Consider the following 144,179-nt stretch of genomic DNA (forward strand, 5'->3'; position numbering starts at 1 on the left):
GAGAGTGGCACAGCTCTGGGTGAAGCAGAATTCTCTGAATTTTTTTCCTCCCATTTTTCTATCCCCTCTTCTAAGACCATTTTCTTGCTCGGGCCGCATCTCTCTCATCCCTTCCTGCTGACCTTGGACTTACTCTACCGTTAATGCTGCAGCCCTGTGCCCGAGAAATCAGAAGCAGCCATCTTCACATTGGTAAATGGTAAAACGAGGAGAGTGCGGACCCTGCCTGGCTCTGACCTGCAAAGCCCAGGAACTGTGGGCAGGAGCCAGTAGCCGGCTTTGGCCCTGACTGCCTGGGTGGCCCGGGAGGAGTTACTCATGCTCTGGAACCCCGGCTTGCTTAGGTGTAAAATGTACATAATCCCAGCAAGCCCCTCCAGGAATGAATGTGAGGATGAGTGATAGATTCTGCGTCCGTGGGGCTGGCCGAGCTTAAGCGCTCTCTAAACCCTGCTCTGTGCTCCTGATAGTCCTCACGCCAAGGGATAAAGCCTAAGGAGTGACTTCTTCCAGAGCTGTGTAGACACAAGACTGAATCTCTAACTGTGAAATTTCAGGAATCAGTAAGCAGATGACACCTGTATTTTAAGACGCAAGAAGAGCTTTTTGTTGCTGCTCAATTAATGCTACCTACCAGCCCTGGTCAGGAGAGTCCCAAGTATGTAGAATAATAATAATGATCAATGCTTAAGAAGCACTTAATGATATGCTGGGTTCAAGCCAAGGCTCAGCAAATTTCAGCCTGGGGGCAAATAAGGCCTGCTGCCTGTGTTTGTAATTTGAGTTTCACTGGGACACAACCACACTCACTGGTTTACATTTTGTCTCCAGCTACTGTCCCACTAACTTTGGCAGAGTTAAGTAGTTGCAACAGGGACCATGACCCCTGTTCTAAGGACTTGGTGCATTTAATTTTATTTAATCCTCATCATATTCCTAGAAGTAGGTAATATTGTTACTATTATTATCCCCATTTAAGAGATGAAGAAACTGAGGTCAGAGAGGTAATGGTAACTAGTAGCTCAAGATCTAAGCGTAGGCAAAGCAATGCCGGAATCTGGAATCATAATAACTACACTGGGTGAGGACTTTCTCTCGGATAGAGTTGCCAAATTTAGCAAATAAAAATACAGGACACTCCGTTAAACTTTAATTTCAAATCAACTATGAAGAATTTTTTTTAGTATAAGTAAGTTCCATGCAATATTTGGGACATATTTATACAAGTATCTATTCATTGCTGACCTGAAATTGAAATGTAACTGGATATCCTGTATTTTAACTGGAAACCCTTTTTTAGGCAGATGGAGGACTCAGAGGTCAAGTGGATACCATAGCTTTCGGGAGAAGCCAGTGTCCCTGGGAAGGTCTCTTCCCACAGCCAGATCTCTTCCTGGGAGGCAATGGGATGGGTCCACCCATGCGTCTCTATCCCTTTATTCCCCCATATGTCCTCAGGGGTTCTTAGGACCCACTACTCTGTTACCTATAGGCCTAAGCAGACAAGAGCAAAGGGAAGGCCTCAGGGGAAGCACAAATCCCCTCTCTCCTGTCCAAGGTTTAGTGCCCATCTCCCTTCCCCTAGCAACCTCTGGCATCCGCTTCTTCTTTCTCCCATCCTCCCCATGGATGGCCCCATCGATAGATCCTCTCTCCCTGAGATTGCACAGGAGTTATTTAAGGAAGAGGGAAAAAATAGGGCAAGCCAGAGTGATAGAAATCTAGGGTCAGGGGTTTGGGGGTGGAGGCTGGGGGAGAGAGAGAGCGGGGAGAGATGGGAGATGGGAGACAGCCGTCTAATTTTTTTTTTTTTTTTTTGGAGACAGTCTCGCTCTGTTGCCCAGGCTGGAGAGCAATGGCACGATCTCAGCTCACTGCAACCTCCGCCTCCCCAGTTCAAGAGATTCTCCTGCCTCAGCCTCCTGAGTAGCTGGGATTACAGGCGTGCACGACCACACCCGGCTAATTTTTGTATTTTTAGTAGAGATGGGGTTTCACCATGTTGGTCAGGCTGGTCTCAAATTCCTGACCTCGTGATCCACCCACCTCGGACTCCCAAAGTGCTGGGATTACAGGCGTGAGCCACCACGCCTGGCCCCTGGGGCCATCTAATTTTTAATAGACTGAGACATAAATGCAGCACGATTCACTTTGAACAGGCCACCTGGATTAGATGGAAGTTAATTAAAACAATCCCTCATTTCTCAGCCTTTAAAACTTCTTAAGTCTCACTTGGGGAAGGGTGCGGCAGGACTTTTTATTACTCTTAGATGGTGTTCAGAAGGCCCATAAATACATCTCCTCTTCCTGTGATCCCATTAATCTTGCTGCCTCTCCTGCTCCTCTCTGCCAACAATCAGATCCCAGTAAACAACCTCAAGTGAAATTTGCAACTGTCAGATAAACATTAAAAATGCTTCTCTTGTCCTTTCCCATTGATAGTCCCATTAATATTGTAATGGAACAAAAAGTTATGAAAATGAATGCATGCTGGTTTTGGAAATGAATGATGCTGACCGCTGCTGGGATATAGACACACATGCATATGGATGGGCTAGGAAGATCGCAGATGCTGCCCACATCAACAGGAGGCTGCGTGCCGACAGGACTAGCCACGTGCACGCCAGGGACCAAGGACACCCGCACACAAAGCTGGGTACATGTGTGCACACACGTCAGGGTGGAGAGGCTTGTAAATGGAATAAAGGAATTTCACCCCAGAAAGGAATTCCACACTCACCACCTGGCTTTAAGCAGAGTAAAATATTGCAGGCTTTTCTATTTTATCATTACGTTTCTCTTCCCTTATCTATCTGCAGTCAGTGGCTGGGATTCTCTCTAAAGATACTAAGATACCCCATTTGATACGGCTCCCTTGACATTTCTTCCTCATTTATTTTCCATGAAGAGACCTTTTGAATACACATGCATGCTTTCACATGTGTGTTTATCTATCTGACGAATGAGCCCTTAAAATCTGAGGGTATAATACATAGGAACTTTATAAGAAAAAACTTCTTAAGGAGTATTTTGGGTCAAAGAGTCACATTTGATGCAGGAAATGAGTACAAGTGTATGTGTATTTAAGTTCAGTAGGAGAGCAGACAGTGAAACAAACAAAAATACCCTTTAACTGAAGTCTTTAGTAGAGGGATTTGAATAACAATCTCATCAAGGCCTTGCCTTAGTCTCCAGGTGGACAGGGAACACTTTGTATCTGCTTCTGATTGTAACCAGCCCTTGGCATAACATCTGGCACTTAGTAGAGGCTCAAGAAATGTGACGCTAGACACAGTGACTCACGCCTGTAATCCTAGCACTTTGGGAGATCAAGGCAGGAGGACTGTTTGAGGCCAGGAGTTTGAGACCAGCCAGGGCAACATAGGGAGACCCCCATCTCTACAAAAAAAAAAAAATTAAAAAAATTAAATAATTAGCTGAGCATGGTGGTGTGTGCCTGTAGTCCCAACTATTCAGGAGCTGAGGGTAGGAGAATCTCTTGAGGCCAGGAGTTCAAGACTAACCTCGGCAACACAAGGAGACCCCATCTCAACAAAAAATAACTAAATAAATTAGCCAGGTGTGGTGGCATGCCTGTAGTGCTAGCTTCTCAGGAGGCTGAAGTGGGAGGATCACTTGAGCCCAGGAAGTCAGGGCTAGAATAAGCTATGATCTTACCACTGCACTCCAGCCTGGGTGACAGAGTAAGACCCCGTCTGGAAAAAAAAAAACAAAACAAAACATGACCTTGCCCATGCCTATGTCCTGAATGGTATTGCCTAGGTTTTCTTCTAGGGTTTTTATGGTTTTAGGTCTAACATTTAAGTCTTCAATCCATCTTGAATTAATTTTTGTATAAGGTGTAAGGAAGGGATCCAGTTTCAGCTTTCTACATATGGCTAGCCAGTTTTCCCAGCACCATTTGTTAAATAGGGAATCCTTTCCCAATTTCTTGGTTTTGTCAGATTTGTCAAAGATCAGATAGTTGTTGATGTGTGGTATTATTTCTGAGGGCTCTGTTCTGTTCCACTGGTCTATATGGGATCTAGAACTAGAAATACCATTTGACCCAGCCATCCCATTACTGGGTATATACCCAAACGAATATAAATCATGCTGCTAAAAAGATACATGCACACATGTTTACTGCGGCACTACTCACAATAGCAAAGACTTGGAACCAACCCAAATGTCCAACAATGATAGAGTGGATTAAGAAAATATGGCACATATACAACATGGAATACTATGCAGCCATAAAAAATGATGAGTTCATGTCCTTTGTAGGGACATGGATGAAGTTGGAAACCATCATTCTCAGCAAACTATCGCAAGGACAAAAAACCAAACATCGCATGTTCTCACTCATAGGTGGGAACTGAACAATGAGAACACTTGGACACAGGAAGGGGAGCATCACACACCGGGGCCTGTTGTGGGGTGGGGGGAGGGGGGAGGGATAGCATTAGGAGAAATATCTAATGTAAATGATGAGTTAACGGGTACAGCACACCAACATGGCACATGTATACATATGTAACAAACCTGCACGTTGTGCACATGTACACTAGAACTTATATATATAAATATATATAAAATATATAAATAAATATATATATAATATATAAATATATATAATATATATAAATATATATAAATATATATATAAAAAAGAGAGTGAGAGAGGAAGGATATAAAATGAATACAGAATTACATTAAGTTCTTGCCTAGGAAAGAAGATATACACAAAACTTGAAAGAAAAGAAGGTGCAATCCTGTAACACGTAATTGGAAGCTACAGGTTTCCCTGGAATCCATGTGATGTGGATATACAGGTAACAGACTTCACCACCAACCCTTTTGAATTGCGGAAGCATAAACATTATAGCAACCATCAAAAGATTTAGTGTATCCCAAAAAGGGCATGGACCTGGTGATAACTTTATTGTCAGTAACCTTAGCTAACTGGATGTCATTGCCTTCCAAGAGATACATCGTTCAACTACAGGAAAATTTACAATTAAATAGAGACACATTTAAGGGAATCAAAACTATATTTTTGCATTAATGAATCTGTAAAATTTTGTTTTGTTTTGAGACGGAGTTTCACCCTTGTCCCTGAGGCTGGAGTGCAATGGCGTGATCTTGGCTCACTGCAACCTCTGCCTCCTGGGTTCAAACGATTCTCCTGCCTCAGCCTCCTGAGTAGCTGGGATTACAGGCACATGCCAGTGTGCCCAGCTAATCTTTGTATTTGTAGTAGAGATGGGGTTTCACCATGTTGGCCAGGCTGGGCTTGAACTCCTGACCTCAAGTGATCCGCCCACCTCAGCCTCCCAAAGTGCTAGGATTACAGGCATGAGCCACTACACCCAGCCTGAATCTGTAAAATTTTGAAGTGCTACATACTTGGAAAGTTTAAGGGATTTTGGCCTTTAAGAGTAATAGCTTTCAACTCTAATTTGCAATGTGAAATTAAAGAATTAAGATTTGGGATTTTACATTGTATGGTGTTGGAACATTTAAGAGAACTTTATGCTCACTTTATTACTTTAATTTCATAAATTTTTGATAATTATTTCAGTACTTGAAAAGGTTTTATTTATTAAGTCAGGATATCGAAGTACTTAAAAAGGAAATAAAATATGTTACATTTATAAATAGAGTTTAAAATACTTGAAAGTATTTAATGAGCTGAATTTTTAGGTGGGACAAAATAGAATTCAAGGGCCCCTTAAAATGATTGCTAAAATGAGGGTAACAAGATTTATCAACTGACTTATAAATAGAATAATGTAAGCTGATCTTAAAAGCCTACCAAAAGATTCCAACACATGTTATGACATGGATGAACACTGAGGACATTACATTAAATGAAATAAGCCAGTCTCAAAAAGACAAAGACTGGATGATTCCACTTTAATGGCATCTCTAAGGTAGTCAGATTCACAGAGGTAGAAAGTAGAATGGTGGTTAGCAGAAGCTGGAGGGAAGGAGAACTGGGAGTTGAATGGGTCAGGGTTGCCGTTGACTGGGTGCAGGGTTGCAGTTTTGCAAAATAAAAAAGTGCTGGTGTTTGCACAAGAATGTGAATATGCTTAACACTACTGAACTGCACACTTGAAAATGGTTAGGATGGTAAATGGATTGTGTGGGCGTTTTTTTAAGGACAATTTTTTTAATGAAAAAAAATCCTACAAAGAATTGTAACTTTTAAAGTACAATGTTGGTTTATGGCACATTAATACTGAAAACCCTAAATAACTATTTCTTGCATTAAAAAACCACCCTCAAAAACATAAAAAGCCTCACACCAACCATCTATACGGTGGGACTAAGCAGGCATGGCTGCGGGATCACTACGAGGATGAACGGGGACAGAAGTGAGAACACAGCTCCTGCAGTGTCTGGCTCAGACGAGGTGCCCAGCAGAGGTAGCCCCTATTCGTCCTCTTCCTAGGAGGAGCTCTTCCAGGAAGGGTTGGGAAACACACATGAATGCACCCTTGGGGAACACACATGAATCTCCCAGACGTCTACAGAGAAGTCTTCCCACTGCCCCAGTGACTAGCCAAGCCTGGGTGGCCAGCGAGGTTTTGTGGAGCAAACTCCCTTAGTCCCCAGATCTGAACTGTGCATCCCTGCACAGCAGAAAAGGAGAGGAAAGAAGCAAGGGGCACGACCACCGCTCAGACGCCGAACTGGACGCCAGAATGGAGAGGTGAAGTCAGGCTGCCTAGGGAGGCTGATTCTACTGTGTACGGTACTGTGCATGGGGAGACGTGGAAAATGCTGGGCTGCAGGGAGAGGAAAAAGAATTAGCACTAAGAAGGAAGCAGAGAGAGAGAGAGAGAGAGAGAGAGAGAGAGAGAGAGAGAGAGAGAGAGAGAGAGAGAGAGAGAGAGAGAGAGAGAGTGTGTGTGTGTGTGTGTGTGTGTGTAGAATCTCTAGAGAACATGGCTGCTTTGATTCCCATCAGCATTCTACTTGCCAGCTCCAGTATCTCAGAAGGTCCAGCTGCACTCCCTGCTGTTGGTTCATTAGTTCGTTCCACAAATATTTATTGAGGACCCACTACGTGCCGGGCAGTGTACTGGATGAGGGAGACAAAGTAGCAGACACAAAGAGACAAGGTCACCATCACATGAGGTTATGTTCCAATGTGTAAGACAGACCACTGATAGGTACAAAATAAATGGACTAGGTCATTTTAGATTATGAGAAGTGATAAAAAGAAAAGCAACAGGGAAATGTGATGGTGAGTAATCAGAGACAGGCATGAGGATGGCCTGCACTGGATAGGGGTTAGGGTACTCACTGAAAAGAAGACAATTTTTCCTGGGACATTAGCAGTAAGAATGAGTCAGTTATGTCAAGAGCTGGCAGGAAAAGTCTTCTAGGCAAAGCAAACAGTAAATGCAAAGGCTCTGTGGCAGAAAAGGGCTTAGGTGTTGTGAAATTTCACTGTATTCTCTCAGGGCTCTCTCTCTCTCAAGAAAATTTGAGTGAGTTTGTGTTGCTTGTTGCCGAATGAGGGCCTAAAAACATAATTGCTAAATGAACAAACAAGGGTTGCATTTAAAGTTTTCTATCAGCTTCATCCCTTCCTGGTCTTCAGCCTTCTGGACCCTATTTGTGTGCACTTTCCAATCACCCACCGTAGCTCTTCCTTTGTGAGGTACCTTAGTAATCACAACTCTTTCAGTTGCAAATGACAGAAATCCAACTCAAGCAGTTCAAGCCCAAAGGAAATTTATTGGCTTATTGACAAAGCATTCAGGCACAGCTGGATCCGGGACTGTAGACTCATCGTCAGCATTCTGCCCATCCATTTTCAAATCTTTCCTCTGGCTTCCCTGTGTTGACTGTATTTTTATAGCTGACTTTCCCCACATTGTGGCAAAAATGGCCACCGGGAGTTCAGGTTTACATTAAACCAGCGCAGCAACCACTGGGGCAAGAGAGGTTCTTACAAACCAAACTAAACCAAATGAAAATGAGTTTCCTTGGATGAACTTGAGTCATGTGCCCACCCTTGAGCCAGTCACTGTGATAGGCAAGATGAAATATTCTGATTACCAATTGTGGTTTATTCATGTCTCCTTCCTCCGGAGCTGGGGTGGGGGGTGGGGGTGGTTTTCCAGAGGAAAATCAGGGTGTTGTTACCAGAATAATGGAGGAAGTATTCAGGAAAGCAACTGTAACCAATCCCATGACAACACTTGTGTCTGTCTCTCTTGTACTCATCCTTTATAACACTGGATTCATCAGAGCTGTCATCCTTGTAGCTTTTAGGTAGCTCCTAGTATTCTTCCCCTGTAGCATCCTCTTCAGCTTCCCCATATGAAAGAGGAAATGAAGAGGTGCATTTGTTGGGAAGCGCATTTGAAGGGAAACACCTACAAAATGCCTCCAGGGTTAGCAGCACCCATTCTCAGATGGCAGGCTGTTTGTTCACCACCGTCACTATTAAGGCAAAACAACCAATACTCTGAGAATATGTGGTGATCTTCCAAGGCCAACTGAGCAAGTATTTCCATAGCCATAACTTTTAATTTGTAAATATATATTTATTGCCTATTTGAAAAACTAGACAAATAAATTACTGGAATCCAGAGAAAGGAAGTGCTCTCTACCCAAACATGTTGGGACACAGAGGGAGGGAGATGCATCCGGGTAGTTCTAGCAGGAATCAGGAAATTAAGACTGACTGTGTGGCTGACATCTGATATGTGCCAGTTACTATTCTAAGTGCTTTACGTAAAGTAATCTACTTACTCCTATGACAACACTTTGAGTTTTATTATCCTCATTTCACAGGTGAGAAAAACATAGTCTCAGAGTGGTTAAGGGATTTGCCCAGGTTACATGGCTTATAAGCGTCAGAACAACCTGGCTACAGAATCCACACCCTCTTGCCTCCCTGGCTGGACCATTCCTTTATTCTCTCTTTGATGCTGAAAGTAAAGCTCAGAGAGATTAAGTGACTTGACCAGGCTACACAGCTGACAAGTGAAAGAGCTAAGACTTCAACCCGGGTCCCCCTGTGCTGAGCTCTTGGCAGGAATGTAAACCCAGGAGTTTGGGGCACCTCAGCCATAAATATGCCTTCTTTCCACTCAGTCTTGATTTGCAAGTCACCCTCCTCCACTCAAAAATCTACATTTTGCCACTAAGGTCCAGTCGTGACTGATTTTCGGAATCCATAGTGACAAAAGAAAACCATGTTACTATTTAGTGCAGTGATTCTCAACAATGGCTACATTTAGAATCACCTGGGTGTTTTATAAAATATGGATGCCAAAGCTCCATCTCAGACCAACAAATCAGAATATTTGGAAGATATCAGTATTTTATAAAAGATAACCAGGTGAATTAAATGTATGATCAAGGTTGAGAACCACTGATTTAACTAAGTCCAAACACACACTCAGAGGATGCTGCCAAATGTTTATTCCCTTTCCCCATTAGCTTGTCTTTCATCTCACACAAACTCTACCTTAGATGGGCCCCTGGGTGTCTCTTATTCCTGGCTCCTGTCTTTGTTCCCTTCTCTTATCCACTCCACCCCATCACTTCCCACCAGAGTTCCTTGCTCCATCTGGAAGGCGAAAGTGGAACCTCACAACAGGAGATGAATTTGCCTTTTACAGTCTTCAGTGTGAATCAACTATAAGACAGAGTGTTTGCCTTTTAGAGCTTTCAGTGTGAATCAACTATAAGACAGAGCTTTCTCTTGCTAATACTCACAAGTGAGGATGGGATGAATGCTAATACTCACAGGGATGAAGAGGTACAGAAGAAGAGAACATCATCCTGCTACAATTACAAACTGAAAAGTGCTACGAAGGGAAAGTGGAGAGCAACACATGCAATGACAAGTCCAGCCGGGGCCGAAAGGCCTTCAGTGCCTCCTCTGGGTTCATATTCCTAACTATTAAACCAGACTGCAACAACACCTAGTCACATGTCTTCACTCGATGGACGCAAACAAAACCACTGAAAATGTCACCAGCTCCTTTCTTCTGCCCCATCCTTCACAAGCACTTTGCCATGTGCTGGTGCTGGTTTTCTTCAATGTGGAGATGTTTTCATACTATCTGTAAAAGGCTATGATGTGGGCAGAAAGTTTTAGAACACAGTCATCTTTTTATTTTATTTTATTATTATTATACTTTATGTTTTAGGGTACATGTGCACAATGTGCAGGTTTGTAACATACGTATACATGTGCCATGTTGGTGTGCTGCACCCATTAACTCGTCATTTAGCAGTAGGTATATCTCCTAATGCTATCCCTCCCCGCTCCCCCCACCCCACAACAGTCCCCAGAGTGTGATGTTCCCCTTCCTGTGTCCATGAGAACACAGTCATCTTTAAGATAAAGTAGGCAAGGGTGGGGACACTTGAGAGAGCTGCAGAAGCATGATTCATAATTCCACAGGCATTTTCTGACCCTCTACTTGGAGTCAGATACTATGAAGGAAGAAAGAGGCTAAATCTGTGCCCTAAAACATATCATATAGAGGAAGAATTCTCGAATACTGTCTTAGGGGCTGCTGTGAGGGTCTTCTAGACAGACTGGTCCTTTGAAGTGGCAAGGACTATAAAACAATAGTACCACACTTCTGTTTCTGGAATGGATGATAAAGGAAAACACTGTTTTTCTATACTGTCAACACTTCTGACACCAAATGTATGAGTTATCTACACCAAGCAATTCTCCAGTTCTTTGCAGACACCAACTGGGTATCCTACAATTTAACTCTATTCTTACACTAACTACCTGGAGTTAGCACAGACCTCACAGGCAAGGGCTTAGTCCCACAAGACTGCCTCCACTTCAAAGGCTAATTGCAAGTAGCAAGTCTTCAGGGTTCCCACACTTCTGCCTAAGTTGAATATAAATCAGGGGTTCCCATGATCCTCTCCTCACATTTGATAATTTGCTGGAACAGCTCACAGGATTCAGGGAAACACTACTTAGTACCAGTTTATTATAAAGGATACAACTCAGGAACAGCCTAACGGAAGAGATGCATAGGGCAAGGCATGGGGAAGGGGCACAGAGCTTCCATGCCCTCTCCAGGCATGCCATCCTCCCAGCATCTCACTTCAGCAACATGGAAGTTCTCTGAACCCCATTATTCAGGGTTTTTGTGGAGGCCTTATTATATAGGAATGATTGATTAAATCATTGATAATTGGTGATTATCAATCTTCAGCCCCTCTCTTCTCCCTGGAGGTCAACGGAGTGGACCTGAAAGTTCCAGCCCTTTAATCACATGGTTGGTTCCCCTGGCAACCAGTCCTCATCCTCCAACACAGTCACCTCATTAGCATAAACTCAGCATGATTGAAAGGGTCTTATTATGAAAACAAAAGACATTCCTCTTACCCCTATCACTTAGGAACTCTGCACCAGGAACCAGAGACAAAGACAGAAATATATATTTCTTATTATAGCACAGTAGCACAGATGATAACAAGACATTTCATATGAGGCAGTGTCTTTCTTCCCAGCTTTCCTTTTATATTCCCTTAGCAGTAACTGGAAATTTGGATAGAGTAGACAGATGGGTCATGTAATCTCGTCAACTGAAGCAATGTGGACCCTGAAGTTTAAGAGACATTTCTGCATTAGAGCCCAAGTTAAGGCCCTCAAAAGTCCTCATGGAAACTACAATGCTTTCTGCCACATTGCAAGTTTCTCACTTCCAGTCCCTGAAGAAGTAGAGCTAGAGATGTGGGGCTAACTATGGACAGCTTTAGGAAGTCATGAGGTTAAAGAGCATTCATGTAGCAATTGTTCATAGAGGGCGTTCTAAGCTTCACAACAACTCTCCAAAGTCAGTGGTGATCATTATACCCATTTTACAGATGACAAAAGTAGGTTCAGTGACTTAAGATGACCACAATGAATTAACTTATATGCAACTTATCCTCTTGCCAAAAACCAGTTAAAAAATTAAAAATATATGAAATAGCTAATTTCAGGCTTTAGATAACAGACTTCACAGGAATGAGAAAGAAAACAATCACTCCAGTTTTCTGCTTGGATTTATTTTCCAGATCGTAGTGCAGAGACAGAGTATCCAAGCAAAAAAGAACAATATTGCTGAATTCAGGAAACTGAGATTTGAGTTTAAGGAGGCTGAGGTGGCTGGAATTTGAAGGGCAGAGTATCAAAGATAAGGGAATATGCAGAGAAAGAACTCCAGAAATATGCTTTAGAGTCCTCCTTGAGACTGTTCATCACATAGTACAGGGAGTTGTCAATTCCCAACTAGCCAGAACAGGGAGACCTCACTGTCTCCCTACAGACCCTATGGGGTAATCCCTTAATAATATGGGTAAACCAGTCTCAAGTAAAGCTATTCTACACCCATCCTAACAAAGCTTAAAAAGAAGCCTAAAAAGAATCGTTGATTCAAAGAAATGTGACAATCAACTAAAACAAACTTTTTTTCTCTTTAAAGGAAGACAACAAAATCTAGACATTCAATAATGTAACATCGAAAATGCCTAGCACCCATCCAAAAATTACAAGACATTCAATGAAGCAAGAATGAGACCAATAACCGGAAGGAGAGAAAAAGTCAAGAGAAAGAGACAAAGAAATGAAGAAACAAACCATTAACAGACAAAACCTTTAACGTTTAAACAGCTAAAAACATATATTATAAATATCCTCAAATATTTAAAGGAAAACATGAATATAATGAGAAGAGAAATGAAAGATATGAAAAAGAATTAAATGGAACATTTAGAACTAAAAAATATAATATTTGAAATAAAAAATCTATTGAATGGCTTTTTAGCATATTAGACACTGAAAAATAAAAAATTGAAAATATATAGCAATTAAGTAATTAAACATATAGCATTAGAAACTACACAAATTGAAGCAGATAAAGAATAAAGGTTCTAGAGACTTCTGGTTCTAAAATGGCAGTGTAGACACAGGCTGACTTCACTCCCCACAACAGAAAAACCAAAACAAATATACAGTGCTGAGATTATTACCAGCAATATCCCAGAACTATGAGTCATTTCTGGGCGGCTACAGAGAAGTGAAAAAAAAACTCAGAGCAGACTGTAAGAGAATGGAATTTTCCATATCTTGATGCCACTCCCCACATTCTGTGTGGCACTAAGCCTGTGAAAAATCTTCCCCAAATCACGGTTTCCACATTGGAAACGTGAGGGGAAGGTGGCAACCAGCTTCCTTACCATCCTGAGTTTCCCGGCAAAAGGCTTATTCATGCCTCAACCCACAGGAGGCATCATGAGTGGCTGAAGGGAGACAAATCTCTGAGGACAGTCAGAGACAAAGCAGGGAGGCAGGATTAACATCCCCAGCCCTGGGAACTCTGCTCTGTAACTCAGTCAAAGAAGATACTAAATCAGAGTAGCTGTTCTGCGGCATCATGTTGTAGGAGGTATGTTTCACATGTCTCCTGGGCGTGAACTCAGGAGGTACACAGATCACCTAAGGTCAGGAGTTCAAGACCAGCCTGGTCAACATGGTGAAACCCCATCTCTACTAAAAAATACAAAAATTTGCCGGGTATGGTGATGTGTGCCTGTAATCCCAGCTATGCAGTAGCCTGAGGCAGAAGAATCACTTGAACTCAGGAGGCAGAGGTTGCAGTAAGCCAAGATCATGCTACTGCACTCCAGCCTAAGCGACAGAGTGAGACTCCATTTCGAAAAATAAATAAGTAAATAAATTTAAGAATTAAAAAAGAATAAAAGTCCTAATGTACATTTTATATATAATATATATATATACACACACACATACACATACAGAGTTTAATTATCTGTGGGAAAATACCAGCTACAGTCTAATATGCAAATACTTGAAATCCCAGAAATTGGGAGGGGAAAACATATTTGAAGAAAATTTCCAAATGTGATGGAAATTATATGCCCACAAATCCAAGAAGCTAAGTAAACCCCAAGCGGGGCAAACACAATGAATAGCACAATGAATAGCACTAAAGCACATTATAATCAAATATCTGAAAATCAGGAGTAAAGAGAAAAATGTTAAAAGCAGCCAGACAAAAAAGATCTATTACACACAGGAGGACAAAGATAAGAATGATGCTAGAATACTTGCAGTGTTCAAAACACTGCAAGTCAGAAGACAATGGTGTGACATATTTAAGTGCTGAAAGAAAACAAAAATTGCCAGCCTAGAATTCAAATTCTACATCCAGTGAAAATAGCTTTCAAAAACAAAGAACAAATAAAGATTTTTTTTCAGCCAAACAAAGCTTACCTATACTGCAAGGACAGTCAAAGGAATTTTACAGGCTAAAGGAAAATGATACCAGAAGGAAACTCAGAACTATAGAGAGAAATTGAAGATTGCTGGAAATGGTAGGTATTTAGGTAAATATAAAGCTGTTTTATTTATTTAAAAGACAATTAATGGTTTACAGGAAGAATAATTCCTGCTTGGGAAATGAAGAGAGGAGGAAATATTGCAAGCACGGGCAATTTAACCATCTCTTTTATTTCTGTCATATTACTTTCTGCTTATCGTAGCCTACTGGGTAGTACCCTTCTTTGCTCCTATCTACCCACCATAGATGTGATCAATAAATAATCTTCCTGAAGCTCAGCCCTCACTATGACACTCCAACCCCAAGCAGTATTCAATCTTTACAACCTTCCCATTACATATGTGGTAAAGTCTATAGTCCCTAACCCAGCATTCTAAGCCTACTGTAATCTGGGCTAAACTCACCCACTGGCCGGACACAGTGGCTCACGCCTATAATCCCAGCTCTTTGGGAGACTGAGTCAGGTGGATCACTTGAGCCCAGGAGGTAGAGACCAACCTAGGCAACATGGCAAAACTCTGTCTCTAAAAAAAACTTAGCCAGGTATGGTGGTGCACACCTGTGGTCCCAGCTACTCAGGAGGCTGAGGTGGGGAGATCACTTGAGCCTGAGAGGTTGAGGTTTCAGTGAGCCAAGATCACACCACTGCACTTCAGCCTGGGTGACACAGCAATACTCTATCTCAAAAAACAAAACCAAAAACTTGCCTACCCTTATCTACTGCCTCTACCATGCACAAATAATGTGAGTCTTCTTACCTCCTCCTAGATTCTTTTTTTTTTTTTAATTTGAGATGGAGTCTTGCCCTGTCACCCAGGCTGGAGTGCAATGGCATGATCTCTGCTCACTGCAACCTCCACTACCCGGGTTCAAGCAATTCTCCTGTCTTGGCCTCCCGAGTAGCTGGGATTACAGGTGCGTGCTACCATACCCAGCTAATTTTTTGTATCTTTAGTAGAGACAGGCTTTCTCCATGTTGGTCAGGCTGGTCTCAAACCCCTGACTTCATGATCCGCCTGCCTCAGCCTCCCAAAATGCTGGGATTATAGGTGTGAGCCACCACGCCTGGCCCTAGATTCTTATCTCTAAGCCTCTACTCACTTTCCTTTCTCCCTGCTATGTCCTGCTGCTCCCCACTCCCCACCCTCCCCCCACACACTTTTTTCTGTCTTCTCTCACCTTTAAGACCAGGCTGAAGTCTGACATCCCTCCCACCTTGTTCACATTCCCAAGGCAATGATTGTCTACAGAAAGACCATGGGCTCTGGAGTCAGATGAACCTGAATTCCAGTCCTGCCTCCACCACCAAATAGGTAAGAGGCCTTGAGGACTGGCTTAATTTCAATTTCCCCATCTTTTTAATGGGGAGGGGTGAAGGGATAATTGTCTTAGGTTATTGCATTGTTGTTAGGATTAAAATGAAATAATGGCTGTTAAGTGCCAAATACTTGTATTAAGACACCTAATTGTTAACTCACAGCCCACCCTTTTCTTTTAAAACCTGAGATTCAGAAATGAAGATAATATTCTAGGAACTGCATAGGAGATCAAATGACCCTCATTTTCTTCATCTAGGACACTGTTTCTGTTAGTGCAGGTTAAGATCTTAATGGCTTCATACTGCAGCAGCCCCTAAATGTTTCTCACATAAGCTTTTGCTAAATTGTATCTTCTCTGGTTCTACCTGCTCAGTTGATTTTGTTGAAGCTGAGAACTAATTTGTCCCCAAGTTCACCTCATACACAGAGTTCCCTCTTGTGTGCCTATCCCTCACCTCTGAGGAAAGGGGCTGCCTGCCTGATTCAGGGAGCTCATCCCCAGATGGAGAAGTCACTGCTTTGTCTGGATGCAATTGAAGGTTTTTGCCAAAAGCCTCTGCTGTTCCCAAATGACCACTATCTGCCTATAGCTCTAACCAGCAGAGATGTGGGTGTTGGTTGAGACACTAGGTCTTCAGTCTGCTTTTCAGATGTAGAGTTTTGAATTTAGATATGGAAAGAAACGTGGGGAGTAATCTAGCTCAACCTCATTTTACAGATGATGAAACTGACACCAGACAAGTGCATTGTCCAGGCAGTGGAATTTCTGATTCCAGGTAAGTGGTCTTCTCACTAAGTCAGGAATGGCCCAAAAAGTTTACTCCAGACTACAGGGTGATCTGTGTTGTTCACCAGTATATCTCCGGTGCCTGGCACCAAGGTTGTCACTAGTAATCACTTCCCAAACATTTACTGAGTGAATGAATGAATCTTGAAGTACTAACACTAATCAATTAGCGTCCAGAACTTTGAGGCCACTCACAGGCTTAACAGAAAGCTTGTGAGACCTCTTAGTGATGTCTGCCATGAGTGCAGCAGGGGAAAGGAGTGGAACCCCTAAAGTAAACTCTGCAGCTTCTCATATGTAATGGTAGACTCAGGGAGCCACTGACACCTTAGTAAGAATTAGTTTACAAGCCATAGAGAATTTATGTACATCCCAAGGGTCTGAGAAAAAAGTAGATAGGACTCTGAAATTATTGGCCCAGGAAAAAGACTCAAAGGTTTGGGATCTAGATGTTCAAGCAATAGGGTCAGGGGTGCAGGACACGCTGTCCAAGCAAGCTTGGATCAAGGTTGGCACTCACCCAAGATGTGCCAGGCACCTCATACTCTCTTTCCAATTATCTGTAAAGAACAGACAACAACCTAAAGAACATTTTCTGCTTTTTTTAAAAGAAGAGACAGGGTCTGACTCTGTGGGCGAGGTTGTAGTGCAGGGCCACAATCATAGCTCACTGTAGCCTTGACCTCCTGGGCTCAAGCAATCCTCCCGCCTCAGCCTCCTGAGTGGCTGGGACCACAGGCACATGCCATCATACCTGGCTAATTTTTCATTTTTTGTAGAGATGTGGTCTCACTATGGTGCCCAGACTGGTCTCAAACTCCTGACCTCAAGTGAACCTCCTGCCTCGGACTCCCAGAGTGCTGGGATAACAGGCGTGAGCCCCCATGTCCAGTTGTTTGCTGCATTTTAATAGGGATCAAAACCTAAGCTAAAGAAGCACCAGTCAGCAAGTAAAGGAGTTTCAGACCCAGTGAAGCCTTTGCAGGTGTATTCATTTCCTAGGGCTCCTGTAACAAAGTACCACAAACCACGTGGCTTAAAATGACAGGAATGTATTCTCTCACACTTCCAGAAGCTAGAAGTCCAAAATCAAGGTGTCAGTAGGGCTATGCTCTTTGAACTCTCTAGTAAGGGAGCCTTCTCTTATCTCTTCCAGCCTCTTGTAGCCCCAGGCATTCCTTGGCTTGTAGCATCATCACTCCAATCTCTGCCTCCCTCTTCACATGGTTGTCTTCCCTCTGTTGCCCAGGCTGGAGTGCAGTGGCACGATCTTGGCTTACTGTAACCTCTGCCTCCCGGGTTCAAGCAATTCTTCTGCCTCAGTCTCCCGAGTAGCTGGGATTACAGGCACCCGCCACCACACCTGGGTAATTTCTTGTATTTTTACTAGAGACAGGGTTTCACCATATTGGCCAGGCTGTTCTTGAATTCCCGACCTCAGGTGATCTGCTCATCTCAGCCTCCCAAAATGCTGGGATTACAGGCATAAGCCACCGAGCCCGGCCTTTTCTCCTCTTCTTATAAGGACACCAGTCATATTGGATTAGGGCCACTCTAATTCAGTATGACTTTAACTTGATTACACCTGCAAAGACCCTGTTTTCAGATAAAGTCACACAGGTACCAGGGGTTAGGACTTCAGCATATCTTTTTGGAAGAACACAATTCAATCCACAACAGCAGGAATTCTCATCCCCAAGACAACTTGGAAGATGAGGAGAGAGGCACTCGTCACTGGGGTGAGGCCAGCTCTGGAAACCTCAACCTGGCAAGAGCTGTGCTGCCACGTCGGCTGCTCCCTCCTCCCTTCTTCTCCACATGAAGGTCCTTTCCAATGGGTCCCATGCCAGAATGTCACAGTTCTTCTCCAGAACTGATGGCATTGTGATCAGATAGAGGTGACTCCTGGTCTCAAAGTTTTCTCCCAACCGTAGAAGCCAATTGCGGGGACACTGGCTTCCAGAGTTGGGAGAAAAGGCTCACGGTCATTATCAACTTCACTGACATGGGAGTCAGGGCCTGGTGGGAATCCTGGAGCCACGGCTCTCAAGCTGTGAAGCCTGGGACAAGTGACCAAACATCTCTGAGCCTCAGCTTCCTCCTCTGGAAAGGGGACCTCACAGAGATAGGTGTGGTTTTTGTCCTTAATAGTGTCAAGTTGAGGCCCTGGAACCATCTACCTGCTTCTCCTGAGCCAAATAAAGAGAGCCCAGAAATGCAAAAGACCTCAGAGGTGATGGGCCCAGGTTCATCCCCCACCACCAGGAAAAAAAAAAAAGGAAGACAAATAAAATGGCCATTTTAACTTATATCCTCTGCATTAATTTTCACAGTTAACTGCTGAACTGACTAAATTCTTTTCTTTTCTTAAGGACCTTTATAAATTCTATCATTAATAAAATCAGACATTCAATTAGAAGGAAACTCTGATTGGTAACTGATCATTTCCTCGATACCTTTCTCTCCCTCTCATTCTCTGCAAAATCCCTGGATTTTCCCGGACTTTTCCCTGCCGGTGCTCCATTTCCCATTTGTCCCTCTTCTTCCCCCAACGCCTGTCAGCACCCCCAACAAAAGCCAGAGAAGAACAGGAGCTGATTCCATTAACCTCTGTCAATGCTTAAATCTCTCTCTTAATTAACATGAGTTAATATGATTAATCAAAATAATGAGACAAACCTATTAAATTAGGGGACTCAAATGACAGAACTCAGCAGGAGTGGTAAAGGCAGGAGGTGGTGACCAGAAAGGCCAGGTTGGGGGTGGCGAGTGCAGAGGTGAGGAGGGCAGGGCTTTGGGCAGCCAGCCCAGTCCAGCCCAGCCCAGCTCTGGGCTGGTGGAAGATGCAGGCAGTAGCCTGGATAAATTGCCTTTGAGGAGGTGTTCAGTGTTTGTGCCACTCTTGTCTAGTTACAACCAGTCCTTGTACTTTCCTGGGGCCTGCCCAGCTCCTTTCTAGGCACCCCCAGGTTCTGAATTATTCATTTTTTTAGAGAAGAGGTCTCTCTAGGTTGCACAGGCTGTTCTTGAACTCCTGGGCTCAAGCGATCCTCCCATACAGCTGGGATTGCTGGCACACACCACAGTACCCAGCCCTCTCCTATGTTGCCCACGCAGATCTCAAACTCCTGGGCTCAAGCAATCCTCCCACCTTGGCCTCCTGAGTAGCTAGGATTATAGGCACACACCCCTACACCTAGCTTTGAATTCTTTTTTTTTTTTTTTTTACCCTTCTAAGACAGGGTCTCACTCTGTAGCCCAGGCTGGAGTGCAGTGGTGTGATGATAGCTCACTGCAGCCTCAAACTCCCAGGCTCAGGTGACCCTCCCAACTCAGCCTCCCAAGTAGCTAGGACTATAGGCATGCGCCACCATGTCCAGCTAATTTTTGAATTTTTTTTGTAGAAATGGGTTTCACCATGTTGCCCAGACTGGTCTGGAACTCCTGACCTCAAGTGATCCACCCACCTCGGTCTCCCAAAGTGCTGGGATTATAGGTGTAAGCTACCGCACCCTGCCTCAGGCAGCCTTCGAATTCTTGATATCTCTGCCTGGGTGATCCCTATCTCCAATGGCTATATCATCTCCCTCTTGAAGCCAGGCTCTTGGAAATAGCCACATGTCCTAAAGCAGAATGACTCAAACCCCAGCTCTGACCCCTCACAGGATATGAAACCTGGAGATAATTATTTTACCTTTGAGGCTCAGTGGACCCACCTGCAGGAATGGGAATAATCATCCTGAGTTTGAATAACTGCTGGAAGAATTCAGAGAAACACTATGTAGGAATACCTGCCCCAGCACCACGGTGGATCCCCAGGAAATGTTCCTTCCTTCCTTCTTCCCCCGGTATGACTATGCTAACACCTTAAGATTCCACAGTGCTTTTTATTTCTAAGCATTTCCATATATATCATTCCACCGAAACTCTTAGATAAGCAGACATTATTTACAGATCGGTGAGGTTTTACAAACATAACTGAGCACCTATTGTGTGTTGGCCACTGAGCAAAATCACCGAGATCCCACAAAGGTGAAGTGGCTTATCCGGGGTCTCTTCCAGACAGACCCGGGTCTCCTAACTCCTAGGACAATGGGATTTCCATTGCCTCAACCCCAAGTAACCAGGAACTCCCATGGTGCCCCGGGGCTCCTTATTTTCACCCTGGATTATTCTCAAGCTGTGGTAGCTTCCACCACATGCAAGTGGTTCCGTGGCCTCCAGCGGCTGAGTTGCTCAATCGGAAGTCCATTCAAAGGAGTACAACGTCTCCCCAACGCAGGACATCTGACATCGCACAGATGACCTGGGCTCACCCTCAGAATTTTGAATTCTAGGAAATCTAGGCCCTTGGAGCCTCCTCTGTGCTACCTCAAGTGCTCCCCAGGCAGCAGGGTGGCCCACAGTTACACACCTCTGCAGGCACAGTGCTCAGGTGGAAAAGCTCTTAGGAAAATCCCTGGGGAGAATCCTATTCTGGGCCTGGGACCACCTGACACCCCTATGGAATGATTTTCTCTTTTCACTAGAAGCAGATAAGAGTCACACTAAGATCTAAGGGTACCTTCCCAGAGATGGGCTGAATATTGGCAACGAGGGAGAAAGCGTATCTAAACATCTCCTGCTAAAAGCCCCACTTTCTTTAGATTCATGTTCACATCTTTTTATGTTTCTGTAAAAGAATAAATAGAATCATGCCCCTCATGTCCCAAACGAGCTAAGAGGAGTGACTGGATGACACCACAAGCTCCCAACCCTGTCCTGCCCCTCCCCCACACACACAGGGTCAGAGCAACCACTCCCCACCTTCCTCTCCAGCCCTAACACTGAGTGGTTTCCCGGTTGTTCTTGAAGAGCTTGGCTGTGCAAAAAACTTTTCCTCACATACCCATCACTGAATGAGCCAGTCCAGCTCCCGACCCAGGACCCCCCTTCAGACAGCTCAACAACCCACCTTCAGACACAGGCTGCAGACTGTCATTCCTGAGCAGCAACCCTTGGCATTGCACCTCAAAGGGAACAAAGAGGGAGTGGGTGAGACCCTGGAACTTGTTTTGTCTCCTGGCATCCTCTGATATCCACTTCACGATGAGGAAAACGATAACAACAATAATATGTAACAAAAACAGCAATAGCAGCCAGGCACAGTGGCTCACACCCGTAATCTCAGCACTTTGGGAGGCCGAGGTGGGAGGGTCACTTGAGGTCAGGATTTCGACACCAGCCTGGCCAACATGGTGAAACCCCATCTCTACTCAAAATACAAAAAATTAGCCTGGTGTGGTGGTGGGCATTGGTAATCCCAGCTAATCGGAAAGCTGAGGCAGGAGAATCACTTGACCCTGGGAGGCAGAGACTGCAGTGAGCAGAGATCACACCACTGCACTCCAGCCTGGGCAACAGAGCAAGACTCCATCTCAAAAACAAAAAAATAGCAATAGCTATTTGTATTGCATATTTACTGCTATTTAATATATAGCAATAGCTATATATATCTATTAATATGTAGCAATAGCTATATATATATCTATATATATATATATAGCTCTGTTGCCCAGGCTGGAGTGCAGTGGTGCGATCTCGGCTCACTGCAACCTCTGCCTCTCCTGCCTCAGCCTCCTGAGTAGCTGGAATTACAGGTGCCTGACACCATGCCCGGCTAATTTTTTTATTTTTAGTAGAGACAGGGTTTTGCCATGCTGGCCCAGCTGATCTCGAACTCCTGACCTCAAGTGATCCAGCCACCTTGGCCTCCCAAAGTGCTGGGATTACAGGCATGAGCCAGCACACGCAGCCTCCCACTTTTCGGAATTGGACCCATCAACTCTCCCGTTTCTCCTCTTTGTCCATTTTGTGTCTTTAATCTCTTTCTCTTCTCTGGAATCTCCCCCTTTAACCCTGAGTATCCATCATCCCTAAAATAAAATCCACAGCTGCGTGTAACAAAAAACCCAACCAAAATGCTTTAAACAATCGTAAACTGTATTATCTCTCATTAGTGAGAAGCCTGGGTCTCACGCAGTCTCCAGTGGCTGTCAGGAGCAGGGTCAGCACTCTGTCCTCACATGGCTTCCCTCATGATGGTTATACGGTGGCCAGCAGCATCACGGCCACACATTTCCTTATTCAGAAAACCTGTTCCCTCGATCAGTCTGATTGGACCATGAAGTCAAGTGCCCATTCCTGGACAATAAATCAGTGGCCAGGGGAACACCCTGCACTGATGGACCTAAGCCAGTGTTCCTAAGCCAATCAATGGCAAAGAGGCCTAGAATTGCTGAGACTGGCTTAATCAGCATCCATCCCTGCAACTCTGAGTCAAAAAGGTTTCATTGGAGTGGGACAAAAACCTTAACAAAACTGGGGTTCTGTTAGGAAGTAAGAAGTGAGAGAACAGGGGCTTGGAAGACAAGAAACAGCTGTACCACTCCACTTTCTTCTGCTCCCTCTACTGCCTGCCCTCTCTCCTTCTCCTAACCCCTACCCTCCTTTAAGAGCCACTGCATTGGCTGTCATTGCTAACCAGTGCACTGCTTCAGATCCCCACCCTTCCACTCTACTAGAAGTGCACTTGCAAATATCAGTGGTGTCCTAATTTGGACTCTGTGGGCTTTGACACCTCCAATTCCCTTCTTCACCCTCTCCATCCATCACCCTACTCATGACCTTCAGATAATCAAGACATCCTCTTCCATAACATGCTCCCCATCACTCATCAATGTTTATTCCACAAACATGTTTTGAGCATCTACCATTCTGCACCTAATACTTTGCAAATTACTCTGGAATGCAGTTTAGTTGTGTCATTGTTCACTGCAACAATTGCAATAACTTCCTAACCAGCCACTCTGCCTCCAGTCTCTCTCTATCCACAATCTGTCTTCCTTGCTCACAAGGGTAATATTTCCAAATGCAAGTCTGATCATCATACTACCCCGCTTGCATTTCTCCTACAGGAGAAAGCCTAAAGTCCCCAGCATGGCATTTAAGCACGGCCATGGCACCCAGGCCCCACCAGCTTCTCCTAGGGTGTAGCCCATCCTTTCTACTCTTATAATGTCAGCTCTAAGAATAATGAACTACTATTTTCCAAGCAGATCATGAGCTTTCTTAATTTGGAGTTTTGCTCATACTTTCTTCTTAACTAAAATGCCTTCCCTTGATTTTTCTGTTAGGAAAAACCCTACATTTTTCAAAACCCAGGCTTCATGAGACCTTCTCAGTAAATTCTTCTCCAAGGCTGAATGAAGCATGTCCTCTGTGGTTCCATGTCAATCATAAGCAATTCTCATGGCATATTACTATTAGGTTTATACTCGTGAATTCTTACAGGGGAAGGACAGGTTCTAATTCACCATTCTGTACAAAGCACAAATACCTGGCAATGCACACTCAATATATGTTTGAAGAACTAAAGTGAGCCGAGCACGGTGGCTCACGCCTGTAATCCCAGCACTTTGGGAGGCAGAGGCTGGTGGGTCACGAGGTCAGGAGTTTGAGACCAGCCTGGCCAACATGGTGAAACCCCATCTCTACTAAAAATACAAAAATTAGCTGCACGTTGTGGCCCATGCCTGTAGTCCCGGCTACTCAGGAGGCAGGAGAATCGCTTGAACCTGGGAGGCGGAGGTTGCAATGAGCCGAGATCGCGCCACTGCACTCCAGCCTGGGTGACAGAGTGACACTCTGTCTCAAAAAAAGAAAAAAAACTAAAGTGAGCTACTTATTTCAACCTCCTCTCTTCTCAGACGGGGAACCTGAGGGTAAAAGAGGAAGTGACTGACAATGGTTACTCTGTGTGTTTAATCAGTGTTCTGTCAGTTCAAGTAGGAAAAAAAAAGTCTTACACAAAAAAGGAATTTATTTGGTGCACTGAATTTAACTGTCTCTCCTCAGGCACAATTTCAATCTAAAGATTCGAGAAGTATCATCGAGACCTAATTCTCAGCTCCACTTTCCTCTTTATCGGCTTCATTCTCTGGTTCTGTATCAGAACAAAATGGCTGCCAAGAGCTCCAGCCTAAATTCCCCCACCTCCCTACCCCAGTTCATATCAGTGGAAAGAGAATGTCTTTTTGTGGTCATGTAAGCAAAAGTCCCAACGTTTGTTCTGATTGTGACTTGAGTCACATGCAATGGCCTGATTGGCAAGTTGCAGGTCACATGTTCATCCATGCATCTTTGGGCAGTCAACACCATCAAGCATGTGAACTGAGAATGGGAGAGGAATGATTCCCTCTAGATTAATGCTGTCCAATAGAACGTTCTGTGGTGAGTTCATGGAAAGTTCACAGAGTGCAGCTTGGGTGGCATCTCTGTGGCCATATTATTATTCTGAGTCTCAGAGTTTCTAAAGCTACAGAATACAGGAGATGTCTACCTTTCTCTTTCCCTCCCTCTCTCCCTGCCTCCCTTTCTGTCTTCCTTCCTTCTTTCCTTCCATCCTTCCATTAGCCACACCATGAGCACCTCCTAGGTATAATTTTCTACGCTAGATACCTTACATTATTGATTCATGTATTCATTCACACATTCATTAAATATCTTTTATACACCAAGCGTTCAGCTCTAGGAATTAAAATCTGAACAAGAAAGACAGGTTCCCTCCTGGAAAGTAAGACAACACTGAGTAACTATTTACCAATACTACAGGCATTAGAAAGAGAGAGGACAAGACAGTGGTCTTCGGCATGTCTAGAGGAAGCCTCGGTGACATCAACCTGAGACTAGAGGAGGAAGAGTGAGGGGCTGGGTGAGGGGGTGTGGTCCGGGCAGAGGGACAGCAAGGGGCAATAAAGGGTTGGAAGCAGAGGTGTGAAGTGCTCAGATTTGCATCTTAAAAAGATCCCTCTGGGAATTATGCTAGTAAAAAAAGCCAGTCCCCAAAGATTCCATACTGTATGATTCCATTTATATAACATTCTTGAAGTGACAAAATTACAGAAATGGAGAACAGATTAGTGGTTGCTGGGGTCAAAGATGGGGTGAGATAGAAGAAGAGTTTGGCTATAAAAGGGCAGCATGAGTTGTTATGGACTGAATGCTTGTGCCCCCCACCCCCGAAATTCATATGCAGAAGCCCTAACCCCCAATATGACTCTATTGGAGACAGGGTCTGTGAGTAGGTGACAAAGGTTAAAAGGGGTCATAATAGTGGGGCCCTAATCCAATGGGGCTGGTGCCTTTATTAAAGAGGAAGACACACCAGCGTTCTCCCTCTCCATCATGTGAGAACACAGCGAGAAGGTGGCCATCTGCAAGCCAGAAAAGGGTCCTCACCAGGAACTGAACTAGCCAGCACCTTGAACTTGAACTCCTAGCCTCCAGAACTATGAGAAATAAATATCTACTGTTTAAGACACTCAGTCTGTGGTATTTTGTTATGGCAGCCCGGGCCAACAAATATACTAGTGTCATGGGTTGAATAGTATCCTCCCAAAATTCACGTCCACCTAGAACCTCAGATATGACCTTGCTTGCAGATGTAGTTAACACAAGGATCTCAAGATGAGATCTTTCTAGATTAAGATGAGCCCTAAATCCAATGACTGATGTCCTTATAGAAAGAGAAGGGAACATGCACAGAGAGACAGGGAGAAGAAAGGAGGTGAAGATCCTGGCAGAGATTGGAGTTATGCTGGTATGAACAAAGGAATGGCGGGAGCCACCCAAAGCTGGAAGGGACAGGAAAGGTTCTCCCCGAGAGCCTTCAGAGAGAGGACGGCCCTGCCAACACTTTGATTTCAGACTTCTGGCCTCCAAAACGGTGAGAATAAATGTCTATTGTTTTAAGCCACCACGTTTACGGTCATTTCTTACAGCAGGCCTAGAAAACTCATACAACAAAGGACCGATGTGCCACCAGAACTGTTTTTTATTTTATCAATGTTGATATCCTGGTAGTGATATTATACTGTAGTTTTGCAAGACGTTACTATTGAGGGAAACAGGGTGAAGGGTACATGGGAGCTCTTTGTATCATTTCTCACAAGCGCATGTGAATCTACAATTATCTCAAAATAAAAAGTTTAATTAAAAAAATTTCCTCTGGGAGCCACGTGGTAAACGGAGAGGAAGCTGAGAGACCAGTTGGTGCCATTGAAGTCATTCACGGGCAAGATAATAGCAGGTAGGCCAGGTGGTTACCAAGGAGACAGAAGAGGATGGGTTGGGGAGAAAGTTAGAAGGTTGAAGTGACAGCACTTGGGGACCAACTTGGTGATGGGAGTGGAGGAGTAAGAGGTGTCCATGATGACTCTGGCTCGTACAGCAAAAGTATGGTGGTGGCTTTAACAGAGGCCTCTGGGCAAAGAGCAGATTTGGGGAGAAAAGAATGGGAACCACAGCATGTTTCAGACAGAACAGTTCAAGTAACCAGGCTATCCAGCTTCCTCTCAGAAATGGCCATCTGACCTCATTCTGTCTTTATCTCACATTTTTACTCCACAAAAGAGATTCTAATTGAGTCAGTTTCCTACATTCCAACACAGAGCAGGGCAGCCATGCGCCAGGCTACCTCCTGGGCCCCTCTTGTGATCACTGTATACTTGTCTTCTTTTCCTTGGAAACTGATCCTTGGTCTCAAGGCACAAGACATGGCCACTTCATTCAGATAGACTGAGACTGTGGTATGGCAAGAACTTAGAGTTTCAGGTGTCTCCAATACAGCCAGTGGAGCTTAGCAGAGATGGTCGAGGATGGAGGAAGATTGCTCCTAAAAAAAATCTCTCAACTCAATGCCCAAGCAAAGAAGGAAGACCAAACTGGGCACAGTGGCTCATGCCTGTAATCCCAGCACTTTGGGAGGCTGAGGCGGGTGGATCACGTGGTCAGGAGTTCAAGACCATCCTGGCCAAGATGGTGAAACCCCGTCTCTACTAAAAATACAAAAAATTAGCCACCTGTGGTGGCAGGCGCCTGTAATCCCAGCTACTCGGGAGACTGAGGCACAGTATTGCTTGAACCCAGGATGCGGAGCTTCCAGTGAGCCGAGATCGTGCCACTGCACTCCGGCCTGAGCGACAGAGTGAGACTCCGTCTCAAAAAAAAGAAATGAAAACCAGAACTCTTCACATCCACTCTAGCTTTGTTTTCTGAGGAGAGGGAAGGTTGGAGGAGTCTTTCACAACAAAGTTGGAGGACTAACACAGCCTGATCTCATAGCTCATCATAAAGCTACAGTAATCAGAATAGTATGATATTGGCATCAATATAGACAAATAAATTTGCGAAATAGAATAGAGAATCCAGAAACAGACCCCCACACATGATCAACTGATTTTTGAAAAAGATGTAAAGGCAATTCAGCAGAAAGAGTATAGTCTTTTCAACAAATGCTGCTGGAACAACTGAATATTCTTAAGGAAAAAGTTGAACTTCAACATATACCTTACACCATATACAAAAACAAACTCAAAATTGATCATAGAACGAAATGTTAAACCTAAATCTATAAAACTTTAAAAGAACGCATAAGTGAAAAGCTTTTGTGATCTTGGGTTAGGCAAAGATTTTTTAGGTAAGACATTAAAAGCACAATCCATAAAAGATTATGTTGGAATCTGTCAAAATTTAAAACTTCTGGCCCGGGCGCCATGGCTCACGCCTATAATCCCAGCACTTTGGGAGGCCGAGGCGGGTGGATCACGAGGTCAGGAGATCGAGACCATCCTGGTGAACACGGTGAAACCCCGTCTCTACTAAAAGATACAAAAAATTAACCGGGAGTAGTGGCGGGCGCCTGTGGTCCCAGCTACTCAGGAGGGTGAGGCAGAATGGCATGAACCTGGGAGGCAGAGCCTGCAGTGAGCCCAGATCGCGCCACTGCATCCAGCCCGGGCAAGAGAGCGAGACTCCGTCTCAAAAAAAAAAAAAAAAGAAAAAAAAAAAATTCTGGTCTTTGAAAGTCTTTTTTTTTTTTTAATTATTATACTTTAAGTTTTAGGGTACATGTGCACAATGTGCAGGTTAGTTACATATGAAAGTCTTTTAAGAGAGTGAAGAGGCAAGCCACATGCTGGGAAAAAATATTTGTGATCTTAATATCTGATAAAAGATATGTATTTAGAGAGTGGGACGTCTGGCTTCAGAACGGGAACCTTCGTTGCCCCAGCGATGAAACAGAGAATTAAATATGGGTGACGCTGAGAAAGGCAAGATTTTTGTTCACAAGTGTGCCCAGTGCCACACTGTGGAAAAGCGAGGCCAGCACAAGACTGGGCCTAATCTCCATGGTCTCTTCGGGCGGAAGACAGGTCAGGCTGCTGTATTCTCTTACACAGATGCCAGTAAGAACAAAGGCATCACATGGGGAGAGGATACCCTGATGGAGTATTTGGAAACTCCCAAGAAGTACATCCCTGGAACAAAAGTGATATTTGCCGGCATTAAGAAGAAGACAGAAAGGGCAGACTTGATAGCTTATCTCAAAAAAGCTACTATTGAGTAATAATGGGTCACTGCCTAAAAATTACAAAACAGAAATGTTTCATGACTTTTTTATGTGGACTATAATAGATCTCATACACCAGAATTCAGATCATGAATGACTGACAGAATATTCTGTTGGGCAGTCCTGACTTAAAACTAAGGCTGGCTTGTAAATGAGTATGTTCAGTTTTTGAATTTTAATAGTAATTCCAATTCAGTAAATGCTATCACTGTTTACCCCTTCTAAAGATATGATTAGACTTCATTAGTAGTGTTCAACTTTTCACAAAGATGGTGAATGCCATCTTAAAACTTACTGGAGATTGGTTTTATATTTAGATTTATATAACTGGTTATGTGAATATATTTAAATACTGGGGAAATTCCTTCACTGTCTCAGAACCAAGCAAGATTCACCTGTGTTTTGTGTTCATTTGCCTCTTAAAGGCAAAGGTTGAAGATAAATAAGGGAGCAATGTCTACTTTATATTTTTGGCCTTAACTATGCCAATCTAATTAGAATTCTCTGTATTTAAAATGGTCCTTTTTACTTATTGAAAGGCATTTTAGTGTGGTTTATGTGTAATATCAAAGATTATTTAACACTTCTCACATTTTATAGATGCTCTACAAGGTCACATGCTTTTAAAATAGTAGCAAGTTAAACTTCACTTTTTTTTTTTTAGAAACTGATGTTTATTTTCCATTAACCATTTTTCCATGTTGCTTAAGAGCCTATGCAAGAACAGCTTAAGACCATTCAGTGGTTGCTCCTACCCATTCAGTGGCCTGAGCAGTGGGAGCTGCAGACCAGTCTTCCATGGCAGGCTGAGCGCTCCAGTCTTCAGCAGGGAACTGCTCAATAGGCACAGAGGGCACCTGCACACCTTCAGACCAGTCTGCAACCTCAGGCTGAGTAGCAGTGAACTCAGGAGCTGGAGCAGTCCATTCACACTGAAATTCCTCCCCGGTCACTGCCTTTTCAGCAGCAGCCTGCTCTTCTTTTTCAATCTCTTCAGGATCTCTGTAGAAGTAGAGATCAGGCATGACCTCCCATGGGTGTTCACGGGAAACGGTGCCACGCATGCGCAGAACTTCCCGAGCCAGCATCCACCACATCAAACCCACTGAGTAAGCTCCCTTGTTGTTGCATGGGATGGCAATGTCCACATAGCGCAGAGGAGAATCTGTGTTACACAGAGCAATGGTAGGTAGGTTAACTTAAGATGCCTCCGTGAGAGGCTGGTGGTCAGCCCTGGGATCAGTAACCACAAGAAGCCGTGGCTCCCAGAAGGCTGCCTGGATCTGGTTAGTGAAGGTTCCAGGAGTGAAGCGGCCAGCAATTGGAGTGGCTCCAGTGGCAGCAGCAAACTTCAGCACAGCCCTCTGGCCAGTATTCCTGGAGGATATAACACTGACATCAGCAGGGTTTTCAATGGCAACAATAGCACGAGCTGCCAGCAGAAGCTTCTCCCAGGTCCTCTTCAGATTTATGATATAGATGCCATCACTTTTCCCTTTATAGATGTACTGTTCCATCTGGAAGTCAAGATTGGTGCTACCTAAGTGGGTTCCTGCTGCAAGGAACTTAAGGACATCCTCCTCCTTCATCCGCAGGACATCAAGGGCTCCGGACATTGTGAAAGTTTCCCTTTAAGTTACGACGGGAATCCAGAACAACGCCGCATGGATCCCTCTGTAGGTAGCGTGGAAAGGAAACTTCACTCTTTAATTTTTTACAATCTAAGTCAAACTAAGTTATAATTTAGGATTGTCGGGGCGTTTTTTATTTGTTTTTGTTTTTGTTTTTGAGACAGAGTTTTGCTCTTGCTGCCCAGGCTAGAGTGCAATGGCACGACCTCAGCTCACCGCAACCTCCACCTACTGGATTCAAACTATTCTCCTGCCTCAGACTCTTGAGTAGCTGGAATTACAAGCATATGCCACCATGCCAAGCTAATTTTGTATTTTTAGTAGAGATGGGGTTTCTCCAGGTTGGTCAGGCTGGTCTTGAATTCCCGACCTCAGGTGATCCACCCACCTCAGCCTCCCAAAGTGCTGAGATTACAGGCGTGAGCCACCGCACCCATTCAGAAACATAAAACTGCAGAACTGCTGTATATTTGCGATTGGGAATGGTGCTTTTGCCAACTTAAAAGGATTAAAGTAGAGGAGATACACACAAATTTTAAAATTATGTGTGATCATAAGCTTAAGATAATTAAAAAGAAAACCACAGATAAAAAAAAGGATACGTATCTAGAACAAAGACCTTTCAAAACTCAATAAAAAGAAAACAACACAATTTTTCAAATGGGCAAAAGATTTGAACAGATGTTTCAGTAAAGAAGATATAAAAATGGCAAATAAACACATGAAAAGATGCTTAACATTATCAGTCATCAGAAAATGCAAGTTAAAGCCACATATGTATTAGAATATCTAAATGTGAAGGGCTGACCACATCAAATGTTCACAAAAATGTGGAACAAGTGTGGAACAAGTGGAACTCCTACACACTGTTGGTGGGCATATATAATGGTAGAACCAGTTTGAAAAACAGTTTGGCATTTTCTAAAATAAAAAACAAAAAAAAAAATACTTGATATATGATCCAGCCATTCTACTCCTAGATATTTGCACAAAAGAAATAAAAACATGTGTTAATACAACAATGTATATGTGAATGCTCATAGACACTTTATTTGTAATAACCAAAAACTGGAAAAACCCCAAATGTCATCAACAGGTGAATTGATAAACATTTGGTATATCCATATAGTGGAATACTACACAGCAATGAAAAGGAATTGGTTATTGATGCATACTAAGATGAATCACAAAGTAATTATGCTGGATGAAAGAATAAGACGAAAAAGAATATGTATGGTATGATTTCAATGATCAAAAAATTCTGGAAAAGGCAAACTAGTATTTAGTGATGAGAAGCAGATGAACAGTTGCCAGGAGATGGAGTGAGGAGGGGAAGGGGTGAGGAGTGATTACAAAGGGGCACTAGGGGGTGACAATGCATATGTTTATTATCTAGATTGTGGTGTTTAAATATGTCAAAACTTGTTAAATTGTACATTTTAAATGTGTTATTTTTGTATGTCAATTATACCTCAATAAAATCATCTTTTTAAAAAGGAATCCAGGCCAGGTGCTGTGGCTCATGCCTGTAATCCCAGCACTTTGGGAGGCCAAGGCAAGTGGATCACGAGGTCAGGAGTTCAAGACCAGCCTGGCCAAGATGGTCAAACCCCGTCTCCACTAAAAATACAAAAATTAGCCAGGTGTGGTGGCGGGTGCCTGCAATCCCAGCTACTCAGGAGGCTGAGGCAGAGAATTGCTTGAACCTGGGAGGCAGAGGTTGCAGTGAGCCGAGACTGCGCCACCGCACTCCAGCCTGGGCAACAGAGCGAGGCTCCGTTTCAAAAAAAAAAAAAAAAAAAAAATGGAATCCAGGGGAAAAGCAGTGCCTTTCTTCCCTTGTGTGTTCCCTGCCCTCTCCTCATCTTTCACAGAGCCCATCTGCTTCTGAAAAGTAGGGGCTATGCTTTCTTCCCCCAAAAGCCATTCACTTATAAAAAGCAGTCTTGTGGGGGATGAGCTCAGCTGGGTGAGAGAAAGAAGACTGGCAAAAGAGTCATCATCAAAGTCAAGGCAATTCTTTTTTTTTTTTTTTTTTTTTTGAGACAGGGTCTTGTTCCGTCACCCAGACTGGAGTGCAGTGGTTCACTCCGGGCTCCAGCGATCCTCCCACCTCAGTCTCCTGAATAGTTGGCACCACAGGTACATGCCACCTTGCCCAGCTAATTTTATGTGTGCGTGTATGGAGAGAGACAGGGGTCTCTCTATGTTGCCTAGGCTGGTCTTAAACTCCTGGGCTCAAGCAGTCTTCCTGCCTCAGCCTCTCAAAGTGCTGAGATTACAGGCATGAGGCACCACGCCTGGCCAAGGCAATTCCTTAGCAGTCATTGTTCCAATGTGACCAAGTGCCCAAAGAAACAGGAAGGGACTACACAATTATAATGCAGACAGTAAGTCTCTGCAATCAGACAGATCTGGGTATAAATTCTGGCTCCATGACTTAGCAAGTTTTTGATTCCTAACCTCTTTAAACCTCTGTTTCTTCATCTGCAAAATGGGATCATATGCCACACAAAGGATGCCAGGAGATTAAGTGAGGTTCTATTTACAAAGAGATTAAGTGAGGTTCTATCTACATCAGCCAGGCACAGAGTAAAGGCTTCCTCTACCTGGGAGACAGCATCTAGACAGGGAAGAGCACAGAATCCAAAAAAGAAAATTCTGAGTTCTAGTCCTAACTCTGCTGCCAATCGCTTATATGGCCTTGCCACCAGTCTGTATAAGCCCTTCAGCACTGGGGATGGAGAGAGGAGAACAGTGTTAAGAACACATTCATTCTCCATTCCACTAGCTTCTCCGAGTCCTGACAGGATTCAGTAAAATCTGGCCCAGGGGCCAAAGGCAGCCCACTACCTGTTTGTGCAAAGTCCACGAGCTAAAGCTGGTTTTTACATTATTAAATGGTTGAAAATATCAAAAGAGAATAATACATTGTACTGTGAAAATTATATGAAATTCCAATGTCATCGCCATAAGTTAAGTTTTATTGAAACACAGGCCAGGCGCAGTGGCTCACGCCTGTAATCTCAGCACTTTGGGAGGCAGAGATGGGCGGATCATCTGAGGTCAGGAGTTTGAGACCAACCTGGCCAACATGGTGAAACCCCGTCTCTACTAAAAATACAAAAATTAGCCAGGTGTGGTGGTGGGCAGCTGTAATCCTAGCTACTCGGGAGGCTGAGGCAGGAGAATCATTTGAACCCGGGAGACAGAGGTTGCAGTGAGCCGAGATCACACCACTGCACTCTAGCCTGGATGACAAGAGTGAGACTCCATCTCAGAAAAAAAGAAAGTCCGAGCCATTTGTTTATGTATTGCCTATGGCTGCTTTCCCGATATAGTCAGAATACAGTTGTTGCAACTAAGACCATATGGCCTGCAAAGGATAAATTACTTAATATCTGGCCCTTTAACAGAAAAAGTTTGCAGACTCCTGGGTTAGATCATCAGAAGAAACATACTTGTCTGCTGTTCTCTTAGCTGCCCACAGAAAAGTATTCAGTGTGTTAAGATTAAATCTTATGTCCTTAACTTTTATAGGGGTTCATAAGAAACATCCATTTGATTGGAATTTCTGTCTTTTGCAATAAATGTTTCCTTGAATTTTATGCCAGGAAATAAGATGGTCTTCAATTGACCTTATATGCATTATTTTATTATCCCACTATGTAACTGGCATATTGTAAGTAGCATATAGACTAATTTCAGTTATTTTAGTGATATTAACAGACAAGAATTCTTAATTTTAATGATATATACTTATCTGTGTCATTATCCTCTATTTGTGGTTAGTGATGGTGGTTTTCCGTTTACAAAAATATCAAGTTTTTAACATTTTTAAATTTAATAATTGTGTTGATTTTTAAAAATGTCAAGTAAGTAACAATTTTGATAGAACCACAGGAAAGGCAAAAATGTTACAGTTGTTCAAGAATGATGGAAGTTTAGGAATAACATATTGGACAATAGGAACATGTTTTCCTCTTTACCATGGTTGCTGGGAAGCTCAGGATTAAAGGCAGTGGCATTTTACGATACTATCCACAGTTCTGTAATTTACCTCATTGGACTTCTTTGCAGCTGCCTTTAATAGAGCACTGACCGCATCGTGTGGTTTCTGTTGGCTCATGTGACTATCTGCCAAAGGAAACAGGAGCCGGACTCACCAGGCCAGAACTTGGGAGACCCATTGGGTTGACCTGTTCCATTTCTTCTCTGCCTGTTCCTCTTGAACCCACCAACATCTGGCTCTCACTTCTTTCCAAAAACTATTCCCACAAAGGTCATTAATTACCTCATAGGGCCAAATACAATGGCTTCCTTCCAGTTCTCAATCCATGGGGCCTCTGCTCAGCACTTGACTATGTTTATATATGGGTTATTACACAGCTCATTTATAAATTATTACATAGGCTACTATAGTAAGCTAGTGATATCCCCATCCACTCAAGTGCTCAAGCCACAAGTTGCTACCTCCTTCCTCTGCCCCCACCCTTCCTGCCAAGCTCTTGACCAGCGCTGTCCTTCCTTCCACTGACATATTTCTCAGCCTTCTCTGCCCCTCTTAGGGCTTTATGGCCCTTGAGACCTTTCCGTTGCTTCCCTAGGTGTGACATTCATGTCCCTGTCTTCACTTGCACCCACACCAGTTAACGTGGTTAACTTTCTAAACCATGAGAAGGCAGGTTAAGGTCAAACTAAAATGGGCCAAGTCCAGCCCCCTCCACCACCTGTTTTTATAAGTGGTTATGTTTAGCATGTATCCTCAATTTTCCTCTTTGTACACAAAGCCTAAAATCTTTACTGTCTGGTCCTGTCCAGCAAAAGCTTGCCAACTCTGTTATGAACCCAGAACTGGCTGCTGTCCTGCTTCTCCTTGCGTACCCCAGACTTCCCTACACATTAGCATCCCCTGAAGGGACTGAGGAAATGCAGATTTCTGGGCCCCAGCACTAGAGATTCTGATTCAGTGGGTCTGGGGTGAAGCCTGCAATGTTCCCACACCCCAGATGGTTCTAATGCAGGTGGCCCAAGGTCCACATTTTGGGAAATTCTGCTGTAATCGCAGAGCCAGCCTGAAGTCCCTGAAACATTATGGGTACTGGCCAGCGAGGGCCAGTGCTCTGTGCTCCCTGTTCTGTCTGCCTGGAAAGCCTTGGAAAACGCCTTTCTCCTCTGCAAAAGTCATGTCCTCTTCCCAGACCTCCCACTCCCATACCAGACAAGCACTGTCACCTTCTCCTCTCCTGCTCCATAAAGCACCTGTCCCTCTACAACCCTGATGATGCGCTTGTGTGTCCGTCTCAGTAGCCAGACTGGGAGCTCTTCCAAGATGACATCATTTCACTGCCCCCAGCCCTTGCATAGAAGGCCTTAAATCAATATTTGGTGAATCAATGAATGAACAGATGGACTTGCTCCAAATTGCTGCATAAAACAATGCAAAGTCAGGACTGAGTCCAAACACTGGGATCCCGTGTTGGGTAACCTCCAGGCTGAGCCATCAGTTGCTGGAGCACAGTGGTTCAGAGCAGAGCTGGCCTGGGTGTGAATCCAGCTCTGTACTTTGCTAGCTCTGCGACCTTGGGCAGCTTATACAAGCCTGATTACATCACCTCTAAAATGAGAAAGATGATGTTAATAGCGCTTACCTCACAGAGTTGCTCTAAGGTTTAAATGAAGTAATCCATGGAAAGCTCTTCAGCACATAGGAAGCATTTAATACATGTTAATTATGGTTTTATTCTGTCATATCTCTTTGTCCACGCCAGGCATTTGCCAAGGTGGAGCCTAACAGGAAGCCTCAGCCTTTCTATAGTGAGGGCACAGCAGGGACTACTCACTCTCAAGTCTCAGGGTCAGCCAACCCCATCTCTCTTGTCACTGGGATTCTACTGGAAATCGCCAGCTGTGGGAAGTCCTGCCAGGTGGCCCAGGACCCTGGAAATAGGCAGATCTTAGAGTTCAGCTACTAAAGCTCCTGCTCCCTCCTCCCAGCCCAACTCAAGAAACCTATCCCACAGCACCTTATTCTCTGGTCACCAGCCAGGAGGGTCAAGGTAGAATTGCTTCAGGAGACAGATGACACCGAGTAGGCTGGAGGATGTGGCAAGGGCTGGGCTACACGGAGGATGCTGGCAGCAATGAGTAGCACCAATACTGAATGTTAATTGATCCCTAATCAATAAGTACTCTCCTGGGGCAAATGTGACCTACCCCAGGGAGAGAGTTTGATGGAGATACAGCAGGAACCCCAGTGGACCACAGAGTGGACCTGTCACATGCAGAGAGCAACAGCGCCCGCATCCTTATGTGGCAAATCCAGGACAGGGGCTTCCAAAGCAGGAAGTCCTCTGGGGTTGTGGAGATAAGATTATAGACCCATCTGCAACAGCTGAGGTGAGGTGATGGGGTCACTGTCTCAGAGCCCATGGGACTACAGAATCAGAAAGAAGAGTGATGTTTGGTCTAATACGCTTTTTCTTTCTTTTCTTTTCTTTTTTTTTTTTTTTTGGGGGGGGGGGGGGACAGACTTTCATTCTTGTTGTCCAGGCTGGATGGAGTGCAGTGGCGGATCTCGACTCACTGCAACCTCTGCCTCCCAGGTTCAAGTGATTCTCATGCCTCACGAGTAGCTGGGATTACAGATGCCCGCCACCATGCCTGGCTAAATTTTTTTGTATTTTTAGTAGAGACAGGGTTTCACCATGTTGGCCAGGCTGGTCTCAAACTTCTGACCTCAGGCAATCTGCCCGCCTCGACCTCCCAAAGTGCTAGGATTATAGGCATGAGCCACCACGCCTGGCCAACTCTTTTTAAACCATTCCTCAATTGCACAAACCAAAAACCTAGGAATTGGCCTTGACAACTGTCTCTCACTTAATCCCCCCTACCTGATCCTTCATCATAGAGCACCGCCATTTTTCTCTTCTAAGGATCTCTGCCATCAAGCCATCCTGATTCCCGATCTTGCTTACCCTCTTCAATTTCTTTTTTCCATCGCACATAATACTTTGCAATGTATTTACTTATTTATTATACTTACCGTCTATCTCCCTTCTCACTAAATCTGGCATGTAGTAGATGCTCAATAAAGATTCGAGAATTGATTCTGCATGACCACCTTCTCCCATCTGAATGATAGCACTAGCCTCCTGTCTGGCCTACTGCTGCCTACTCTGGTTCATCTTCAATCCACTGCCCAGAACGGTGCTTTCTCAAAATGCAAATCTGGTCATGTGTCAGCTTTGTGCCACCCACCCCTGCACACACAGACATCAGACACATCAACAGCTTTCCACAGATTCAGGGTAAAGCCTCATCCCCCTAATGTGGCCCACAAGGTCCTCCTTTGCCTTCTCCTGCCCTCCTCTCTGGCTTCTGCTGCTCCCCACCTCCTCACTGTCTCTGCCCCAGACCCACTGGCATCCTTTTGCCACAGTCATGCCCACCAAACTGCCTGAGCCCATGAAGCTCCTGTGCAGTTTCCTGTGCATGGGTGGCTCTTCCCTGCCTTCGGATTCCAGCTCCAGCAGCCTTCCCTGACATGGCTCTCCACCCTCATTAGGTCAACTTTTCCCATCCCAGGATCTCAGATGCCATTTGTGACTTCTCCATAGAGCTCATCATGGTTGCATCTTTAGACTGGTACCTGGGCTGTTTGGAAGCGTCTTTCTTCCTGACCACACTGAGAGCTCCATGAAGGAAGGACTGTCTTCATTGCTCACTATTTTAGCCCCAGTTCCTAGTGGCGTGCCAAGCACGTAACAGGCACTCAATAAACACGTGTTGATTAAATGAAATAAGTGAGGAAACCCAGGCCCAAAGAGCCCAGGTGACTTGCTCACCGTGACACAGCTTGGAGATGGCCACTGCAACACAGATTTCAGGGCTCTGCCAGAATTCATGCCACTTCTCTTCGGCAGGGCAGAGACAAGGGTCCCCCAGCCAGTGGGGAGCCCTCGCTGGCCAGTACAACCAGACAGGGGGATGGAACCTGGGCCTGCCTTGGGTCTTCTCTGGGAAAACAGCTCCAAGCCGGGAAGATAGAAGGTTGATATTCCACGCTAAATTCCCCTCGTGGCCATTATAATTCACATCCTGCATATTGAAGGCTCTGAAAAGTCCCCAGGTCAAAAAGAAACTTTCACAGTAATAAACAGAAGATTTCCTTTTCCCAGAGGGAAATGTTTCTGCACAAACAGAAGCAGGTCTCCCTGAAGGTCAGCTCCAGGCACAACCAAGCGGACACTCATTTTTCCTAAGAACATTTATCAAAGACCTACTCAGTGCTAGACATTACAAAGCACCAGGGAAGCTGCAGAGAGGAGGATGGGCAAGGCCTCACCCTCAGAGGGTTGCATATAAAAGGCACTGTTCCCCCGGGAACATCCCAGCAGGGAAAATGCCAAACGTGAAACCAAGGAAACACTGAAACAACCATCTAGCCGCGGAGGGACCTCACAGTGAGTGCAATGAAAAGGAGATGCAGGCTGTGGCTGTTTGGGCTGGGCTCTCTGGGGACATGACTACACGGCTGACAGCTTGTGGCCATGGGGCCGGTGTGACCAGAAGGCCAGGGTCTGATGGTCCAAGCTCCTGGCAAGCCCACCCTTCTGTTGCGAATCTGCTCAAGAAAAACTCGAGTCCCCTCCGACGCACTTCCACGTGCCTCTCGGCAACCATCCGTGTAGAGAAACCACAGGTGTGCCAGGTGATGACCTAGGGACGGTGACATGGGGACTCCTTGTTGTAAAATGTCAAGCACTTTGGTCCTGAATGCCAAAGCACACACACAAAACACTGTCCCCCTTCCTTGGCCTAATCTCAAAAGCCAAGCAAGATCCGTGTCTAAACTCTCATTGAACGCGCTAAAATGTTTCTGAAGAGCACAGGAATTACTTAAATGAAAAATAATTGTTGAGGAGCCATTATTATTATTCAAGATGTGTCAGATGACATTGAAGTGTTCTATTTAATGTGTGGTCATTACTATCATCTTTTAGAGAACATGAAAATAAGCGTTCGTCTGATTACCTGAATGCCCACACCTATTCTCCTCCTAATGTCTTATGACCATCCACCTGGAATTCTCCAACCTTGGGAGCATTCAAGAACACAGCCCTCACAGCTGAGGCAGGGGAGGCCATCAGCACGCAGGTCCTGGATGGGTCTGAGGCTGCTGAAATATCTAAGTTCCTGCAATGATTTCAGAGCGTGCTGCTCAAATGGAGGTGCTTTCTTAGCAAGCAATCTCTCTATTTCTTGTGGGAAGATGAGGAGAAAATCGGCTGTTGGGTCCGGGATCCCAGCTGGCAGCTCACCCAGACTGACCCCCGCCAGTGGAGCATGGAGCATTTCCCAACAGGGAAAGGACTGCGGGGCGCCCAAGGCCCCAAGCCACAGAAACTTGAGGCTTGCCTGACCCCTTGTGGTGTGAGGCTCTCAAAGCCCGCTCCTTGCTGTTCAGACAGAAGGGGCAAAGACTGGATTCATTGTGACTGTGAGTGCTTGTCGTGGATTGAATGACACCCCTCAAAAGGTGTTCCCCCAATGTAACCTTATCTGGAAAAAGGGCCTTTGCAGATGTAATTAAGAATCGTAAAATGAGAGCATCCTGGATTACCCAGGTGGGCCCTAAATCCAATGACAGTTGCCCCTTATAATCCACAGAAAAAGAAAAGCCACAGACATACAGAGCAGAAGTCCACGTGAAGACAGGCAGAAAAGGGAGTTATACAGCTACAAGCCAAGGAGTGCCGAGGCCCCGGCAGCCAAAAGAGGCTGGGAGAGAAGACATATCTGCTGTTTGAAGGCACTAGGTTTGGGGTCATTTGTTATGGCATGCTAGGAAACTTCAATATGGGATTAAGGGATAGGAGGACTCAAAGCCAGGGGCTTCCAAAGCCTGGTCTGTGGAGACAGTGCATCAGAACCACCTGGTGCACTTGATTCCTTGATTCTGATTCAGAGTCCCTACGTTGGGGCTCTGAAATTGTCCATTTTACAAGCTAGCCCTAGTCAATTTTTCTGCACACCCAGTTCTGGGAGCTACTGCTCCAACCAACTCAGGGATAACCTTTGTAGCAGTTATTAGTGCTGTTCACCGAATAGCTCTATCTCTTTACCTTCTAAGCACAGGATACGATCGCGCTTCCTGCCCTGCTGTGGGCAGATGGGGTCAAGGGACTAGTTTTGACCAATGGGTTGTGGGAGAAGTGCTGTGTATTAAATACGAGCTGAACTGTAATTGCCAGTGCAAGACCCCCCACCCCAGAGCTCTCTTCGCTGCAGTATTTGGGGTGGTGGCTGCTCTACTAGCCTGGACCCCTGAGGGACTGAGTAGAATCTGCCTACCCACCTGTGATGCACACGCACCCGGGGCTTTTAAAGCCTCTGAAATGCCAGGTTGGTTGTTACTGCAGCATAACCTAGTCTATCCTGACTGATTGAAATATGAGAATGTTTTGTTTCAACTTCAAATCACCTGCTAGAACCTAACTTGGATACGGACACGTTTTTTAAGCTTTGCAAACAATTTGCTTAACAAGATTCAGGCTCATCATAGCAGCCACTTTTCATATTATGGGGGTCACTGAATTGAACAAAATCAGTATTAACACCCAAGCAACTCCAGAGCTTGTTTTTCTTGCTATTTTATTAATTCGCTAAAACTAATCATTTTCTAACTAATATCAGACTTTACTGTGCATACAAATTACCTCGAGATCTTGTTAAAATGCAGTGTTACAATTCAGAAGGTCTAGGATGAGGTTCTGCCTTAGTCAGTTTGGGCTACTAAAACAGATACCACAGACTGTGTGGCTGAAACAACACTCATTTCTAATGGTTCTGGAAGCTGGGAAGTCCAAGATCAAGGTGCTAGCAGATTCCATATCTGGAGAGGGCCTGCTTCCTGGCTTATAGGCAGCCACACTCTTGCTGTATCCTCATGTGGCAGAGAACAGAGATCATCTCTCTCATGTCTCCTCTTATAAGGGAACTAATCCCATTCTGAGGATCCCACCCTCATGACCTAATCACCTCCCAAAGACCCCAACTTCAAACATCATCATATTGGGGATTCAGGCTTCAACATAGAAATCCTGGCTGGAGGCGGGGGGTGGGGCACAAACTTTCAGTCCACAGCAGACTCATTCTATAGCTCTAACCAATTCTGGGGTGATGCCAGTTCTGCTGGTCTGTGGACCACACTTTAAATAGCAAGATTTTAGGTAATGCTTTTCTACAAAATAAATTATTGAACTAATGGGTAAGTTAATTTCATAACATCCATAATTATAATAAACTACATCTGTAAAGCCATCTCTAGTTTCACATGTATTCAACTTAAGCCTCATAATGGCCCTGTCTGTGAGTGAAAGCAAGCAGATTTTTTTTTGTTTTTTGAGATGGAGTCTCATTCTGTCACCCAGGCTGGAACGCAGTGGCGTGATCTCGGTTCACTACTGCCTCCACCTCCCAGGTTCAAGCAATTCTCCTGCTTCTGAGTAGCTGGGACTACAGGTGCCTGCCACCACACCCGGCTAATTTTTGTGTTTTGGGGGTTTTTTGGGGTTTTTGTTTGAGACGGAGTCTCACTCTGTCACCAGGCTGGAGTGCAGTGGTGTGATCTCGGCTCATTGCAACCTCTGCCTCCCAGATTCAAGCGATTCTCCTGTCTCAGCCTCCCGACTAGTTGGGACTACTGGTGTGCGCCACCATACCCAGCTAATTTTTTTGTGTTTTTAGTAGAGACGGGATTTCGCCATGTTGGCCAGACTGGTCTCGAACTCCCGACCTCAAGTGATCCACCTGCCTTGGCCTCCCAAATTGCTGGGATTACAAGCGTGAGACACCGTGCCTAGCTGAAAGCAAGCATATATTCTTATCCCTACTTTGCAGATGATAAAAATAAAAGCTGAGAGAGCTTGAGACTCCCTGAGGGTCATCTTGTTCGGAAATGTCAAGGATTAGACTAGAACACAAATCTTGTCTATGCTCTACCACTGCCTAATAACAGTCCCAAGATTTCATCAGTGTTTGAATGCCCAGCAAGATTCTAAACATGGTGTGTGTGTGTCTCATTGGAAACCACCTCAAATCCAAATGCTGTGGTCACTTTCAACCTAGCCTCTCAGTAGCACCCTGCACTTTGGCTTTGGGATGGCCTCCTACATGGAGGAAACATTGCCACCTAGTGGACTTCCAGAGCATCAACTCTTAGGATGCTGAGTCTGGGTTACATCTTGGGTTACATCTTTCCAACTTTAGCCTTCATAGCTTTGGTTCTTCCAGTCAACACAAATGCTAGACTCTACATAAGAGATGCAGATGTAGCACTGTCATGGCCTTTGCTTCTAGGAGCTCTTGAGGTAGGTGCAGAGACAAGATTTTTTTACACGAAATAATTAGTTCCTTGTTCAAATTTCGTGATCAGAGGACATGGTTAAGTTTTAACCTTTAGTAGTTGTGTGATCTTGGGCAAGGCGCGTGACCTCTTTCATCCTCCATTTCTTCATCTACAAAGAGAAGATACAATAGTCTTGCCTCACTGGGTCACTGGGATGAAGACGAGAGATTCGTATTAAAAACGAGTAGGGCCTGGGAATGGAGATGTTATGGGGAATGGAGGTCATGATTTCTAGATGGCACCAAGATTTTGATCCTGGTTGACAGGAACAATGATGATTCCATGGGGAGAGATAAGGTCGACAGCTATTTGAGGGAAAAGATGGCAAGTTTAGATTTACCTATGAGTCTAAAATGTCACTGGGACAGACATGGGACAATATCCAAAGCAGTTGGAAGGGGCTGTGGAATGAAGACCCAGGTTTGGAAAGGTAGGAGAGTACAGTGGTCAGGTGCATGGGTTTGGGGCCCAACAGCGCGGGTTTCACTCTCAACTTCACTGCTTCCCAGCTGTGTGACCTCCAGCAAGTTGTTTAACCTCTCTGTGTCTTGGACTGGTCACCTATAAAATGCAAATAACAGGGCCGGGTGTGGTGGCTCATGCCTGTAACCCCAGCACTTTGGGAGGCTGAGGTGGGTAGATCACTTGAGGTCAGGAGTTCAAGACCAGCCTGGCCAACATGGTGATACCCCGTGTCTCTACTAAAAATACAAAAATTAGCCAGGTATGGAGGCACACACCTATGGCCCCAGCTACTCAGGAGGCTAAGGCTGGAGAATCACTTGAACCCAGGAGACGGAGGTTGCAGGGAGCGGAGATCATGCCATTGCACTCCAGGCTGAGTGACAGCAAGACTCTGTCTCAAAAAAAAAAAAAGAAAGAAAGCAAATAACAATGGTTGCTGTGAGAATGACATGAGTTAGCATAGCTACATTAATATCTATTAGGTACTTTCTGTAACTTTTGCCTGAGTCAGGCTTGAGTGCACAGGTTAGAGGGGAGGGGGTCAAGTGTATGAGTTGATTATGAACTGTTTATATATTCACTGGAATATAGGCTCCAGGAGGGCAGGAGCTTCTATGGTTTATTTCTATCTCCTGGTGCAGCACAGGTGTTTAATAAGTAGTTATTGAATAAATGAGTGAATGAATGAATGAAGTAATTGACACAGGCCTGGTGAACAGTGGAGTCAGGAGAGGTTGAAAGGGAAACCAGTAGACTGGGCCTTGCATGTGACCCAGAGGTAGGGGCTGAAGGCAACTCTCCAACCGTGCTCTTTTTAGAAGTGTGAGATGAAAAGGACTAGGTTAGTGGTTCTCAACCCAGGCAATGTCTGGAGAGAGACATCTCTGGTTTTCGCAATTGGTGGGTATAGGGAAAGTAATCCTGGCATCTAGCAGATGGGGGACATGGTTGTTGTTAAACATCCTACAATGCCCAGGACACCCCTCAAAACAGAAAATGATCTATCCCCAAATATCAACAGTGCTGAGCCTTAGGTGTCCAAAAGATCATTCTTTTATAACTTCTTAAACTGTTACATAATAGTTGTGCAAATTTTGGAAGTATATGTGATATTTTGATACATGTACACAATGTAATGGTCAAATCAGAGTAATTGTGCTATTACCTCAAACATCCATCTTTTTTGTGTTAGGGACATTGCAATTATTCTAGCCATTTTGAAAATACAATAAATTACTGTTAACTACAATTTCCCTACCGTACTATGGAATACTAGGTCTTATTTTTATGATCTAACTGTATTTCCAAAAGATGATTCTAATCCCTGCTGTGTTTCTTAACAGTTCTGTGGCCTTATCAGCCAAGTCCTTGATTTCCTTGAGTTTGTTTCCTTATCTGTAAAAGGGGAACATGAGTACCAGCGCTATTCATATTGTGGATACGTGGTGAAGAACAGAATACTGTGTTCATGGCACCTGCCACATGGTGAGTCCATGTTCAATCCTACTATTACTCTAGTTATTGCTCTCATGCTAAGATGCACAACAAAATAAAGCCTCATCTTCTGGGACTGTGGATTCTACTAAGGAGCTTGACAGTGTCACTTTGAAAAGATCAAATGCACTCACTCTTAGCTCCCACCATCCTACCCACAAAAGCAATTCTGCTAATAGTGGTCTTGCACCTCCTTTCATCTATCCTGAGGATATGGACATTGGTGTAGTGTTGAGAATGACCCTGGACTTGCCACTAGCACTAAAACAGGCTGAGGGTGCTCTACTTATAATCAGTTCATAATCAACTCATAAACTTGATCCCTCCCCTCCACCCATGCACTCAGGCCTGACCCAGGCAAAAGTTACAGGGCTGAGTCTTCCATCAACTACACGCCATGCAGTTCCCGAGAAAGTGCACACTTATGGGGATTACGGTGAGGAAGAAAGCAGTCACCATCCTTGCTGGACCTCCATCACTCCATTAGCAGAATTTAAGTAGCTGTTATGCCCCAGGCCTCCCCTGGTCACATGTCTTCCCCTTCCCCACACACCACAGGAGTGCTACCAATTTTAACCTAAACCCATCTGGGTGAAGATGCTTGGGGAGAGGGAAATTGGAGTGAGAGGCAGCACACACGTTGTGATGGGCTTGAACAGGTTCTAGAAGAGGCATGACATGAATATTGCCAAACATGGCCAAAGGCTTATGAAAGACCTGGCTTTGCAACAAAGAAAACAAAAGTCTGGGTAAAAGGTTGTGAAGGCTGCATCTACTTAGACATTGCTGTTCATGAGTGTGCAGATGGATGGCCTGGCATGCACATGTTGTGCACACTGAGCTTCCAGCTCCCGTGAACGCACCCACACAACACTCGCTAACACTCAGGGCTGAATCCCAGCTGTCAGCATGGAATCTCTACCCAACATGTGGCCTTTTTTCCTCTCTGGCCTGCTCCAGCCTCAGCTGAGATGATTCTGGCCTGATAACTACAGCTTTGTTTTGTGAAAACAGAGACGCAAGCATCAGTTCCTTCTTCTGTCCAGAGGTCTCAAGGAGTTTGGACAGGGGTATCATGGGGGCAGGGAACACAGGGAATAAGAGAGAGCGGGGAGGAAATGAACAGGTAAGAAATGCATTGCTGTTGAAAAAAAGAGCTCTCTTCAGCCAATAATAACAGCTGAGGTTGTCTGAGCACTTACTTTCTCCCAGGCACTGTGCTAAACACGTGTTACTCAGTCCTCAGACACTCCCATGAGTTCAGTTTAAGAATTCCCATTCCACAGAACATGGAAAGGGTGCTCCAACAATTATGTTGCTGCAGATCAGCTCATTCTCAATCTAACCAATAAACATGACCCTAGGGTAGAATGTAAAGTGATTTAAATGGAACACCTGCCTTACAGAAGATCCTTTCCACTCAGCATTTGGGAGGGGAGAGGATTTTTTTATCCAATTTGGATGGCTAATTAGTTATCACAATGACTGAGGAATGGGAAGGTGCCACTGGCATTTAGCCGAAGAAGTCCAGGATGCTAAAACATCCTATGCTCTGGAGAACGATGCTCTAGTCAAGAAACATGAGAAATGTATGCCCCTTGGCTCCCCTATCTCTATAGTGTGGACATCACCTGCCTCACCAGCTTATAATGAGGACTGAATGACTCACCATCTGGAAGGTACCAGTTCCCACAATTTAGCAGAAGCTGTCAGTGCCCCAACCATACCCTTTGGCTATGTACTGTTTCTGAGCAGGCTGTCCTGACCTCCACCAGCTAGCATCTGTATCTCCCTTTCCACAAGTTTTTCTGGCCACAAAAGCACCCCAGAACCTCCCATCACGAGACAAACTCAAGGCAGCCTGGGGCCCTCCACCAGTGGCTGGTGGGAGTTGGTGTATAAACACGCAGCTACCTCACTCTTTGGAGAGACAGAGCTGAGACTCATGTTCTGCACTGTTTACAGAGTTCCCCAGTAGGATTAAACTCCACTTTCCTACAGTGGTAACCAGCTTCCTTTCCTTCTCTCTCAAGCTCACCACTCTCTACGGTGCTCTCTGGGACCATTTCCCAGTTAAACCATTTGCTTACAAATCCCTGTCTCCGAGCTGCTCCTCAGGAAGCTGAATCTAAGACACACAGTGAACAGTGAACTGTGACCCCCTTACTTCTGTGCCCTGGTTAGTTTGTATGTTTTTTTTCAACCTAGAGCGCCCATTATGTGTGTGTCTTCTTGTGCAGGTCTGCTCATTTTAATAACTGTGTACTGTGAATTATGTTGGTTCCTCTCTCTGGCTCGTTAGCAACATTATTGAAAATTGGGTAGGGAGCGCAGCCCAGGAAACCTCACAAATAGGTGGTGATTCTTTCCCAGACAATGCAGGCACTACCATTTCTGCTTTGGGACTGAGAAACTCCCCCACCCCCAGCCCCCACCAGCCAGGAAGAAGAGTGGATCCTTGTGGTACAACAGCGAAAGGGACGTGCAGGTCCCAGGAAGCTCAGAGAGCTATGTCTGGGGAGGCCTCTGTCTGACCTCACATAAGCAACAGAGCTGTACTGCCCAAATGGTCCCTCCTGAACACAGCAGGGCTAGAAGCTGGCTTGGGAGAATATCAGAAGAGAATGAGGGCCCTGCCCTTGAGAAAGGAACCAAAGCACTAACTAAAGGGACAATCAAGCAACTGTGCAACCCAAAACCCACGATTCCCCATAGTTCACAATGAACAGCACAGCTGCATTTAGGCAGTGCTGGTTTCAAAGCTGGTCCTTTGCCTCTTCTTTTTTTTTTTTTTTTTTTTTTTGAGAAAGGGTATGGCTCTGTCACCCAGGCTGGAGTGCAGTGGTGCAATCTCATCTCCCTGCAACCTCTGCCTGCCGGACTCAAGCAATCCTCCCACCTCAGACTCCTGAGTGGCTGGGACTACAGGCGCGCACCACCATGCCCAGCTAATTTTTTGTCGAGATGGGGTTTTGCTGTGTTGCTCAGGCTGGTCTCAAACTCCTAGGCTCAAGCAATCCTCCTACCTCGGCCTGCCAAACTGCTGCAATGGTCCTTTGCCTCTCGAATTTGTGCCTAATTTACTTTCATTCCCACCCCTAGAGCTGTTTTATGTCTTCCAAGTTTATGCCCTTCATGGGGAAGTGAAGCCACATCCAAATGGTTGGGGAAATGTCCTGAAGAGCTGAATATCTGCCACCTCGCCTGCATGGCTCTCGTGCTCGCAGCCAGGCTGCAGGACTCCAAAGCCACCCCTGGGAACCTCTGAGCCCTTGTTGCCTATGATGTGCGGTGGACACTTAAGGAAATTGCCAAGGGACAAATCTGGTCATCTCACATCGACCTGCTTTGCTATATAATCCATCGGCTCCAGGCCTGCCCTGCACTTACCCTCAACGAGTCCGTGAGCAAGACACCTCAACTGCTGAAGTCTCACATTCTGCAAGTGCAAAGTAGGATTCTTTTTTTTTTTTTTTTTTTGAGATGGAGTTTTGCTTTTGTTGCCCGGGCTGGAGTGCAGTGGCATGATCACTGCTTACTGCAACCTCTGCCTCCCAGGCTCATGCAATTCTCCTACCTCAGCCTCCCAAGTAGCTGGGATTACAGGCATATGCCACCACACCCGGCTAATTTTTTTTTTTTTTTTTTTTAGTAGAGACGGGGTTTCACCATGTTGGCCAGGCTGGTCTCGAACTCCTGACCTCACGTGATCCGCCCACCTCGGCCTCCCAAAGTAAGATTCTAATCATAACCACTCCTTAGCGTCATTTTGAGGATTAAATGAGATAATATACAGAAGCAGCAGACATGAGTTCCTGATGTGTAGGATCCAACTAATAAACATTAGCCAGGAATAAGAAATAGTTTGAGCAGCAATGGTCACAGCAGCAACAGAATGGTAGGGGTAGTTAAGAGCTTGGAATCAGCTGCTTTCCTGTATCCTCTCTAGTAGCTGGCACAAACTCTGCACAAAGTGCACACTCAATAAATATTTGCATGAAAGCATTGAGTAAACCAAGCCAGGCTGAAGATGTTTAAACCTACTATTTACTGTGTCCTTATCAGATACCAGGCCCTGGAGTGAGCACATCATTTAGATTTCCTCACATGATCTTTTTAAATCACTCCCCGGCTTCTGTGGTTTCCTTCCATGGGGAGCGAGCCCAGCCTGCTGAGACACTCCTGGCTCTTCACCTCAGTACATCTTTAGTGGGAGAAGCATCTGAGTGGGGAATTGGGAGGAGAAACTGGGCATGCACAGCCCTCCCTCTTCCCACCACCTCCTCCCCTTTGGGGGCTTCACTGTCTCTATGAGCTTTACAGGGGCTGTGAAGATCCAGGGATCCTGGCGGCCAGGTAGGTCTGTGAACTCTGGGGCTACATATGTCAGGGAATCCCCTGGTCTGTACAGGTAAGCTACGTGTTATACAACCTGGCCTTTGTTGTAAGGAAGGTGATTTGGGACCTCCACATGCTGGCTCTTTTATCTTATTCAAGAATTGGTTCAGACCCAGGTGGGGAAGGGTGATACTATCTTTCGACTCCCTATAACGTAATTCCTATACCAACTCCAGAGGTGAGTAACAGCATCCTGTATTTCCCCATGTAGTGGGTTAAATGACTTGCCCAAGGTCACACAGGTGAGCTACCATTCAGACCTGGGTGTGTTTAACTCCAAAGAATGGCTCACACCTGTGCTGTCCCTGTCCCTGGAATGTTGCCGTGCCCACAAATCACCAGCTGAAGCACGCATTGCCAGTCTCATGAGAAGACGCAAAGAGGACCATTTACCTAGGAGACCTAGACCTGAGCCTGCCAGATGTGCTTCCCGTTAGCCCTCGACGACAGTCATTCCAGCTGGCTCCCTCCATGGGCGGGGTCTTGCTGGAAGCTTTCCTCACACTCTCAGGACTTTCGCCCATCTTCCTGTTTTCTTCTCCTCTCCACTTTTCTCGTTATTTGGCAAAAAATATCCCAAGCCCTGAAAAACATGTAATTCCCAGAGCTTCTTCCCTGAGCATGTTCAAGTCTCTCCTGGTTGGCTCTTTTATTATTTCTTTATTCCTGGAAGCCCTCATAATGACATGGGTTTCAGACTCTGCTTATTTCCCAAATGACTTGTTGGCACTGCTGTGTGGCACTGGGATCAGTAAGGGAATGCACCCTCACCTCTTCTCTATAAAATGCCTCCTTTGGTATCTTGGCAGATATTCTCACATGCCACATTCCACCAGGTGTCTGTAGAGGCAAGGAAGTTAGAGTCTGGAAGAGTCTCTACCTCCTCCCCCTTTTCCTCTCCCTCCTCCTGGTTATTCTTCTACTTCTCTCTCAAACAACCGCCTAGTTGTCTGCATTTGAAATACAGTACCTGGTTGTAAACTCCAGAGATTTGGAACTCAAGGGGACCCTGCTTTTCTAATATTATAGATGAGGAACTAAGGCACAGAGAGGTTAAGGGACTTGCCTGACGTCACACAGCAAACTAGTGGCTGAACTAGACTAGACTGTCAGTTTCTTGACTCAGTCCAGTGCTCATCTCAGAATGCCGTTTGGTTAAATTGGTCCACTGGGTTTATAGTGCTAAGAACCACATAGGTAAGTGAAGCAAGCACATCCATTCCCTACCTTACTGAAAGCCAGTTCTATCAGATCTGTTCTGTTAGAGTCTGACCATGTCAACTCCCTCTCTGCCCTTCATTCACTTTTCTTACCATTGTGCAAAGCTAGTTCCCGCCCTGGGACCTTGGCACTTGCTGTCCCCTTGAGGTGAACGCTCCTCTCAGATCTTCCAAAGCTCTCTCCAGATTGTTCAGGTCTCCGCTCAAGTGTCCCCATCTGACCTAAAACTGTCTCCTCCTCTATCATTCTCTGCCTCCTACCCTGCTTTGAAATTTAGAGCACTTACCACTCTCTGAAATATTGTTTGTGCTCGTCCTCTTGTCTTGCCTGCCTCCCACACAGAAATGTAAATTCCACACAGGCAGGGACTTTGCTTTGCTCACCACTGTGTCCTCAGCACCTGGCACTTGGTAGATGATTGATGAGAATGAATTTGTTTGCTATGAAGATATTATGGATTAATGGTGGTTAGGACCAAAATATACCACAGAGGATAGGGTGACAGGCAACCCAGATGGCTGCCCTGGGACCCAGGAGGAGATTACACATCCTGAATCTAGACATGGCAACACTGTTCTGAGTGTATTGGATTTTCAACTTCACAAAACCAAACACTCTGCAGAGCACAGCACACCGGGCTCCTGAGGGAAAAGAGCAGGGCAACATCTCCTCCAATTCAAGGTCAACAGGCTAAAATGCAGGCGCCGGTTTTGGTCGTCTCTCTCTTGCAAGGAACTGCTCTCCTCTCTCCTTTTTTCTATTAAACTTTCCGCTCCTTAACCCACCCACATCTGTCCAAGTTCTGAATTCTTTCTTGGCAAGAGACTACGATCCCCATGGTATATACCCCAGACAATGTAGCTGTTTCAGTTGGGTGTTCTCATCAGGGATCGAGATGAGCATGGAAGGTAGAATCATTGGTGTGAGTCAAGGAAACTTATTTTGAACTAATTATGGCCTTTAATAATTGAGTAAGGTATACTCCTGTGAACAAAATTTGGAGCATGTTTGTTTCTCTCTACCTGGTTCCTCCAGAATTTGGAAACCATCTACTCACCGTTCTTATTCCTGTGAATCAAGTGGTGATCTGCAGCTTGGAAGAAACAAAAAGTGATGCAACATCTGGTGGAGGCAAACCAGTGTTACAACCCATTGGAATGGCTGACAGCAATCAAACTCCAAACAGTGCTGCAGACCAAACCACGCATGGACACGCCTTTCTTCCGAGGACCCTTAGATCAACCCCAGGAGGAGCCCTAAGTGCTGTTCCCCACATTACGCCCCTTTTCAGTAGGAAGTAGCCAGGAAGAGTCATCACCGAACACCCGCTAACACCAGTTAGTGTTACCACTCCAGAGGGGGGAATGATATAGGAGTTAAGAAGAAATCACTTAGGCAAATAGTAAGGGTATGTGAGTCCTCACTAAGGCTTTTCTGTTTAATGAAAAGCAGCTGCAAACCATTTTCTAACAAAGAACCACCTGTAAAGTCTAGCTGCAGACGTAGCTGGGAGCTTGCACAGGTGAATGCCAGCAAGAACTAGGAACTAGACATGTTCAAGATGGTGGCCCCACCTTCCCTTCTCTGTCAGCCACGTGTAAAGAGCAAACAAGATGGTGGCGATCAACTGAAAAGCCCATTTGCATAGTAAGATTAGGATGGGGCAACTTGCCTTCCCCGTGTGCTATGTAAACGTCATACCTGATCGAACCAATCTGTGAGCCCAACATAAATCAGACACTGCCTTCTCCAGCCTGCCTATAAAATCTGCCCTGGCACACTGCCTTTTCCTTTGCAGACCTCTCTCTCTCTCTCTCTGGCAAGGAGAGAGAGACACTGTCTAATAAACTTTCCACTGTTTAACCCAAAAAAATAAAATAAAATAAAATAAAATAAAATGCAGGAACCTGGCAGACCTCAGAGGAACCCAGGTCTGATCAAGGTGCTCCTTCCCGCCTCCTGTTCTTACCAGATAACTGATTCTCTCCGTGATGAGATGCACACTTCCTGGGATCCCATCCCCTCACAAGGATTCCACAACTTATCAGACCACATGGTTGCCCTTTTCTCCCACTCACCATCTGAGAATCACATGTTGTTGGCAATCCATCTTCCACCTACAAAAATAAGAAAGTAACTGACACCCTCAGGTGTGGAGCCCTGTTAACCCAGAAGTCAGCGAAGAAAAATGATTTGCTTTCTGATCATGGAATGTGGGATATCAGTAAGCAAGGGGTATAGTTTCAGGTCTAGTGGTCTCCTTTTCTTAACCTCTAGCCTCACAAGCCAATAAAAGTCACAGAAATCCTTCCCCTGCCTCATTAACCCCTCAGTCAAGTGAGGAGGCAGTCACCCCCCACACCAAGGTAGCCTTATGCTTTCCTGTCCTGCACTAGCACTGAGATACTCAGATGGTACCCAGACCTCATCCTGCCATTAGCCCAAGCCAGGAATAGCTCTGTCTGTGGAGAGAGTAGAAGGCAGTCAAGTGCTTGGGATACACCGTCTCTTCTACAGTGTAACCTGAGAACCCCAAAATGCCGAGGCAGCCCAATCCTGCCCATCCCTCAAAGATGGCTTCAGTATTCATGTTTTATCATATTATATAATTTTTTAATTAATAGAAAAGGAATGTTAACACAGGTCATCTGGATCCAGAGCTCCATGCTCTAAGTTTTTAAGGCTATGAATTTTCCTCTTAATATAGCTTTGACTACATCCCTTAGTTTGCAGTTTGTACTACTTTCATGTTAATGATTTTCTAAACATTCTGTAACTTCAGCTTTGACTTAATTCTTGACCTAAGGGTTGTTTAAAAGAGAATTTTTAAATCTTCAAATGGTTTGAAGTTTTATTCTTATGAGTCAGAATTCTCTGATTGCAAGGAAAATACCCCAACTGACTTAAGTGAAAGATGGGAATTGTTATAAGGATATAAGGAGCTTGTGTACTCCAAGAGCAAAATGCATTGAGACTCTTAAAAGGGCATAAATCAGAAACTGGTAAATCATCAGGAACTTCTCTCTGATCTCTGCTCGTTCCTACGTTATCTATTTCATTGTTTCTGGGTTTGTGTTTGTTTGAGACGGAGTCTAGCTCTGTCACCCAAGCTGCAGCGCAGTGGCACGATCTTGGCTCACTGCAACCTCCACCTCCTGGGTTCAAGCGATTCTCCTGCCTCAGCCTCCCAAGTAGCAGGAGCTACAGGTGCCCGCCACCATGCCTGGCTAATTTTTGTATTTTTAGTAGAGACAGGGTTTCACCATGTTGGCCAGGCTGGTCTTGAACTCCTGACCTTAGGTGATCCACACGCCTTAGCCTCCCAAAGTGCTGGGATTACAGATGTGAGCCACCATGCCTGGCCTATTTCATTGTTTCTATAGTGGTTTGGGGTTTTGTTTTGTTTTTGCCAACCAGTTTCTTCTTTCTTGAATTCACATGGCAGATCACAATCACTGATAGTTCTCAAATTTGTATATTGTAGGTCCAGCCACCTGAGAGATGATATTCCTATCTCTGTGCCTCAAATTCCAGATTTTCAGGGAAGGAGGTCTGGCCCATCTGGATCAGGTGTCTAATCTTAAGTCAATCAGTCAAGGCCAGGGAAGTGGGATCATATTGTACTAAGTTGTTGCTGAAAACCAAAATGTGGGAGGAGTTATGGAAGAGAAGGGACAGGGATTCGTTATTGTGAACAGATTGGACACATGAAAAGGTATCCACTACTGTTTAGTTTTTCTTATTTATGTCTGGGTTTATTACATTGTGGACAGAAGATGTAGTCTGTTGTATTTCAACCTTTAAGAATGTATAGAAATTTTCTCAATTATAGTTATGTTCTCATTTGCTTTTATAGAAAAAGAAATGTGGTAAAGTTTCCCACTACTGTTGTTTCTGTCAGTTTCTTAACATGTTAATACTACATTGTTTGGCACATGAAGTTTCAAGTATATCACATTCAACTTGAGTATACTACAATTTCCTGGAATGCTTAGTTAAATCATAGCCTCCTCAGGGTTGCAAGAGACCATAAAGGTCACTTAGTTAATTCCTCCTTCAGAAGCTTCACTGCTGTCTAACAATCCCTCAAGCGGCCATTAGCCATGTTTGAGCTCTGCATTCCATTATTCGACTGCTCTGACAGCCAGGGAGTTCTTTCTCAAATTGAACTGGACTCTGCCTTTCTGTCACTGTCACTTCTAACCATTGGCATCCCAGTCTTAACACTGAGTATCCTCTCCCATATATCACCCCTTCACATTTCTCAGGTCAATTTCCAGAAACACAAAACCAGAGCCCCTCTTTCTGAATGCCTTTTCTGATAGCTTTGAATATACTAAACATTTCACAAACTTCAAAATGCCAGTTGGGAAAGAAATACCTTAATCCCAAAAGTCTTCCTGTTTCTGCTCCTCACTTTTTAAGGGATCCTTGAAAAGGTTAGTGATGGGGGATTTTGCCTCAGTTTCTCTCAACTTCATCAGAGGGTCTAGAAACAAGTTTGCAAACAATTCTGATGAGGCACGAGGAAAGAGAGGGAGGGAAGAATGATGTTTATGTGTAGGAGGATGCCTTCAGAGCCCTGGTGGGGTGGACTCTATGCTGGGAAACAGCCATTTGGTAAGAGCATTGATCATCGGTTGAAAATTGCTTGTGTCTTCTCCATGGGTGAAGCTTTTGGAGGCAAAAGAGATGTCATAGGGAGAACTGCTGCTGCCCAAGCTGCCACTGTCACCGGTGAACATTCGTTTTGCTTGTGTGTGCCTGTCTCTCCCAACTAGGATGTAAGCTCCATATGTCAGGAGCTTTTCTTCCCCTGTCTTGCTCACTTCTGCATCCTTGAGGGCTAGAACAGTGCCTGGCATATAGTAGGTATTCAATAAATATCAGTTGAATGAATAAATCAATTCATGCAGCTCAGCTTTCTTAATTTAAGTATCACCCTCCCCTTTAGTTAACAAGTCATCTGGTTGTTTCTCTTCTCTTTAATGCATGAGAGAGCGTCCACTTCAACTATCCATGCCCTCTGGATTCTTATTTGAGCCATATTGTCGGACTTTGTCAGCAGCTTCCCAGAGGGAGGGCACTATCTATAGGAGAAAAAAATGGAAACAGAATTAAAGAATTTTTGAGCTTCCTTGGTTCTACCCTCGAAAATGTAAGGCTCTCTAGTCCCTGGAATTCCCATGTTACTAACTTCTTTGGGTAAAGACATTTGCATTAGTTTTTTAGGGCTGCTGTAACAAATTACCACAAACTTGGTGGCTTAAAATAACAGAAGTGTATCCTCCCACTGCCCTGGAAACCAAAAGTATGAAGTCAAGATGTCAGTAGGGCCATGATCCCTCCAGAGACTCTAGGGGAGAATCCAACTTCTGGTGGCTGTCAGCACTCCTTGGCTTGTAGTCACATCACTCTATTGCTTGAAGGCCAGCGTCTTCAAATTTCTCTCAGCTCTGTCTTCAGATCACCTTTTCCTCTCACATGTATTCCAGTCTCCCTCTGCTTCCCTCTTATAAGGATACACAACTGCATTGAAGGTTCATCCAGATAATCCAGGATAACCTCCCCGTCTCAAGATCCTTAACGCTCATCACATCTGCAAAGACCCCTTTTCTTTATGAGATAACATTTACAGGTTTTAGAAATCAGGACCTGATGTCTTTGGGACCCTTTAACTCAGCCCACTACAACACTGAAGGCCACCAGTTGAATATTTGTCCATTCAACAGACATCCACTGGGTATCTATTCTATGCCAGGCACTGAGCTGGTCTCTGGAGACACATAGTGGAAACAAGAGTGATGTGTGTCCTCCCCGAGCCCACACTCTAGTGGGCACACAGCAGGCAAGCCATAGACCCCCAGTGCTCATCAGCCAGTCACCTAGCAAGGTCTTCCCTGAATAAAACCCAGGATAGATAAATGTGGACATTTTCAGAGGACCAATGCCTTAGGGATTTTGCTGGGGGATGGGGGAGGAGAGGCCTAAATAAATAACTAGAATCTACTCAGCACTTATTACACACTAGGCCCTGTGCCAAATGCTCTAATACATTATCTAATCTAGTCCTTAGAATAAGCTCAGGACATAGGTCTGATTATCCCCATTTTACAGACTGAGAAAACTGAGGCTCGGAGTAAAAATAATTTGTCTAGGATCTCACAAGTAGTGAATGGCTGAGCTGAGATTTGGGCCTAGGTCTGTTACACTCTAGTGTTCTTAATCAGGCATGACCCTGCCTGAGCCACCTGAGGACACTGGGGACCAGGTAGACTGTGGGCTGAAAGAGCAGAAGAGGCAGTATTGGGCCGTGGGAAGAGCTGAATTCTGCTTAAGGTCTGTGTGTCCTTGGGTAAGTCCCTTCACCACTCCAGCCTGTTTTCCCATCAAAGTCCCCATTTTCTGTATCTGCATCTGAAACGGCTGACAAAAAATTTCATTATCCTCATGCTTTTGCTTGGAACAAGGACTCATATCACGCACCCAGGAACCCCCAAGGCTAAAAACAAGTAGGCACAGTGGAGCTAGTGGGCCATAGAGCCCCAGATTGGAGCTGCATCAAGATTATCAATCACAGGCTGGGCACAGTGGCTAACGCCTGTAATCCTAACACTTTGGGAGGCTGAGGCGGGTGGATCCCTTGAGGTTAGGAGTTCAAAACCAGCCTGGTCAACATGGTGAAACCCCATCTCTACTAAAAATACAAGTTAGTTGGGTGTGGTGGCACTCACCTGTAATCCCAGCTACTTGGGAGGCTGAGGCAGGAGAATCTCTTGAACCTGGGAGGCAGAGGTTGCAGTGAGCCGAGATTGCGCCACTGTACTCCAGCCTGGGCAACAGAGTGAGATTCTCTCTTTAAAAAAATAAAAATATATACATATATATATACACACACATATATATACATGTATACATATATACATATACATATATACGTATACATATATACATATATACATATACATATATACGTATACATATATACATACACACATATACATATATATACACACATACATATACATATATATACACACATATATACATATACATATATATATACACACACACACACACACACACATATATATATATATATGGATTACACAAGGCCAGTGGCCCAGGAGACCGGGATAAGGAGTTTAGAGATGACTCTGCAGGCCATTCTCTTGCTCCAGCCTGGGTTCTGAGCTCACAGGCTCTTATGATTTCACAGAGCACACAGGTGACAGGCAGATGGCTTCTCTTCCTGGCTCTCCATGGGGAAAAGGTCTCCTGGGGAAGTTGCATAAGACCCTCCAGCAACAGAGGGGAAATAGAGACCCAGACACACTGTGCTACCCTTCTCTGCTTGTAGGACGTGGACAGGTGGTTGGACCCTATGAAGGGTCACAGACCTCTTTGGCAATGTATTAAATCTCAGAATTCTGTCCCCAGAAAATTTCTTGCAGACACGTACACCACCAGCAACACTGCCGACATGCTATGAAGCCCATTCATGGACAGCAGTTTCAGAACCCTGGTGTACAGGGTGTGCCCTCTCTCTGAGAGAACTTCTGGGAATAACTCACCCTTGAGGGATGAGGAGAGTCAAGGCCACTCAGAAGTCACTTTGTTTTCAAGTCATCTCATGTGATTCAAAAGCTGAGGTTTATGTTTGGAGGGAGGGGTCTAAGAGAGAGAACGAGTGAGATTTGAAACCCACCTGCATACCATTCTCAACCAGCTACGTTCTTCCCTTTACATCTATCTTTCTTAATGTTGAATTTAACATTATTTCTATGTCCTTGGTGATCTGGAAAATCATCTTAAATCACAGATCTGGCTAGGCACAGTGGCTCACACCTGTAATCCCAGCACTTGGGGAGGCCGAGGTGGTTGGATTGCTTGAGCTCAGGAGTTCAAGACCAGCCTGGGCAACATGAGTGAAACCCCATCTCTACTAAAAATACACAACTTAGCCGGGCATGGTGGCGTGAGCCTGTAGTCCTAGCTACTTGGGAGGCTCAGGCGGCAAGATCACTTAAGCCCAGGAGGCAGAGGTTGCAGTGAGCCAAGATCGCGCCACTGCACTCCAGCCTAGGTGACAGAGTGAGACCTCGTCAAAAAAAAAACAAAAAAACAAAAACAGATTCTAGGAATGATATTGGTCTGCCAATAGCAAGAAATGTCCCCTCTCGCCTGCGATGGCTTTCCTTGCATTCCAGTAACTCCTGGGATGTCCCTCCCATTCTTCTGGAAACCGTGTTTTCTGACCCACATACACAGGGGTTAGAAAACCCCTGTGTTCGTACACAAAGTACATACTCCATACTCAGAGCCAGCCAGGAGTATTGGAAATTGGTGAACAGGGTGCCCCACCCCTCAAGGTCAAGTTTGGGATATCACAAGATTTGGCACTGAGAAATTTGAAATTTTTCCATTCAATCAGTGGATCTTAATCCTTGGGGGGTCACTTATGCCTTCGAAAATCTAATAAAGCTACACACACACACACACACAATGCACATAGAAACAAAAACTTGCCACCAATTTCAAGGTGTTCACAACCTCCCTGAAGCTTCCCCAAGGATTCTTTAGAGCTGCCCTATCCAAGATGATGGCTACAAGCTACTTGTGGCTACTGGGACCTTGAAATGCAGCTACTCAGGATGGAGATTTACCATAGACATAAAATACAAGCTACATTTCAAAGACTTCATTTGAAAAAGTAAAGAATTAAAAATATTTCAATAATTTTATATGATTACAAATTGAAATGGTAATTATTTGGATATATTGAGTTACAAAAAATATATGATTAAAGTTAATTTCACCTATTTCAGGATGGGTGTGTTGGCTCATGCCTGTAATCCCGGCACTTTGGGAGGCCTAGGCCAGTGGATCACCTGGAATCAGGAGTTCAAGACCAGCCTGGCCAACATGGTAAAATCTTTTCTCTACTAAAAATACAAAAATTAGCCAAGCATGGTGGTATGAGGCTGCAGTCCCAGCTACTCCAGAGGCTGAGGCACAAGAATCACTTGAACCCAGGAGGCAGAAGTTGCTGAGTGAAGATTGCACCACTGTACCCTACCCTGGGCAACAAAGCAAGACTCTGTCTCAAAAAAAAGAAAAAAAAAGGTTAATTTCACATGTTTCATAAGCCTCAGGAAAGGCTTCCCAGGATTCTCAAATTATAAATGTTCGCTTTAGGTCCTGCCACACCCTACTCCCCACTGGCCATTTCCTGATACAGTCAGGATGGCTGTGTTAGGCCGGGCTTCCCAGTGCCACACTTCTCCTTCCTTAGCATCAGCCCTCATCCCCCTGCGACCAAGGAGGTGCCTTCCCAAGGGAAAAGGGTCCCTGATCAGGCAAGATGTGGCAGTCTCTTGGCAGAGGCAAAGCCATGAGCCCTCACCAGCCCACTACCCTCAAATGGAAATCCTTAGGCCCAGTCCCTGGGTCTGCAGCTCTCAAGGACCTGGGCCCAGCTGTCCATACAAAGAGTGATCTACTGTCCTGAAAATATTAAGAATGTGCAGTGGTTTCCACTATAGCCCCCTACGTGAATTCTAGTTCTGGGCAACATCAGCTAAGAAGAATCAGAAATACCACCTAGTCCCTCATCTTACAGGTGGAGAAACTGACGTCTAAATATATTGGTCCAATAACCTGTCTGGCCACACAGTTGGTTAGTGATATCACCAGGGTGTAGCTCAGAGCATGGCTCAGAAAACACGTGCAGCATAAATGATCCAGAGAAGGAATCGATTGATCCAGGGAAGGAAGCCAGATCTCTCACTGCAGTCCAGTGTCCCTCTTACAACCCCCACTGACGTACCCTCAAGCCCTATTCAGAAAATGGGGAATTTACTTACCTGCTGATAACAGCAAGGGGACCAATGCAGAAGAAAAACAGAAGAAGCAGAACAGAATTCCAAAGGAGAGCTTTGACTCGAGAGTGACTGTTTAATCATTCGACCCTCCTCTGTGGCAGACTGTGGGTCTTTGCAAGCCCGAGGCATTCTCACCCCACTCCACTGCCTAGCAACCATATTCAAAGACTCACTTATCCTACACTAAGTCAAATTTATACCTAACTACTTAAGAGTTTAGTTGCAATTAGCTAGTTGACATGTTGTGATTCAGAGACATTTAATTAAAACATTATTAACATTCATATTTCCTTTTGTTTTGTTGAGTCTTAGGCATTTTCATAGACCTTGTAAAACTTTGAACCCAAAGACAGAGCAAATGGTCAGCGGGTGCACCCTAGTATAATTGTACTTTTTGTTTACCTCTGGTATCCATTTTAATTGGTCAGGGTCTGTGCTTACCAGATAAGTCTCTTGATCATTATCCCTGCCCAAAGGGTAAAATGGCCCTGCCTCCCAAGGGCTTACTTTATCATCTTAGTTAAGCAACAGCCTTAATTAACAGCCTCCATTTGATCTTTTGCAGAAAAAAAGAACAAGTCGTAGAGGATCCTAAATAGTAACAGCAACGAATTCCAGAAATCCGATCCACAGTTGGGTCCCACCCTCACTGTGTTGGGATCCCACAGTCATTGACTACACAGTTGTTGACACTGCTCGCTAAAAATGATCATCAATGGATACACATAGAACACAGAGTTCACGGCCGGGCGCGATGGCTCACGCCTGTAATCCCAGCACTTTGGGAGGCTGAGGCAGGCGGATCACAAGGTCAGGAGATCGAGACCATCCTGGCTAACATGGTGAAACCCCGCCTCTACTAAAAAAATACAAAAAGAATAGCCGAGCATGGTGGCGGGCGCCTGTAGTCCCAGCTACTCGGGAGGCTGAGCAGGAGAATGGCATGAACCTGGGAGGCGGAGCTTGCACTGAGCCAAGATTGCACCACTGCACTCCAGCCTGGGTGACAGCAGGACTGTGTCTCGGAGAAAAGAAAAACAAAACACATAGAGTTCACAATTTCACAAACAAACTTTTGTTAATAGGGGATGGAGAATATGATTGTGCAACTGCTGTCACCCACCTCTTCTAAGACCCAGAAACTAAAGTCCTGGTGCAAACATCTGGGTCCCTCATCAGGGGCTGGGAAGGTCACACAGCCCCTCCCTCAGGCAGGTGAAACATCTGGTTCATCTAGCATGTGGGGCTGTGAGCAGGAGTGTGCCCTGAGAGGACAAATTCTTGAAGACTCCATCCCTGTAAAGAATGTCACACTGCTGCTGCGCATGGCTGTGGTGTAGTTTGGATGGTTTGTCTCCTCCAAATATCGTGCTGAAATCTGATCCACAGTGTTGGAGATGGGGCCTAACGGGAGCCATTTTGGTCACAGGGGTTAATCCTTCATGAATAGATTAATGCCCTCCCTGGGTGGGGGATAAGTGAGTTCTCACTCTGTTCGTTCTTGTGGGAGCTGGTTGCTGAAAAGAGCCTAGCGCCTCCCCTCTCTCTCTTGCTTCCTCTCTCACCATGTGATGATCTCTGCACATGCCAGCTCCCCTTCACCTGCTGTCACGAGTGGAAGCAGCCTGAGGCTTTCACCAGATACCCAATCTTTTAGACACCAGAACTGTGAGCCAAATAAATTCTTTTTTTTAATAAATTACCCAGCCTCAGGCATTCCTACTATATAGCAACACAAATAGACTTAGACAAGCTGGTAATAAAGCCCTCAAGGGCTAATGAGAGAAGTATGGGCTTTGGAGTCAGAAACTCCTGAGTTTTAGGCTTGGCTATGTCACTTGCTAACTGTGAGACTTGGGGAAGGTTATTAGATCACTCTCCCATTTCCTCATCTCTAAAATGGGAGACTCCTCCTACCTCAAAGGGTTGTTGTAAGAATTGAGTGGGATATTGTTTGTAAAGCACCAGCCCTATAGTGGCCAAATTACTTGCATTCCTGTTCAATGTTGCATGTTTCTCTGAATACTCCCAGTTCATCCCAGAAGTGGAGGTACACAGAGAGTTAAGCAGGTAGAGTCAGTAGGGGAGAGGACTGGATTTGAATTCATGCTCTGCCATCTATTATCTGTGCGACTTTGGGCCAGTTACATACATTAAGGGTGGATAGCAAGATTAAATGAACACAAAAGTGTTTGAAACTGAGCCAGGCACATAAGAAAGCCTCATTAGCTACTGGCTATTGTTATTTTTATAGTAGATGTTCAATAAATGTTAATTGAATCTAAATTGATCCACAGGTGACTTGGGGATGAGATGGAGGCTCATTCATTAGAGGTAGGTGCCCTTTCCTCCAATAAAGTTCCCAGTGTATTTTCATTACTTCAAAATGTACAGTTTTCTGATAGAAAACTCAAAGGAGTATCGAGGCCAGAATGCTGCTGGTTTGTCCTCAGCTGGGCACTTTTTATGTGATTTACTGACTTGTATTTCTTATCTTCATGACCCTAAAAGGAACTTAAAAGGTAGTATATTATTTCATTTCCATTTTTCAGAAAAAGACATGTCATCAAACAAGACATTAAATCTCTTTTCCTTTCATAATTCTTTTTCATGAAGCTCCCAACTCTACCCTACTGAAAAAGAAGCCCCCACACAAGATGACAAAGGAAAAAGCAAGGAGGGGCCTTGAAGAAGTGTGACCTGGTGAGGATTTTCAGCCTGATGGGGATGATCAGTACCCAGACCAAGGCACCATAGTCTAGAACTTCACTGCTTAAAGTGTGGTCTGTGGGCCAGCAGCATTGGCATCATCTGAGTTTCTTAGAAATGCAAAATCTGCCCGGGTGCAGTGGCTCCCACCTGTAATCCCAACACTTTGGGAGGCCAAGGCAAAGGCAGGTAGATCATCTGAGGTCAGGAGTTCAAGACCAGCCTGTCCAACATGGTGAAACCCCATCTCTACTAAAAATATAAATATTAGCCAGGTGTGGTGGTGTGTGCCTGTAGTCCCAGCTACTAGGAAGGCTGAGGTACGAGAATTGCTTAAACCTGGGAGGCAGAGGTTGAGGTGAACCGAAATTGCACCACTGAACTCCAGCCTGGGTGACAGAACAAGACTCTGTCTCAAAAAAAAAAAAGAAAGAAAAATGCAAAATCTCTGGCCCCATCCTAGGCCTCCTAAATCGAAATCTGCATTTAAACAAGATCTCCAAGTGATATGTTTACACATTAAAGTTTTGAGAAGCACTGTTGGTAGGTATGAGATCTGGAGAATTGTGTTTTCATCCTGGTTCAGCCACTCACTAGTTACATTACCTTGAAAATTTACTTATCATTTCTGAGTCTCCATGTCCTCATCTAAACAATTACAGAAAATTATAATGCCCTCCTCCAACCTACCTGCTATTGGAGCATGTGTGTTGAGACATACATTTGGAGCATACATGTGGAAGTGTTTTGTAATGTATTAAGCACTAAATAAATATAAGATTTCATTCTTTCCACCATATGCATTTTCTTCAAGTAGATCCAGTGGTCTATGGGCTAAGAGGTCTCCATCCTATTCCTCTTTTGACTTAGAGCAGGAGAGTCTGCCCAAATATGAGCCTACTCTCATTGAAATTATGACAACTGTACCCAATGCTGCTCCTGTTTTGGTGAGGATTGTCACTATTTCCCAAGGCTTCCATGTAGGCTAAGACTAGGCAGTTTCAATGATTCAAGCTGTCCACAAAATTCCTGGGAGACCTGCCAGAGTGATAGTTAGGCCATAAAGAACTCCCTAGGATAGTCCCCCCCAAAAAAACCATGGGCTTTGGACACACATATCTGGCTCTGCCACTCCCTAGTTGTGACCTTGAACAAGTCAGCGTGGTTTTCTAAGCCTCAGTTTCTTCATCCATACACTAAAGATAAAAATACGTACTTTGCCAGACTTTTGTAAGGATGTTGTAAGATGATGTGTGTAGGCTGGGCATGGTGGCTCATGCCTGTAATCCCAGCACTTTGGGAAGCCGAGGTAGGCAGATCACCTGAGGTCGGGAGTTCAAGACCAGCCTGGCCAACATGGCAAAACCCTGTCTCTACTAAAAATACAAAAATTAGCCAGGCATAGTGGCACACACCTGTAGTTCCAGCTACTCAGGAGGCTGAGGCAGGAGAATCACTTGAACCTGGGAAGCAGAGGTTGCAGTGAGCTGAGATTGCGCCACTGCACTCCAGCCTGGGTGACAGAGTGAGAGTCCATCTCAAAAAAAAAAAAAAAAAAAAAAGATGTCTGTAAAGCATCTAATATAGCACCTGGCACATAGATGCTCAATAAATGATGCCAGTATCCATAGTTACTGTTATAGTAAATGAGAATGATTAAAATTTGTATTATAGATGTCTCGTTTCCCAGTGATTATGAAGAGCTTGTCCTAGGCAAATATTTTGAGCCTGGAATAGCCTGGGAGAAATATTCAGTCACTGACTCATATATTCAAGCATTTAAACTCTATCTATATGCAAGGAAGCTTTATATAATAGAAAGAGCATAGACAGTTTTAATCTCCAGGGTTTTAATCTGAAGAGCTAACTTTTAATCTCCAGGGTTCCTCGGTGCTCTAGGATTCTAGAATGTGCCATGTTTCAGTGTAGAAGGGGAGAGAATACCCCAGAGCAGGATCAACCTTGAGTGTGTCACCAAATCAGGGACGATTGTTCCCTTGCTTAGGGAAAAAGCCAGAATTGGAGGCAAAAAGAATGGAAGAAAAGGGAGCACCAGAGAGCCCCACTTCACAGAGAGTCAAGAATAACTCAATCTCTAGGACAGAGCCCATAACATAGTCCCTCACCCCAAACCAGGGTAATGTTTGATGTATATTCTTCGAGCAGCCTGAAACCTGCCAGAAGTTGGGATAAGGCCTTCAGCAGTAATTCTCAGAATTACCTAGAGAGATTGTAAAATAAACAGATTACTAGGTTCTAGCTCTGGAGAATCTGATTCAGTAGATTTGGGAATTTGCATACTTAACAAATGTTTCTGATGCAGGTGGAAGAAAGTCTGCAATGGAGACTGAAATCCAGTTCTTCCTCCGACTCCACATCCTTTTTATTTATTTTTTATTTTATTTTATTTTATTTTTTTTGAGACAGGGTCTTGCTCTGTCACCCAGGCTGGAGTTTTGCAGTGGTACAATCACAGTTCCCTGCAGCCTTGCCTTTCAGGCTCAAGCAATCACACCCAACTAATTTTTGTTTTTTGTTTTTTTTTATAGAGACAGGGTTTCGCCGGGTTGCTCAGGCTGGTCTCGAACTCCCAAAGTGCTGGATACTGGCATGAGCCACCATGCCCAGCCTCAAATCCTATTATTTTTCTATCATATTAAAGAACCCTAGATGACGGACGGATGGATGGATGAATTTACAACAAATATATGACAGTTTGCCTCACATAAGTCCACAGGGCTATAAATAGGCAATAGATGCTGGGGCCCTCAATTTGTTTGTCTCTACTGTCTCATTACCACAGTTCCTGAGAAGGGGCTGAGCTTTATAGAGTGCTGACTGGAGAATTCTGGGACACTGATTAAAGCCAGCTTAGCATGGTAGAAAGGGCAAGAGCTATGCAGTCAGAAGACATGAGCTTGGGTCTAAGTATTGGTACTCCCTCGTTGTGTGACCATGTGCAATTCTTGACTTTATTAAACTTTTATTTTCTCATTTGTATAAAGAAGATAAAACTGTCCAACGTACAAGATTGTTAACTACTAAAGTATAATAAATGCTATCTTATTTCTCCAGCTAAGGACACATCCCCAGTCTCACTCCATTTTCCCTCATGATCAGAAATCCTTAAGGGGGATCTACTAACTCCTCACATTTATGTACACATTGCTTTTGGGTACATAGTCCCATTTGAGTCTTTTTTGTGGTAAGTGGGGGTGTGATTCCTAAGTGACCACAGAAAGCTGAAGCAATCGGAACACAGAGAAGTGGGGTTACTTATCCAAAGTCACCCTGCCAGCAGTTGAGGAACGACAGAACACCAAGGCATCTTGTGGTTCTAAGTCCAGTGATCTTTCAACTGCCCCTCTTACCCCTTCCTGATGAGGGTCATCTCACATTAAACCCTAAAATCACATTTGACAAGTCAGTAGTGGGGAGGGGTCACAGTTAAAATTAAATTAGTCCCTGATATTAAAACTAAAAGATTATAATGGGAAACATTTTAATTTTTAACTCGCGTGTCTATATCTTGCTGTTTAAGACTGGTCGGACTGAAGGCATTCCTTGGAACACTCTTTCCTTTTGAATTTATCTCTTCAGTCCACTTCAGGGACTCTTTACCCCTCTGGCCTTCAGAAGACATTTGCATCCTGGTTTCTGATAGAGGAGGCTCTGTGAGGGAACAGAGTCTATTTATTCTAACTTGCTGTCGTCCCTAATGTACTGTCACACAAGTGACTTGCTGTGCAATGCTAGAAAGGAAACAATAAAATGCACGATTAAGAGTGTGGCTAATGCCTCCCAGACAGTCAGGTTCTCTGGAGGTCACATTTCCAGTGAATTCATTGCCCACGGACGGTTTTCCCACGGCCTTCAGAGGAGCTTAGCTGTGGGACTACCTACCTTGCCCGTTTCCACATTTCCATGAAGACTTGAAAATTAGGTGGGAAATGGGGAAGGGGTAATAGAGAAAGTAGCTGGAGTCCGCTCTACCTGGAGCCCCTCCAAGGTGAGAATGAACCTACCCTGCCCTTTCTGTGAGAGCTGTCTCTCCTTGTCCTGTGGTCCAACCCTTGCTTTCAGGAGCCTGTCCAGCTGCGGTTTCTGTGACTCAGAATGACCTGGAACAAATATATTCCATTGTGCTATGATTTTTCTGATTTTTAAAGTAAGTCCAAGTCTTCCTGGTTCTCTCCTTTTTGGAGACACTGAAAAATTAGGGTCTTTTTTTTTTTTTTTTTTGAGATGGAGTTTCACTCTTGTCACCTAGACTGGAGTACAGTGGCATGATCTCAGCTCACTGCAACCTCCGCCTCCTGGGTTCAAGCAATTCTCCTGCCTCAGTCTCCTAAGTAGCTGGGATTACAGGTGTGCACCACCATGCCCAGCCAATTTTTGTATTTTTAGTAGAGATGGGGTTTCATCATGTTGGCCAGGCTGCTCTTGAACTCCTGACCTCAAGTGATCTACCCACCTTGACCTTCCAAAGTGCTGGGATTACAGGACACACCCAGCTTTTCTAAGATTATTTTAAGAAAGCCATTTGACTTGACAAGAATGTCACTTCCCTCCAACCACACAGTCTGAGAATCAGGGCAATATTAACCCCATATTGTCAACAGATGAAGGTGATAGAAATGCAGACATAACAGAGTACTCCAGAGAAACAGAAACAGGCAATAGACAGATAGACAGACAGACAGACAGACAGGTAGGCAGTTTTACTCTAAGGCATTAGCTCACACGATTATGGAGGCTGACAAGTCTGAAATGCTGTTGAACAGGATAATTCTCACTGTGGGAGGGCCACCTTTTTGTTTTTCTCAGGACTTCAACTGATTGAATGAAGCCCCCACACTGAGGAGGACAATCTGCTTTACTCCGTCTACAGATTCCAACATTAATCTCATCCAAAAACACCCTCACAGATAAACCAGAGTAACATTTGGCCATCATCTGGGTACCTTGGGGCCCAGTCAAGTTAACACATAAAAGTCACCCTCTCCGTGGAAAAAACCTAGGAAAAGAACCAATATACACTTAATGTAATCATGTGCTCGGCATTATACATGGCTGTCTCCAATGGCACACAGCCGGATGTGGTAGGTGCCTAGTCTGGTTGACTCTACAGGCAGTGGTTTTTCCACGGTGCCTGCCTTGGATGATTCCAAATGCGGCCTTCTCCCAGGAAGCCTATGAGGTAAGAAGATGTCCAATGGCAGCAGATACCCAGGGCACCATTTGAAACAGGAGTGTGTGACACAGACCTGCTGGAGACTGTAGTGCCAGCATCAGACCTCACTCAAGAAGTTGCATCCAAGTGCCTGCCTGGTTGTCCTGATTGCTTCCTCTTTTCAGGGAGCTTATATGCAGAATCCCACATCAAAGGCACACAAGGAAAAGGCAGATACTGGGTAATTTTTGAAGTGGAAAAGTCAGGTTTTAGCTCCTTTGCCCTCTCAAGCTGAGAAGGCTCACACTTCCTCTTGACCCACTTGTACCCTGTTGGCATGCCTGTCCTGTTCCTCAGGCCTTTAAGGTACCAGGTGTCACATGGCTTATCTAACAAACTCACCTGAGTTCCTGGAGCTCAGCAAGAGAACCAGGGAAGCAGCATTAAATGAGGTTTTCTAGAGCCAAGATCAGCACCTGGCATGCAACCTTCAAGTGATTCCTACCCTGAGAACTTCAAGCCAAGGGGCACGGGACCAGCCCATAGGGAGAAGGGACCATCTGGTATCCTTCAGATCACATTCTGGCAGCACTGGGAACCACACTTCAGGCTCCTGTGACTCCAACCTGTTGGCTTTTGCCTTAAAGGAATTCCCTTACTATCACTTACCCTCAAACACAGGCTCCTCCCAGGCTTCAACAGAGAGGTGGAATCTTTACTCCCTCATGCAGCCAGTGACAGCTGTACGAGTGGCCCCCGGGCAAGTGCCTCTAAGATGTCACTTCTTTGGAGCCTCCCACTTTATCTCATCCCCAACCCTTGCTACGACCACCATATCCAGATGTGAGGAGGTAAGAACTTAATCCTGTTTACAGGAAAGACAAAGAAGGTATTTTTCAGGAGCTCACCTGGCCCCACTCCTTGAATGCTGGTTATAAAGAACTCACCCTTGAGGCTGATGTTGAGCAGAGCCAAGGCCGGCCTAACTGTGGGATAGAAGCAGCTTGGATCTAGCGGTAGGAAGAGTTCTAGCAGAGCAGCTGCTCAGCCCTGAGCTGGAGAAGTGTTCAGAAAGAAGAGGGGGGAGCTGTAGAACAGTGGTCCAGTCTGCATGGACATCACAGGTATCCCTTGCATTAAGACAGAGATCAATTAGGAACTGTCTAATGCATCATAAAAGAAATCTTCACTTGATAAAAAGGAGAATGACCAGAACGTTCCCTGAATAATGGCCACCACCACTCTCTCCAAACCCCCACCCACTTAAAGCACATTCCAGCTTTGGGACAACCCTCAGGACAGCGTTTTCAGGACCACGCACCCATCCTGTTGGATCTCTCAGGAATCTGCGGACACCAAGAAGGTTTTAGGATAAGCCAGGCTGGGTGGATCTCAAGAAATGGGCTCTGCTAAACAAACCCAGAAGGCACTTTCCATAAGTAACAGCAGAAATGCTATAATGCAAATTGTGACAAATCGGACCAGCTACTGTGAGACTGGGAGGAGTGTTTTATTCTTTCCTTTATATATTTCATTTTTGAGCATCTCAGTCAGCCTAGGATGGAGCTGAGCTGACAGTGGGGTAGAAGAGATGGTGGGTAAACAACTCAGAGCCAAGGATAGAAAGTCGAGAGGAGGGAGCTGAAGGAGAAACAGCTAGAGGGAAACAAAAAAGCCAGGGACTGTGTGGGGCTTGCTGCTCAGGAGCTGAACTTGCAGCTTTGACAAAGCTGACTTTAAGCCGACCTTCAGCGGCGCTTCTTAGCAATGTACACTGGGCAATCGCTGGTAAATCTTTATTAATTTTAATTGGCGGCACCCATTTATAAGAACCATTAAAAAGGATAAATTGAGCCCATCCGGCGTAATGTCTTCTGTTAATTAGTTTGTCAGCACTGTTTTAATATCCCCTAATGACTTCATATTTCAGACCTGACATTAAAGGAGACGCTGTGAGAAAGGAAATGGTCTTATCACAGTGTACTGTACCGTTTTTCTTTTTTGAACAAAAAGTGTCCTTCCAAATGCTGACCAAGGTTAGATGTCATTTAATTCTCAAAGGTAGGTGCTTGAGGACTTCTGAAGCCCCCAATTCTCTCTCCAAGTCCTGCCATCCCATCATTTCTCCATTTTCCTCTTTCTCTTAACCATCTCAGGCATCCCCAAAACACTCCCCTTCATTTCTTCTTTCCTCCTTCATTTACTCTACAAACATCTATTGATCTATTGAACCCCTCAGAATCAGGGAGATGGGAGGGGAGGAAGTCAAGCAACATGCAGATATTTTCTAGAAAAAAAGACCTAAAAGCTTTACATTTTCTATTCCACTGAAGGGCTTTTATTTATGTATTTATTTATTTATTTATTTTTTCAAATTCAAAGCCAGCATATTTCTTTTGGCAGGGAACAAAATATGAAAAGGAAGAGAAAGACAAAGCGATAAGGTGGGCCTTAACTCCTGGTTCCAAACATTTTTGCTCTAATGAAAACCAAAACTGACATCAAGGCAGTCTACCATGGTAGGAGCACAGGTCTTAGGGTGGTGGGGAGAGAAAGCGGGGGGGGGGGGGGGGGGGGGGGGGGCGGGGAGAGAGAGAGAGAAAGAGAAAATGCCCTGTGTTTGGATCTTAGGACCACCGCCATGGGCCTCAAAAAAGGGAGCACAAAATGATGCACTGGAATGCTGGAAGCCTTTTTTTTCCCCCGAGATGGGAGTCTTGCTCTGTCACCCAGGCTGGAGTGGAGTGGCGCAATCTCAGCTCACTACAACCTCCGCCTCCCCGGTTCAAGCAATTCTCCTGCCTCAGCCTGGCTGGGATTACAGGCATGTGCCACCACGCCTGGCTAATTTTTTTATATTTTTAGTAGAGATGGGGTTTCCCCATGTTGGTCAGGATGGTCTCGAACTCCTGACCCTGTGATCTGCCCACTTCAGCCTCCCAAAGTACTGGGATTACAGGTGTGAGCCACTGCACCCAGCCCCCTGGAAGCTTTTAGAACTATTCACCACTTGTCAAATCTAAACAAAAAGAAGGAAATTAAGTTTGTCTCTCATTGTCCCAGGGCCGAGACTTGGGGTAAGGAGCAAGGCAGGGGCCTTAAAGAGCGAGCTGCAGTGCCTGCGCTGGCATGTTGGCCAATTGCAGTTATCTTTGGCTGGTTAAGTGAATTTACAGGCAGTATTATCTAGTTTTAACTGAATTGCCCTCACAAAGAGGACAATTAGAAATCGTAGCTCAAACTGCAAGTTGACATGAAAAATGACGGAGCTGAAACTTCTCCCACTCCCACTACAAGCTCTTTTGTCAACCATCCGATGAGGTAAAAATAATGTTGATCTAATCACATCTGACAAGCAATTGCCACCCACTCCCCCCAAAAAAAGAGTAAAAAATTATCAAGAAGACTATTTGAAATGTGGATTTACATCCACTATTATTCACAGTAAACTTTGCCCTGCGCATATTCTGTGTCTTGAGATATTAACTAACAATCACGGTACTAATTTATGCTTTATGGATAAACAGACAGAAAAGGAGGCACATGCATGCTCCAAAAAATTCTTATCGATAGAGGAATTATGTGACTGTAAAAGTGTCTGGAGACCTCCCAAGTGTGGGGCTCTTGACGTACATAACTCCCTGGATCCTCAATTTTCTCTACTGTAAACTGGTAATAATTCCACCTACTTTGTAAGGTTGTTCTAACGACTAGAGACGAAGCATCTAAAGTGCCCATCACAGAGCCTGGTACTGGATGTAGCTGTCATCATCATCACAGCCATCGTCATCATCATTCTCATCATCATTACACCATCCTCATCACCAGCATCATCATCACCACCACTGATGTAGTTTGGAATATGTATCTGTGTCTCTTCCCAAATCTCATGTTGAATTGTAACCCCCCGTATTGCAGGTGGGGCCTGGTGGGAGGTGACTGGACTATGGGGGTGAATTTCTCATGAATGCTTTAGCGCCATTCCTCTGGTAGTGAGTGCCAGGTAGTGAGTGAGTTCTCCTGAGATCTGGCTGTTTAAAAGTGTGTGGTGTCTCATTCTCTCACTCTTCTTGCTCTGTCTCTCACTCCTGCTGTCACCATGTGACTTCCACCATATTTGAAAGCTTCCTGAGGACCCCCAGAAGTGGATGCCAGCACTATCCTTTCTGTATAGCCTGCAGAACCGTGAGCCAATTAAACCTCTTTTCTTATAAATAATCCAGTCTCAGGGATATCTTTATAGCAATGCAAGGACAGCCTTCACCATCATCACATCATCATCACCACCATCATCACCATTAACATCTTTATTACCACACCCACAAGCAATCTTCTGTGATCCCTTTCAGCAGTGTACAGCAATCAGTGAATCACTGAAGTTGTTTTTTAATTACAAGTCCCCTTAAGAAAATCTGTAAGAGCTTCTTGCATGGCACAGAGCTCTCTCAGATGCACTTTCTCCTTTTTTATTCCTCCTACACTTCATGCATGCTGTAGAGCAAGGCCTCACCAACTCCAACAGACAGATGATGCATTTGAATGAAGCGAGTCACAGGGACCGGGAAGAGCTTCAGAATGACAACCTGTTTAAAGGGCCAGCCTGAGAAACAGAGGGAGACCATGTCTCAAAAAACTAAAATAAAAATAAAAAATGAAAAACAAACCAAAAAAATTAAGAGTGGCTGCTTCCCAGCACCATGCAATAGTTGCCATATAGGAAGATGGGCACAGTGAGGCCATAGCATCCAATCTCCAAGAAAATCCAGAAATGGGCCAGGCGCAGTGGCTCACGCCTGTAATCACAGCACTTTGGGAGGCCGAGGTGGGGGGGATCACCTGAGGTCAGGAGTTCAAGACCAGCCTGGCCAACATGGTGAAACCCCATCACCACTAAATACACGAAAAAAAAAAAAAAAAAAAAAAAAAGAAAAAGAAAAAGTAAATAACCGGGCATAGTGGCGGGCGCCTGTAATCCCAATTACTTAGGAGGCTGAGGCAGGAGAATGGCTTAAAGCCAGGAGGCGGGGGTTGCAGTGAGCCAAGATTGCACCATTGCACTCTAGCCTGGGCGACAAAAGTGAGACTATGTCCCAAAAAAAGAAAGAAAGAAAAAGAAAAACCAGAAATGGAGATATTTTTCAGTGAAATCTTTCTTTTTTTTTTTTTTTTTCTGCATCAATCTGTTACAGTGCCTAAAATAGCACTTTGGAGTTGTGTTTCTTGAGTTTTACAAGCTTTTCCGCCTTAGGGGGTCCCCTGTTGAAAAGAAAATGTCCATGAGGGAGGAGTACATTAGGTCTCAACTGAGATCTAAAAAGAAATTTACATGTCAGTCTTTTGAGAGTGAGATACAAGACAAGAGAGGTGGGGGTGGGGAGCAGGGCTAGAGTAGGGGGCACAAAGGGACCAAAAGACAAACTGAGGGGAATTCCAAGGGTCTGTTTAACATTACCTACATGCCGGCTTTGCTAAGACTGGCTTTTACTCTCGAAAACGGGATTATTTGCTTTTGAATATCTACACCTTCTCCTTTTCCTCTGTACACTCTCCCCACCCATCCCCTCCAATCTCCTTTCCTCAGCCTTTGTGTGCATGCATGCAGGTGTATACACACACACACGTGCACACACACACACACAGGAAAACTCTGAATTTAAGAAAATATTAGGATAAAAACAACAGTTGAGGCCATGCATGGTGGCTCACACTTGTAATCCCAGCACTTTGGGAGGCCAAGGTTGGCGGATCACTTGAGGTCAGGAGTTAGAGACCAGCCTGACCAACATGGTGAAACCTCGTCTCTACTAAAAATATAAAATTAGCTGGGTGTGGTGGTGGGGGCCTGTAATCCTAATGTTAGAGGTGTTCGAACCACAGCGACTCTATCTTGAGTGAGGGCTAGGAAAATGACACTGGGACCCTTGCTGGGCCGCATTCCCAGAAAGTTAGGCATTCCTAAACTCTAGATGCTTACAGTTAAAGGAACAAATTGATCATGTTTACTAAACAGACTCAGACTTGAGAGTATCCTAATATCCTGATACCTTGGGAACAAAGACATTCCTAATTTCGCTTTAAAGATAATATAATATCGATTCTTGCAAAATACTGTCATTAAGAAAATTAATCCTCTATCACAAACCCTTGTAGGAGAGCACATCTCCCCAGGATCTTTTTTATCCTATATATACAAGCATTGTACCTAGGGTGGACGTGTTCCTCCTCTCACTTTCAGGAATGCCCTACTCTGTCTATGGAGTAGCTGTCCTTTTGTCAGAGGTGTGTGAACCAGAGCAACTCCATCTTGAATAGGAGCTGGGTAAAATAAGGCTGAAACCTATTGGGCTGCATTCCCAGATGGGTAAGGCATTCTAAGTCACAGGATGAGATAGGAGGTCAGCACAAAATAGAGGTCCATACAGACCTTGCTGATAATACAGTTTGCAGTAAAGGAGCCGGCCAAAACCCACCAAACCAAAATGGCCACGAGAGTGACCTCTGTATGTCCTCACTGCTACACTCCCATCAGCACCATGACAGTTTACAAATGCCATGGCAACATCAGGAAGTTACCTTGTATTGTCTAAAAAGGGGAGGCATGAACAATCCACCCCTTCTTTAGCATATCATCAAGAAATAATCATAAAAATGGGCAACCAGCAGCCCTCGGGGCTGCTCTGTCTATGCAGTAGCCATTCTTTTATTCCTTTACTTTCTTAATAAACTTGCTTTCACTTTGCACTGCAGACTCACCCTGAATTCTTTCTTGTGCGAGATCCAAGAACCCTTTCCTGGGATGTAGATTGGGACTCCTTTCCTGTAACACTTTCACCATTTTACTTTCTTAATAAACTCACTTTTGCTTTGCACTGTGGACTTGCCCTGAATTCTTTCTTGTGCGTGATTGAAGAACCCTCTCTTGTGGTCTGGATTGAGACACCTTTCCTGTAACATCAGCTATTCCGGAGGCTGAGGCACGACAATCTCCTGAACCTGGGAGGCAGAGGCTGCAGTAAGCTGAAACCGCACCACTGCACTCCATCTTGGGTAACAGAGGGAAACTCCATCTCAACAACAAAAAAAACAAAAACCAAGATTTGGAAAATTACTAGACTGTAATATAAGACAAATCTGAAAGGAAAATAAGCTGTGTATATGCATGTGCATGAGGATATGTATGGTTTACTACCTTTCAGCAACAATTACTCCCCTCATTACCCTAAAAGAAATCTTTATTAGCACATACTATTAACCAGACCATGTGCTAAGTGCCAAGGATACTAAGATAAATAAAAAGATTGTTAGACATGAGTTCTAAATTTCTCTTCAAAGAATCAATGTCAGTATGTTCAATTCTTTGCCTACTTTTAAACTTAACTTCCTCATAAAGCAACCTTTTCAATCACCTGCTCCACCCTGACTCATTCCGATTACCTGCTCATTCTCCACCCTGACTCATTCCGATTTCCTGCTCTGCCATAATCATTTTTCCTGCCAAACCACTCACCCCATCACTCTCTTTAAATTAGCCAATCGGAATTAGTCTAGCCTGTGTGGTCTAACCCTAACCAATAGGGGAATGACACAGCAGCAGGGGCCACGTGTGTCAGGAATAAGACCCCCCCCTTCCCCTCCCTTGTTCGGGTGTGCACTCACCACTGCTCCATCTGTGAGGGCACACCCTCCTATAGAAGTAAATTGCCTTGCTGAGAAGAAAAAAAGAAAATTTTATATTCAAATGCTATTTCTTTTGCAGCACCAAAACTTTATTTATAACAAAAGCAATTCTTGTCTTCAAGGATCTCGCCATGTAGGTGGGAACACCAACAAATATACAGTGATGGATAACTTGCTACAAGTTTTAAAAGAGGTGAATCTGTGGGAACATAAATAAAAGGCGTACCCACCTGTTCCTATGGAAAGTCAGTTTTGTGAAAGCTTCATAGGGGAAATGTCCCATAGACTAAATATTTCTTAAAACTTTTAAATTATGCAATGTATCATACAGAAAATAATATAAATGATGTATACGTACCATTTAAAAATAGTAAACATCTGTGAACCCACCACCCAGCCTAAGAAATAGAACAGCTTCCACATCTTTGAAGCACCTCTCTGACCTCAAATGTTTTGTTTTTCATTCGTTTGTTTTTACTTTTAATTTTCTTCCTGTATATGTGTCACTAAACTATTAATACATACTTTTTTGGTTTGTCTGGTTTTGAATTTTATGTAAATGGGATAATACAGTATTATTATTCTGAGACATGATTTCTTTACTTGACCATATGTTTTTGAGAATGATCTCTGTTCATATACAGTTACAGTTTATTAGTTTTTAGTGATATGTAGTTTTCTGTTGCATGAACATATCCTAATGTATAGAGCTATTTTACCATCGATAACTATTCCATTCTTTTCCATTTTTGTTATTATAAACAAAGACACAATGAAAATTCTTCTATAAAACTCCTGGTAAATATGTCTCCTGCAAGAGGAATTCTTGGATTATTGCTGAATGCAATTGGCTTGAATATTGATTTTGTGTCCATTAACTGTGCTAAATACTCTTATTAATTCTAAATTTGTATCTGTAAAAAGTTTGGTATTTTTTATAGACATCGGTATCATCTGAAAATGGTGGTAACTTTTTTTCAAATTTTATATACATGTTTTTCTTCTTACCACAATTATTAAGACTTCTAATATGATATTGTATGTAAGTGATGGTAACTAAGATTTACGTCTAATTCCTGACCTTAAACAGAATGCTTTCAACATTTTACCACTAAGTATGCTTTGTACTTTTCCGAAAATATATAATTAATTTCCCTCTGTTAGGTTAAAGATGATTCCTTCTATCCATCATTTGCTAAAAGTTTTTTATCATGATCTAATTTTTAATATTGCCAACAGTTCTTCACTTAAAAAAATTCTATGTTTATTCCACCTTTAATCTGTTAATATAATGCATTACCTTATTCAGTGGTCTAACATTAAACCAACTTTGCATTCTTAACGATAAGCCTAACTGGTCATTATCTGTGTTAATGCATATAGCTAGAATTAGTTTGTATTATAGTATTTCAAATTGTCTCAGAGCCTTTTAGTCCTAGCCAGCAGTGCTTTTGCCAATGCAGTTCTCATGAAGACTTTGTGGGTTTCCAGTTTATCTGATTCTGGTCAGCTTCATGCCATAGAGCCACATTTAAAATTCTTTCCTAGACAGCCTCTTGCTAATTTTGGCAAACTAAATCCCTTTTATCTAGTTGAGAGGATCTACTAGGAGCCACCATAAATCTTAATCAAGGTCTTATCTAAGGATCCCACAGTTACTCTCTTAACTAATTCTTTACCCTGAGGCCATTACTTACTTTGAAAATAATTTACTGGCTTGAAAGACCACAATTAAGTAGTAGTTTTGGTTTTCAACCCATTGCTTTATGACTTCTCTATAGTTATTCAACTCTTGTTGCAAACTGAACAATTCTTTCTGTAGCTGATCTCTCTCTTCCCATACCTTATCATAGGCAGCTAAAACATTCTAAAACACTTTCAACATTCTTCCCAGAAATCACCTTGCCAATGTCCGCAAGTTTATTAGATTTATTTTCTATTATACAGTTACCATGGGCAACAACAGCTTTGTCAAATGTTACTACTATTCAACACAGATCCTCAATTTCCCAGCCTTCTAGAGCAGTTTCCTCATTACATTCCAGCCTCCACAACTGTTTATTTGCAAATTCTCCAAGCTTTGGAAATAGTTCCCTCGCTGCTTTTCTATCCTCTGTCACTCAGTCCTAAAGACAATAGCTCATGTTTTAGGTTTTTAGTTCAGCAGCACCCCACTTATAGGTGTCAATTTCTCCATCAGTCGGCTCCTGCTGTGTAACAAACCACCTCAAAATTTAGTGGCTTAAAACAACAATCATTTGTTCAGCTCAGAATTTTGTGGATCCACAATCTGGGCTGTATTTAGCCAGTAGGTTCATCTGCTGGTGTGGGCTGGGCTCACTCATGCTTCTATGGCCAGCTACTGGTCAGCTGGATGGCTTGTTTCCAATGCTTACCTGGCTGGCCCTTTGGGCATAGAGACAGTTGAGCCCTACCATCTATCATTGAAAGACAAGCCAACAGAGGCTTCTTCACACGGCAGCCATGGCAAGGGTCTCTAGAGCAATAAGAGAGAAAGACTGAATGCACAGGTGCCGTTCACATTTCTGCTTATGTCTTATTTGCTAATGTCCTACTGACAATAAGGATTACAACATGCTTTCTTGATTCATCCCTTTTTTCTCTCAGTGTATTTATTTTCCTTTTTTCAGCTTTAGAGGTATGATTGACAAAAATTGTATATATTTAAGTAAAATGTTAGTATTAATTATAGTCACTATGCTATATGTTAGGTATCTAGAACTAATTCATCTTATAACTGCAAATTTGCACCTTTTGACCAGCATTTCCCATTTCCCCCACCTCTTTCCTGGAAACCATCATTGTACTCTGTGTCTCTGAGTTCTACTTTTTTATGTATAAGTGAAATCATGCAACGTTTGTCTTCCTGTGCCTAGCTTATTTCATCTAAATGTGAAATATTTCATTTAAAATGTGATATATATATGTATATATGTACATGTATATACATATATATATCACATTTTAAAAATCTATTCATCCCTTGATGGATACTTGGTTTGTTTCCATATCTTGGCTATTATAAATAATGCTGCAGTGAACATAGGAGTGCAAATATTTCTTTGATATAGTGATTTTATTTTCCATGAATATATATCGAGGTAAAAATGCTAGATCATACGATAATTATATTGTTAACTTTTTGAGGAACCTCTGTACTCTTTTCCATATGACTGTACCAATTTACATTCTCACAAGAATGGAGAAGGGTTCCCTTTCCTCCACATCCTCACCAACATTTGTTATCCTTTGACTTCTTAATAGTAGCCATCCTAACAAGTTTGAGGTGGTATCTCCTTGTGGTTTTCATTTGTATTTCCCTGATAATTAGAGAGACCACCTTTTTTATGTATCTGTTAGCCATCTGTATGTCATTTTCAGAAAAAATCAATTGCCCATTTTTTTTAATTTTTTTTTTTTTTTTTTTTTTTTTTGAGACAGGGTCTCACTCTGTCACCCAGGCTGAAGTGCAGTGATCCTTCCACCTAAGCCTCCCAAGTAGCTGGGACCACAGGTGTGCACCACTATGCCCAGCTAATTTTTGTGTTTTTGTAGAAACGGGTTTTCACCACGTTTCCCAGGCTGGTCTTTGCCCATTTTAAAATGCAGTTATTTGAGGGTTTTTTCTACTAAGTTGAATAAGTTCTTTATATGTTTTGGATATTAACCCCTTATCAGATATATGGTTTGCAAATATTTTCTCCCATTATGTGAGCTGTCATGTCACTTCGCTGACTGGTTCTTTTGCTGTGTAGAAACTTAGTTCAATGTAGTCCCATTTGTTTATTTTTGTTTTTATTGCCTGCTTTTGGTATCTTATCCAAAAATCATTGCCAAGACCACTGGAGATTTTCTCCTATGTTGTCTTTTAAGGATCTTATATTTTTAGGTCTTAGGTCTATACCTTTAATCTATTTATAGTTGATTTTTGGTGTATGGTGTGAGATAAGGATCTGATTCCATTGTTTTTGGTTTGATTTCTCAAGTGGATATCCAGTTTCCCCAAAGCCATGTATTGAAGAGACTATCCTCTCTCCATTATATATTCTTGCTACCTTTGTCAAAGATTAGTTGATCACATATGCATGTGTTTATTCCTGAACTTTCTATCCTGTTCCATTGATCTATGTGTCTGTTTTTATGCCAGTGCCAAATTGTTTGATTGCTATAGCTTTGCAATATGATTTGAAATCAGAAAGTGTGAAGCCTCCAGCTTTGTTTCTGCTCAAGATTACTTTGGCTATTTGGTGTCTTTTGTGGTTTCATACCAATTTTAAGATTATTTTTTCTATTTCTGTAAAAAAAAATGCCATTGGAATTTTGATGAGATTGCATTGAATCTGTACATCACTTGAGTAGTATGAACATTTTGACAATATTGATTCTCCTATGAGTTTGTCTGTTATTATTAACTGTTATATTTGTCTCTTCTTGGATAAATGCAAGAACCTCAGAACCTTTTAAATCCATTCCCCCTCCTGATTTATAGACCATTGTTGTAATATATTTTAATTCCATATATATTTCAAAATGAGTAAGTTCTATTATTATGATGTCAATATTTATTTAGATTTACCCACTAGTTATCATTTTCATTGTTCTTTATTCCTTCTGACATCTCTGAGCTTCTTCTGGAAAAATACCTTTTGCTTTGTTTCAGGTTTTGTGGTAACACATTCTCTGAAGTTTACTTGTTTGTTTGTTCTTTAAGTTTTACTGAGCTACAGTTGACTTATAATAAACTGCTAATATGTGGGGGGAGGGGGGAGGGATAGCATTAGGAGATATACCTAATGCTAAATGATGAGTTAATGGGTGCAGCACACCAACATGGCACATGTACACATATGTAACAAACCTGCATGTTGTGCACATGTACCCTAGAACTTAAAGTGTAATAATAAAATTTTTAAAAAACACTTATAAAGAGAAAAAAATGAATAAATACTGTTTCACAAATTTAAAAAAAAAAATTATAACCTTAACTTGATTGTACCCTAATGCCTTACCATATATTCTTATATATAGCACAAGCTAACTGCACCTAAAATATAGGAAGAGTAATATCTAAACTGTTACATGACAAATAAATTTCATTTGTTTTACCTAGGTTCCTGTTTGAGAATAATCAATTTATTTTTGCAGAACTGTTGAGGAAGACCAGGCATAGTTATATAAAACAGAAAGATTCTTCATTTGGGAGAAAATATGTTTTATCTTTTACTTCTTCAACAAAATTTGTAAAAGACCACATATTAAATTACTATCTCTTTCATAAAAAGACAAAAAAAATAAACTGCTAATATGTAAGGAGTCTGATATGTTTTGATACATGTACACATCTGAGAACCTACCACTGCAATCAAGATAATCAACATAGTCATCACCTCCAAAGCTTCCTCATACCCCTTTGTGATCTTTTTCTCCTTTTATTGCTGAGTAGTAGTCTATCATAAATATGCCCCAGGTTTTTTTATCTGCTCACACTTGTTTGTGGCCATTTGAATTTTTTCCAGTTTTAAGCTATTATAAACAAAGTAGCAGTGAACATTTATGTGCAAATTTTTGTATGCACATAGGCTTTCATTTCCCTTGAATAAATATCTAGGAGGGAAATGGGGCTGGATTATATTCTATGTGTATGTGTAAAGTTTTAGAAACTACACAGCTGCTTTCCAAAGTGCTTCTACCATTTTACATTCCTCACAAGGTGTGAGAGTTCCAGTTGCTCCACATTCTTATCAATACTTTCTAATTGTAGCCACTCTAAGAGGTGTGGTGGTATCTCATTGACATTTTAATTCACATTTCCTGAATAACTAATGACGTTGACAATCTCTTCATGTGTTTGTCATCTGTATATCTTTGGTGAAATATATGTCCAATTTTCTACCCATATTTTTATTGTTTCTTTTGTTAACCACTGAGTTGATTTTTTGTTTTGTTTTGCTTTTTTCAGAGATAGGGTCTTGTTATGTTGCTCAGCCTGGACTGGAACTCCCAGGCTCAAGTGATCCTCCCACCTCAGTCTCCCACATAGCTGGGGATTGCCCATGCACACCACCATGCCTGACTTGTTATTACTGAGTTTTGAGGGTTCATTAAGTAATCTAGCTACAGGCTTTTATCAGATACGTGATTTGCAAATGTTTTCTCCCAGTCTGGCTTTATTTTTCATTTCCTTAACAGTATATTTTGAAAAGCAGAAATTTTTTTCATAAAGTTTAGTTTATCAATATATTGTTTTGGGTCATATTTTCTTGCTTCTTTGCATGCTTAGTAAATTTTGCTTGGATGCCAGACATCTTCAGTAAATAATGCCACTTTATACTAAGCTTTAAATCAAGTCATAAGTCCTCCAACATTATTCTTCTGTTTCAAAATTATCTGAGCTGTTCTAGCTATGTTACACTTCCATATGGAGTTTAGAATCAGCTGATTGTCTCCAGGTTTCGCTATAAAAATAAAGGAACCATGAACAATCATATACAGGTTTTTGTGTGGACATGTTACAGTAGGTAGCTAGTCAGACATAAACAAGGCAGGAGAGGGTTCCCCCATCACACACACACCAGGAATGTCAGGCATCCATCAGGTGATGATTAGGCAGTTGCCAGCTGTCTCTCTAAAATAATATTTGGTCACAGCTTGCCCCAGGGAAAGGCAGTGTCCAAATAGAAAAAACCTGAAACTGGTGATCAGCAGCTTCCCGATAAGATCTCCAGAATTGGGCGAGTGGGCTCAAGCATGTGCACTAAGAGGCAAAATGGCAGAGTTTAACTCAAGGAATGCTAGACTGATAAGGGCAGAACACCTCAAGTGAGCATGCGTACAACTCCAGCAAACACACTGCGCACGCGCCCCCTCCCAAGTGCTACCAGGCCACTACACATGCTTACAGCTCACCGCAGGGGAAAAATCAGGAAAAAAGCCAGGCAAGACCCTGAAGGTATGCCAAGGTATACAACTCCAAATCAAAGGTCGAACAGTGCACTGTATCTCTCTACTTGCCTGCCTGGCCCTCTTCCAAGTGTACTTTACTTCGTTTCATTCCTGCTCTAAAGCTGTTCAGTAAATTTTCACTCCTGCTATAAAACTTGCCTCAGTCTCTCCCCCTCCTTATGCCTCTCCATTGAATTCTTTCTTCTGAGGAGGCAAGAATTGAGGTTGCTGCAGACTTGTATGGATTTGTGGTTGGTAATATACTTTGGTGCCACATGACTCAGATACATTCTGCTGCTAACAGACGTAAGTTTTTATTTCTCTGGGATAAATGCCCAGGAGTGCTATTTCTGGGTCATATGGTAAGTATATGTTTGGTTTTTTAAAAAACTGATGAAGTATTTTCGAGAGTGGCTATACAATTTCACATTCCCACCAGCCATATATAGAAGATCCAGTTTCTCTGCATCCTCACCAGGATTTGATATTGTCACTTATTTGCATTTGAGCTGTTCCGATAGATGTGTAGTAATTTCTCATTGTGGCCTTAATCTGCATTTCCCTGAGGCCAGTGCTATTGAACATCTTTTCATGTGCTTATTTTCCATCTGCATATCTTTTTCAGTGAAATGTCTCTTCCATGTCTTTTGCTCATTTTCTGATTAAATTGATGACTTTTTTACTGTTACAGTTGGAGGGTTTTAAAATACATACTAGAGATACTAGTCCTATATGTAGTTTGCAAATATTTTCTCCCAATCTGTGGCCTGTTTTTTATTATTATTTTTTTTTAACAGGGTCTTTTGCAGAGCAAATTTTTTTTATTTTGAAGGAGTCCAATTTATTAACCATTTCTTACATGAATCATGCTCTTAGCGTCATATCTAAGAATTCGTGACCAAGCAAGTAGAATATCAAACTAGAATATATTCCTTTCTTAAATCAGACCAACAAAACTGTTGTGTCGATTCAAGTTTGAGTGAGTGAAGTCACGAGAACAAAAAATCCCAGAACTGTCACCATTGTATATTAATGTTTGTTTTCCATGAACCCATGCATTGCTGTAAGCAATGTAATACTTCAGAAATGATCTCTCCCTTTTTTATAATGTAAGTTTTGCCAGAAAAAAAAAAATGATACACTGCTGAAACCTTAGGGAGACAAAACCAGAAAACCAAAGCAAAAACTGAAACAATGCATGAACTGAGTACATAATAGGCTCAGAAAAAGTCATCAAAGATATTGCAAAAAAAAGAGAATAAAGCAAAGTGTTGTTTCTTTATTAGATGGGGCCACAGAGGAAGGAGTAGCAGACAGAAAAAAGCTGCAAAATAGCATTTTGATCTGGTTTGATCATGATCAACACCAAAAAAAATGATTAGGCGCAGAAAAGTTTACTTGCCACATGGACTTGGAAAAAGGAAGGACAAAGTTGCAGATGGCCTGAAACTAGGTAAGTAGCAAAGAAAATTCATTTCAATGGGCTGAGGCCCTGCAAACAGACGATCTTAGGGAATCTAAGTCAAGTCATTGCCTGTAATTGCAAACTTGACAACTGTGTATGGAATATTATTACAGTCACAGGGATGGCAATTTCAGATACATTCCACATTGTCCTCAGAATGATGCTTTCCAGTAAAAATTCTTGTCCCTAATTGATAGATAATGAAACTGGGGCCAAAAATCACATCATAAGAGTGGCACAACTGGAGCTGAAATGCTGGATCTCAGTGCATTTTTCCGGAACACATCTGTGTCTTCCCAGAGGGGGAGGTGGAGTGAGAGAGAGAGACAAAAACACCTTTCAGGATAGCAGGGACCGGAGGTCTGCTGACACAGAGACACCTGACCCAAGAAGACAAAGAAGAAAGTGCACTGGGCCACGAATCAGAATTAGATCCTGCCCCAACTGCAGCTTACTAGCTGTGTGACCTTGGGGATAGCTACTCTCCTGCCCTGGGCTTCTTTCTGGGGGCAAGGGGTGGGGAAAAAAATAAAAGTCTTTATTGATAAATAGCTTACAATTAAATAAACAGAGCAGTGGGTTTGTTGGGGAATAAAAACTAGGGCAGAGGCTCAATCTCTCTCCATTTCCACCCCGGCGCTAGGCCTCAGCCCTCTGATTGAACACTTTGGATGATGAGGCCTTGCTGGACAACCCAGGCTTTCTCAGGCCCTTGGAGGCCTCTGTCTTCCTGGTCGGGTGTGCAGGCACCACCTTGGACCCACTGCCCCTAGCAGGAGAAGCTGCCTTGGTGTTTGGCTCCTGCCCAGCACCCTGGGCAGCTGCCCTTTTAAGGGCCTCGGCCTTGGCCACCACCTTCTTTTTGGTGGGGAAAGCAGCACCGTTCTTGACCTTGCTAGCCGTGGGTTTTGAACTCTAACTCCCAGCTTTGATATGCCTGTGAGCCTCAGCATCTCCTTAGCTGCTCCTGCTGCCTTTGGCCTTTGACTTCTTGCTGAGCCCACTGGCACAGGAAGAGGCCTACAGGGCTTTGGCTTTGTGTCCTCAGCCTCACTGCCTTGCTGGGGGGAGCTTCTCCTTGGCTGTATCTAATTTGGGAGACGTCGGCAGCTCTGCTGGCTTCTTGGCTGGCTTCTTAGCTGCTTTTTTCACCTTGCCCGAGTTGGGAGGGTCCTTCTTTGCCTCACCTGGTTTCTTGGGGCCCTTTCCCCTGGCCTCATTAGCTGTCCTGGGAGCTGTCCAGGGGGTCCATCTTCCTAGACTGAATTTTCATCTTGTACTTGGGAATGAATTTGAAGCTGCCAGCAGCCCCCCAGCCTTGGAGTTGAGGGGCCTGGCGAGGAGGCTGAGGTACACGCTGGTGGCCAGGGCCTGCTTCAGTAGGTACTTGAAGTGGAGGATGTCCCCAGGAGTGCCAGTCCTTCCAGCCCTTCCAGACAGTGTCTGTGTCCCAGCCTGCTAGGCTGGAGTAGAGGAGGTCAGAAGAGGAGGAGGCTTGGCCTGTTCTGGGGATTCAGAAGCTAGCCACCCTCCCCAGTCCAGACCCTGGGCCCGATTCAGGGTAGCAGATGCTGGAGGGTAGGTATCGTGCTAACCGCTGATGGGGACAGAGAAGCTGAAAGAGCACTTGGCCATGAATTGGAACTAGATTCTGCCCCAGCTCTGCAGCTTACTAACTGTGCGGCCTTAGGGAAAGTTACTCTCCTGCCTTGGGCCTCAGTTTCCTAGTAAAAATGAGGGGATTGGACCAGATGACCTTTGCTATTACTTCACATTCTAACAAGCTATGATCCTGGCTATTATTTGAAAACTCAGAGGGATTCTAGCAAAGCTTATGGAAGACTACAGTGTTGTTTTTTTTTTTTTTTTTTTTTTTTGAGACAGAGTCTTTTTCTGTCGCCCAGGCTAGAGTGCAGTGGCAGCGATCTCGGCTCACTGCAACCTTTGCCTCCCAGGTTCAAGCAATCTTCTTGCCTCAGCCTCCCAAGTAGCTGGGATTACAGGCATGCACCATCACACCCGGCTAATTTTTGTGTTTTCAGTAGAGACGTCATGTTGGTCAGGCTTGTCTTGAACTCCTGACCTCAGGTGATCCACCTGCCTCGGCCTCCCAAAGTGCTGGGATTACAGATGTGAGCCACCATGCCCGGCCCCATTTTTGATTTTTTTGCAGTCATAGACAATCCCATGATGAACATCCTCACTTGAGTGGCTAATTGTTTCCTTAGGAAAGATTCTGGCACTTGGAGTTACTAGGCTGATGTGGAGACCCTTTAAAAAGCTCTAGATAAGGCTGGCTGTGGTGGCAAAATGCTATAATCCCAGCTCCTCAGGAGTCCCAGGCAAAAGGATCACTTGAGGCCGGGAGTTTGAGATCAGCCTGGGCCTTGTCCCCATACAAAAATTAGCCAGGCATGGTGGTACCTACCTGTAGTCCTGGCTACCTGGGAGGCTGAGGCAAGAGGATCTCTTGAGCCCAGGTGTTTGAGTTTACATGATTGCGCCACTGCACTCCACCAGCTGGGGTGACAGAGACCCTGTCTCTAAAATAAATAAAATTAAGAGCTCTAGATACATAAATATTGCCAGGTGTCTTTCCAGAAAGATAATACCAGTTCACATTCTGACAAAATTGTCCGAGTACTTTTGTCACTGTACATACTACATTTATAAACATTTGTCAATTTGATTGATAAAAATTATGTCTTATTTTAATATGTATTTCTCTGATTACTAGAGAGGGTGAATTTTTGTAGCTGAATGGCATTTTTATTTCTTCTATAAATTACAGTCCACTGCTGTTTTTCCCCATTCAATTTTAGTGCTGCCCTCATGGATTGATAACCATTTTGTCATATTTGTGCAGACAGCTTTTTCTTGTTTGCCATTTGTCTTTTAATTCTGTTTATGAGGATTTAGAGTTTTTCAAAAGGAAAATATCCCTGCAAACTGATGAGTCCCGAATGTTATTTTTTTTACCTGGACGAGTTTCTGCTTTGCTTCCAGGAATTGCTTCTGTGCCTGAGGCAGGGGGCTGGCAGGGGTTGGAGGGGCAGGGTCAGGGCTCAGCTCTCCTGGTGCAGGGGCAGGCCCATACTCCTGGGATCCCAAATTCAGCCTCACAAACCTGAAGCTAAAGAACTGCAAATGGTTCTTTAGACTGGCCGCCACCTCCATTTTATGATCTTTATCTTTTTCTATCTCTCTCTCTTTCTTTCTCTCTCTCTCTCTCTGTTTCTCTCTTTCTTTCCTTCTTTCTTCTGGGGGCTGTGAAGGTGGTTCATTACCGGGATTTACAAGGTCTAAAAATCAGTTTTGAAAAACCAGCTCCAGGCGCGGTGACTCACGTTTGTAATTCCCGCACTTTGGAAGGCTAAGAGGCAGGTGGATCACTTGAGGTCAGGAGTTTGAAACGAGCCTGGCCAACATGATAAAACCCCATCTCTAGTAAAAATACAAACATTAACCAGGCGTGGTGGCACGTGCCTGTAGTCCCAGCTACTCTGGAGGCTGAGGCATGAGAATCACTTGAACCTAGGAGGCAGAGGTTGCAGTGAGCCAAGACTGCGCCACTGCACTCCAGCCTGGGCGACAGAGCGAGACTCCATATAAAACGAAACAAAACAAAACAAAAAACAGTTCCGGCCAGGCACGGTGGCTCATGCCTGTAATCCTTGTAATCCTAGCACATTGGGAAGCTGAGGTAGGAGGATCCCTTGACCCCAGGAGCTCAAGACCAACCTGGGCCACATAGGGAGACCCTGTCTCTATTTTAAAAAATAAAATAAAAGCCAATTCCCAGAAACACACACACGTTTCCCCTTCCCTTTAAATTGAAGCATTTCTGGAAAAGGCATCCCACGTGGGAAGGAAGACCCTGCATGTCGGCATGCGGAACCCCACCGGGAGCACACACAGATGTACCACAGTCGGGCCTACTCTGCAGCCCTGCCCTGGGGGCAGAGCCTGTGGGGTTTGCTGTCACTATCGTTGTTCATTTGCTTTTTGGTACTTTGGTAAATTGTGTCCTATATATGTGTCTGAGTATACAAAGATAGTCCCTAACCTGCATTCTAAAGTGATGCGGCCGACGAACAATTGGGCTTTTGATCTAACAAGTTCGGTCCCCAAGCTGAGAGCCAGAGTTTAATCGCTCAGGGCATGAAGAAAGATTTTAAAAGCCATAAAGGCAGAAAGAGGGAAATAGAGGAAACGGGTGCCTGGCACCTGAAGAGAAACTGAGGAAAGAATGACAAGGTTTAAAGGAGATTCTAAGGAATTTTACCATGAGGTGTGCAACGCAGACCTTCTCCCTCATCTGGATGAAAACCAGGGAAGTCCCCATTCCCCACAGGTGCGCTTGGAGCTGGGCCATCAGATCAGATGAAGAGGTAAGAAGAGCCTTGCAGTGGACACAGGGTGAGCACCAAGGGAGGGGGTGGAAGGCCAGCCAAGTCCAGGCTGCAGAGCCATGGGGCACTGGCAGCAGTGAGACAGCCGCTCTGTGTGACCAGGCTGGGGAGGCAGTGCTCTGGGTCACCTGCCTGCGCTGGGCTGGACAGTGAGATGACACCTTCATCCCTCTTTCAGCCACACTGTCCAGAGTGAGCTCACACCCTCATTATATCTCACCTGGAACATTCCAGCAGCCCTTCACTTGTCCTCCCCCACACACACCAACATGATCTGTCTGAATCACAAATCTGATCCCACTTCTCCTTGATGATAACATTCGATGTCTCCCCATGTGCCAGCCTTTCCTGTGTATTCACGGCCCAGAGACAAGGCCCCATCCCAGTTCCCCTCCTCAGGGTTTCTTCCCTGTTCACCTCTGCTCAGCCACACAGGGTCAGCCCTTGACAACCTTCATATCCTTATACACGCCCTTCCCCTTTTGCTGCCTCAGGAACTCTTATTCATGTCCCATCTTAAATGCCTAATGCTTGGATCTCCCTGGGAAGTTTATGCACTCCCTTCTCTGGGCTCCCAAAGCACATCAAACCTACATGGATTCTTGTAAAGGGAACAGGTAAAGCCTCTGAGTACTTCCCACATACCAGGAACTCAGCTAAGCCCTTTCATATATTAGCTCATTGAATCCACAGCCCTAAGAGATCAGTCCCACTGTTAATCCATTTATGAATGAGGAGATTGAAGCCCAGAGAAGTTATACGCCTGGCCCAAGGGCACACAGCTACAGCAGCCGACCTGGGATTTAAGGTGTCTCACATTGTAACTGGGCAGTTTCACTTCAAAATGCATTTTAAAACCTTTCTCCCCATTTGTCTTTCTTCCCTAGTCTCGAGACGTAACCTTGAAGTAAATGGTAGAAGCCTTTTCCCTTAACCTTAAATTGGACTCCACACCCCTCCCTTTCCCACCATGTACTCTCTTCACATTTATCTAACTGTATGCTAGTATCTAATTACGTGCTTACTCAGAAGTTCCAGGGGTTAATCTTGAGACAGACAGACCAAGCCTGGAGACCCAGCTGCAAAATTCCCGCAATTACCTCCAGGCAGCTACTCAACAACCCAGCTATTGTTGAGATGATGTCAGCCCACGTTCCAGGTGGACCAAGACCCAAGACAGCCACCAAAACAAGACACACAGACCTTGTACTCAATATACGTCCTGGCTGCCTCCCAGATCAAGTTTCCCTTTTTAAGCTCTTGCCTTCTCCCCAGAAACTCAAAATGGTTACTTTGGATATGACTCTATCAAAACTAGCAATGGGGAAATGACCAGAGTCACTTTCTTTCCTCGCCCTTGTTACTGGGCTTTGCAAGCAGACCTGTATTCCATTACAAAACCATCCCATTATGTCTCTCGAAGTACTTCCCATGTGTCTTAAATGTGACCACATCAATAGCTCCCAAACCCGTTTAGCCTCAGGGTGACCTGTGGGCCCTGCTCAGATGTAGGGAAACAGAAGCTCTTGTGGTAAGGCCCAGAGTCTGTCACTTTTAAAAGCTGTTCAGGTGAGACAGAGGCTCAAGCTAGGCTTAGGGTGACTAGCTATCCTGGTTTGTTTGGGACTGTGGGGTTTCTTGGGAGGTAGCAAAGCCCTGGGCAAACTGGAACGAGCTGGTCTCCCAGGTAGGAGGTTCAGACGTGACTCGAGCATCAGGCTCTTCTCAAGACGTTCAGCTCCCTGTGCCTGGGAACCTTTCAGCACCCAACAGTGTCTGACACACGAGGTGCTCAGTAAGTAGAGAGAAATGTGCCTTGCACCTGGAGCTCAACAAACGAACTTTCTTCAGCTTTAGGCTCAACTGGAAAATAGTCTTCAGGGGCCTTGAACATGGGGTGCAGGTGAGAGTGTCAGTGGGCACAGCCCTGATCTTGCTCTGCCCTACCCCACACCCCTCATCCTCAGAAACCAGTCTAGATTAGGGACAACCCGGTGGCTGGGGTCAGCTGGCAGGCAGCCGGGCAGGGTGCTGCTCCCCAGAGACCGGTAAGTGATCCCTGCTCTTCCCAGCCATGCCTAAGCCATATGCACCCCCAAGAAGCCTCAAAGAGTGGGCAATGTCCATGAAGTCTGGGCTCTTGGTGAACGCTGGTCACCAAGCATTCACCAAGATGTTCATACAGATGGGGAAATGAGTCCCATCGAAGACAATTCGCATATGTTGTTTGTAAAAGGAGGAAATGACATCTTTGCCCAATGAATATGCTGCAGATATATTTTCCCAGGCAGTCCTTGGTCTTTGGACTATGTATGGTATTTTTTTCCCACAGTGATGTTTAAAATTTTTTATGAGTCATGTACTATCAATCTCCTTTCTTTGGGGTTTTATGCCCTGCTGAGAAAGCTTCCCCCACTTCTTGATTTCTTCTAGAACTTTCACAAATTTTGGGGGGTACAAAAGGTAGGTTAGGGATCTAGTATTTCTTTCACCCCAGTCAGGCCCAGATAGGAGAGATGACTTCTCCAAAGTCAGAGTGGGTCTGGTGTCTGCTAGGATGAGGGTGCCTCATCCAGAGCTCACCTCCCTGTCACTACCCCAAGTCTGCATAAAGATTTCTTCTTTAACCAGTCTCTTCAGAAGGCCTTAAAAGAGTAACTGTTTTTACAACTTGCCTTCATGTATCCTTTCTTGAGTTACAGTCACTCAGGCGTGAGGCTTTCCTCGTCCTTACTCTGAGACTGTGTTCATCTTTGAGGCTCCCACCTACCCACAATACCCTGCGCAATGCTCTGTATATCATTCATATTTGGAAATTAGACGAGATATATGCCCCCAGCTGGCAGTGTGAAGGCCCTTGGATTTCCTAAATGCAGAGGCAAGGGATTTGGTGGGCTAAGTGAGTGTAGGCCCCTCTGTTCCTTAAGATCCCATGTCATGGCAGGGACTGGGGGACCCACTCAAGTGTGCCCTCGGTGTTCCCTTCCCTTCTCGCACTGGGTGGTATGAAGCAGCTGCTGGGTTCACAGGATATGGGGCGTGATCTGTGGAGGAACACAGAGGAGGGAGTAGATAGGAAGGGAAATTCAGCTCCTGTGCCTGATCTTGGGCCTTCTCCCATCAGCCCACCTCTTGGGTGTATTTCTTGGAACACAGGACCAGAATGGCCAAAACTGAAGAAAAGCAATTGATATGGTTTGGCTCTATGTCCCCATCCAAATCTCATGTCAAACTGTAATCCCCAAAGTTGGGGGAGGGACATGGTGGGAGGTGATTGGATCATTGGGGTGAATTTCTCCCTTGCTGTTCTCATGATAGTGAGTTCTCACAAGGTCTGGTTGTATAAAAGTGTGTAGCACTTCCCCCTTCGCTCTCTCTCCTGCCAGCCATATGAAGACCACGCCTGCTTCCCCTTTGCCTTCAACCATGATTGTGAGTTTCCTAAGGCCTCCCCAGCCATGCTTCCTGTACAGCCTGTGGAACTGTGAGTCAATTAAACCTCTTCTCTTTATACATTACCCAGTCACAGGTAGTTCTTGATAGCAACGTGAGAACGGACTAACACAGCAGAAGAAGAGCTGAATAAGGAAGGGCTCTTTCCATTTTGTGAGCCTTTAGAAACTAGAATCTGCCTTGTTCTTTGGGGTATAAACTTGAAATCCTAAGCCCCCCCATTGACTGAATGGATCCCCTTGTGGCCAAGGGGACCCCATTAAAACCTTAAAACTGACTTCCTGGCCATGACGGGACAGATCAGACACCTCGTTACACCCCCTCCCTCTTCTGGTTTAGACACAACAACTGACAAGCCTTAATGTTAAAACAGAGATTCTAAAACTGACAGAACAGATTCTTTGTGGCAATAAGGTATCAAATTATAAACAACCTAAGGCCATGCCAGGCAAAGGTTAAGTCACCCACTCCTACACTTATAGAATAAACTATGTCCCAACTGCCAGAAGGTTTTTCTTTTTCTCTAGCAGCTAAACTAGAGCGCTGGCCTTGAGATAAGCAATATTAAAACAATTACAGTTCGTCCAGTTCATCCAGCTCACAGAGGCTAACTACCTGACCCTTGTTCCACAAGCCGTAACTACAGCTTTGGCTGGGCAAGAGACTGATTTCAGTAACTTTCTCCAGATAAGACCACCAACCATGGACTGGTTCTGGCCAGTTTACACAGACTGCACACTTGCATGTTTCTGGATCCTGAAAAGACCTGATATATAGGGCCTAATCATAATACGTTTAAAAGTTATGTCCCCACCCCAAAGTGGGTCATATGTTACATGCATGTTTGTTCAATGCACATGCATCAGGATTGCCTCATGAATATTCACAGCTCCTCCTGTAACCTGTTGAATATGTATGTTTAGCCAATCTGTTCAGCATAAAGCTCCTACCCCAACCCTTCCTCCTTCGAAGTGCCTGTCTCTGGTCTTGTCCAGAGGCACCCTTTCCAGCCTGCTGTACCCCCGTTATAAGAAATAAACTCTTCTCTCCTTTCTGCATTTATAAATCTTGTGTGTGGTTTTCTTCTTAAAGTTAACAGGGATAATTATATCCCAGCCCTCAAGGCCAACACAAGCAGCTGCCAACATTTCAGAATGCTTGGGGAATGCAATGTCCCGACAAATTGAAGACCCGTATGAATGGAGTGGGCCCAGCTTACTCAGAGTGACTTGCTCACTTATCCACTCAACAAAGCATCGGAGAATGCCTGCCGGGTGCCTGACTCCATGTACTGTTCTAGGTGCTGAAATGCAGCAGCAAAAGAGGGAGATTGTTGGCTGCTTTGGTGGAACCTGCTTTCTAATAGAGGGAGAGAGAAGACAAATCAATCAAGAATGCACATGAAAATATCAGACACTGATAAATGCCACTGAGGAAGTAAACGGAAGGCTGCACCTGGGGAGCCACACTGCTGGGTGGTCAGGAAAGAAGGGACATTTTAACAGAGATGGAGCGATGAGGACTCACCTCGTGAAGACCTGGAGGAAGAGCAAGTGGAGCAGCCGACACAGCTGGGGCAAAAACCCTACAGCAGGGATGAGCTCAGTATCTCAGAGGCGCTGCCTCCGACAGAAAATAATAACAGCACATCCCCTGAGTTTCTAGAGGTTTCAACCAAATTTTGTTCTTTTGAAGACTCAGGTTTTATCTTTAAAATGAAAGCAAATTTTGGGTTCCAGTCTTTGAGACAACCATATTTATTTTTGTGTTAAACCTAACTGTCTTTAAAAAAAAAAAAGAGAGAGAATATACTTGGATTGAGGTAAGCCAAGATTAAACTTCTAAAAGGTAACATCCCATAGTCCAGAGAAATCTGACGCAAGGTAGCTAGATGCCATTTCATCCTCGTGTTTATCGTTCACCTGGCAGTGACAGAATCTGGGCCTCCAGTAAGTCCAAGTCCAATTCTGAAGAACACATGACAAGATCTGACTTGGGTGGGACAGGAAACTTCCTTGGTGGGTTATTTCCTCCATTCCCCCAACCTTAGATCCTGCACAACACACATTATCAGCAGGTTTGTTCCTGAACCCCAGGACCATGACTCAAGGCCATGAACAACTTAACCCAAGCAATCTAGGAATCCTGGCCTGTGCGGTGTGCCACATCACCTAGTCAGATCATCTCCTCATCAGATGACTGGTATGGCCTGAGTTGTGTCACCCTCGCATTTATACACTAAAGTCCTAATCCCCAGTACCTTAGAATATGACTGAATTTGGAAGTAGGGCCTTTAAAGAGATGATTAAGATTAAATGAGATCATGTGGTGGGCCCTACTCCAGTATGACTGGTGTCCTTATAAGAAAGGAAGAGCGACCAGGGATGTTCACTCACAGAGGAAAGGCCATCTACAAGCCAAGGACAGAGGCTTTGGAAAGAACCAAACCTGCTGACACCTCGATCTTGGACTTCTAGCCTCCAGAACTGTGAGTAAATTTCTGTTGTTTAAGTCATCCAGTCTGTGGTATCGTGTTACAGCAGCCCTGCCAGATTAATACAATAACCCAACAAGAGCCCAAGGTGAGGGGACTCCAGGAAATGGGCACCCCAAAAGTAAAGTTTTAGAGTTTCCTTTCTCAAAGTTTTCTCCACCCCAGATAGAGTGGTCACGGGTTGGCTTCCTTCCTTCCCTCATTCCTTCCTCATACCTTTAGAACTCACCACAGGCCAGCTCCGTGTCCCCAGCTGGGCACTGTGTCTCTGACTCAATCCATTCCTTTCCCAGCCCTCAGGATCCTGTGCTAATGAAGGCATCATCAGCCTCAGCCAGGCTTTTGTTCTCTACACCATCCCTTCAAAGATGCAGGTTGGGGCAAGGACCCCTCCCTGGAACCAGGTCAAAGGTTCTGTATTGGAAAAGCATTGATTCTTCCCCCATAGTCCTTAAATATTCTTTTTACAAAGACTACACCAGATTAAAACAGTTCCGTGGCACAATCTCTACAGGTCTGTTAATTCAGGACAGAGCTCTGGAATTAATGGCCAAGAACAAGAACCAGCTTTATTATAACTGCATCAATTCCAACAACATGTGCTGGGTAAATATTACCTCCAACAAGGTCCCAACTAGCCTATAGCCAAATGCAGCTTATAACCATGATTTTCCCTATACTTCTTCCTCCTAGCAAGATTTGGACTTCTCTCTTGATGAATCAGGCCTCTAGGTCATACATCCAACTGGAGAAGCCAGAAGTAACATCATCTTGGCCAAAACCAACAAGTCCACCTCCCAATCGTCCCTCCTCTGGGAAACCAGCCCATTTGGCTCTGCAGCCAGCACTGCCTTCGTGGCATGTCGTGTAACGGATGTAACCAGGACAGTGTGTACCAAAGCTGAGAAAACAGTCTCCATGTATGACACCAAGGCCAAAAAGGAAAAGTATGCCAGCGTCTGGTTCAAAAGTGGAGAAATGAGACAAACCTGTCTGATGACCCAACTGTACATCCCATCCAATCTATGAGTCCAGCTATGGTGACTGGAGCCACTATGATGTTTATTCTTATAGCGACATGTGAGGAAGGTAACAGGAATATCAGGCGAGGGAAAGGGTGAGGCTCCTTGGGACTAAGCACACTCATATTTGTTGGTTTGTTTGCTGAGTGTGTGTTTGCTTGTGTCTTTATTTTACACAGAGGGCATTCCTCAAATGCTCGGTGACCTTGGCTGTCTGTTCATATTTAAGAGTGAGACATCAAAAGTTGATTGCCACCTGCAACCCAGCAACTCCACTCCTAGGTTAATGCCCAGGAGACATGCATACAAATATGCACCAAAGGATACACACAAGAATTCCCGTAGCAGCTCTGTAATAGCCCACCACTCAAAACTACCCACAAGTCCATCAACAGTAGACGGGATAAATAAATTGTAGTATATAAACACAATGGGATTCAATACAGCACTGAGAATGAACAATCTATAACTACATGCAACAATATGAATGAGTCTTACAAAAATTACGCTGAATAAAATAAGTCAGAACCAAAAAGCATACATGCTATGTGATTCCATTTATTTAAAGACAAAACATGCAAATCATTAATCTGCAAGATGTGAAGTCAAGATAGTGGTTGTCCTTCGGTGGAGATAGTACACATTACACTTTTATAAAGCAGATGCTAGAGGGAAAGCAAAGAAAAATAGAGAAAAATACGTATAGGGAGAATTAAACACACCATTCTCAGTAGGAGACAGGTCAAATGGACAAAAATTAAGCATACATGTCAAAATCTAAACAACCTAATCAACAAGATGACTGCTTAAAATATTTTTTAATTTATTTTTTGAGACACAGTCTCGCTCTGTTGCCCAAGCTGGAGTGCAGTGGTGCGATCTTGGCTCACTGCAACCTCCGCCTCCCGGGTTCAAGTGATTCTCCTGCCTCAGCCTCCTGAGTAGCTGGGGTTACAGGCACCCACCACCACACCTGGCTAATTTTTGTATTAGTAGAGACAGGGTTTCACCATGTTAGTCAGGCTGGCCTCAAACTCCTGACCTCAAGTCATCTGCCCACCTTGGCCTCCCAAATTAAAATCATTGCATCCTGATTTAAGCACACGAAAACACATACACGTTGGGATTCTGATTGGAAGGGTATTACATTTATATGTTAACTTTAGAAGGGTTTATATTTTTATGTCATTTCATCCATGAGTATGGAATGTCTCTCCATTTGTTAGTATAGAAAAAAGCTATTGATTTTTGTACATTTACCTTACACATAGCCACTTTACAAAATTCTATTATTAATTTTAATCGTTATTAATTCTACTAATTTGCTATTAGACTGGGTTTTCAATTCTACCAGACCAGAAAAAGAAAATATGATTTTTCCTTCTTTGGTAATATTCATACAGATTATTTCATTTCTTTTCTTATTTCATTCGTAAGGACTTCCAAAAAATGTTCAACATTAGCAGTGATAACAGGCAAACTTGTCTTATTCTTGATATTAAAAGCATGATTCTCTCAGGCACTGCTCAGAACCAAAGGAGCCTGTCTCCCTTAGCCACCATGCACAGGCAATTACCAAGGTCCTGACAATCACAGCCCCTCATTCCAGGAGCCTGTAGATGGGGTCACTAGGCGGGCTTGAAAACCCCAGGCTCTCTCCACTCTTTCTTTTCTTTCCTTTGCTTCCCTTTTCTCTTTTTTCCTTTTTCTTTTCCCTCCCTCCCTCCTTTCCTTTTTTTTTTCTTTCTTCTTTTTTTTTTTTTTTTTTTTTTTTAAAGAGACAAGGTTTTGCTCTGTCACCCAGGCTGCAGTGCAGAGGCACCATCACAGCTCACTGCAGCTTTGAACATCTCCCGGGCTCAAGCAATCCTCCTGCCTCAGCCTCCCAAGTAGCTGGGACTGGCTGGGCACCATGGCTCGTGTGCCTGTAATCCCAGCACTTTGGGAGGCCGAGGAGGGCGGATCACTTGAGGTCAGGAATTCAGATCAGCCTGACTAACATGGTGAAACCCCGTCTCTACTAAAAATACAAAGAATTAGCCAGGCATGGTGGCGCAGGTCTGTAATTTCAGCTACTCGGGAGGCTGAGGCGGGAGACTTGCTTGAGCTTGAGAGGCGGAGGTTGCAGTGAGCTGAGATTGCACCACTGCTCTCCAGCCTAAGGCGACAAAGCGACAAAGCAAGACTCTGTCTCAGAAAAACAAACAAAAAACAAGTAGCTGGGACTACAGGAACCACCATGCCCAGCTAACTTTTTGTTTATTTACCTTTTGTAGAGATCGGGATATCTCTGTGTTGCCCAGACCAGTCTCAAACTCCTGTCATCAAGTGATCCTCCCCCCTTCAGCCTCCCAAAGTGCTGGGATTACAGGCGGGAGCCACCTTGCCCAGCCTCTCTACTCTTTTGTCACTTCTCTCTGGCTGCCACCACCTTGCCCTGGAGTTATTTCAGCACTCTCCTAACTGGCTTCCCCTTGTCTCCTCTGGCCCCTCCTTGTCCCTTGTGCAGTCTGTCCAGCACACTACCGCCAGGGTGAGATTTCAAAATGCAAATTTTTTTTTTTTTTTTTGGAGACAGTGTCTCACTCTGTTGCCCAGGCTGGAATGAAGCGGCAAGATCTCGGCTCACTGCAACCTCCATCTCCCGGGTTCAAGTGATTCTCCTGCCTCAGCCTCCCGAGTAACTGTGACTATAGGCACCCGCCACCATACCTGGCTAATTTTTATATTTTTAGTAGAGATGGGGTTTTGCCATATTGGCCAGGCTGGTCTTGAACTCCTGACCTCAAGTGATCTGCCTGGCTCAGCCTCCCAAAGTGCTGGGATTACAGGCGTGAACACTGCACCCGGCCTCAAAATGCAAATCTGATCGTGTACATCTTCTTGCCTCCCACCCTTCTAGGATGTAGGTTATACAAGGCTGTGAACTGGCCCCTTCCTGACCCTCCAGCTTCATCTCATCCGCTCTCCCTCTCTCTCAAAAGAACTAACTGGTCCTTTTTCGTTCCCTGGATACACCCTGCTCCTGCTGTCTCAGCACTATGCACCTGCTTTTATTTCTGCCTGGAACACCCAGCCATATGTGGATGGGTACACACACACACACCTTCCCTGCTAACTCACATGGATCACCAGTGTCACTGACTCCCTAGATGTATATGACATAGTCACGTATCACTTGATGTGTATATGACATAGTCATGTATCACTTGATGTGTATGACATAGTCATGTATCACTTCATGTTCTGAGAAATATGTTAAGCAATTTTGTCGTCGTGTGAGCATCATGGAGTGCACTTACACAAACCTAGAGCCTACAACACACCTCGGCTATACGGTCCTTTTGCTCCTAGGCTGCAAACCTGTACAGCATGTTACTGTACTGAATACTGTAAGTATTTGTGTATCTAAACATATCTAAACACACTACAAGTACAATAAAAACAGTATAAAAGAGAAAAAATGGTTCATCTGTATAGAGCACTTACTATGAAGCTGTGTCCGGACTTGGTGGGTTCTTGGTCTCACTAACTTCAAGAATGAAGCCGCGGACCCTCGCAGTGAGTGTTACAGTTCTTACAGGCGGCGTGTCCGGAGTTTGTTCCTTCTGATGTTCAGATGTGTTCAGAGTTTCTTTCTTCTGGTGGGATCATGGTCTCGCTGGCTCAGGAGTGAAGCTGCAGACCTTCGCGGTGAGTGCTACAACTCTTAAAGCGGTGGGTCCGGAGTTGTTCTTTCCTCCCGGTGGGTTAGTGGTCTCCTTGGCTTCAGGAGTGAAGCTGCAGACCTTTACAGTGAGTGTTATAGCTCACAAACGCAGTGTGAACCCAGAAAGTGAGCAGTAGCAAAATTTATTGCAAAACACAAAAGAACAAAGCTCCCACAGAAGGAAAAGCGAACAGAGCCAGTTTCCACTGGTGCCTCAGGCAGCCTGCTTTTATTCTCTTATCTGGCCCACCCACATCCTGCTGATTGGTCCATTTTACAGAGAGCTGATTGGTCTGTTTTACAGAGAGTTGATTGGTCCATTTTGACACGGTGCTGATTGGTGCGTTTACAATCCCAAAGCTAGACAGAAAAGTTCTCCACATCTCCAATAGATTAGCTAGATACAGAGTGTCCATTGGTGTATTTACAAACCCTGAGCTAGATACAGAGTGCTGATTGGTGCATTCACAATCCGTTAGCTAGGCATAAAGATTCTCCAAGTCCCCACAAGATTAGCTAGACACAGAGCGCTGATTGGTGCATTCACAAACCCTGAGCTGGACACAAGGTGCTGATTGGTGTGTTTACAAACCTTGAGCTAGATACAGAGTGCTAATTTGTGTATTTACAATCCCTTAGCTAGACATAAAGATTCCTCAAGTCCCCACCAGACTCAGGAGCCCAGCTGGTTTCACCTAGTCGATCAGCTGAGGCCTAGTGAGAATTTGAGCGCAGTGCCCGCAGGCCAGCACTGCTGGGGGACCCAGGGCACCCTCCGCAGCTGCTAGCCCGGGTGCTAAGCCCCTCACTGCCCCGGGCTGGCGGCACCAGCCGGCCGCTCCGAGTGCAGGGCCCGCCAAACCCACGCCTACCCGGAACTTGCGCTGGCCCGCCAGCGCCGCATGCAGCCCTGGTTCCCCCCACCCCGCGCCTCTCCCTCCACACCTCCCGGCAAGCAAAGGGTGCCGGCTCCGGCCTCAGCCAAGCCCAAAGAGGGGCTCTCACAGTGCAACGGTGAGCTGACGGGCTCCTCAAGCGCCCGGAGGCTGAGGAGGCACCGAGAGCGAGTGAGGGCTGCTAGTACCGTTGTCACCTCTCAAAGGGAGCTTGCGGGCCTGGAAGTTGCTCTGGGTGAGTCTGTGAGTGAGTGGTGGGTGAATGCGAAGGCCTAAGACATGACTCCTGAAGACTTTCTAAGCACCGTACACTTAGGCTACACTAAATCTGTTTTCAGAAACATTTTTCTTTCTTCAATAATAAATTAACCTCGGCCGGGTGGGTGGCTCACGCCTGTAATCCTAGCACTTTGGGAGGCTGAAGCGGGGGGATCACCTGAGGTCAGGAGTTCGAGACCAGCCTGGCCAACATGGTGAAACCCCATCTCTACTAAAAATACAAAAATTAGCCAGGCATGGTGGCAGATGCCTATAATCCCAGCTACTTGGGAGGCTGAGGCAGGAGAATCACTTGAACCCGGGGGTGGAGGTTGCAGTGAGCTGAGATCACACCACTTCACTTCAGCCTGGGCAAAAGAGTGAAACTCTATCTCAAAATAATAAACCCAGCTTACTGTAACTTTTTTTACCACATAAACTTTTTTTATTTTTTTAACTTTTTGACTCTTGAAATAACACTTAGCTTAAAACTCAAACACACTGTACATCTGTACAAAACGTTTTCTTAGAATGAAGACACGAACACACACATTACACACGTTAGGATCGGGATCACCAGTATCACTGTCTTCTACCTCCACATCTTGTCCCACTGTCTTCAGGGGCAATAACACACATGGAGCTGTCCTCTCCTATGATAACAGTGACTTCTGGAATACCTCCTGAAGGACCTGCCTAAGGCTATTTTACAGTTAACTTTTATTTTGTAAGTAGAAGAAATACATTCTAAAATGACAATGAAAAGTATAGTGTAGTAAATACACAAGGGAGTCATATAGTCATTTGTTATTAAGTATATTATGCACTGTGTGTAATTGTATGTGCTAGACGTTTATAAGCCTGGCAGCGCAGTAGGTTAGTTTACATCAGCATCACCGCAAACCTGTGAGTAATGCATTGAGCTATGACGTTGCCACAGCTATGACCTCACTAGGCTATGTAATTCAGCTCCATTGCAATCTTATGAGACCACTGTTGTATCTGCAGGCTGTGGTTGACCAAAACATTGCTATGCAATGCACGGCTGTATAATTATTTGTTCAATGTCTTCATTGCTAGACTGTAAATTCCACCAGGGTAGGGACTGTTTTCCTACCACCTTTAGCTCCAGCACCCAGCACAGGGCCTGGCCTCTGGGAAATGTTCGATAATTACTTTTTATTCTATTTTATTTGAGACCAAGTCTCGCTCTGTTGCCCAGGCTGGAGTGCAGTGGTGCGATCTTGGCTCACAAGCGCTCTGCCTCCTGGGTTCAAGTGATTCTCCTGCCTCAGCCTCCTGAGTAGCTGGGATTACAGGCGCATGCCACCACGCCTGGCTAATTTTTTTGTATTTTTAGTAGAGACAGGGTTTCACCAAGTTGGCCAAGCTGGTCATGAACTCCTGGCCTCAGGTGATCTGCCCACTTTGGCCTCCCAAAGTGCTGGGATTACAGGCATGAACCACAGTGCCCAGCCAATTATTTTAAATTAATAATCAGTTAACAAACCAGTAATTATCAGCCTTTTATATTTTATAATCCACCAATTTCTATTTTATTCCCCTAAGCGGTAGGTGCCTTTTATTCTTATTTTTCAAGAAGGAGTTTTGGCTGGGCACATAGCATTGTACACTGGTTCCTGGGCTCAAGGTTGGGTGCTACCACTCGGCTCAAGGCTGGGTGCTACCACTCTTATGCGTCCCCTGCCAAAGCCTCTGTCATGTTGTGCAGTTTCCTGTACGCTTTGTCAGCCAGGACTGGACTGTCTATTGACATTTTTCTGTCTCCCTGATTCACCACCACGAGGCTCTGGGTGGGGAACCATGAAAGGGATGCGACTTTGAAGAGCCCTCAGAATGCCACATTGGTTCCCCTGTCGCCGTACACACTCGCCTCCAGCGGTGCCTCCAGACCACCCTGCCACTTCTTTTTTTTTTTTGAGATGGAGTCTTGCTCTGTCGCCCAGACTGGAGTGCAGTGGCACGATCTCAGCTCACTGCAACCTCCATCTCCTGGGTTCAAGCGATTTTCCTGCCACAGCCTCCCAAGTAGCTGGGACTACAGGTGCATGCCACCATTTCTGGCTAGTTTTTGTATTTTTAGTAGAGACAAGGTTTCACCATGTTGGCCAGGCTGGTCTCAAACTCCTGACCTCAGGTGATCTGCCCACCTTGGCCTCCCAAAGCGCTGGGATTACAGGCGTGAGCCACTGTGCCCGGCCACCCTGCCACTTCTTCCATCGAAGCCCAGCCCACGATGCTGCTTCCCCTCCCTGCCCCACTCCATGTCCAGAGCCTCTGCCCATCTCACCAGTAAACACCCAAGAATCAGTGGGCTGCAGGGAGAGCTCCACCAGTCCCCCTTGGTGCGGTGGCTCACGCCTGTAATCCCTGCACTTTGGGAGGCCGAGGTGGGCAGATCACCTGAGGTCAGGAGCTCAAGCCCAGCCTGGCCAACATCGCGAAACCCCATCTCTACTAAAAATACAAAAATTAGCTGGGCGTGATGGCGCACGCCTGTAGTCCCAGCTACTCGGGAGGCTGAGGCAGGAGAATCGCTTGAACCCGGGAGGTGGAGGTTGCAGTGAGCAGAGATGGCGCCACTGCACTCCAGCCTGGACGACAGAGTGAGACTCCATCTGAAAAATAAATAAATAAATAAGCTGTCAGAAAAAAACTCCAGCTGGCGTCCCCCTCCCTGCAGCCTGAAGTCTGGAGGCAGAGACAGTATCTAATGGATCCTTATAATTTTAGCCCAAAGTGCGAATGAGGGCATGGCAAAGCCGCAGGCAGTTTTGAAGCAATTAACTATGAATGCAAGGGGCCTCCTCTCTTCTGCGTTCAGCCAAATCTCAAGTGTATTCCCTTCACTCATTACAATGTAGCTAAGACAATTAAGTATTGTCTAACTGTGGCGCAATTAAAACCCCTGTAATTAAGGAGGGTGGGGGCCAGAAGAAAAGGACTCTGATTCTGAAAACTCAGCCCAAGAGGCTGAGCAAAAGAGCAATGTACACATTTGCCACTAGATGGCAGGCTTCCTGCTTTATTCGCTAGCTCTCCCAATTTTATTAAATACAGAAATGATTCTGACCAGTAGTACTCTAGCAATCCAATCTTCCAAAGCTTCCAAACACATTAAAACTCATAGAATGTTAAAGGTGGACAAAAGTTTAATGAATTTTTTTGCCTAACCTTACATTTATAGACGGAAGAGAGAGAGAGTTCTAAAAGTAAACCCCAGGTTGTTTTTCTATTATTCTACTCTGCCTCTAAACAAAAGCCACCCAAAAACCTCCTTAAAAAGAGATATAATATAGGTGTGTTCCGTTTCTGAAAAATGCAAACAGCGCTATTATGATTTTTTACACCTTTCTGCATGTACGTAATGCTGACAGAGAGATGAACTCTTCCATAAACATGGTTGGATGTTTACCTCGTTTCTGTCTATTTGTGAGCTTGGCGAGTGCTGGGGCTAGTCAGTAACTTGAAGTCCAAGATCCCTCATTCAGCTCTGTGCTCTCATAGCCTTATCAAAGCCTGGTAAAAGGACAAATGAGGCATCCGAGTTGGTTGTAAGGAAGTAAAGTGGAGTCCCTACAACCAGCTGGGTGACTTTAGCCAAGGGACTTGCTTCTTGGGACCTTGATTTCAAAAACAGGGGACGTTGGATTCACTCTGTCACCTAAATCTGTAAGTGCAAAATGTAATACAAGAGAAGTGTCTTGTAGAGCACGAGGAATGTTGCAGGACATAGGTTCTCAAAGTGTGGTCGGACCCCTAAGTGTACCCTCTCCCTTCTCCAATTATGTATCTATTCAAGGACAGGTTTTTTTCATAGACTTCAGTTAAAACAACATGTCAACGCGGCGTGGTGGCTCACACCTGTAATCCCAGCACTTTGGGAGGCGGAGGTGGGAGGATCACCTGAGATCAGGAGTTCGAGACTAGCCTGACCAGTATAGTGAAACCTTGTCTCTACTAAAAATACAAAAAGTAGCTGGGCGTGGTGGCAGGTGCCTGTAATCCCACCTACTCAGGAGGCTGAGGCAGGAGAATCGCTTGAATCCGGGAGGCAGAGGTTGCAGTGAGCCGAGATCGCGCCATCGCACTCCAGCCTGGGTGACAAAGCAAGACTCCATCTCAAAAAAATAAATAAATAAATAAATCACAAGAGATGGAATGAAGGAGATATGAGAATCTGTAGACCAAACATTTAAAAGATTTGCAAAAATATAAAACAGTACCACTCTGCAAATGTCTTTGTTTTAGGAAATATAGCTATTGTTGGTAAAAATGTGTAATTTATGTTAACATGCAATGGATTTTTAGTTATTGTTACATGTATTAATATTTGAATTTTCTCAGCTATAATTTCTAATATAGCAAGGCAAATATAAAAATGTCTCACATAAACAAAAGCTCTTGGAGGCTGTCAATCATTTTTAAGAGCATAAAGGGGTCCTGAGACCAAAAATTTGAGACCTGCTGTTGTAAGTTTCATCAGTCCCTTTCTTAGCTCTGTTATTTATCTTTTCATTCTTCAGAAGCAGAGAATTGTATATCCAAAGATGTTAATTTCAGCATTATCTACAATAGCAAAGAAAAAAGAGACTAAAAGGCAATGTCTAACACCAGAGGAAAGGTTCAACCATAATAAATATGCTCCATTGACCCAATAGAATTAGATATTATAGTATTATAAGAAAATGATCATGGGCCGGGCACGGTGGCTCATGCTTGTAATCTCAGCACTTTGGGAGGCCAAGGTGGGTGAATCACTTGAGGTCAGGAGTTCGAGACCAGCCTGACCAACGTGGAGAAACTCCATCTCCACTAAAAACACAAAAAAATTAGCCGGGCATGGTGGCCCATGCTTGTAATCCCAGCTACTCGGGAGGCTGAGGCAAGAGAATCGCTTGAACCCAGGAGGTTAAATGGAAAAGGAAAATGGTGGTGCAGGTTGCGGTGAGCCGAGATCAAGCCATTGCACTCCAGCCTGGGCAATGAAAGCGAAACTCTGCCTCAAAAAAAAAGAAAAGAAAAGAAAAGCAAATGATTATATGGCATAATGTTAAGTGAAAAGACATAAATTGGCACTACCCCGATTGTAAAATGTGAGATTGGAACCTAATATATAAAAATGAAAACATTAATCAGTTACTATACTGTATTTCAATGTCACAATTATGGGTAGTGTTTTTCTTTAAACTAGTGGCTATTATTATTTTGTTATCTTTTTTTTTTTAATTTTATTTTCTCTTTTTTTTTTTTTTTTTTTTTTTTTTGAGACAGGGTCTCTCTCTGTCACCCAGGCTGGAGTACACTGGTGCAATCACCAGCTCACTGCAGCTTCAACCTCCTAGGCTCAAGTGATCCTCCCACCTCAGCCTCCTGAGTAGCTGGGATTACAGGTGTGCACCACCACGCCTGGCTGCTTTTTATATTTTTTGTAGAGATGGGGTCTCACCATGTTGCCCAGGCTAATCTTGAACTCCTGGGCTAAAGTGATCCTCCCGCCTCGGGCTCCCAAAGTGCTGGGATTACAGGCATGAGCTATCACACCCAGACTTGTTAAATATCTTTTAGGCAGCATTTTAAAGTTACCATTGGTGGGTTCCTAGGGCTCCCCCCAGCTCTCTTACACTAGAGACAAAGAGGCCATTGTCCTTTTCCGTTTAGCAAGCCGAAAAGGTTCCCAATTTTGAAAAGCTACCTTCCTCCAGCATACCCCAACAAAAGTCATTGTCCTGAAGACCTCTGGGAACATGACAAATGGCAGATCTGTGCAAATATACAACCGCCCTAACCGAGGCCACAGTCACCCGGCCCACTTAGGAGAGCTGGCGTTGAATGGGAAGTGGCCGGCGCTTTCAGCCTGGCCAGCGGGCTGACAAGGGGTCTTTGTAATGGGAACAAAACTGCATCCCCCTTCACCTGGAGATTCTCCAGCACCCCCTCCTCTCCTGCACTGCCCCCCAGCACACATCCGTGCACACACGCACACACAGGGGGGTTTATGTTTTTGCTTCGTAGGTGTGTTAATAAAAATCTCCTTAGGGTCACCGCTTCTGAGGTTTTGAAGTGAAACATTGCCCAAAAGGAGGGTTCATCTTCAAGGCAGCCTCACCTTCACCTCATTAAGTAGCTCCTGCTCACATCTTTCCTGAAACCACTTAAGGTAATTCCCTGTCTTAATGCTGAAGGTGCTTATGGTTCTATTTCAGACTCCTGGTGTGGGCAGCACAGGGTGAAAGAAATGCTCCGGATAATTAAGGAGATTATTTTATTCAGGCTATTAGGGAGAACTTTCATGAATGCAGAGAAAGTTCTCAGCAAAAAGGAAGTGGGGGGAGCTGGGGTGGTACAGAGGCAAGGCTCTGGGGGAAGAATGGACACGGCTTACTTGAAGCATGCGATGGCAATCTACAGAATATGCAAGGGCAGGGGGGTCCTTTGCAATTTCTACCTCCCTTTGGAGCACCAAATAAAGTTCAATATGGGCAACAGATGACCAGAAAGCTGGCCTCCCTTGTAGCTGAGGAAGGAGGAAATGAGTAGTGAGAACGATGTCCCAGATGCCTCCAGGGGAGGCGGTTCTGGGGACTGGGGTAAGTAGGGGCTGTGGGGAGAGAAGGAGGGTGTGGGAGGAGGAAACACATCTCCAGGTGCTCTTTGGCAGCTGAAATTTCACTCCTCAAATTCAGAAATCATCAGGCCAGGCGCGGTGGCTCACGCCTGTAATCCCAGCACTTTGGGAGGCTGAGGTGGGTGGATCACCTGAGGTCTGAAGTTCAAGACCAGCCTGGCCAACATGGTGAAACTCCGTCTCTACTAATAATACAAAAATTAGCCAGGTGTGGTGGTGCACACCTGTAATTCCAGCTACTTGGGAGGCTGAGCCAGGAGAATCGCTTGAACCCGGGAGGCAGAAGTTCCAGTGAGCCAAGATCACGCCATTGCACTCCAGCCTGGGCAACAAGAGTGAAACTCAAAAAAAAAAAATTTTTTTTCAGAAATTATCTCCTTCTCCCATCCTGTCCTTCTCCCTCTGTCTTCCTCAAATGGCAGGAGGGTAAGGCTATGGTTGAAAGAAAACCACTCAATTCCTTGTATCCCCCCAAACACATGTACACACATGCAGCTCTGTTCCAACGTCCTGGAATAAAACTGGCTGTCACCAGAGGATTCCAGCCAAATACTTGGGGTTCCTCAAGGATATCTTTTGAAAACAACAACAACAAAAATGTAGATTTTTTTTTTTTTTTTTTGAGACAGTCTCGCTCTTGTTGCCCAGGCTGGAGTGCAATGGCACGATCTCGGCTACTGCAACCTCCACCTCCCGGGTTCAAGCGATTCTCCTGCCTCAGCCTCCTGAGTAGCTGGGATTACAGGCGCCTGCCACCATGACTGGCTAATTTGTGGACTTTTAGTAGAGACAGGGTTGCACCATGTTGGCCAGGTTGGTCTCAAACTCCTGACCTCAGGTGATCCGTCCACCTCGACCTCCCAAAGTGCTGGGATTATAGGCGTGAGCCATCGTGCCCAGCCAAATGTAGATGGTTGAACAGCTCCAGTCACAATGTAAAGTTTTAATTTTCCTCTGCAATAAAAGCAGCCTTTTTCTTAATGTTTTCTTTGATAGAGGGAAGCCCCCACCAGCACTCCCGGCTTCTTTGCCCCAGCCCTCCTGTTTATCTAACCCAGCCAGATGTGTGCATTTTTTTTTCCATTCACATGGCACAGGGTTTGAAGATGAGCTGTTTCCCCCATTAGCCACTCTTTCCACCCCCGAAGAGACTCTGATTGTGGAGGATTCGTGCTGCTGACTGTAGATAAAACAATCGAGATGGTGGGCTGCTTTGGAAATGGGGAGGGGGTGGGGATTTTTCCATCTGGAATCACAAGGCTTTTGGTGGTAGGCCCAGATGGAACCACGATCTGTCTGTGGAGACAAAGCTTCTTTTGGAACTGGTCGTGGCCACAGGAATATGAGGTTTTTGACAATACGGTGGCCAAGAGATAGGAAACTGAAGTGGGTTATGAAATGCCAAGGACAGATCACTCTGACTCTGGTGAAGTAAGCCCATTAGTAAGCTGAACTCATGTAATTCATCAAGGAGCTTCCTTGAGCTGGTGAAAACAAGGATTGTAGAACTGTGAGTTCAGACCTGGACGTTAGAAAAACAACTCCAAGTCAGCCAGTCTCCACCCTCTTAGCTTAAGTCATCTTTCAGCTGGGAGCGAACATGCTTCCTTACCACACCAGAACAATGCTAGGTCTTCAATTATTGTAAAGAATTTTACAAATGCTGAGTGTCCCTGTCGACACTATTAATGAACATCCTCTAAGCTGCACTTAAGCCAAATCCCAAGGTATAATTAGGGATACGGAACAATGATACAATGTAGATTGCCAGTTTGCTTGAAGCTCCCAACATCCAATTAGAGGGTGGTAGCGATTTCCCAGAGCACAGGAGATGAAAACCATCTGTCACAGCCTGCTTCCTAAATCCTCCCTTCCAGGAGCTCTTTCTGTCACCTAATAATGCCAAAAAGGAGCACCTTCTCGGCCCTGAAAGCCCATCTTCCAACCAGACATGAGTTAACAAGCTGTGCGCCCCAGGGCAGACCACATTTCCTCTCTGAGCCTTCATTTTCTCTTCTATAAAATGAACCTGCTGGACATGGGTTGGTGGCTTTCAAACTTTTGAAAGCAGTGGAAACTTTTGTTTTTCTCAAGAGGAAAGCTTGATGATGGAACTCAATTTGGAGTATCTTTATGTCACTGGGAGGAAGTATAATAAACACTCCACTAATCAGACTGCTGGAGGGAGATGGCTCAGCTCTTTTGTGTCTTAAATCTCCAAGCAGACTATCAGTCCCCATGGATTGGATCACTGCCTGCAAGTATTAACTGCTTAATAAATGTCACGTAGGAAAAAATGTGTGCTTCATTGGAAAACTGTGTATCCTTTAGAGCATACCCTTCCAGGTTATCTGAGTGTGATGCTTTAGGGCCTCTGGGCCATTGATTGTCTTTGAGCTATTTTTCAAATCTGTAAATTGTAGATAACTGATAGCAATGTAAATAATTCCTGTTTGCAGGCATGCAAATACATTCTTCCTATTTACTTCCTATTTTCCAAAGGAAAGCCAGTTTCCTTCTATTTGAAATATGTTTCCTTCTATTCGTAAATATATTTCCTTCTATTCGTAAATACACTTCAACATTGCTTTTCTCCATATAAATTTGTGCCTCTTTTGACTTCTCATTTGAACTGGTTGTCACATCTTACCAGCCTTCATTAATGACGCACTAAATACAATTTTAACATGTCCATTTTATGTTTGTAGGAGTGTCATGATTTTAGCTTTCTTTGAAAATTACCTTAGTTAAAAAGTTTATCAATAAAAATGAACATTTGTTTTTTTGTTTTGTTTTTTTTTGAGTTCTCCCCTGATGTCCAATAGCATTTATACTCACACACAGTTGACTTTAAAAGTATAATGTTATGGAAATGCCTTTAGGAAAGCAACACATGCTCATTGGGAATAAGAAATGAGAGAAAGACCACATGGGATACTAGGAGCTAGGCTCCCTTAGGCATAAAAGGGCAAGTCGGGGAGCAGTTACCCCAACTCAAGAGAGAAGCTATTGAGAAGGCTGGTGATAGGAGCTGAGGGCTGAAACAGGTGGAGGCAACCAACCCAGGGCAACCCAGTGTAATCACACCAGACCAATCTGGTTCAACTCTTTTTTTTTTTGAGACAGAGTCTTGCTCTGTTGCCCAGGCTAGAGTGCAGTGGCGCAATCTTGGCTCACTGCAAGCACCGCCTCCCGGGTTCACACCATTCTCCTGCCTCAGCCTCCTGAGTAGCTGGGACTACAGGCACCTGCCACCACGCCTGGCTAATTTTTTTTACTTTTAGTAGAGACAGGGTTTCACCGTGTTAGCCAGGATGATCTCGATCTCCTGACTTCGTGATCTGCCCGCCTCGGCCTCCCAAAGAGCTGGGATTACAGGCGTGAGCCACCGTGCCCGGCCCTGGTTCAACTTTTATGTAACAAAGTCGTGAGTTGTTTTTCGGTTGCCATGGATCCCCAAGTTGAAAGTCAAGTAACCTGAACATGCCCAGATGAACCAAGTGTGCAACCACAAGTGGAACCTAAGTGCTGGAAGCCGGGAGCAAGGACTGCTTTAAGAAGTGGACTGCACATGGCAGGATCCAGGATCCAATCAGATTGAGCTCTAGTGTCACCCTGTGGCAGGATCCAGTCAGATCATGCCTCCCCAGCATCACCTCATTGCAAAATCCAATCAGATCATGGCTCATTACCCTTCGCCTATAAAACCTGTCCCAGTCCACCAGCTAGGGGACACAGACTTCAGCCTTGCCTCCTGTCTTGCCAGTCAATTCCCAATAAAGGTTTTCAGTGCCATGGTATTGGCTTGTGTGTGCATCAGGCAGTGAGCCCATTGCTTGCTGGGTAATACCAGCAGAAAGAGAACAGAAATGAATATTCCAGCCTCACTCTGCTCCCTGCCTTCATGGGCCAATTCCAGCTGGACCAAGAGGGGAAGACAGTACACATGTTCATAGGCATCAGCCTTCTTGGTGGAGGGGACATCACAGTCCTTCAAACAGCCAACCAAGACAGCTTGGGATGAGAATCAAACCACTCATAGCTCACTGTCTATATTAACATGACTTTACTATTCCACTGTCCTCATCAAAGTAACTTCACTATTATTCCAGAAAATGCTTGCCCAGGAAGATAAAAGCTGCAAATAACTCTACTGTTCATCCCAGGAACTTCCTGAAGGACACACCATGTCTTCGACAGGAAGCATCAGTTTATAGGTTCAATAGGAAGACAGTTTATACCCCAAGATTCTTTGAACGCCTCAGCCGGAAATCCGCACTTTGCTGTGTCTACCAATCATGATCTTAGCAACCCCCATCAAGCATGCCACCTCTGCACTGAAAGAGCCACCTTAAACCAGGCCTCAAAGTCTCAATAAAAATCACTTTGCCCTCCCACTTTGGGAAGCTACTGAGGCTTTGTGGAGGGGGTACTTTACCTTACCACGGTGAACAATCAACTCAGCCTTGCCTTCTCCGCAGGTTGCTCTGGTGATATTTAGGAGATGGCATTTGACAGAAGGGAAGCATATTTGGAGATGATTGTGTATGTGAGCCTGAATCATCCAGGCAGGTTTCTTCCCTGCTCCAGTTCAGTGGGACGACTGCATAAATATTCTTTCTTTTTCCTATGTGGATACAAAATCTTGAGTTTGGGGGCTGGAAGGAATCCCAGTGATGAACTCATCCCTCCCCTCCTTTATGGATTAGGTCAGTGGAACTTACACAGGGAGGTCAGCCAGGGGGCTGGGATCTGAATTCAAGTCCTGCGGCTCTGAGCCAGGTGGCCTGCATGTATTCATTCTCTTGCTGCCATGTTTCTCTTTTCTTTTCTTTTCTTTTTTTCTTTTTTTTTTTTTTTTTGAGATGGAGTTTCACTCTTGTTGCCCAGGCTGGAGTGCAATGGCATGATCTCCGCTCACTGCAACCTCCGCCTCCTGGGTTCAAGTGATTCTCTTGCCTCAGCCTCCTGAGTAGCTGAGATTACAAGCATGCGCCACCACACCCAGCTAATTTTGTATTTTTAGTAGAGACAGGGTTTCTCTATGTTGGTCAAGCTGGTCTCGAACTCCTGACCTCAGGTGATCCACCCGTCTCGGCCTCCCAAAGTGCTGGGATTACAGGCATGAGCCACCGTGCCCAGCTTTTTTTTTTTTTTTTTTTTGGTTTAACAATTGTTTGCTATGTACCAGGTATTGTGCCAGGTGATGAGCACTCAGAAGTGGGGTCACGTTTTTGAGATTCTTGCCCCGTTTTTCCTTCCGCCCCTTTAAAGCAGATCCTGGGCTCTGTGCTCCTTTACTGAAGAAAGTGGTGGAAGGAAAGAAAGTCGATAGCAGTCTAAGAACTCCCAGCTTCCAATCCCTAAAGCCTAAACATTTGGGAAGAATAGAGGAGATTACAGGTAAAGACCCAAAATGTAGGAAAGGTTTTTCCTGGGCTGGTGTTGGAGGGGAGAGGATGAGAACAGAGAAGGGATGGGTCTCAGGAGGAGCAACCCAAGAGAGAAGGCCTGCGTGGACAGGACTCCACGGGGCATGGAGGGCTCTGTGACATGAAGCGGCAAAGTGACCCCCATACCTCCCCAGGGCCATGTGGACAAGACTGAGGGCCAGCCCAGGAGTGACCTGTGGAACCAATAACCAGCACCAATGCCCTGGCACCATTACGGTCCCGACATCATTAAGACCCTGAAACTCTAAAACAACCAGTGGAGAGCTGGTGCTGCAGACACTCAAAGAGGCAGACGCACAGAGCCAAGGAGGCTTTTGGATTTCGCCCCAAAACTGGGTCAAGGGGACAGAGTCTCCTCCCTCCCATTCCCGACCAGTGCACTGGGAGTGGCCACACTAAGCATGGAGCAGCCTGTTTGCCAACACACTCTGGTCATAGGAGAGAGAAGAAAATGCCTCCTGAGTTTGGTTTTAAGGAGCTCCTTAACAAAAGGCAGCCCTGAGCAAAGTGATGCTGGGTGAGGGATGCTGCTTTTGCTTTTAAAATAAGCCACAATCTTCCCAGCAAACAAAGAGTGTCTTCTGAGTAACTCAAAGAATGTTTCTTTTCTCCTGGTACAGGGAGGGCATCTTTCAAATGAAAGTCCGTATCTCCTGTTTTCAGGAAGAAACTAGATTAGAATGCCCTTCTTGCATCTGCTGTTTTTCAAGTGCCTTTAGCTCAAAATAATCCTTATGCCAAAGTGGTATGTTTTGGGGTGGCATATCCTGGCACCTTTCAGCAGGAACAGGGGTGCAGAGAGGGGCCATGTGGAGTAAGCCTGTCCCTGAGGGCCAGGAAGCCCAGGCAGCCTCACTTCCTCTCTCTCTCAGCAGCTGATGTGACCCTGGTCTGACCTTGCAGCTGCTCCTCCTGGCTCCCTGCTGGCTGCAGGCCAGGGCTCAGATTCCAGTCTTTTCCACAGCCCTAGAGGACCAGACTTTCAAAGGAGGGAAGGAAGGGAGGAAGGGGAGGGCAGGAAGAGGTCAGAAAAGAGGATGGAGAATTTAGGAGGGGAGAAAGGGAAGTGAGAGGAGCGCAGGAGGCTGGTGGGGAAGGGAAAATCAGACCGGAGGAGAGGAAGGAAATGAGTAACTAATTGTGAAATTGTGGCACCTGAGGCCTCAGTCCTTTTGGGCCTTAACTCTTGCCCTGGGGCCTATCACAGGGGACCCAGGAGCACTGTTTGCTGTGACCATCCTGGGCAACATGGCAAAACCCTGTCTCTACTAAAAATACAAAATATATTCGATTCATGAAGCACCTCAAATTTAGATTTGCAAAGACCTCCAAACAAAACACCTGCATTTTAAGAAGACTGCCTGCTAGGCACAGTGGCTCACGCCTGTAATCCTAACACTTTGGGAGGCCGAGGTGGGTGGATCATTTGAGGTCAGGAGTTCGAGACCCACCTGGCCAACATGGTGAAACCCTGTCTCTACTAAAAATACAAAAATTAGCCAGGCGGGGTGGCAAGTGCCTGTAGTCCTAGCTACTTGGGAGGCTGAGGAAGGAGAATCACTTGAACCCAGGAGACAGAGGCTGCAGTGAGTGGAGATTGCACCACTGCACTCCGGCCTGAGCAACAGAGCAAGATTCCGTTGCAAAAAAAAAAAGATTGCTCAACCTTCAACCTTCAACTTTGAACTTGTCCCCATCCTGGGTCACACCAGCTACACTATACTGAGTCAGTATTTTTCATAAATTTAATGGCCATGGTGCCCAATTTTATTGCAGTGTTTTCTTTGTATTAAGGAATGAATCTGTTACAGGCAAACATTTAAAATATATTGCCAACTTTATTTAATTTATTTATTTATTTTTGAGATGGAGTTTTTGCTCTGTTGCCCAGGCTGGAGTGCAGTGGCAAGATCTCGGCCCACTGCAACCTCTGACTCCAGGGTTCAAGCGATTCTTCCGCCTCAGCCTCCCGAGTAGCTGGGATTACAGGCGCCTGCCACCCCACCCAGCTAATTTTTGTATTTTTAGTAGAGATGAGGTCTCACCATGTTGGCTAGGCTAGTCTCAAACTCTTGACCTCAGGTGATCCTCCCGCCTTGGCCTCCCAAAGTGCTCGATTACAGGTATGAGGCACTGGGCCAGGCCAAACTGCAAACTTTATAATGCTGTTAGGGTTCTTCTCCTGTATTTTTAATTTATAGGGAGCTTGAAAAATGGGTGTGGCCCGTCTCTCTCAGTTGCTGAGAGGCCCTGACGGCACCTCCCACAGCCCTGGGCCCCCTGTAGGACCAGTCTCCCCTGGAGGACACCCACAAGAACAGGAAAGCCCCACCAAAACGCTAAGGAGGGAGGCAGAATTGGTGACACTGAGTCCCCAGAGATCCCATGGCTGGTGACACCATAAAAACTCGTTTTCTTCCCTGAGAGATGAAGAGGAGTGGGGGCAGGAGATGATCTACATGCCAACTCTGGGAATATGTTCAGTCCTATCACTGGGCCCCATTTTTGTTGGTGGCCAACGCAACAGCCTTTCCCTGACTCCTTCCCATGAGCTTGCCTTTCATCATAGGGGCTAAAAGGCCAAAGATACCTTCCCAGCCTCTTCTGCGCTAGAAGTAGCCTAGTCAATAAGATACAAAAAAAATTCTCCTGGGTTGTTTTTAGAAAATCTTTTCCTCTCTGATAAAAATAAAGGGGCAAGTCCAGGCACAGTGGCTCACGCCTGTAATCCTAGTACTTTGGGAGGCTGAGGTGGGCGGATTGCCTGAGCTCAGGAGTTCAAGACCAGCCTGGGCAACATGGCAAAATCCCGTCTGTACTAAAAATACAAAAAATTACCCAGGTGTGGTGGCGCGTGCCTGTAATCCCAGCTACTCAGGAGGCTGAGGCAGGAGAATCGCTTGAACCTGGGAGGCGGAGGTTGCAGTGAGCTGAGATCACACCACTGCACTTCAGCCTGGGCGACAGGGCAAGACTCTGTCTCAAAAAAAAAAAAAAAAAAAAGAGGGGCAAGAGGAGAGCTCCTTTGCCCACCTCCTTGTTTCTAGATTGGGTTGGGGGTGCCGAGTGAAGATAATGTGCTGGTGCTCAGGCAGGGCAGGAAGTGTGCTAAAGCCAAAAGGGTGGAAGGACCTCGCTGAGCTGCTGCATCAACCCCTGAACTGTCTACACCCAGGCTTCTTAATTATGGGCGATGATTAAGTGGCTTTTTGATTTAAGCTACTCTTGCACAGGTGTTCTATGATTTGTAGTCAAAAGCATTTCCAACACCCAGGGCTGTGCTAGGACTTGTAGAGGATACAGAGACTTCCAAGATTTGATTTCTTCCTTCTATTCTAGAAGCTTATATTCAAAGTAGGGAAACTAGACATATGTACAGGTGTTCAACATCCTTAAAAATCAAACAACTTGGAGGATAATCAAATTTTAAACTAAAAGTAACAGTAATTTCACCCTTGAGAACTTTTCCCAAGAATGTATGTTCAGAGATATTTGTGGAATTGCAGCATATAGTAGAGAAAATGTGGACATACCCTAAATATTTAGCAATATGGATTGAAATTACAGCACATACATAAATGGAATACTATGAAGTCAGTAAAGATGGTGATGTTGATATATACTTAAGGATGGGAATTCTATAGACAATACTGAGAAAAAAAAAGGTTATCAACTGTGTACTATATAAATCCACTCATGCACAAAAACACCTGAGTCTGGTATATGTGAAACTGTCAGCAGTGATTATTGTTATACAGTGGAATCATGATGGATTTTTATTTTCCTTACACTTTTCTGTACTTTTTCCACTTGTTGCAATGAACACATATTGCATTTGTAATAGTTGCACTAACGGCGTTTAGAAATGCAACTGAATAGTAAGACTATCTGTGCTAATAGAGTAGTACAGTGAAGAGCTTTTAAGAATCTACCAAAATTCACTGTGCATCAACTATTTGCAAAACAACATGGTATATAGGAAGGGGATGGAGAACATGAAAAATAGATCCACAGTCATACACACAGTCCATGGCTTTGAAGGGTGGCAGAATATGCCATCCCCAAAATATGCCACTTGCCATGATTATTTTGAACTAAAGGCACTTGCAAAAGGGGTTCTCTGACCTCCCCTTTTCTTCCTAAAAACAGGAGATAAATCTCCCATGTGAAAGGTCCCCTCCCTATACCAGGAGGAAAGAAACATTCTTATCATCAGAGTTAGGAAGTTGAGGACAACAGAAATCTGTACATACAGACCTTGTTAAAATAATTCTTACGTTCTTTTAGTTCACATATGTTTTAGTTACTCTTCCACAATTGCCTCTCTTTGTTCAACCTAGTATATAAGCACTTAGGTTTTGCCAGTTCTTTACATCTTCATTTTCCTTTGGGAGCTCCCATGTACATGTCAAAATCTGTGTGCTTTTCTCCTGTTCATCTGCCTATGTCATCTTAATTATCAGTCCTAACCAGTAACCCTAAGATGGTTGAGGTAAAGTTTTTCTTCCCCTACAGCTTTAAAGAACCAAGTTTCTACCTGGGCAGCTAAGACACAGACAGGTGATATAGTTCCATCCATTCTTAGGAGCTTAGAATATTTGTTGCATATCCTAACCTGCCCAATGATATGATAGATATTGAAACAAAACATCGAGTTTTAAGTATCTGGCTTTTATGAAAAAAAATTGAAACAACAGTTTTACATTATAATTTTATATACAGAGTATTTAAGTCAGGCATTGTGAATAGCTTCTGGGAAATGCTTTCAGACCTTGTAAGTTTTGCCTAGGATTGTTTGCAAAGTCTGATTTAACACCCTGTATATAATAGAGAAACCTAATTCACACCCAAACCTTTTGTATTTCTTAGAGTTACAAATGCAGCAAAGCATCTCTTAATTTCTAGAACCTTTCCAAATCATAAATGGTAGTATCAGTTTAAACCCTGTGATGTTCTGCTAGGCTTATCACATATGTGGTGTGACCCTGATATTACCAGCAGCATAGCTTAATTCTTGAATTTGACCCTGTGTTAGTCCGTTCTCTCGCTACTAATAAAGACATACACCAGACTGGGTAATTTATATAGGAAAGAGGTTTAATTGACTCACAGTTCAGATGGCTGGGGAGTCCTCAGGAAACTTACAATGACAGTGGAAACGGAAGCAAACACATCTTTCTTCAAATGGTGGCAGGAAGAAGTGCCAAGCAAAAGGGGGGAGAGCCCCTTATAAATCAGCTCTTGTAAGAACTCACTATCACGAGAACAGCATGAGGATAAGTTCCCCCATGATTCAATTATCTCCCATCAAGTCCCTCTCATGACACGTGGGGATTATGGGAACTACAATTTAAGGTGAGATTTGGGCGGGGACACAGCCAAACCATATCAACCCTCTTCCCCTGTTTCTGGGTATATTCCAGCAAACTAGGTAGCATTCTAGCTTTCCTTAGACTAGAACGATGTTTAAACAATTGTCCTTACATTTAACATTTGAGTACAGAAAAAGACCGTCTAGGTTTATTTACTAAAACTGTCAGCTGGGTTCACCAAGCCACCCAAAATCCAGATAACATGGATTCATCCCAAATTCTTGTGCTCACCACTGGCTCTGAGCTGCATCTGCAGAATCACATCACTTTAGGAATCACCTTGCCATCCTGCTGTTGTTGCTGTTGGCACACATACCATTGACCCATGCGTGGCACTCAAACCACTCCCTAATTTGCACAGGGGCAGGTGCATGTGTGTGTGTACATGTGTTTGCGGGCATGCGTGTGTGTGTGCATGTGTTTTGAAGGTCTTACCAAATATTGGTGCATGGCCCTCTCACCTCTTTCCTCCCACCTTAATGCAGGAACTGGTTTGTCTCTCTTTTGTTGCTTAAAGTTCTGCTGGTCGGTACCCTTAGTATCTTCTTTATTCATTTTCAGTCAGCAAATAGTTATTGAAGACCAACTATGTGCCATGCACTGTACTAGGTGCTGGGGGAAAACAGTAATAGTCCTTAACTTCAGAGAGTTTACAGTCCACAGTCTCCTGTCAAAGACAAACCTTACTCAAAGAATCATACTACCAAATATAGTTTCCCTAAGTGCTTTTTAACTTTGTATTTTTAAAATAATTTTAGACTTATGTAGAAGTGCACATAGATATACTATATAGTTCCCGTGTACCCTTAATCCAGCTTCCTCCAGTGGTAACATCCTGCATATTCATAGTACAATCATCATAACTGAAATGGGAAAAGTTCCCTTGTCCCCCTTGCAGGGCGTGCGATGGGGATGTGGATTGCTTTTTCAAGGCCCCGCTGCTCAAACCTGTAGGGGAGCATACAGACAGGCACGCTATGGGCCTCCGACCCCATGGCAGTGTCTAGGGGTGAATGTTTACAGCTGAAGTCCTAGTGGGCGTGTTACTGTGTGTGTGTGTGTGTGTGTGTGTGTGTGTGTGTGTGTGTGTGTGTGTGTGTGTGTGTGTTTTGAGACCAAGTCTCGATTTGTTGCCCAGGCTGGAGTGCAGCGGTGCGATCTTGGCTCACTGCAACCTCCGCCTCCCAGGTTTAAGCAATTTTCTGCCTCAGCCTCCCGAGTAGCTGGGATTACAGGCGCCCGCCACCATGCCCGGCTAATTTTTGTATTTTTAGTAGAGACGGGGTTTCACCATCTTGGCCAGGCTGGTCTGAAACTCCTGACCTCATGAGGCCTCCCAAAGTGCTGGGATTACAGGCGTGAGCCACCGCACCTAGCCCAGTGTGCTCTTTTAGTTTTGCTTTTAGTTTGGCCGGCTATAGGTGGCTTGTTTTAGTCAGCTCAATTAGACCCCTGCCTTATTGCAAGGACAGAGGGCTTTCTATATCCCCAGGTTCTTGCCTTGGTGCACCAAAGAATCGGATCATATGTGGGCTTGGAGAATGAGCGGAAGGATTTACTGAGTGGAAGTACTTCTTAGCAGATGGGGGAGCCAGAAGGGAGATGGTTTTCCCCTGGAGTCGGTCTGCTTGGCGGCCCGAGCGCTCCTCCAACTGCCCCAGCCAAACACCGCTTTGTTCTGCCAGTCAGTGGCCTGCCGGCATGCTGGTGCCTGTGGGTGCGTTCCTCCACAAAGCACTCCTCTTGACTTCCAGCTACTTCTGTTTCTGCCTTGCTAGGGTCTCGGGTTTTTATAGGCACAGGATGGGGGCATGGCAGGCCAGGGTGGTCTTGGAAAATGCAACATTTGGGCAGTAAATTCCTGTCCTCACCTAGGTCGGTGGGGGTGGAGCCCTAGCCACAGACCACGCCCTCCTCTACCCAGCACTTCCCTTCTCCCTTCCCTATCATTTAAAAGAACTACACCCTTCCCTTCCCAGCACTCCTGTATCTAACCAGGAAATGTACATGAATGCAATACTATTAACTAAACTACAGCCCTTATTGGATTAGCATTTCGCCATGTCTAAGTGCTTTTTTTTGTTTTTTGTTGTTGTTGTTGTTTTGTTTTGTTTTGAGACAGGGTCTTACTCTGTTATCCAGGCTGGCGTGCAGCGGCACAATTACGACTCACTGCAGCCTTATCCTCCCGGGTTCAAACGATCCTCCCACCTTAGCCTCCTGAGTAGCTGGGATTACAGGTGTGCAGCACCATATCCGGCTAAGTTTTGTATTTTTTGTAGAGACTTAGTCTCACCATGTTGCCCAGGCTGGTCTCAAATTCCTGACCTCAAGCAATTCTCCTGCCTTCACCTCCCAAAGTTTTGGGATTACAGGCATGAGCCACCATGCCTAGCCTCTGTGCTAGCCTCTAAGTGCTTTTTAATACACTAATTAATAATTATAACAATCATAGGCAGTAAATACTACCATCACCCCTATTTTATAGATGCAGGAACTGAGACCAGAACAGTTACATAACTTGCCGAAGAGTCAGCTTGCAGTGGCATGACGAGGATTGCAAATCCAGGCAGCTCGGCTGTAAGGGATTTGCTCCCCACCACTATACTATCCCTCCTCTTAACATTGCCCAACCTAGCCAGAACATGTTTTCTTGTTCAAACCCAAACAACCTATCATAGCTCTACAATACATGGCCAGGGAGCTATTAGAAAAAGTTGTAACACTTGGATGACATCTTTAAAGCCAAAATTTTGCTTCCAAAATCAAAGTTTGTTTCAATGGCAGAGGCTTCCCAAAGGAAATGACTATTTCGATCACTGTTCATGAAACAATATTCTTTGGGCTAACAAAGGCTGACATTTCAAACATTTCCCTCTGGTTGAAAATAACTTCAGCTGAAATATTTTGATTCTCAAAAGGAAGTTTCTTTGTAAGAAACGGCAAGAAATGCAGGTGCAGTTAAGGCACACCCAAAACAAAGGCCTCTGAAAATGCAGGGCTTCCTCTCCAAATCATACAATGTTTCCAACTGTCTCATTCCCACTGAAGGAGATAAGAACATGCCTTCCCCAAAATATGCTGCCCTGGCATATTGACTATTTTGAGTTAAAGGCATTTGAAAAACAGCAGGTGCAAGAAGATCATTCTGACATTCCTTCTGTTTCTTAAAAGCAGGAGATGAAACTGCCATGTGAAAGATGCTTTCTTTCCCACAGTATAGGGAAAGTATACTTTCCCTATACTGCAAGGAAAGTAACAGTCTTATTATCAAGAATGGAAGCTTTAGAGGAGAGAATTCTGTACAGACCTTGTTAAAATAACTTACCTTTTTTAGCCTCCCCACTGAATTTAGTTACTTTTTCACAACTCTACTATTCTAATTCAGTATGTAAGTGTTTGACTCTAGCTGTGTCTTTGGGTCTTCAATTCTTTATGAAGGCCCCCGTGCCATGGAAAACTTGTACTAAATATACTAGTATTCTTTTATCCTGTGGATCTGTCTTATGTCACTTTAATTCTCAGGCCCAGCTGAAAAACCTTAAAAAGGTAGGGGTAAAATTCTGCCTCCCCTATACCACACAACTCTAAGCCACATGAAATCTGCAACACATGCACATTAATCTGCTTAATGTTGGAAAATACCAATCCCAGAGGAGAGAGAAATAGAAAAGAAAAATTAAACAAAAAAAAACACCTTTTTGCCTAACCGTGCATTTGTGGCATGTAAACGTGTTACCACAGTGCAGAAGTGACCTAAATGACCAAAGAGCCCCACTTCTCCCTTCTCCACGGCGAGATGTATCACTACCGTGGGCATCCTAAAGCCAGCTCAATCACCACAATGAGGATTCTCTTTTCTGAGGCATTACCGCCCTCTTTAACATTTTATGAATCCATTTGCAGCACAGTCATTTGAGATTATAGTTTGGTCTTGTTCTCCCATAGATTCATCCCTGCTCTGATTTTAAGTGGGTAGCCAGACCCTTTAGAATTGCTTGCCTTTGAGATTTCACAGCACAGAAAGCTAAAGAGCTAAACTGTCTCCTTCGTTGCTGGTGGCAGTAGGGTAAGGGGAAATGGGATAAATGTAGTAAAGAGATGTGTCCTACATGAAGAGGGGAACAAGAGTAGCAAGTGGTGTTGCTGAACCAAACTGAGTCTGTTTGCTCATGCACAATGGAAAGCCACACCCTGGAGCATTTTTGCAGAGATTTCTGTAGAGAAAGGTACATTGCAAGACCAGCCTTGAAGCAGTATATTTAAGGGAGAGATTCTGAGGAGGAGCTTTGGGGTGGTTAGTGATTGGCAGCAAAGGAGAGGAATTTTGGAAAGGCCCTTGAACGTGTATAGTTGTGTCTTCAAGCTTCTTCATGAGTCACACATGCAAATTCAGGGTGAGTTGGTATGAAATATGCAGTGGAAATTTTGGCTGTGATGTCAAAAGTCACCCATTGGGCAAGTAAGTCTATTCTGGGAAGACTCTAGTCAGCCATATTGGTTCCAGTTTCAGCCAGTGAGCCAGTTATTGTTGCAACTGGAGGGGATTGTATCAAGCTGTTTCCTTATCTGCCATCCTGTAAGTCAAGCTCAAGGTTTCTGGTCAGTGACCAGTTTCTTTTCTTTTCTTTTCTTTTTTTTTGAGATGGAGTCTTGCTCTGTCACCCAGACTGGAGAGCAGTGGCACGATCTTGGCTCACTGCAACCTCCGCCTCCTGGGTTCTAGCAATACTCCTGCCTCCGCCTCCCGAGTAGCTAGGATTACAGGATGCACCACCACACCCGGCTAATTTTTGTATTTTTAGTAGAGATGGGGTTTCACCACATTGGCCAGGCTGGTCTCGAACTCCTGACCTCAAGTGATCCACCCGCCTTGGCCTCCCAAAGTGTTGGGATTACCACCATGCTCAGCCCGTGACCAATTTCCTTAAGCCTGTGGGGTACAGCTCCAGGGGCAGATGTTACTGAAATGCCAGGCATCCCATTGCTTGCTGCACAGAATGCCAGGTGTCCCATTGCTTGCTGCACAGAATGCCAGGTGTCCCATTGCTTGCTGCACAGAAAGCCAGTCACTGAGACTACAAGTATTACCAGAGCAGAATGCTTGATTTGGGTGCTGTGGCCAAGGAGAATGGGAGGTCAGTCTTAAATCTGTCTCTTCAATCAACTAAAATTAGGAGTTTATATAGCAAGGAAGGAATGTAACTATGTGTGGGAAAACAGGAATTAGGGAGGGTAAAAAAGAGTTGGTCAACAGACAGCAGGTGGTCTGTGAGGCAATCATGACTGGTGAGAGATCTCACTGTCCAGATGTGGTGATCTGGTAAGTTTCAGTTCTTTGATACTGTCTGGGAGGCTTGATGGTTGGTTTCCTGAGAAAGGAACTTGAATAAGACAAATGTAAATTCCTCATGTTTTAAGACTGGGAGGGTCCATTCCTATGTTTATTCCAAAGAAACCATAAACATCAGTTCCATGGAACAATTAGTCTGGTTTCAAAGAGAGAATCCCCTAGCCTGCAATGGGGAGCCATGCATCTCTTTCTGGAAAGATCGAAAGAGACAGATGGCTATTGGCACACCTAAGGGTGCTGAACTCCAGGCACTAAGGGCCTCAAGTTTTCCCAAGAGTCCCTTGCCCCAAGTGTGGCATGGATGCAGCAGGGGCAGGAGCTGAAAGGGACTGTTCAAGCTGAGACACAGAGGTCTCAGAGTGACCAGTGGGGCAGGGGACTGGCAGCAAATCCCAGATGAGTCTTTAGTGCTTAAGGCTTTAAGAACATTGAATGACCTCGGGCAGGTGGAACACTGTCAGAGAGACTCAGTAATTACTGAAATTTAACGTCCCACCAATTTCACAGGTGGGATTAATCCATGTTGACTTGAGGAGTACACAGAAATGTTGTATTCTTGAATATCTGCATTTGTGGACCAATAGTCATACTGAGTCTATATTCATTTATTTGTTCATTTGGCAAATAATGACTGAGCTTATACTATGTGTTGTACACAGTGGTCCCCCAAGCTTCCAGTGATCACACTGGAAGGTGTCCTTCCTAAACCAAGGAGAGGCCTCTGCAGTACTGCTGATATAGGAGAAGGCCCCAGGACATCTTATGGGTAGCATCACAAATGACCCACGTTGCACTGATGCTCTTACACTGTTAAATTAAGTGCAGCATAATGTGATGTAGGGGAGTAAAATTTTACCTCTACCTTCCTTAGGGCTTATCAACTGAGCTTGCGAATTAAATGACATAATAAGAGAAAATCAAGAGGAGCAAAGCATACAACTTCATTCAATACAAGTTTACATGACCCAGGGGCACTCATAAGGAAATGAAGACTCAAAGACACATAGTTGAACATTTATATACTAAATTGGGCAAACAGTAGTAAAATGTAACAAGACAAAGGGGCTTGGGCTAGGGTAGTTAATTGGGTAGAGGAGTGACTAGGAAGATAAGAATTAGTCTACCAAGTACAGATTTCCCCTGCCTCGACTTCCTATTCTTGATGACAAGAATGATTCTTTCTTTCTGGTATAAGGAAGATATCTTTCACATGACAATTTCATCTCCTGCTTTTAAGAAACAGAAGGAAGGTCAGAGGGATCTTCTAAGAGTACCTCCTGTTTTTTAAGTGCCTTTAACTCAAAACAGTCAATATGCCAGGACAGTATATTTGGGGGTTGGCATGTCTGTACTCCTTTAGTGTCAAATTTCAAAACTGTACATCTAGAAATTTATTCCAAGGAAATAATCATGGATCAATGATTTTGCTGGAAGAATGTTCATCTTGGTCTCATTCATCTTAGCAAAATCCTGGAAACACCCAAAATAGGTTAAATATCTTACAATATATCTATTCACTGGAGCACTATGCAGCCATCAAGAATGATGTTGTACAGCTGGGCACAGTGGCTTATGCCTGTAATCCCAGCACTTTGGGAGGCCAAAGCAGGAGGATCACTTGAGGCCAGGAATTCAAGACCAGCCTGGGCAATAAAGATAGATCCTATCTCTACAAAAACTAAAATAAAATAAATTACCCAGGCGTGGTGGTGCATCCCTGTAGTCCCAGCTACTTGAGAGGCTGAGGCAAGAGGATCACTCGAGACCAGGAGTTAGAGGTTACAGTGAGCTATGATCACATCACTGCACTCCAGCCAGGGTGACAAAGCAAGATTCTATCTCTTTTTAAAAAAAGTAAGTATGTCTGGGTGTGGTGGCTCACGCCTGTAATCCCAGCACTTTGGGAAGCCGAGGTGGGTGGATCATTTGAGGTCAGGAGTTCTAGACCAGCCTGGCCAACATGGTGAAATCCTACCTCTAATAAACACACACACACAGACACACACCACACACACACCACACACACACACACACACACACATACAAATTAGCCAGCAGGCACCTGTAATCCCAGCTACTCAGAAGGCTGAAGCAGGAGAATCGCTTGAACCTGGGAGGCCAGAAGTTACAGTGAGCCAAGATCGCGCCACTGCACTCCAGCCTGGAAGACAAAAGAGAGACTCCATTTCAAAAAATTGTATGTGTATGTGTTACTTTTACAATTAAAAATAAAACATTAAAGAAAAATACTTTAGAAGAACATTTGATAACATAGAAAGGCATGAACAGTATATTGTTGTTTTTAAAATCATAAAACTCTTTATATATCACATTTTTATATGGAAATACAAAGAGCAAATATCACATTTTTATAAAAATGATATAGATATGTGTGTGTACATAGGTGTATTGTATACATGAGATGCTGGGGGATTAGCATAATATACAAAAAAGAAAACAAAATGGTAATTTCTGCCAGGGTTACATCTGTAGGCCTTAACCACTTTTGCCTTCCTAGGTCCCTTCCTCCATAAAAAAAATGTAGAAAATTATATTTGATGACTGCTTTGGTATAAAGATGAACATAACACTGGCTAGGTTTACTATTATATATTCATTATTATTACATGCACTTTTTTCTTCTCAAGAGAAATTAAAATTAAAACATTTGTGGGCCCTGGGTGCTTCCTGTGCCTATTGGGTGGGTCAGCCCTGATTTCTGAGTGCTAAGATTGCCTGCTTTTTATGTCCTTCTATTTGCCTATCTGCATTTTCTAAATTTTCAATACCTAAGATTTATTCTTTTGCCACAAATGAAAAGCTATCAGATTTGAACAAAGAAATTTGTAAGCATAAATAAATGCTCCATTTTATGCAAACGCCAACACACAAAATTGAGAGCAAATGCAGCATCTAGGGTCAATGGCCTCTGGCGACTTTAAACATCCCATTGGACACAGTGCGGCATCCATGGCACTGCTGGCTAGACTATCAGATGACTTCCTGCTATAAACAACCAACAAGACAAAATCACTGGTTTACAGAACAAAGTAGCTCTCTGGCTTTACTAGAAAGAATGGGTCCATGCCCTGTCCTTCACATACAAAAATGATACCACCAACCCCCACTGGTGGATGTACAGTAGAAACTCAAATGCTTTCCACTCTCTCTGCCCAGTAGGGCTCAGCCTTCAGAGCCATGCAAATGAGTAAAACGTAAAAGAATTTCACACTGTCCTAGTACTATAGATTTATAATAAGTCTATTCATCTGGTATACATTTTCCAACTTTCTTTTTCTTCTTCGAGATTGTCTTTACTCTTCTCAGCTCTTTGTATTTCCATATGAGTTTCAGAAATTAGCTTGTCAATTTCAAAAATTTTAATAAAATCTGCTAGTACTTGGAAAAAGGTTGTATTGAATCTAAAGATTAATTTGGAGAGACCTGACATCTTTGTAGTTTTTTTTTTTTTTTTTGAGATGGAGTCTTGCTCTGTTGCCCAGGCTAGAGTGCAGTGGCACAATCTCAGCTCATCGCAACCTCTGCCTCCCAGGTTCCAGCGATTCTCTCGCCTCAGCCTCCCAAGCAGCTGGGATTACAGGCATGCGTCACCACACCCGGCTAATTTTTGTATTTTTAGTAGAGACAGGGTTTCGCCATGTTGGTCAGGCTGGTCTTGAACTCCTGACCTCAGGTGATCCACCCACCTCAGCCTCCCAAAGTGCTGAGATTACAGGCATGAGCCACTTCACCCAGACTTCTTTGCAGTCTTAAGTCTTCCAATCCATGAACATGGTCTAGCCCTCAATTTATTTAGATTTTAATTTATTTCAATAATTATATGCCATTTTTAATGAAGAGGACTTGTACATGTTTTATTAGATTTATTCCTAGATATATGGTGTTTTTAGGCTATTGTAATTAGCAAACATTAAAGATATTAATTGAATGAGATAATGTCTAAGGAAAATACTTTGCAAAATGCAAAACTTTTTACCAATTTGAGGTATTCTTTCACACCAACAGCACTGAACACACCATTTTGGAAATCTATACACTCTTTTTTTAAAAATTTTTTATTGATACATAATTTTTATACATATTTATGGGGTACATGTGATATTCAGTTACATGCATAGACTGTGTAATCATCAAATTAGAGTATCTGAGGTGTCCATCACCTCAAGTATTTACCATTTCTATGTGTTGGAAACATTTCAAGTCTTCTCTTCTAGCTATTTTGAAATACACAATACAGTGTTGTTAACTACAGCCACCCTATTCTACAATTGAATATTAGAACTTATTTCTTCTACTTAACTGTGTGTTTGTACCCATTAACCAACTTCTCTTTATCTCCCTGCACCACCTCCCACCACATACACCCCTCCTAGATGCTGGGATCTATCATTTTTCTCTCTACCTCTATGAGATTAACTTTTTTTTTTAGTCCCACACATGAATGACAACATGCAGTATTTGTCTTTCTGTGCCTGGCTTATTTCACTTAATATAATGATCTCCAGCTCCATCCATGTTGCTGCAATGACATGATTTCATTCTTCTTATGGCTAAATAGTATATATACACACACACACAAACAACATTTTCTTTATCCAATTGTCCAGTGATAGACACAGGTTGATTCCATATCTCTGCTATTGTGAACAGTGCTGAAATAAACATGGGAATGTGGGTATCCCTCTGATATACTGATTTCTTTTCCTTTGGATAGATACCCAGTAGTGAGACTGCTGGATTGTGTGGTAGTTCTATTTTTAGTTTTTTGAGTCATGTCCATACTCTTTTCCATAGTGGCTGTACTAATTTACATTCCCACCAACAGTGTATGACAGTTCCCTTTTCTCTGCATTCTCATCAGCATGTTATTTTTTGTCTTTTTTATAACTTAAGGCATTCTAACTGGGGTAAAATGATATCTCACTGTGTGCATATCTCACTGATGTGCATTTCTCTGATGGTTGGTGATGTTGAGCATTTTTTCTTATACTTGCTGGCCATTTTTGTGTTTTCTTTTGAAAAATGTCTATTTATGCCCTTTGCCCACTTTTTTTAGTAGTGAGAGTTTTTTTTTTTTTACTGTTGAGTTTTTTTGAGTTTCTTGTATATTCTAGATGTTATTTCCTTGTTAAATGAATACTTTCCAAATATTTTCTCCCATTCAGCAGGTTGCCTCTTCACTCTGTTGATTATTTCCTTTGCTGTGCAGAAGATTGTTAGTTTAAAACAGTCCCATTTGTCTGTTTTTTGATTTGTTGTCTGTGCTTTGGAGGCCTTAGCCATAAAATCTTTGCCTAGACTAATGTCCTGAAGTGTTTCCCCTATATTTTCTTTTAGTAGTTTTAGAGTTTTGGGTCTACAATTTAAATCTTTATCTTGAGTTAATTTTCGTATACGGTAATAGTTAGGGATCCAGTTTTATTTTTTGCATATGAATATACAATTTTCCCAGGACCATTTATTGAAAAGGGTGTCCTTTACCCAATGTATGTTCTTGGCACTTTTGCTGAAAATCACTTGGCTGTAAATATGTGAATTTATTTCTGGGTTCTCTATTCTGTTTCCTCAGTCTATGTGTCTGTTTTTATACCAGTACCATGCTGTTTTGATTACTATAGACTTGTAATATATTTTCAGGTCAGATAATGTAATACCTCCAGCTTTGTACTTTTTGCTCAGAATCACCTTGGCTATTTTAGCTCTTTTTCGATTCCATACAAATTGTAGTTGCTTTTTCTATTTCTGTGAACAATAACGTTGGTATTTTGATAGGGATTGCTTTGAATCTGTAGATTGCTTTGGGCAGTATGATCATTTTAACAATATTTATTCTTCTGATCCATGAGCATGGGATGTCTTTCCATTTGTTTGTGTCCTCATCTATTTCTTTCATCAATGTTTTATGGATTTTCTTAGGTCTTTCCCTTCCTTGGTTAAATTTATTCCTAGGTATTTTACTTTTTTGTAGCTATTATAAATGGTATTGCCTTCTTGATTTCTTTCTCAGTTGGTTCATTATTGGTATATAAGAATGCTACTGATTTTTGTATGTCAATATTGTATCTTGCGACTTTCCTGAATTTATTTATCAGATCTAAGAGTTTTTTAGTGGAGTCTTTAGGTTTTTCTAGAATAAGATTATATCTGCAAAGAGGGACAATTTGACTTCCTATTTTCCAATTTGGAAACTTTTATTTCTTTCTCTTGCCTGACTGATCTGACTAGGACTTCCAGTACTATGTTGAATAAGAGTGGCGAAAATGGGCATCCTTGTCTTGTTCCAGTTCTTAGAGGAAAGGCTTTCAGCTTTTCTAGATTCAGTATGATGTTAGCTATGGGTTTGTCATATATGGCCTTTATTATATTGAGGTATGTTTCTTCTATGCCTAATTTGTTGAGAGTTTTTACCATAAAGGGATACTGAATTTTATCAAACGCTTTTTCTGCATCTATTGAGATGCTTATATGGTTTTTGTCCTTCATTTTGTTGATATGATGTATCATGTTTATTGATTTGGGTATGCTGAACCATCCTTGCCTCCTTAGGATAAATCCCATTTGGTCATAGCATATTATCTTTTTGATACGCTGTTAGATTTGATTTGCTGGTATTTTGTTGAGTATTTTTACATCTACATTCATTAGGGACATTCGTCTATAGCTTTCTTTTTTTGTTGTGCCTTTATCTGGTATTGGTATCAGGTTAACCCTGGCCTCATAGAATGAGTTAAGGAGAATTTCCTCTTCTTCAATTTTTTGGAATATTTGAAGAGAGTTACCATTAGTTCTTCTTTGAAAGTTTGGTGGAATTTGACAGTGAAGCCATCCAGTTCTGGACAGGAGATTTCTATTACTGATTCAATTTCATTACTCGTTATTGGTCTGCTCAGGTTTTCTATATCTTCCTTATTCAATCTTAGTATGTTGTGTGTATATAGGAATTTATCCATTTCCTCTAGGTTTTTCAGTTTTTAGTTTACAGTTGTTCATAATAGTCTCTGATAAGTTTTTGTGTCCCTGTTGTATCAGTTGTAATGTTTCCTTTTTCATTTCTGACTTTATTTGGGCCTTCTCTCTTCTTTTCTTGGTTAGCCTAGCTAGCAGTTTATCAATTTTGTTTGTCTTTTTGAAGAACCAAATTTCATTTCATTGCTCTTTTGTATTGGTTTTTGGTCTCTATTTCATTTAGTTCTGCTCTGATCTTCATTATTTATTTTCTTATACTAATTTGGGGTCTGTGTTTTTCTTGATTTTCTAGTTCTTTGAGGTGCATTGTTACATTGTTAATTTTCAATCTCTCTACTTTTTTGATTTAGGCATTTATTGCTACAAACTTCCCTCTTTGCCTGCTTTTACTACATTTCATAGGTTTTTGTGTGTTATCATTTTCATTTGTTTCAAGATTTTAAAAAATTTCCTCCTTAATTTCTTCCTTGACTCAGTGGCCGTTCAAGAGCATGTTGTTTAATTTCCATGTGCTTGTACAGTTTCCAAAGTTCCTCTTGTTATTGATTTGTAGTTGTATTCCACTGTGGTCTGAGAAGATACTTTGTATTAACTTTGATTTCTAAAAATTTGTTGAGACTTGTTTTCTGTCCTAACATAAGTCTATCCTAGAGAATGTTCCATATGTTGATGAGAAGAATGTATTCTATAGCTGTTGGATGAAATGTTCTGTGTTGGTTAGGCTTATTTGGTCTAAAGTGCAATTTAAATTCAACAATTTCTTTGTTAATTTTCTGTCCTAGATGATCCATCTAATGCTGAGAGTGAGGTACTGAAGTCTCCAACTATCATTGTAGTAGAGTCTATCACTCCATTTGGATTTAGTAATATTTGCTTTATATATCTGGGTGCTCTGGTGTTGGGTGCATATATTTTAAGAATTGTTGTAACCTCCCACTGAATTGATACCTTTATCATCCATCAATGGTCTTGTCTCTTTTTACTGTTTTTCACTTAAATATATTTTATCTCATAGAAATATAACTACTCCTGCTCACTTTTGGTTTCCATTTCCATGGAATATCTTTCTCCATTCCTTTACTTTCAATTTATATGTGTATTTGCAGGTGAGATGTGTTTCTTGTAAGCAGCATATAGTTGGGTCATGTTTTTTATCCATTTGGCCAGTTTATATCTTTTAAGTAGAAAGTTTGATCCATTTACTTTCAAGATTATTATTGATATGTGAGGGCTCATTCTTGTCACTTATTTTTTTAATTTTTTTTTTTTTGAAACGGAGTCTCGCTCTGTCACTCAGGCTGGAGTGCAGTGGTGCCATCTTGGCTCACTGCAACCTCTGCCTCCCAGGTTGAAGCGATTCTCCTGCCTCAGCCTCCTGAGTAGCTGGGACTACAGGCACGCACCACCACATCCAGCTAATTTTTGTATTTTTAGTAGAGATGGAGTTTCATCATATTGGTCAGGCTAGCCTTGAACTCCTGACTTCGTGATCTGCCTGCCTTGGCCTCCCAAAGTGCTGGGATTAGAGGCGTGAGCCACCATGCCCAGCCCTTGTCACTTGCTAATTGATTTCTGGTAGTGTTGTATGTCCTTTGTGCCTTTCTTTCTCTCTCATTTATTATTGTGGTTTAGTGGTTTGCTGTAGTAGTAATATTTTAGTCATTTTTCTCCATTATTGGTATGTTTGCTCTACCAGTAGGTTTTATACTTTCACGTGTCTTATTCATGATGATACCTATCATTTCACTTCCAGGTGTAGGACTCCGTCAAGCATTTCATTTCTTGTAGGGTCAGTCTAGTGATGATTAATTCCCTCAGCTTTTGCTTGTCTGGGAAAGACTTTATTTCTCCTTGGTTTATGAAGGATAACTTTGCTGGGTATAGTATCATACATTTGAATTTTTTTTTCTTTTATGAACTTTGGATGTATTATCCTATTCTCTCTTGGCCTATAAGGTTTCTGCTAAGAAATTTGTTGTTAGTCTGATGAGAGTTCTCTTATAAGTGACTAGAAGCTTTCCTCTTGCTGGTTTTAAAACTCTCTCCTTGTCTTTGAGTTTTGACAGTTTGATCGTAATGTGCCACAGAGAAGAAATTGTTGCATTTTATCTCCTTGGGGACCTCTGAGCTTCCTGTATCTGGATATCTAAATCTCTTGCTATACTTGAGAAGTTTTCAGGTATTATTTTGTTAAATAGGTTTTCTATCCCTTTCATTTTCTCTTTACCTTCTGGGACACAGAAAATTTAAATATTTGGTCACTTTATGGTGTCCCATATGTCATGCATGCTTTGTTCATTCTTTTTTATTCTTTTTTTTAAAATTTTTGTCTGGGTTATTACAAAAGACCTATCTTCAGGTTCTGAAATTCTTTCTTCTGCTTAATCTAATGGATTGTTGAAGGTTTCTAATGTATTTTGTATTTTATTTAATGAATTCCTTAGTTCCAGAATTTCTGTTTGGTTATTTTTTTGATGTCTCCTTGGTAAATTTCTCATTCATATCCTGAACTGTTTTTCTGATTTCTTTGTATTGTTTTTCAGAATTATCTTGTATTTCACTTGGCTTCTTTAATATCATTAGTTTGAATTCTTTTTCCAGGATTCCATAAGTTTCTTTTTTTCTTCTTCTTTGAGACAGAGACTTGCTCTATTACCCAGGCTGAAGTGCAGTGGCATGATCTTGGCTAGCAGAAACCTCTGCCTCCCAGTCTCAAGCAATACTCCTGTCTCAGCCTTTCAAGTAACTGGAACCACAGGTATGCACCACCACACCCTGCTAATTTTTTGTAGAGACAAGGCTTCACCATGTTGCCCAGGCTAGTCTCGAACTCTTGAGCTCAAGCAATCTGCCTGCCTCAGCCTCCCAAAGTGCTGGAATTTTAGGCATGAGCCACAGCCCCTGGCCTAGGATTTCATAAATTTCTTTTTGATTGGAATTTGTTACTGGAGAACTATCATATTCCTTTAAAGGTGTCATATTTCCTTACTTTTTTAATGTATCTCAGGTCCTTAAGTTGATATCTGCCTATCTGGTGTAACAGTCACTTTTTCAAATTTTTTGAATTTGTTTTGGTAGGGAAGATCTTTTTCCTGAAGATGTGTTCCTTGGGTAGGACATTTTGGCTTTGATTCTGGATACATGCAGTAGTATATTCTCTATGATTTATTTTTCCTTTGGCTATTAACAGCATCAGTGGTGTCTATGATTTCCTCAGTCACTTATGGTTCAGTTGTTAGTGGAGGCTATGGTAAAGTTTCCTGGAAATGGAGTCCCCAGGTGGGCCTCTCCGTGGGCCAAGCATGCCTATCCTTAGACATATGCTGCCACTACTATAAATGGGTCCAGGTAGGCCAATTCTTGGGCCTCCAGGTGATTTGCTCAGATGCCAGTAGCAGCAGCAGTGGGCCAGGTGGGTCAGCGGGCTCTTTTACCTGGTCATTGGGCATGATGTGGATGATGGTGGTAGCAGTGACAGGACAAACCTCTGGCCCCCAAGCAGTATGTGCTGGTGTTGGCAGTGGCTGTGATGGATAGGCCAGTCCTTAGGCCTGCAGCAGTCTACACACTCTTGTGGGGCATCCAGAGGTTGCAGTAAGCCAAGATCACACCACTGCACTCCAGCCTGGGCAACAAAGTGAGACTCCATCTCAAAAAAAAAAAGAGTTCTCCATCTGAGTTTTACCCAACAGCCACTAGATGACCTCGAGGAAAAAAAAAAAAAAACCACAGGATTCAATCAAAACACATGCACTTGATACAAAGACTTACTCAATCTATGAACTTCTGTCTTTGTTTTTGTTTTTGTTTTGAGACAGAGTTTCACTCTTGTTGCCCAGGCTGGAGTGAATGACCATCTTGGCTCACTGCAACCTCCGCCTCCCGGGTTCAAGCGATTCTCCTGCCTCAGCCTCCCAAGTAGCTGGGATTACAAGCATGCGCCACCATACCTGGCTAATTTTTGTATTTTTAGTAGGAGACAGGGTTTCACCACATTGGCCAGGCTGGTCTCAAACTCCTGACCTCAGGTAATCTGCCTGCCTTGGCCTCCCGTAGTGCTGGGATTACAGGCGTGAGCCACCACGCCCAGCCTGAAACTGCCACTTGAAAATTCTCCCATATCTTGACCAGCCCTCAGTGTGGGCTAAGACCCTACTAAGCTTCTCTGCCTCCCTCCTATCTTCACAGGAATCCCCAGCTGCAGAACAGATGAAGGCGACACCTGGCTTCTTCCTGGGAATGGTTGCTGGCAATGGGATGCTCTCACTTTCAGCTGCCTCTGAGTTTGAATGGTCACTCATACCCCCTGTCTGAGCCCAGCCTCACTTTCACCCTCCTCCACCTGCCAAGCCCTGCCTGTCTCAGACACCACGGAGTTCTCATTTCCTTCCTCTTTCCACCAGTCTGAAGAAGAAAATGGCCAAGAATGAAGTCCTCAGGACATTAAGATGACGTAAAAAACACAAAAAGGAGAAAGACTTTGCTATTATTTACCCCACATCATTCCATTAAAGTTTCTTGGATCTCTTCTTCATCCATGTAGCAATAACCCTGGGGGTGGGAACCAGCAATCCAAGTCCTCCAAATGATTTAGCGGTTCTTCAAGGATTATCTGACTCCATAAGGATGGACATTTATGGTTGTCTTTCTATTGACTAGGCTATTTTATAACCCTATAAAGACGGAAGTTTAGTTACAGAAAAACTGACAATTATACAAATTATTCTTATCCATAGATATACAAATGAATTTTGTCTAGTAGAGATACCTAGAGTTTTAGAAAAGATAACCCCACTCCAATTTATAGTATATGAACCAGTTTTTTGTCCATTGGCAAATTCAGCATTACTGGTTATATGTGTCTCTTTAAATTTACTCTTAACTGGATTTAACCATTTTCTGGCTCCCTCATTAATTAAGGAGCTAAATAAATAAAATCTACAACAAAAGTTCATTTTATACTTGTATGACAGCCATAATTTTACTTCTTTGAAAATTATACTTTCGCATAGCGATTCTCAGAGTGAAGTCCCAGACAGGCCACAGCATCACCTGGGAGCTTGTTAGAAATACAAGTTCTCGGCCAGGTGCAGTGCCTCATGCCTGTAATCCCAGCACTTTGGGAGGCTGAGGTGGGTGAATCACGAGGTCAGGAGTTCGAGACCAGCCTGACCAACATGGTGAAACCCCATCTCTACTAAAAATACAAAAATTAGCTGGGTGTTGTGGCGCGAGCCTGTAATCCCAGCTACTCGGGAGGCTGAGGCAAGAGAATCACTTGAATCCGGGAGTTGGAAGCTGCAGTGAGCTGAGATTGTGCCACTGTACTCCAGCCTGGGCAACAGAGTGAGACTTCGTCTCAAAAAAAAAAAAAAAGGTTGAGACTCGCCAAGATGGCCGAATAGGAACAGCTCCAGTCTACAGCTCTCAGCATGAGTGACACAGAAGATGGATGATTTCTGCATTTCCAACTGAGGTACTGGGTTCATCTCACTGGGGATTGTTGAAAAGTGGGTGTAGGACAGTGGATGCAGTGCACCGAGCGTGAGCCAAAGCAGGGCGAGGCATCGCCTCACCCCAGAAGCACAAGGGGTCAGGGAATTCCCTTTCCTAGCCAAGGAAAGGGGTGACAGACAGCACCTGGAAAATTGGGTCACTCCCACCCTAATACTGCGCTTTTCCGACGGTCTTAGCAAATGGCACACCAGGAGATTATATGCTGTGCCTGGCTCGGAGGTTCCCACGCCCACGGAGCCTCGCTCATTGCTAGCACAGCAGTCTGAGATCAAACCACAAGGCGGCAGCAAGTCTTGGGGAGTGGCGCCCGCCATTGCTGAGGCTTGAGCAGGTAAACAAAGCAGCCCGGAAGCTCGAACTGGGTGGAGCCCACTGCAGCTCAAAGAGGCCTGCCTGCCTCTGTAGACTCCACCTCTGGGGGCAGGGCATAGCCAAACAAAAGGCAGCAGAAACCTCTGCAGACTTAAATGTCCCTGTCTGACAGCTTTGAAGAGAGTAGTGGTTCTCCCAGCACGCAGCTTGAGATCTGAGAATGGACAGACTGCCTCCTCAAGTGGGTCGCTGACTCCCGAGTAGCCTAACTGGGAGGCAGCCCCCAGTAGGGGCAGACTGACACCTCACACGGCCGGGTACCCTCTGAGACAAAACTTCCAGAGGAACGATCAGGCAGCAACATTTGCTGTTCACCAGTATTCGCTGTTCTGCAGCCTCCGCTGCTGATACCCAGGCAAACAGGGTCTGGAGTGGACCTCTAGCAAACTCCAACAGACCTGCAGCTACATGTCCTGACTGTTAGAAGGAAAACTAACAAACAGAAAGGACATCCACACCAAAACCCCATCTGTATGTCACCATCATCAAAGACCAAAGGTAGATAAAACCACAAAGATGGGGAAAAAACAGAGCAGAAAAACTGAAAATTCTAAAAATCAGAGCACCTCTCCTCCTCCAAAGGAATGCAGCTCCTCACCAGCAACGGAAAAAAGCTGGACGGAGAATGACTTTGACGAGTTGAGAGAAGGCTTCAGATGATCAAACTTCTCTGAGCTAAAGGAGGAAGTTCGAACCCATGGCAAAGAAGTTAAAAACCTTGAGAAAAGATTAGACGAATGGCTAACTAGAATAATCAATGCAGAGAAGTCCTTAAAGGACCTGAAAACCATGGATGGAGCTGAAAACCATGGCACGAGAACTACGTGACAAATGCACAAGCTTCAGTAGCCGATTCGATCAACTGGAAGAAAGGGTATCAGTGATGGAAGATCAAATGAATGAAATGAAGCAAGAAGAGAAGTTTAGAGAAAAAAGAATAAAAAGAAATGAACAAAGCCTCCAAGAAATATGGAAGTATGTGAAAAGACCAAATCTACGTCTGATTGGTGTACCTGAAAGTGATGCGGAGAATGGAACCAAGTTGGAAAACACTCTGCAGGATATTATCCAGGAGAACTTCCCCAACCTAGCAAGGCAAGCCAACATTCAAATTCAGGAAATACAGAGAATGCCACAAAGATACTCCTCGAGAAGAGCAACTCCAAGACACATAATTGTCAGATTCACCAAAGTTGAAATGAAGGAAAAATTGTTAAGGGCAGCCAGAGAGAAAGGTCAGGTTACCCTCAAAGGGAAGCCCATCAGACTAACAGCTGATCTCTCGGCAGAAACTCTACAAGCCAGAAGAGAGTGGGGGCCAATATTCAACATTCTTAAAGAAAAGAATTTTTCAACCCATAATTTCATATCCAGCCAAACTAAGCTTCATAAGTGAAGGAGAAATAAAATACTTTATAGACAAGCAAATGCTGAGAGATTTTGTCACCACCAGGCCTGCCCTACAAGAGCTCCTGAAGGAAGCACTAAACATGGAAAGGAACAACTGGTACCAGCCACTGCAAAAACATGCCAAATTGTAAAGACCATTGAGGCTAGGAAGAAACTGCATCAACTAATGAGCAAAATAACCAGCTAACATCATAATGACAGGATCAAAATCACACATAACAATATTAACCTTAAATGTAAATGGGCTAAATGCTCCAATTAAAAGACACAGACTGGCAAACTGGATAAAGAGTCAAGACCCATCAGTGTGCTGTATTCAGGAAACCCATCTCACGTGCAGAGACACACATAGGCTCAAAATAAAGGGAGGGAGGAAGATCTACCAAGCAACTGGAAAACAAAAAAAGGCAGGGGTTGCAACCTTAGTCTCTGATAAAACAGACTTTAAACCAACAAAGATCAAAAGAGACAAAGAAGGCCATTACATAATGGTAAAGGGATCAATTCAACAAGAAGAGCTAACTATCCTAAATATATATGCACCCAATACAGGAGCACCCAGATTCATAAAGCAAGTCCTTAGAGACCTACAAAGAGACTTAGACTCCCACACAATAATAATGGGAGACTTTAACACCCCACTGTCAACATTAGACAGGTCAACGAGACAGAAAGTTAACAAGGATATCCAGGAATTGAACTCAGCTCTGCACCAAGCAGACCTAATAGACATCTACAGAACTCTCCACCCCAAATCAACAGAATATACATTCTTCTCAGCACCACACCACACCTATTCCAAAATTGACCACATAGTTGGAAGTAAAGCACTCCTCAGCAAATGTAAAAGAACAGAAATTATAACAAACTGTCTCTCAGACCACAGTGCAATCAAACTAGAACTCAGGATTAAGAAAGTCACTCAAAACCGCTCAACTACATGGAAACTGAACAACCTGCTCCTGAATGACTACTGGATACATAACGAAATGAAGGCAGAAATAAAGATGTTCTTTGAAACCAACGAGAACAAACACACAACATACCAGAATCTCTGGGATACATTTAAAGCAGTGTGTAGAGGGAAATTTATAGCACTAAATGCCCACAAGAGAAAGCCAGAAAGATCTAAAATTGACACCCTAACATCACAATTAAAAGAACTAGAGAAGCAAGAACAAACACATTCAAAAGCTAGCAGAAGGCGAGAAATAACTAACATCAGAGCAGAACTGAATGAGATAGAGACACAAAAAACCCTTCAAAAAATCAGTAAATCCAGGAGCTGGTTTTTTGAAAAGATCAACAAAATTGATAGACCACTAGCAAGACTAATAAAGAAGAAAAGAGAAGAATCAAATAGACACAATAAAAAATGATAAAGGGGATATCACCACTGATCCCACAGAAATACAAACTACCATCAGAGAATACTATAAACACCTCTATGCAAATAAACTGGAAAATCTAGAAGAAATGGATAAATTCCTCGACACATACACCCTCCGGAGACTAAACCAGGAAGAAGTTGAATCTCTGAATAGACCAATAACAGGCTCTGAAATTGAGGCAATAATTAATAGCTTACCAACCAGAAAAAGTCCAGGACCAGACAGATTCACAGCCGAATTCTACCAGAGGTACAGGGAGGAGCTGGTACCATTCCTTCTGAAACTATTCCAATCAATAGAAAAAGAGGGAATCCTCCCTAACTCATTTTATGAGGCCAGCATCATCCTGATACCAAAGCCTGGCAGAGACACAACAAAAAAAGAGAATTTTAGACCAATATCCCTGATGAACACTGATGCAAAAATCCTCAATAAAATACTGGCAAACTGAATCCAGCAACACATCAAAAAGCTTATGCACCATGATCAAGTGGGCTTCATCCCTGGGATGCAAGGCTGGTTCAACATACACAAATCAATAAACATAATCCAGCATATAAACAGAACCAACGACAAAAACCACATGATTATCTCAATAGATGCAGAAAAGGCCTTTGACAAAATTCAACAGCCCTTCATGCTAAAAACTCTCAATAAATTAGGTATTGATGGGACGTATCTCAAAATAATAAGAGCTATTTATGACAAGCCCACAGCCAATATCATACTGAATGGGTAAAAGCTGGAAGCATTCCCTTTGAAAACTGGGCACAAGACAGGGATGCCCTCTCTCACCACTCCTATTCAACACAGTGTTGGAAGTTCTGGCCAGGGCAATCAGGCAGGAGAAGGAAATAAAGGGTATTCAATTAGGAAAAGAGGAAGTCAAATTGTCCCTGTTCGCAGATGACATGATTGTATATCTAGAAAACCCCATCGTCTCAGCCCCAAATCTCCTTAAGCTGATAAGCAACTTCAGCAAAGTCTCAGGATACAAAATCAATGTGCAAAAATCACAAGCATTCTTATACACCAATAACAGACAAACAGCCAAATCATGAGTGACCTCCCATTCACAATTGCTTCAAAGAGAATAAAATACCTAGGAATCCAACTTACAAGGGATGTGAAGGACCTCTTCAAGGAGAGCTACAAACCACTGCTCAACGTAATAAAAGAGGATACAAACAAATGGAAAAACATTCCATGCTCATGGGTAGGAAGAATCAATATCGTGAAAATGGCCATACTGCCCAAGGTAATTTATAGATTCAATGCCATCCCCATCAAGCTACCAATGACTTTTTTCACAGAATTGGAAAAAACTACTTTAAAGTTCATGTGGAACCAAAAAAGAGCCTGCATTGCCAAGTCAATCCTAAGCCGAAAGAACAAAGCTGGAGGCATCACACTACCTGACTTCAAACTATACTACAAGGCCACAGTAACCAAAACAGCATGGTACTGGTACCAAAACAGAGATATAGACCAATGGAAGAGAACAGAGCCCTAGAAATAATGCCGCATATCTACAACTATCTGATCTTTGACAAACCTGACAAAAACAAGAAATGGGGAAAGGATTCCCGATTTAATAAATGGTGTTGGGAAAACTGGCTAGCCATATGCAGAAAGCTGAAACTGGATCCCTTCCCTACACCTTATACAAAAATTAATTCAAGATGGATTAAAGACTTAAATGTTAGACCTAAAAACCATAAAAACCCTAGAAGAAAACCTTGGCAATACGATTCAGGACAGAGGCATGGGCAAGGACTTCATGTCTAAAACACCAAAAGCAATGGCAACACAAGCCAAAACTGACAAATGGGATCTAATTAAACTAAAGAGCTTCTGCACAGCAAAAGAAACGACCATCAGAGTGAACAGGCAACCTACAGAATGGGAGAAAATGTTTGCAATCTACTCATCTGACAAAGGGCTAATATCCAGAATCTACAAAGAACTCAAACAAATTTACAAGAAAAAAACAAACAACCCCATCAACAAGCAGGCGAAGGATATGAACAGACATTTCTCAAAAGAAGACATTTATGCAGCCAAAAGACAACATGAAAAAATGCTCATCATCACTGGCCATCAGAGAAATGCAAATCAAAACCACAATGAGATACCATCTCACACCAGTTAGAATGGCAATCATTACAAAGTCAGGAAACAACAGGTGCTGGAGAGGATGTGGAGAAATAGGAACACTTTTACGCTGCTGGTGGGACTGTAAACTAGTTCAACCTTTGTAGAAGTCAGTGTGGCGATTCCTCAGGGATCTAGAACTAGAAATACCATTTGACCCAGCCATCCCATTACTGGGTATATACCCAAAGGATTATAAATCATGCTGCTATAAAGACACAAGCACTCGTATGTTCATTGCGGCACTATTCACAATAGCAAAGACTTGGAACCAACCCAAATGTCCAACTATGATAGACTGGATTAAGAAAATGTGGGACATATACAACATGGAATACTATGCAGCCATAAAAAATGATGAGTTCATGTCCTTTGTAGGGACATGGATGAAGGTGGAAACCATCATTCTCAGCGAACCATCGCAAGGACAAAAAACCAAACACCGCATGTTCTCACTCATAGGTGGGAATTGAACAATGAGAACACTTGGACACAGGAAGGGGAGCATCACACACCGGGGCCTGTTGTGGGGTCGGGGGAGGGGGGAGGGATGGCATTAGGAGATATACCTAATGTAAATGACAAGTTAATGGGTGCAGCACACCAACATGGTACATGTATACATATGTAACAAACCTGCACGTTGTGCACATGTACCCTAAAACTTAAAGTATAAAAAAAAAAGAAAAGAAATGCAGGTTCTCAGACCTCACCCAAATCTGCTGAGTAGGAAACTCTCGAGGCAGGGTCCAGCCATCTGTGCTGTAAGGAGCCCCCCAGGTTCTTCTGAGGCACACTCAGGTTTGAGAAGCCCTGCTTTATCCAACCCAGCAAACACTAACAAGATGCTACTTTAGTCCCGACTCAAGAAAATTTGGAACCTGACCATCTTTGTTGTCCCTAACCCAGCCTGCCTGTGATGGATGTAAACAGGCCACCCTTCTCTCTCATCTCCAGGGACTATCTCAGTGGTCCCGTCACTTGTTCCCTGTCTTTCCCCACAGCAATAAGGGAGTGAACAAGAGTGTTCTGTGAGCTGGACAGAACAGGAATGTCAACGTTTCCTCCAGGGGGTTCGCCTAGGGCCTGTTTGCACCTGCAGGTCTGACCCTGTGGAGCTAAACCCCCTACAAGCTTCATAACTAATGTTCCCAAAGCAGGGAGCATCTGGCCATGACCCCAGAGAGAAGGGATGAGGACAGAGGTAAAAACAATCTCAGGACCCAGCCTCGGATGTTATGTTTCTTCGCTCCTCCTGCAGTAATAGAGCGTTATTTCCCTGCTGGCAGATGCAGAATCACAAGCTGTGCACTGGGCTGGAGTGCATATGCCACCCATTTGTCTTGCAGTCTGGCTGGGCGCTCTGCCCTGTTCATGGGAAGCCTTCTCTCATTGCTGAATGCCAAGCAGGCTGGATAATCACCCCTCAACAGGGAGAGGATCCACCAGAAACACTGTCTTCCCTTTCCCAGCACAACTGATGGGTAGGAAGGGCACTCTCACCCCCCTTCACCCCACCCCCACCAAGCCAGCTGGAGCTGGCTGCTGCCTATGTTCTCCTGTGAGCATATCACAGGGGTACATAGAGCCCCGTGGGCAGCACGATGGGGAAAGGGCATTCTTGGGAGGCAACAGAGCACAGTGGTGAAGAGAGGAGGCTCAGCAAGGTCTGGGTTCAAGTCCTGCCTCCTCCCCTACTTAGCAGGGTTGTGAATTGGGCACGTTTCTTCCCTCTCATAACCTTCATTTCCTCCAGAATCGGGATGATAAGGACACCTTTCCTCTAGGGGTGCTATGCAAAGCCCTTAACACAGAGTTAACCCCCAAATGAGTGTCTGTAGTTGGTGGCAGCTGTTGATGATAAAATAGATACCCTAAAAAGTCCCCTGGAAGGAGAGTAGATGAAGGACAGAAAATAGGCATTAAACACAGGATGAACACAAAGGCCACAAAGGAGCTAGAAAAACACTAGACGAATGAGTGTTTTCTTCCCTTTTTTGTTTGCGAAATCCTTGTCTACAAAATCTTTATAAGCCTAGGTTGAAGACCCTTTCTTACCTAAAACCAGTGGTTCCCAAGTGGGAGTGAGTGTCACAATGGGAAAGGTTGCCACTGGCATCTAGTGAGTATAGGGCCTGAATGCTACTAGCCGTCCTACAGTGCACAGGACAGGCCCCACAACAAAGAAGTGTGCAGCTTTAAATATCAACAGCGCTTAAAGCCAAACACGGTTGCCTAGATTAGAACAAATCACTCACTCTGTGCTCCTCAAACACCTTGTTGAAGCCTGGTTTGGAGCATTGGCCTGAGTCTGCCAGGTCTTGTGGTTAGCTGGTGGCCTCCTGGTACCGCAGAAAGGGCACAGCTTCTGAATGTGCTCAGCCACTCACTGGCCATGACAGAGGAACAGTTGTTTAGCTTCTCTCAGGCCATTTCCTCATCTAAAAAATGGAAAATAGAATCCCCATTTGCAGGATTATGGTAAGGATTACATAAATGTAGAGCCCCTGGCCCATGGTAAGGGTTCAAAAAGTTATTGGGATGTGTCATCTTCGACGCAACCTCAAGGGGCCATAGCAATGTCTTACATATCTGCATCTCCTGAAGCAAATTATGCTACACCATGCATATAGTATAGGCACTCAGAAACTGTTGTCGAATTAAAGTGAAGTCTCCCTTGAGAACCAAGCCTCAAGAAATAAACCCAGCCCACCTCATGGACCTACAGACTTGCATCTTGTAAATGGTTTTGACCTAGTCTTCAGGACGTACCAGCATCTCAGAACTCCCTCTGTTTCTCCCTGTCTCCAAGTCTGGGTCCTATCCATTGAACAGGGAGGCTGAGATCAGACTTTGATTCTTTCGGGGACA

General features: G+C 44.0%; 1 protein-coding gene, 1 long non-coding RNA gene and 2 pseudogenes across 2 annotated transcripts; 1 reads left to right on the top strand and 3 right to left on the bottom strand.

Annotated features, from left to right (window-relative positions):
• Positions 1-28,596: 28,596 nt before the first annotated feature.
• LOC109023149 (cytochrome c, somatic-like) lies at positions 28,597-28,911 on the top strand. Its single transcript, XM_055361048.1, has one exon. The coding sequence runs from the start codon at positions 28,597-28,599 to the stop codon at positions 28,909-28,911; it is 315 nt and encodes a 104-aa protein (XP_055217023.1).
• Positions 28,912-29,174: 263 nt separating this feature from the next.
• Positions 29,175-30,585, bottom strand: LOC115930615 (small ribosomal subunit protein uS2B-like; annotated as a pseudogene).
• Positions 30,586-54,138: 23,553 nt separating this feature from the next.
• On the bottom strand, positions 54,139-99,701 carry LOC134757188 (uncharacterized). Its single transcript, XR_010130884.1, has 3 exons — positions 99,277-99,701; positions 57,270-57,391; positions 54,139-55,625 (listed from the first exon to the last, which is right to left on the bottom strand). It is a non-coding gene; the product is annotated as an uncharacterized lncRNA (long non-coding RNA).
• On the bottom strand, positions 85,046-87,583 carry LOC101144306 (histone H1.8-like; annotated as a pseudogene).
• Positions 99,702-144,179: the final 44,478 nt, after the last annotated feature.

The sequence above is a fragment of the Gorilla gorilla genome, chromosome 15, assembly GCF_029281585.2.
Source record: "Gorilla gorilla gorilla isolate KB3781 chromosome 15, NHGRI_mGorGor1-v2.1_pri, whole genome shotgun sequence".
Classification (NCBI taxonomy): Eukaryota; Metazoa; Chordata; class Mammalia; order Primates; family Hominidae; genus Gorilla; species Gorilla gorilla.

What these genes read in the sequence shown, in the direction of transcription:
- LOC109023149 (XM_055361048.1), top strand. Translation starts at nt 28,597, where the DNA reads ATGGGTGACGCTGAGAAAGGCAAGATTTTTGTTCACAAGTGTGCCCAG.